At 34.5% G+C, this 119736-nt stretch overlaps 4 protein-coding genes across 10 annotated transcripts; 3 read left to right on the top strand and 1 right to left on the bottom strand.

Annotated features, from left to right (window-relative positions):
• The first annotated feature begins 6962 nt into the window (after window positions 1–6962).
• LOC108320402 (pyruvate decarboxylase 2) lies at window positions 6963–10077 on the top strand. The gene is made up of 6 exons (XM_017551813.2): window positions 6963–7756; window positions 8195–8358; window positions 8452–9102; window positions 9189–9306; window positions 9457–9645; window positions 9735–10077. The coding sequence occupies exons 1-6, from the start codon at window positions 7229–7231 to the stop codon at window positions 9903–9905; spliced, it is 1821 nt and encodes a 606-aa protein (XP_017407302.1). The 5' UTR covers window positions 6963–7228; the 3' UTR covers window positions 9906–10077.
• A 5089-nt stretch (window positions 10078–15166) lies between these two features.
• On the top strand, window positions 15167–31672 carry LOC108320398 (uncharacterized). Of its 6 annotated transcripts, XM_052872935.1 has the most exons (10): window positions 15228–15242; window positions 15327–15379; window positions 15889–15943; window positions 17279–17525; window positions 18086–18772; window positions 18857–18983; window positions 19085–19366; window positions 19448–19552; window positions 30579–31245; window positions 31357–31672. In XM_052872935.1, the coding sequence occupies exons 4-9, from the start codon at window positions 17449–17451 to the stop codon at window positions 31209–31211; spliced, it is 1911 nt and encodes a 636-aa protein (XP_052728895.1). In that variant the 5' UTR covers window positions 15228–15242; window positions 15327–15379; window positions 15889–15943; window positions 17279–17448; the 3' UTR covers window positions 31212–31245; window positions 31357–31672. The 6 variants fall into 6 exon arrangements, with proteins under 6 accessions (XP_017407291.1, XP_052728895.1, XP_017407292.1 ...); XM_017551802.2 differs by having other exon boundaries at window positions 15167–15242; window positions 15889–17525; XM_017551805.2 differs by lacking the exon at window positions 15228–15242 and having other exon boundaries at window positions 15308–15379; window positions 16882–17525.
• Window positions 31673–49832: 18160 nt separating this feature from the next.
• On the bottom strand, window positions 49833–53184 carry LOC108320380 (dnaJ protein ERDJ3A). The gene is made up of 7 exons (XM_017551784.2): window positions 53005–53184; window positions 52449–52504; window positions 52274–52347; window positions 51524–52077; window positions 50822–51160; window positions 50349–50702; window positions 49833–50261 (listed from the first exon to the last, which is right to left on the bottom strand). The coding sequence occupies exons 1-7, from the start codon at window positions 53101–53103 to the stop codon at window positions 49968–49970; spliced, it is 1770 nt and encodes a 589-aa protein (XP_017407273.1). The 5' UTR covers window positions 53104–53184; the 3' UTR covers window positions 49833–49967.
• A 17173-nt stretch (window positions 53185–70357) lies between these two features.
• On the top strand, window positions 70358–96273 carry LOC108320397 (uncharacterized). Of its 2 annotated transcripts, XM_017551800.2 has the most exons (24): window positions 70358–70863; window positions 70959–71068; window positions 71285–71357; window positions 71784–71845; window positions 72268–72409; window positions 73516–73731; window positions 73867–73933; window positions 75191–75590; window positions 77062–77209; window positions 77324–77484; window positions 78376–78475; window positions 78954–79028; window positions 79138–79272; window positions 80160–80249; window positions 81347–81529; window positions 81614–81718; window positions 82434–82592; window positions 89187–89231; window positions 89364–89585; window positions 90253–90359; window positions 90433–90489; window positions 90688–90757; window positions 90849–91095; window positions 95995–96273. In XM_017551800.2, the coding sequence occupies exons 1-23, from the start codon at window positions 70723–70725 to the stop codon at window positions 91008–91010; spliced, it is 3030 nt and encodes a 1009-aa protein (XP_017407289.1). In that variant the 5' UTR covers window positions 70358–70722; the 3' UTR covers window positions 91011–91095; window positions 95995–96273. The 2 variants fall into 2 exon arrangements, with proteins under 2 accessions (XP_017407289.1, XP_052728896.1); XM_052872936.1 differs by lacking the exons at window positions 70358–70863; window positions 70959–71068; window positions 71285–71357; window positions 71784–71845; window positions 72268–72409 and adding an exon at window positions 72716–72831.
• The last annotated feature ends 23463 nt before the right edge of the window (window positions 96274–119736 follow it).

Genomic DNA, 119736 nt, shown 5'->3' on the forward strand with positions numbered 1-119736 from the left:
CATGAGTTTGATCAATGGCAAAAAGAGTAAAACAAACACGTAATGAATGATATGGATGAGTATGTTGTTGGGGTTATCAATTTCATCTTATCCACTCTCATATACTTTAGGAATTCATCAATCTTTTCATCAATGTTAATGCCACTCTCTAAATTACCTTGTCAAGAAGGCCTATCCTTAATTACGAGTTCATACAATTCCTAGCATTCCTAGTAATTAGTTCTGAAGTGCAGGAGCTTAAAGGCAACCAATATGCTATTGGGAGAAATTCCCCGGATCTAGATCTCCCCGTACGTTCCCATATCGACAAAATCAATAATCATAGCAATGAATGAGTTAAACAAAGCAAGCATTGAGCAAAGAGGAAAAACCCTAACTAATGATGAAAGAAAGCATAAGTCTTAAAGTAAGATGTTAAAACAAATTTCATATATGAGAGTTTCACAAGACTACATTGATTCCCCAACAACAATACAAAGTTTAGTTCACCATATTCATGGTGAAACTAGATGAACAATAATGAAAGAATGAAAGATAAAACCCTAGAAAGGTGAAGAGGTAGCCTGAGCATCCAAGATCTTCCTTCAAGGGGTGGAAAAGAGAGTGTTTGCTTCGTCCCAGCCAAAGATACAAACCCTAGGAACACCTAAAGCTTATATATTGTTCGTAATAATACAGAAAATTAGGCCCAAGCCCAAAATAGTGCCGCTCAGCGGTAAACTACCGCTCAGCGGTAAGTGCGTGAGTTGATTCTTCCCCCTCAGCGGCCTTTTCACCCCTCAGCGGATCCAACGTGAGTTTCTGAGTGCCGCTCAGCGGTAAACTGCCGCTGAGCGGTAGTTGCGACTTCTTCTTTTGCATTTTTTGATATCTTTTCTGATTCCATCTCTATCCTTCTTCATTTCTTTCACCAAATTCACCTTAAAACCTGCATAAAACACTGAAATCAAGCATAAACCTGTCCAGCTCTCTTATTTCTAAAAATATGACCAAAAGCATGATTTCAAGCTAGTTTCCAAGTGTTAAAGGTTGCTTTTAGTATCAATTTTAAGCATGAAAATAACAGTTTTTCAACTGTTATCAGTCACCTCCCATACATCGATTGGTCACTCGGAGCAAGAGGAGTAAGGCGAATGTTCGGCACACCGGAACATCACTTTGGCGACATCCTTGCCTCATTTCAGCAGAAACATAAACTAAAGTTACAATTTAGTTAATTTCGTAAATTATTCTTCAATTTTGCTCATGATCTACATGTTCTTTAAGTTTTCTCCTTCATGGACCATCATAAGATTTAAGGATATGTGTTTTGATCTTTGACCTTATCAATATTCCTTTGAATTGCAAATGTTCTTCCTCAAGTTTTTCTCATATATGTTCAAGAGATAGTCCTTTATCACTATGTTTTTGTGCTTCAATGCTAAGGTTCTTGTTCATTTCAATTGATAGGGGTACCTGTCAAAGGTATTTTGACGTTAAAGTTAATTTAGGTCTCATTATACAAGTAATAAATGCGTAATCAACCACTGTACCTAGACCTATATTTATAGTTTTTCTAATGGCCTATTGTTTAAGGTTGGCCTAATTACTATTGATTGAGGTCGTACCCGAATCAAATTAATATGCAATTAAAATACAATATGTACTAGGAAGTGACTCCTAGGTCGTCTCTCAAGGACCAACATTTGACCCAATCATTAGATCAAACACATAGTGAGAGGGTTTGTGTGAGCATAATAACGAATAAAGACACAAATTAAATCACTTATTAAGGACATGTTGGTTATTGGCTCCCCTACAATGCTTCCAATCCTTGATTACTAATAATTATACGCTCCTTTCACCTTAATCCAACACCGATTAGCCTACTAAGCAAAGGCTAAACACAATTTTCATAATGTACACATTTAATTAGTTTGTCATACCACAAATTAAGAATCTACAGCTCTAATATACTAAGTGAAGATTAAACATAGATTAGACAACTAAGCGTCTATCTAACTACAAGCGCAACACAAATTATATGATGCGAGACAAAAATTCACAGAATCACAATGACAACACAATTATCTCATGGAAGCATTATAGTTTCACCAATCACCAATCCAACACAATTAAGCTACCATTAAAACACAAATTATAATGACAGCACAATGACAAAAATTCACAGAATCACAATGACAACACAATTATCTCATGGAAACATTGCAGTTTCACCAATCACCAATCACAATCACAATGATAGGACAATTATATGATGCGAGACAAAAATTCACAGAATCACAATGACAACACAATTATCTCATGGAAACATTGCAGTTTCACCAATCACTAATCCAACACAATTAAGCTACCATTAAAACGACCTTGAAACAACAAAGTGAAATTGGAAACATTAGAGCAGAAGCAATGTAGAAAAGAAACTCAATGCAGAAGTGAAATTCAATTGAGAAACACAAATTGAGAAACACAAACAAAAACGAAAACCTAACACTAAAGTGAATCTATAAAACGGAATTGGGATTAAAACAACAAAGCAAATCAAAAATATTTTTTCAAGACTTCTATTGTCTCAAAGATCAAAATGTATCTATGTAGCTAAGATAACTTAACAAAAACAATTGATGTTTTCTTTTTAAAGACTCTTAACTATTATCTTAAATATTAAAAGCTAATATACAATTTAATGTTAAAATTATCTCAGATCATTTCAAACAACATCATCTAAAAGTATCAACATAAAAAATATTATGCACATTATAAAAAGAAATACTAATAAAATATTATGACGAGTAAATCAGGTTAAGTCTTACCCATAGTATTCGTATTAAAACTTTATAAATAAATTGATTTTCCTATTAAAACTTTATAAATAAATTGATATCTATTATTGTATACATTAATCATTAATTATAGGTTTAATAATTTAGATAATCCCTTTTGGTGACTTTTTTCAAATAGGTCTATCACTTTTTTTGTCTCAATTGGGTATTATTTATAAAAAAATTAAAGCAAATAATTCCTTCTTATTAGTTTCGTACTAACAACGTTAAAGAGAAAGTCACGTGTCAACTTGTGATTTTTTTGAATTTTTTAAATATTTTTTGAATTATTTTTATTTAAAAAAATTGTCATGTGTCAAGCTAGCATTGTGCCACATGGTATGACGTGACACTAATAGTGCCATGTGTCACTAACAGTGCCAAGTGTCATTGCATTTGTTTCAATTTGGTCTCTATATTTTTATTTTGTTTCAATTTGTTTCTTGTATTTTTATTTTGTTTTAATTTAGTCCTATTTTTTTAAAAAAATTAAATAATTTTGTTCTTGTCCAAATTCAAGCAAAATTAATTTGTACATAAATCTTTACAAAAATTTCTATACAAATTAGTATTTTTTATTAGAAAAATAAAAAAAATTACAAACTAACATATGACACATTTTTATTTATGTAATACTAACGAAAATAACTTAATTGCATTAAAGTTTAAAAAAAAATTGAGATAAGTAAAAAATAAAGAAACTCATTTAAAAATTTTATACAAAATTAAACAAAAATCATTTCACTTAAATAATATCAATAAACAAACTATAAAAGTTAACATTTCAATAATAAATATTTTTGTGAAGGTAATCTACAAAAAAAAATAATCTAAGTAGTTCCTCAACAATTCATAAAAAATTTCTGGAGTTAAACATTAAGACTTGGAATACATTATAACTAAAAACTCACTTAACAGATTTAAAGACAAGAATTTGAAAAACATACATATTGTTATTTCATTTAGTTAAATCTTCTAAAATTATTCGTGCGTCAACTTTCTCGAAACTCTTTCAAGCAAAAAATTATATTTAATTTAATCTTTTAATCATTTAATTTTTAAGACAAAACAATATTTCATATATCAACAATGTAAAAATATAAACAGTCAAATAATACTTATAGAATAGTATTTAAATTTCCTAATTAGAATAATTTGTTTAATTTTTAAGAAAATTAAGACTAAATTGAGAAAAAATAAAATTACAAAGACCAAATTAAGACAAAATAAAAATATAGGGACCAAATTGAAACAAATGCAATGATACTTAGCATGACAGTAACACATGGTACTATTAGTGTCGCGTCACACTATCATTGCCATTGGTACAATGTGAGCTTGACATGAAACCAATTTTTTTTATTGTTAAAAAATAAAAATAATTAAAAAATATTTAAAATTTTCAAAAAAATCACGTGACAAACTCTTGAATGATGTTAGTATCCAACTAACGGACAATAATTGCTTCAATTTTTTAGAATAAGACAAAAAAAATAAAAAACCTATTTGAAAAAAAAAATTATAAAAAAGAGAAACTATCTTAATTATTAAACCTTAATTATATATTTATCACTTTTACCCAACTTTCAGCGTTTTAAACATAGTACTTTACTAATAGACATACTCCATCTTAAACATTTAAGAAATAACGTATCTTAGAATAATACATGTAAAAACTTTATTCAAATGCAAACATAGTCTAATAAAATTATCTCAATACTTGTAATAACAATTAACATAGTCTCATGATATTTTTTGAAGCGGTATACGAAGTTTAAAAATTTTACAATGATATTTTAGTTCCTAAAAATTATTTCAACTTTTAAAATTAAAAGAAAGTTAGATAGAAGAACACCATCCATTTACTTGTTGAATATCATAATATTATATTATATAGGACAAATAGTTGATGGGAATTATATTCATCCTACCCAATAATTTCACTTTATGTTGGTTCCTTTTGTGACACTTGTGAGAGTGACGGTGAAGATTAAAAAAAAAAACTTTTGAGAGCGATGCTAATGAGTCATCGTCCACCATCATGCACGCACCATTGCTACCTGAATCTCACCGCAATCATGTGAGAGAGTCACAACGAATCAACGAACATGATTCACACACACCACACACGCACAATGCCTTCGATTCAATTAATTAATTTATTCCAACTTGCTTCAAAGTTCAAACCCTGTGTGACCTTTGTTGGATTCAGTTTCCACCCATTTCCCTAGTTCTTCGCCTCTCAATCCAATGGATTATTCTTACTTTTTCTAGTTTCAAATATATTTATATTTTTTTCATCTTTGTAATAAAACTCACATTATTATTTTTAATTGAATTATGTAGGTATATTTTGTCTATATTATAAGACGATTTTAATTATCATTTTTAACTTAAATTTTAATTCTATTATATTTTCATATATTAATAAATATATGAATACAATCTTACTTATTTAATTGTATTAACTGATTTTTGGCATAATAAAAAATAAATCATGTCAATTTTTTAAAATGTTAACAAAAGAAAAATGTGTATACTTTATCGTTTGTCATGTTAAAAAACAATTATATCACTAAAAATATTATATGTATATATTTTTTAAACATAGAAATTTAACAAAATTAAGGTTTAAGAAAAACTTCGATAATAGTTTAGGAGCAATTTTCAACTATTCCTTTTAATGGCAAATGATGCTTCCTTTTCTTCTGTCAATGAGTTGTTCACCAAAATAGCAATTTTTTTATTTCTCCGTATAGTATTTTTTTTATATAGATATTTTTCCATTTATGTTCAAAATTCATTTTTCGTGGTGTATTACTTTTTAAGATTATTTTGATCAATAATTTATGTATTATTAAAGTGTATTAAGATTTTGATTTGAATTGCACTTAATAGTGATACATAAGGAAGTTTCAGAAAATGACTACGCGTTATCCGTTGCGCCGTTGACCTGACCAATGACCATAGGTCCACAGTAATACTGGTTACGGTTTTCCTTTGGTTTTGTTGGTCCAATGTTTTATTTATTTAGGAAAAAGCGAAATCTTTGCAATCATTTTACACTTGCTTTTCCATTTGCGAGCTCCTAGACACAAACCTTGTTTTCTCTTTGAACTTTCTGGATTCTAGAACAGTGTAAATCAAGAAAACAAAGCAAAATAGTCATCTTACATATGTGCTCAATAATCCACACAAATAAGTATAATTTCTGATTTATTTTTATTATAAAATATACAATAGATTTTTAGATGAGTAAATCAGCAGCAAAATTTATCCTCGTTTTCTCTAAATTTAAATTTATTTTTCACATTTTCAGCTCAAATTTTGGAAATATGACATCAAGTAAACCAAACACATGCAAGTTCAATTTCATTTTTCACACTTTCAACTGATTTCCTGATTTCCTTATGTAAAACCAAACACAGGCTAAAACAGCATAACACTTTGTATCTCCAATCTTGACAATGTGAGAGGACAATATGAAGTATTTGTGTCCATAGTTATTATACCAACAACACTAAAAGGGGGTGTCGGAAAGTTTTTTATGTTGAACGTCTAGGGTTGAGAGGCATATTCCATCACCTTCAAGTTGTGGAGAATAATCACATATTTGATGGACCATTTCATTTAATGTAGATTGGTTTTAAATAATCTTTCATGGGCAATTTAATGGATTTCTTACTTGTTGCACAATCTCAAAACCTTTTTATTATAATATAAAAATAAAATAATCATAAAAAATAAACAAATTAATGTTAAATTAATATAAAAAAATTATGTGTCAGATATTATTTTAAAAAAAAACTAAGTTGATCGTTTCTAAACTTAAATAGAAAAAAGTCATTAAATAACAAATAAAATTCATTAAAATTTAATAAATGTTCACCTGTGCTAAACAAAGGGTAAAAAAAAGAGTTAGTATTAATTGATATGGTATAACGAAGTCTTATTTTTTTTTTATTTGTAAAGTTTTCACTTATTTCTTTAATTTATTTCAATTAATTTACAAAGCTACACTTTTTTTTTTCACTTCAAAAAGGGAAATGATGACAGAAGATGGGCCCACTCCAGCAGAAAAATTAACATAGGTACTGCCAACAACACCGAAGACAGAGGGAAAAACGGAAACTGTAAACAGCCCCTGGTATGTATCTCCCATTGTCTTTCCCTTTGCAATTACCACTTACCACCAACCCGCACACATACTACTATATAAGCTTCTTCTCATTTCCACACTCTTCTCATTCATACAACACTCAAGAAAATCTCTCAAATCCTCTGTTTCTCACCTTTTAGATCACTTTCCAACCAAAAACCATAATAACCATTCACAAGTCTCACACTTTCTCCATTCTCACTCTCAACAAACCTCAACTTCTCACTGAAAGCCTCCAGTTCAAGCCATGGACACTAAGATAGGCTCAATGGACGTCGTCAAGCCTCCCTGCAACGACATCGTATCGTGCAATCACACCAACAGCACTGCCATACAGCCCTGTGTTCCTTCCGCCGCCAACAACGGCTGCGGAGACTCCACGCTTGGCGGCCACCTCGCCCGCCGCCTGGTTGAAGTCGGTGTCACCGACGTTTTCTCCGTTCCCGGGGACTTCAACCTCACGCTGCTCGACCACCTCATCGCTGAGCCCGCGCTCAACGTCGTCGGCTGCTGCAACGAGCTCAACGCCGGGTACGCTGCCGATGGCTATGCGCGTGCTCGAGGCGTCGGCGCCTGCGTTGTCACGTTCACCGTTGGCGGGCTCAGCGTGCTCAACGCGATCGCCGGAGCGTACAGCGAGAACTTGCCGCTGATCTGCGTCGTTGGCGGACCCAACTCCAACGACTATGGTACGAGTCGGATCCTCCACCACACCATCGGGTTGCCCGATTTCAGCCAAGAGTTGAGATGCTTTCAGACCATTACTTGCTTCCAGGTTCCAATTCTCTTCCTCTCTCTCACGCGCACACACTCACTTTTTTTTCACCATCTTTTGTCAGTGTGGATGTGACTTGTTAGAAAAGAAAAATATGAATAATATTTTATGAGATAAATTATAGAAGTACAACGGAGACATTTTTTTTAATTATTACTTCTAGAAATTGAAAATGAGAGAATAAATTAACTGACATTTTTTTATGAGTTAAATTTAAGTTAAACAAGTTAAAATCTGTTTTTGGAAAAATGAAAGTGGAGAATATCTATTCAAGTTAAAATGTAGATTGATTTTGGGTCAAATTATTTTTCTCCTGAGAAGTTTATTGAATTGAGAGGTTTATCCCGAGTTTAAGTTAGTGTGCTTTTGTTTAATCTTTGTGTGAAGTTTTCATTTATTTTATGGAGAATGCGTTAATGTGGCTTTGTTTGATGATAGGCTGTGGTGAATAACTTGGAAGATGCTCATGAGTTGATTGATACTGCAATCTCAACTGCACTGAAGGAAAGCAAGCCTGTGTATATAAGCATTAGTTGCAACTTGCCTGGGATTCATCACCCCACATTCAGTTGCGATCCAGTTCCTTTTTCATTGTCTCCCAAGTAAGGCCTTTTTTATTTGTTGATTTGTTCTTCATCGGAGACGTTGACGATTAGCTGCTTATGTTTGTGTTTTTTTTTTTGTTTCGTTTGTAGATTGAGTAACAAGATGGGGCTGGAGGCAGCAGTGGAGGCAGCTGCAGAGTTCCTTAACAAGGCAGTGAAACCAGTGCTGGTGGGTGGTCCTAAACTGAGGGTGGCAGCAGCAGGTGATGCTTTTGTTGAACTGGCTGATGCTTCTGGTTATGCGCTTGCTGTAATGCCATCAGCTAAAGGGCAGGTTCCAGAGCACCATCCTCATTTCATTGGAACTTATTGGGGTGCTGTGAGCACTGCCTTCTGTGCTGAGATTGTAGAATCTGCGGATGCATACTTGTTTGCTGGACCCATTTTTAACGACTACAGCTCTGTGGGATATTCGCTTCTTCTCAAGAAGGAGAAGGCGATCATTGTACAGCCCGATCGGGTTGTCATCGCAAATGGGCCTGCATTTGGGTGTGTGCTGATGAAGGATTTCCTCAAGGAACTCGCTAAGCGCCTCAAGCACAACAATACTGCATATGAAAATTACCACAGGATATTTGTTCCCGAAGGGCATCCTTTGAAGGCAGCACCAAAAGAACCTTTGAGGGTTAATGTTCTGTTTCAACACATACAAAAGATGCTGTCTGGTGAAACTGCTGTTATTGCAGAGACAGGGGACTCCTGGTTTAACTGCCAAAAGCTGAAATTGCCCAAGGGTTGTGGGTAAGCATCTGATAGAATGAATTTGTTGTGTTTAGTTACCATCTTGCTTCGAGTGTTTGTAGTGTTAATAAAAATTTACCTTACAGGTATGAGTTCCAAATGCAATATGGATCAATTGGGTGGTCTGTAGGTGCAACTCTTGGTTATGCTCAGGCTGTTCCTGAGAAGAGAGTAATTGCCTTCATCGGTGATGGAAGTTTTCAGGTGTGTATACCAATAACTACTCAAACCATGATGTCCATAAGAATCTGATATATTTCCACAAGGATTTAAAAATTTCTATAAATCTTCACTCAAATTGCATGCTCAAACTGAATTTCTATGTTTTAATTTTGTTTTTAAATTTTTTTGCAGGTGACTGCCCAAGACGTATCAACAATGCTGCGATCCGAGCAGAAGACCATCATCTTTCTGATAAACAACGGTGGATACACCATTGAAGTTGAAATTCACGATGGACCGTACAACGTGATTAAGAACTGGAATTACACTGGGCTAGTTGATGCAATCCACAACGGTGAAGGGAAATGCTGGACTGCCAAGGTGAGTTTCTTGACAATAATCCTCAAACTTCATTGATGCAACATGGAGTGTTGAATATCTTATATTCATCGATGCATGCTTCATTTCAGGTTTTCTGCGAAGAGGAGCTAGTTGAAGCAATTGCCACAGCCACAGGACCCAAGAAAGACTCCTTATGCTTCATTGAAGTGATTGTTCACAAGGACGACACCAGCAAAGAATTGCTTGAATGGGGCTCAAGGGTCTCTGCTGCCAATAGCCGTCCTCCCAATCCTCAATAAACTTCAAACTTCATTCATCCTTATATCTAAATTGCTTCAATTTCCCCTTTCACATGTCCTTCTAGGGAATTTACTTTTATTAATGGCTTGAAACTTATTTTGCAACTGAGTCTTTTGTTTGTGTAAATTCTTTCACTTGAGATAAAAGATCTATGTCCATCAACTTTGTTCAGTTTTGCTTCGGTTGTGTTTCAATTGAGATGTTAGTTTTGGATTTTTAGGATTAAAGAAAAAAAAATCACGTGAATCTCTCTAGCGGTGCTAGTTTAATGTACTTTGATATTATCAATCTGGAGCCTGTCATATCCGTGAACAACAGTAACAACAAAACTTCGTCGTCAAAATTTACATCATTGATGATGCATGAACATGAATTAGAGAACATGGATTTTCTTGTATTATATATGGCTGAAAACAGTCCGCGCAATTTACAATTGCACCGTATCACTGCTTGATTCACATGGATATTCTTTTTTCAATTGTGTCGTCTTGCACAATCAGAAGTGTGAGGGTGCTCGTTGAAAGCATGGGTGAGGGGGACTTGATTCTTTTGTAAGACACACGAAGTGAATCCTGTATGTGTGGATTATTTGGTAGAAATGGAATGAATTATTTGTAATTAGATATACTTATGAATATATAATTAATACATATACATTTGAGTAAACAAAATATTTTGCAATTTGATTGATTAAAGATATGATGGAAAAAGTCTTTTTGGTATTCATCTACAAAGATTAGGATGATAATGGGTGTTTCACTGTTACATTCTTCTCTTTTGAATAAAAATAATTTTTCCTATGAAATTGTTATTTTATCTCCATTTCTTGATATATTCGTAATTGGGTTTCTAGAGTATTTTCTTTTCTTTTTTCAAACATTAACTAAATAATTCTTTTAGAAAAAAATCTCTATATTATCACGTATTTTATATTGCAACGATAGACATTTATTTTATAATGAAGAAATTATACTATAATAAAAATTAAAATATTAAATAAAAAATTAACAAATATTGAATAATTATAAAAACAATTGATTATATATGTCTAAAAAATAGTTATGAAATTAATAATCAAATAAAAAATGGGAAATAAATTATTTGTAATTAGATATACTTATGGATATATAATTAATACATATCTATTTTTTTCAATTTTTACAAAAACTCAATTAAAACGTAAAACAAGAAAAATATTAATTTGAGATTCTCATTTCAAAATAGAGATTTTACTAATTTTTAAACCTAAAATATAATAAGCATGTTTCTAAAAAGAATCATTCTTATAAAAGTTAAATAAGTTATTGTTTTTAGAAAATGATGCTAATATAACATAATCATGATCGTATATAAAACTTTAATAAAAGCACACATAATTTTATAAACTTAATATAATTGCATAATTTAATTCAAAAATGTGTTATGGATATGATTAAGTTACAAATTAATTATACTAATATGTTAATTTAATAAAAAAATACTTTTGAATATTATTAGGAATAAAATAGTCAACATGTGAAAAAAAAATCCATTGACAGACCCTATCCTATAGGATTTTATGGATATTTGGTCGTGTAATCTTTTTTAGTAAAAGACTTTTTTGCTTAATGGAATTTTTTGACCTTAACCCATGTGGATTAGGGTCAAGTTCTGTGAGATAGACTAATTTGTACTCGAAGTCAACAAAGACTTGTTTGCATAGTGTCACAATCGGAATCTTAACGGAGACTACAAATTCTAAAAAAAATAAACGATTTTGAAAATAGAGTTTGGGAGTCGATATCATAGTTTGTTTTGGAAAACTACCAAAAAATCATAAAATAAAGACATGGTTTGCAAAACAAGATTTTGAATTCGGGAGTCGGTTACATGTAAAAAAGATACTAGTATCCAACCATGCCTACCCTTCTTTAATTAAATGTACTTGATGTGGTTTTAAAAATGTCATTTCCTTGAATAAGAACAGTGTAAGATAACACAAGAAATCTTTATAGAAAACACAATTATTGAAATTCTTCATTGAAAATGACTTTAGAAAATTATTTTGATTTTAGGAAAGTGAACGTGACTAGCATTACTGTTATGTATATCCACTCATGATGGAGAATCAAGGATCATCATGTAGTTCTAGCATATTCATCATTTGGAAATGTATATATATTTTTTATTTTTGAGGATTTTATGTTTTTTTTGTATTTTTAAATTATTTAAAAAAACATAATCACCTAACGCGAATAACCAAACCGACATAAAAACAAGTGAAAGATAAAACTATTTTTAATTTTGTAAAATTTATATTTTTTTGGAATTTTGGCATGATTGAGAGAAGAAGAAACATTTAAAATATTAAATATTAAAACGACGAAAAGGATCACACAAGTATTTATATTTATTTATAAAATATAATAAAACTATTTTTCATTTTTTTATTTGAGTATCAAGTAAAATCGAGATTTGACATGATACTCAATAATATTTTTAAATTATTATGAAAAATTCAATTATTAAACAAATTCGAGACTTAACATAACAATCAATATTTTTAATATTACAAAAAATTTAATTATTATGCAAATCCGAAACTTGACATGACAATCAATAATTATTTTAAATTATTATGAAAACTTCAATTATTAAGCAAATTCCAGACTTGACATGATAATCAATAATATTTTTAATGTCTATTTGAAACTAGAAAAAGGTTTATAAGTAGAAATATAAAATCAAAGATAGAAAAACTTATATGAGAATGCAAAACTCAAATAAAACAAACCCTAGTAACATAATTCAAACTAAAAGAAAGAATGTGAACAAATATGAACCTGGATAAAGGAATTAAGGATAGCCCAACCGATATGTAATTGAAAATAAAGATTTAGGAGATGAAAATGGTGATGTGATTTTGTAGAGGATTGGGGTAGTGTTTGATGATGGTTTGGTATGGAGAAAGAAAATGGAGAATGATGATAGTATGATAAAAGTGATGAGATTAGGAAGATAATGAAAATTAGTGGTGTGTGTGTCAAATGGAGTGAAGAATAAGTGAGTATTTATAGAGTTCTAGACAGTAAAAGTGATGGATAAAATATAATTAAAAAAAGTGAGTGAAAAAATAGAAAAAGTTAGCGTGGAAAATGAGTGAAAGAAATAATATAAAAAAGTGGATGGAGAAACAAACTATAATTAAAAAATGAATAAAAAAAGTTAGTATGAAAAATAAGTGAAAGAATTAATATAAAAGTGAGTGGAGAAATTAGATAAAATAAAATATAATTTTAAAAAAGGAATAAAAAAAGTTAGTGTGGAAAATAAGTGAAAATTATTATAAAAAGTGAGTGGAGAAATTAAATGAAATAAAATATAATTAAAAAAGTGAATAGAAAAAGTTAGTGTGGAAAATAAGTGAAAGAATTAATATTAAAAGTGGTTGAAGAAATTAGGTGAAATAAAATATAATTTAAAATAGTAGATAGAAAAAACTAATGTGAAAAATAAGTGAAAAATGAATATAAACAGTGTGCAGAGAAATTAGGTGAAATAAATATAATTTTGAAAAACGAATAGAAAAAGTTAGTGTGAAAATAAGTGAAAGAATTGATATAAAAAGTGAGTGGATAAATTATAAGAAGAAAGTTGATGAATGAAGTAATAAAGGAAAAAAGATGGATAGAGAAAATAGATTAATAAAATATAATTTGGAAAAGTAAATGAAATAATTAAAAAAATTAGTATAAAAAAGTTAATATAAGAAGGAAATGGAAAGAGCAGATGAAGAAAAAGTACATGATGAAATTTGATGTTGCGAGTGATAGAGTGTGAGAATAAAAAAGATGGTGAGAAAGTAAAAATATATTGAATTAGTTAGTCCGTGAAAGGTAAAAATAAAAAAATAAAAGATAAAGTTTTGAAATAGTTAAATTCAGGATGCAAATAGTAAAATAATAATGTTATTATTATTTTATTCAACCGCATAAAAATGGGTTATGACACATAAACATCAGTTATTATGTCTAATATACATCCTAAAGTGATGTGTCATGAGTTATCCATCTTCTTAAGCCAATCAATAAAGACAAGATACGGTTTCATTTTAATTTGATCAACTTCCTTATAAAAAAGTTAAAATTAAAAGCATGATGAAAGTTGCATTATTTATTTTTTTTATTTTATTTAATTATCAACTTTAGATTCTTTGGAGTATGTTTACAGAATTGAAATAATTGGTTCACTTTTCTTGCTGTAAAAAAAATCTCACTTCTGCTTAACTTCATCAAGGAAAAAATATGCAGCTGATTTGTCTGTTTGAATGAAATCAGCATTTTCTTGAGTTATATGCAATTAGAATAACTTGTTGCTGCAGCATACTAGGAGAATAACTATAGGCCAAATTCATGTATTGATTTTAGGAGCATGGTTCCTTATTTTTCTCCATTATTATTTATCTATAAAATCAGAATATCGGTATTATATCCCTTTATTCAGATTTGAATAAAAAAATGGTTGTTCATTCTTTCATTATTTGCTTTAATTTTACAATATTACAAAGTGATATTATAGATGAAGTCTTCTTCTTACACCTATTATTCGAATTCACTAAGTTGGAATGAACCTTCAATGGTTAAATTTTGTATTTTTATTCATCAAACTCTCTATACACTTCACACTAAATATAACAATGTATCACCATTAGATATTAACTATACATCTATAATAATATGTAAATTTTAATGCTTATAGAATTACAATATAAAATTAGGTTACATTCCCATCCAAGTATAATTCTCCTACAAGTTAGGCCATGATTGTAAAATTATGAAATTTACTGACCTACATAATTATTTGTAATTGGATAATCAAATATATTATAATGTATATATATATATATATATATATATATATATATATATATATTTAAAAATATTTTTATCATAAATTCTAAATAATATTTATGTTGTGCAATGTAATATTGAAATTCTGTAAATAATTTTCCTTCAGGTTTTATTTCTTATAAATTTTGAAATTCTACAAGCACTTCCTTCAAAATACCGAAACATTTTCTCACAAATTTATTTATCTCGACTACTTTTTAAAATGATTTGACAAATAAAATCTGTAAATAATTCCTTCAAAATTTCATATAAGTTTTCTAGTTGTAATTATCTACAAAATAATGTGCAGCAATTTTATATTTTATTTTATTTTTTTCTTTTAAAACTATAGCATACCTGCGAATTTTCCTAGAAACTCGTTGAGTGACCTCGATCCTTGTATTACGATTTAGGTTTTTATAATGCTAAACACTTCCCATTAGTACATCAAATGTAGTAATTTACAGTGTAAGTTATATTTATCTTTCGCGTTTTAATATTACATGCTTTTCCCTCTGTAGGTGTTTATAGCATAACTTCACATTATTTCAGTTAACTACTATGACTCTGACTGAGCTTGGGACCCTAATCTCGACAGTTGTCAGGTACCTCGAATTACGCCCTCTGGTCCAAACACTGTTTTAGGGTTTTATTCAAAGTTCAATCTGTGCATCTTTTTACTTGAACCACTTGAATCTTCTTCGTTTTATGCATTCTATTCGTCTATGTATTTGAAAATTTTCAGATTACTTATTCAAAGCTATTGGAATTTTCAGATTCGTGTTTAATTATTAATTAATTTACGTAACTACCTGAGGAAGAAACAACGTTTGTTGCCCTGGCTTAAGTATATTGATGGATTCCGTGCTAATTTGATTGTTTTAGGTTTCTATATGGTATCTTGTTGATAAATTCCTTTTTTTTTTTTCATTCTAATGATCCCCACGTGTTTTGAAAACCTCGTGTGTTTTAATTTTAGAGAATGATTGTGTCCTATAGAAAAATAGTTCTCTGACTACTCTGAGTTTTTGAAGTTGATTATTCTTATATGTATTTGATATTTTTGAGATTCTTTATTTGATGCCAGAGTAACACTATACATTTGTCTGACTAGTTTTGTGCGAGGTCCATTTGTGAAGCAAAGAAATTAAAGCATGCCATAATTTAAGGTAATCTGCAAGTTCATGTTTCTACAGCAGCAACAGCTGGTTATCCAACAATTAAAACTCAAAATACAGTTTCAGTTATTTTCAATTCGCAGTACAAGTTTAACCAAAAAAGAACAAAAATATCATGAAGTGAAAAGCATAAACTAAATTTTTTGCCATGCTAGTTATAATCTTATGGGCATTTACAATTGAGGTAAAGAAGGGTAAGGTACAGTTTTTGGACTCGACGAGATTTTATATTCATTGGGTTGGTGTCTCTCTGTGTGGCAAATAGCTAGTGTTGTGATGGGTGAACGATTGTTATGGAGTTCAACTCTCCGGCAGTATTTAAAGCCATTTACATTGACAAGTGCAAGGTAATTAGCTGACTTTAAATAGTTCATGATGATGCTTTAGATATAGGCCTAAGAATGAGGACAAATAATTGTAGTAGTACGGTGTTGATTCTGTACACAAATCTAGACCTAAGAATTAGGAGGAATAATTCTCTCTAAAATTGCTATAGCTGCAAACGATAAGAAAATATAACAAGATCCTAAATCTAGTTGTACAAATCAGAATTGTGTGATTCTAATTTCACTATCATTGACAGACATGACCTATTTCCCAAATTGTAGGATCTTTCATCCAGGGCCATCTCTAGGCCATGTACATTATTCCACTCTGTGAGCCTCCAATGAATCTCTATATTCAAATAAAGATGAGGGAATACATTTATTATTTTAGAGAAAATGTTTGCAGGAATGTCTTATCGTATGAGCTTTTAAGCAAGGCAGTAGGAGAAATCAATTTTATTATATAACTCTAATGCCAGCGTAAATGTCACCACATAACTGTAGCCCTTAAAAATACTTTGTTTGTGCTTTTTATTTTATTCCTAGTTTCATATGAAATAGATGATGACTAGCAAATTAAGAACACGTGCATTGGGGATGCAGGCAATTGTAACCAACTTGAGCATGGCCAATGAAATCAGAATATCGTCATTTCAGTAAAATGCTGTATTCTTTTCTGATTATTCTATGCAAACAATTATTTTTCTCTTTGATAGAATCTCCTTGCTTCTGCTCTACTATCCAAGCGCTCAGCGTCTTTTCTCCATGCTTAGCCTTTTTAATCTGTTTGATAGCAGTTCTATTCTGTTTTGACCGTTATTGCTTCTTTTTCTTTTATATAGTGTCTTTTGCCTTCCACTTGGCAGGATGTAATTATAAATTCATGAATAATATTTCTTCTTCTCTTACTCCTTTCATCTCTTTTTCTCTCCTACCTATTCTGTTTGTCAAACCCCTGCAATACCATGTTCTGCGGAATTTGTTTGTTCTTGATTTACAGTTTTCAACCATCCTTGCACTACCATGTTGTGAAGAACTCAGCTTACTAGGGGTTCAATCCACCCAGAATAACAACGATGATTTCTCCACCAGTAATGGTGCTCCCCCTGATAGAACTGCAACCAACAGCCTATTGTACTCGCATTTCTAAGGTGGAATTCCATCGGTTTGATGGTAAGAATATTAAAGAATGGTTGTATAAGTGCACTCAGTTCTTTTCTGTGGATGGCACAACAGAAACTTCTAAGGTTCGTTTTGCGCTCTATTTACCTTAATGGGATTTCCCTACGGGGGCATCTCAACTCTATGCATTGCAAATTTGACGTCTATTCCTCCTGGTCTCAATACATTGTTGATGTAGCTCAACGATTTGGTGAAGTTTATGATGACCCACTCAATGTTCTAATTCAAGTGAAACACACAGGCAAGATACAGGAATATGTGGATGATTTCGAGCTAGCCTTAGGCAGCCCTTCTTGCTGAGTGCTCTTTGAGCATATTCTTCTGTACTCAGGAACATGAAACCCAGATGATATTCAAGATTATATTAACCATAACCTAAGAAATATGATGATAATGCACCTACATAGTTGGAGACAACTGCAAATTAGTGCCAAATTTTATGAAAATAAAGATTTGAGTCTTATTGACTAACTATTAATCAATCTTTAACAAAAAGTGTCTTCTTGAATGGAATTGTGTCATGTCATACGTAATTGAGGGTTGGGTTTTTCTATTGTTTTATTGACATCACTTATCTTGTTTATTAATTTCTAACATTTGAAAAAAAAAATTACCTCTGTTTCAGTAATTTTAGAACTGAGCTGAAAATGGAAGAGCCTACACACCGAACATGGATGTATGCTAGGCTGCTTCCTAGACGAAAAGGTTATAGAAAAATTTTTTTAGAAGGTGTCAAAGAGTTTATTGATTTTGCTTGTCGACAACCACAATATTTGAATGAAGGTGTGATAAGGTGTCCATGTAAGGTATGTAAAAATGAAAAGGATTTAGTCCCAAGCACAGTAAATACTCACATTCGTGAGGAAGGGTTTGCACCAAAATATTGGTACTGGACGTTCCATGGAGAGAAAGTTCCTCATAATAAAGATGATGTTGAAATGAATTCTATGAGTAAAAATACATCAGAGTTGTCTGCTGCTATTACAATGTTAAACATGTCACAAGCTTGCTTCGATGATCAACCTCAACTCATTCAAACTCAACCTCAACCTCAACCTGAGTCTATTCAATCTCATTCTCTAGCTCAGTCTCAATTTCATTCCACCCAACCAACTCAACCTCCAATCCAATCACAATGTCATGGCACCCAACCTACACAACCTCAACCTCAAAACCAATCTGAACACATACCTACCAAAGTCCTTCATTTGGAAGAATATCCAATGGTCAATAAAGCCCAAACTTCTTCATCTAGTCAAGTCAGTGAAGGCAATACTGGAAACAAAATCATGATACTCCCAGAAGGGGATGGGTGAGTCTTTTCTTCCCTAACATATGATATGAATTTTTATTATTTGATTTTTAATCATTCATAATTTGTTGTTGTTTTACACAGGTTTGATCAACATAAGTTGGTGGTTCGAACAATTGCTTCCATCATTCGTACTAACTTGGAGGAGGCAAAACCATCATGGAAACAATTATCTCTAGGTCAAAGGAATTTGTGGTTTAATATATTTAAAGTAATCAAATTTCAAGATTTGATTAGAAGTATATAACTCTTAGATTATTTTTATAGCATGTCGAATCTAATAATATTTTCAATATTGTGAAACCAATGTAGTCAAAGTTCACATGGCCACCTCAATACAAGGACATGGTGCGACGCAACTTTGAGAAGAGGGGTTCAGCTAAAATGACTCAATTAATGCAAGATGTTCGGAAAAATTTAAATCAAAAACCAACTTGGATGGAAAATGATGTGTGGGAACTATTGAAAGAACATTGGGGTTCCTCAAATTTTAAACAAAAGTCTGAAATAAATAAAAGAAATCGTGAGTCTATGGATGGTGCATCACTTCACACCGGAGGATCAATTCCTCATCGTTTGCATTGGAAGAGAATGGTATTATTAATTTACCAATATATTTCATTGTAGTAGGTTTAATATTAATGATATTTAAGCTTATTTTATCATTTGTCACAGAAAGAGGCAAAAGGGACAGATCCATCATTGGTGGAGTTTTATTTTCGTACTCATCGAAAGAAAAAAGATCAAAGTTGGGTGGGTCCTCATGCAGAATCCGTTTATGTAAGTTTTATACTAACGAATGATTTGAGTCATATTTCATTGTTTATTTGAATTACAATCTGAACTTATACTCTGCAAAAGTTGGCTGATGTCAATACAATACTCTAAAGGGAATGTATGATCCAACCTTGGAACATATAAAGTGGAATTTGAGCTTTTCTCAGGGATTTTGTCAAAATGTTGACACATTGATAGCTAACAAACTCAATGCAAATTCCCTTGGACAACAACTTTTCTCTAAAAAAAGGATGGTCAATTTGTAAGTGTTTTATCCTCTCATGAAACACATGGTTGGAAGCAATGTGAAGAGTGGCATGATTATCATAATACATCCTCACTTGTTGAATTTCACAAAAACCACAATTGTTGGAGAAATTGTTTTATCCCCACGAGTTCATTAGTGAGTGATGTCATTGCCCTATTCCCTTCAATGAAAACATAATATCTAGTGGTAGGACATTAGTCTATAGGAGAACATGCTAAATCAATATCACAATATCCAAATATTTGGGTACTTCCTTTTTTCTTCACATAGTACACTATATCATAGAGCCTTTTGTGAGGCATCTAAGAATATGAAGGACAACATTTCAATGGTCAATGCGAAGAGTCTGCATAAACTAACTAATCACACCAATTGCAATAGATAGGTAAAGGCTAGTAATAGTAAGATGAGAAGGACTCACTTTCTTTTCCGTTAATTTCAAATTTGGATCTATAGGGCTGATCTTTTAGTTGAATATAGTGAAAACTCCCTTGTGTTCAATATACACAGAGTCCTCTATTTATAATAGAACAAATATGAGCTAAGTCCAAAATACAAATAAAAAGTAATAACAAACTAACTAATAAAGATAAAAGATAAAGATAATATATCTAACACTCATCCTCAAGCTGGAGCATACAAATTGTATGTACCAAGCTTGGGAGAAATAAACTCAATCCGAAGACTCCTTAATGACTTGGTCAACACATCTGCGAGTTGATCGTTTGACCCAACAAATTCAGTACATATTTCTTTAGTCAACAACTTTTCACGAACAAAATGACAACCAATTTCTATATGTTTAGTCCTCTCATGAAACACTGGATTTGATGCAATTTGGAGAGCAGCTTGATTATCACAATACATCTTCATAATATGGATGTCACAGAAGCTAAGCTCTTGAAGGAATTGTTTCACCCATATAAGTTCATATGTGAGTGATGTCATCACCTTATACTCGGCTTCAGCTGTTGATCGAGCTATTACATTATGTTTCTTACTTTTCCATGAAATAATGTTTCCTTTTAGAAAAACACAATATCCTGTAGTAGACCGTCTATCAACAGGCAAACTTGCCCAATTTGCATCACAATACCCAGAGACCTGAATACTTCCTTTATCTTCATATAACAATCCTTGCTTGGGAGCCTTTTTGATATACCTTTGAATACGAATGAGAACACTCCAATGGTCAACACAAGGAGCTTGCATGAACTGACTAACTACTCCAACTGGAAAGGATAGATCTGACCTTGTAATAGTGAGATAAATCAGTTTTCCAACCAGCCTCCTATACTTCTTTGGATCGGAGAATAATTCACCTTCTTCTGTCCTTAATTTCTGGTTTGGGTCCATGGGGCTGTCTGTCGGTATGCAATCAATCATGCATGTTTCTTGTAATATATCAAGAACATATTTCCTTTGGGAGATTACAATTCTATCTTTTGATTGTGCTACTTCAATGCCTAAGAAGTATATGAGACTTACAAGATCCTTGGTCTGAAAATGACTACACAAGTACTCTTTCAGTTGAAATATTCCAACAATATCATTTCATTCCTGTAATGACAATATCATCAACATATACTATTAAGTAAACACATTTCCCAAGAGGAGAATGACAGTAAAAAATTGAATGGTCTGCTTCACTACGTTTTAGCCCAAATTTTTGAACAATGGAGCTAAACTTTCCAAACCAAGCACGTGGTGATTGCTTGAGGCCATATAGAGATCGATGCAATTTGCATACCATACCAGACTCCCCTGAGCAACAAATCCAGGAGGTTGCTCCATATAAACTTCTTGCTCAAGATCACCATGTAGGAAGACATTCTTGATATCCAATTGATGAAGTGGCCAGTGACGAATGACTGCCATGGCAAAGAAGAGGCGAATAGTAGTCATCTTGGCTACAGGAGAGAAAGTGTCACAATAATCAAGATCATAAACCTGAGTGTAACCTTTTGCAACAAGTCAGGCTTTGAGCCGATCAATTTTACCATGAGGGCTGACTTTAATTGCATACAACAAACGACAACCAACCGTCTTTTTGTCCCGAGAAAGGGGCATCAACTCCCAAGTATTATTGTGGTCAAGAGCCTGCATTTCTGCAATCATAGTTTGTCGCCATCTAGGATGATCAAGTGTTTCTTTCATATTCTTGGGTATAACAACAGAAGACATTGAGGATAAAAGAGAAAAATAGGAGGGTGACAATAGATGATAGCTAAGAAAATTAATTATAAATAGGATGAGAGTTTCGAGTGGAACGAGTACCTTTTCTGAGGGCAATAGGCCATGCTGAATCATTTTCACCGGGAGGCGTAAGAGAAGGTGACGAAGGAGAAGAATCTGAAGTAGGAGATTCACCATTGTCTTGGGGAGGTGGACTGTCCATTGGGGCCCTGTGTGGATGATCTCAGTATGTGTAGAAATAGGTGCAGGAAGATTGTGATCAAGACTTGGAATGACAGAGACGGGTGAACTATTTGACTCAGCCACCTGCTAGAGGATAGAAACATCCTGAACAAATGGAGATAAGTAAGGAGTCTGTTTAAAGAATGTGACATTAGCAGACATGTAATACTTCTTAGTGTTAGGAGAGGAACACCGATATCCTTTTTGGAGTTGAGAATAACCTAAGAAGACTTATTTGAGAGCGCGAGCGGAAAGTTTGTCTAGACCTGGAGACATGTCATGAACAAAACATACACAACCAAACACTCAGGGAGATGTATGAAAGAGAAGATCATTAGGAAAGAGAATGGAGAAAGGGACTTTATTATCAGGAGAGGAGGACATCCTAATAATAAGATAACATGTAGTTAAGATGGCATCCCCCAGTGATGGACAGGAATACGGGCACCAAGCAAAAGGGTACGGGCAGTTTCAACCAAGTGTCTATTTTTTCATTCTGCTATACCATTTTGCTGCGGTGTATGAGGACAAGTAGATTGATGTAAGATATCATGGGAGTTCAAGATGGCAGAAAAAGAGAATGAGAAATATTCTTTTGCATTATCACTTCTTAATATTTTGATTAATTGACCAAATTGATTCTTGTTTTTATTCAAAATGATGTAAAGATAGCTAACAATTCAGAACGATTTTTCATAAGATAAACCCAAGTACATCTTGAATATTCATCAAAGGTAGCAAAATACCTAAAACCAAAGGAGGAGATACGACTAGGTCCCTATGTATCATAATGGATGATGGAAAAACTAGAATTACATATTGTGAGAAATAGAGAAGATTGGGAGAAAATATCCCTTGTGTGTTTAGCATACACATAGGGTAATTTATTTATATTGTAAGATATGGGCCAATGCCCTTAATACAGAATAGGCTAAGCCCAAATAATAGAAACACACATCTTAACATTTAACACTCCCTCTCAAGCTAGAGCATATAAATCATATGTTCCAAGCTTGTTACAAAGATAATCAATTCTAGGTCCTCGTAAGGACTTAGTGAATATGTCTACCAATTGGTTGCTTGAGTTAACGAACTCAGTCTTGATATCTCCTGATATGATTTTTTCTCGAATGAAGTGACAATCAACTTCAATGTGCTTGGTTCTCTCATGGAAGACAGGGTTAGAGCTAATATGGAGAGCAGCTTGATTATCACATATAAGTGTCCTGTGAGTGACATCTCCAAATTTCAATTCACTAAGCAATTGTTTAAGCCACACAAGCTCGTAAGTAGCTGATGCCATAGCTCTATATTCTGCTTTTGCACTGGACCTTGCCACAACACTTTGCTTCTTACTTTTCCAAGATATCAGGTTGCCACCAATAGAGACAATATCCAGAAGTAGACCTCCTATCAGAAGGGGAACCAGCCCAATCAGCATCTGAATAGCAAACGATTTTTGTATCGTTGTTAGGGCCATATAGCAAACCTTTTCCAGGTGATCCTTTAATATACTTCAGTATGCGAACAACTGCATCCCAATGGTCTTCACATGGGGAGTTTAGAAATTGACTCACCATACTAACTGCGAAGGAAATGTCAGGACGCGTAACAGTAAGATAGTTTAATTTACCAACTAATCTTCTGTACCGTTCAGGATCTGAGAAAGGCTCCCCCTGATTTGGTAGGAGTTTGATGTTAGGGTCCATAGGTGTCTCAACAGATTTACAGTTCATTAACCCTGTTTCCTCCAAGATGTCTAACGCATACTTCCTCTGAGATATGACAATGCCATCATTGGATTGTGCTACTTCAATACCCAAAAAGTACCGGAGTTTGCCAAGATCTTTGGTTTGAAAATGATGACAAAGGTGTTGTTTCATCTGAGAGATGCCAACATAGTTGCTTCCTGTGAGAACAATATCATTGACATATACTATTAAGTAGATGCATCCAGCACTTGAGTGGCGATAGAACACTAAATGATCCGCTTCACTGCGAGACATACCAAATTGTTGAACAACACAGTTGAATTTACCAAACCAGGCCCGAGGAGACTGTTTTAGGCCATATAAGGATTTGCGAAGACGACATACCAATCCAGATGACTCCCCCTGAGCAACAAAGCCAGGCGGTTGCTCCATATAAATTTCTTCATGCAAATCACCATTTAGGAAAGCATTTTTGACATCAAGTTGGTAAAGAAGCCATTGTCGAAGAGCGGCCATGGCAATGAATAGGCGAACAGAGGTCATTTTTGCCACTGGCGAAAAAGTATCACCATAATCCAAACCAAAAATCTGTGTGTAGCCTTTGGCAACCAGTCGAGCTTTCAGACGATCAATTGTGCCATCAGGGCCAACCTTGATAGCATACACCCACTTGCAACCAACAACAGACTTTCCAGATGGTAATTGGACAAGCTCCCAAGTTCCACTTTTCTGTAAAGCACTTAATTCATCCAGCATAGCTTGACGCCAGCCAGGATGAGTTAAGGCATCACCCACAGATTTAGGAATTGACACAGAAGAAATGGATGAGAGACAAGTGTAAAAAGATGGAGATAATCTGTGGTAACTAAGAACAGTATAATGGGGGGAAGGGTTACGGGTAGAGCGTATACCTTTACGGAGGGCAATAGGCAAGTCAGACTCATTTGCTGGAGCCGGAGGAGACACACGAGGCAGCACTGGAAGTGAGTCATGAGGGAGACAATTGCGGCGACTATAAACCTGAGGGGGTGGCGGTGAAGGACGATCCTGTGGTGAATGAGAGTCTAAAGAAGGAGGAGACAAAATGGGATTAGCATAACCAGGAGGATCACAGATAAGAGGAATATCAACAGTAACAGGGAGAGGTACAAAACTAGAAGAGAGATGTGTAAAGTAAAAAGAAGATTCATCAAAAGTGACATCAGCAGAGATAAAATGACGATTGAGGGAAGGGAAAAAACACTTATAGTCCTTTTGTGACTGTGGAAATCCTAAGAAGACACATTTGTGAGACCTAGGAGATAACTTATCAAGACCAGGACTAAAATCATGAACAAAACATGTAGACCCAAAAACTCTAAGAGGTAATGGATGTAGAGGGTCTTGAGGAAATAAGATAGAATGATGGATTTTGTTATCTAGGACGGAAGATGGCATATGGTTGATAAGATAACATGCCGTGAGAACAGCATCACCCCAAAAACGTGAGGGTACTTGACCATGAATGAGAAGGGTACTAGTTGTTTCAATAAGGTGTCTATTCTTGCGCTCAGCCACCCCATTTTGTTGAGGGGTATAAGCACATGAGGTTTGGTGAAGAATGCCATGAGAAGCCATAAAATGTTTAAATGGTTGAGAAAGGTATTCACGGCCATTATCACTGCGTAAATTTCGAATAGAAACCCCAAACTGTGTTTTTATTTCATTGAAAAAAGATTGGAAAATAGAAAACAACTCAGAACGATTCTTCATTAAAAACAACCAAGTACATCTTGAATAGTCATCAATAAAGGTAACAAAATACTGAAAACCTAAAGTGGACTTAACACGACTAGGTCCCCAAATGTCAGAATGAACCAATGAAAAGGGGGATGACGCCCGTTGTGACACACTACTAGGAAAGGAACTACAAGTATGTTTCCCTAACTGACAAGACTTACACGACAAACTTGATAATTTTGACAACCTCGGGACAAGTTGTTGTAGTTTGGCAAGACTAGGATGACCTAACTGAGCATGAAGAAGGGATGGTGACTCCATGATTACGCCAACATGTGGAGAAGGGCGGAGATGATACAGGCCATGAGACTCACATCCTGTGCCAATCATGTGTTTCGAACTCCGGTCCTGCAACCAAACATAATCTTTAGTAAATGAAATAACACAATTAAGAGTACGAGTTAGACGACTAATGGACAATAAATTGAAGGGAGACCCAGGGACATAAAGTACATGATCAATGGATATGGATGGAAAAATATTAACAGTACCAACACCATGAGATGAAACTCTAGACCCATCAGCCATTGTTACCGAGGGTAAATTATCCGGACACGACAAGGAAGAAAACAAGGACTTGTTACCAGTGATATGATCGGTGGCACCTGAGTCAAGGACCCAAGGTCCGAGGGAGTGAGAGTGAGTCAGACCAACAAAAGGTGTATCTGTACATGCAACAGATGCAGATGTAGTGGAACTAGAGTGTTGACGATCCTCATACCATTTGAGAAATTCGTTAAAGATTGCAGGTTGTTTGACGGTATTAGATGAAGTAGGATGGTCGGCAGATGGTGATCGGGGAGGTGGATCAGAATTAGCCATTGCTACAGGTCGAGGAGGACGTCCATGAAGCACATAACATCTATCAATTTTGTGGCCTAACTTGCCACAGTGGTCACATTTTGGTCGTCCTTTACTTGGCTTGCGAGACCGACTTCGATCATCACGTTGGGCAGCCATAACAGAGGAATCATCAGTACGAGGAGATGTCTCAGTGACGGGTTTGCCTGGTATACGCAAAAGAGCAGAACAAGTAGAAGTAAAGTTGGGTATGACAGGAGAACCCAAAATCTGATCACGGACATGAGAGACATCATCAGAGAGTCCGTATAATGCCAACAACATGAAGAACTTTGATCGATTTTCCAATTCTTCAGCAGGAGTGGAAGCAGGAGGTAATATATCATTAAAATCATGAAGAAGGGCATGAATTTTACCCAAATATTCTGCCATGGGACCAGGATTGCGTGGACCAATAACAGTTAATAGGTCCTAACAAATACCATAAAGACGCTGAGTATCATTTGTGTATAACAACTTCGCTTGTGCCCATTCTTCTGAACATGTTTCATATGATCGAAACATTTGTTTCAGTGAGGAGTGAATGGTGGACTTTAGAACAATGCATAACTGAGCATCAATTTTCATCCAGGGGGAAGTGTCATCTATGTTAGGAGTAGTCACATTTTGGGTAAGATGATCTAAGTACCCCTGACTCTTCAACCAAAGTTTGATGTCGGATGCCCATGTTGCATAATTTGTGCCATCTAACTTGTCAATGGACAAGTGTACATTCACATAATTGGTGTATATTGAGGGATCAAAAGATGAGCCACCAACAGAGGTGTTTGTAGACGAGGAAGACGCCATGGAGAGGGAGAAACCCTAAAAATCCAAAGTGCTCCGATTGACGCAACGACCACAGATCCAGAAAAAGGGCGAGGAGGCGATCACGGCGGTTCTGATCGACGGCGGAACTCTCCGGCGACGCGCCGGCACGCGCGGCGGGAAGCGGCGGTAGCGGTGACTGTTGCGGCGGCGTGTGGAGGCGCATGGGTGGTCTGTTCGCCGCGATCTTTGGACCACAGTGGTTGCCCGGCCGAGACGATTCCGATTGTGTGGTCGTCGGTCGATTCTGGAACTCCGGCGGCGGCGACTGCAACGACTGCAGCGACAACGGCGGTGATGGGTACCGGAGACCTTGGAGTTGGCAGGAACTATTCCTGTGCTCTAGATACCATGTGAGAAATAGAGAAGATTGGGAGAAAATATCCCTTGTGTGTTTAGCATACACATAGGGTAATTTATTTATATTGTAAGATATGGGCCAATGCCCTTAATACAGAATAGGCTAAGCCCAAATAATACAAACACACATCTTAACATCTAACACATATTAATTGAGATCATTTAGGAAAGGAAGATCTAACATGTTTTCCTAATTGACATGACTCATATTTTAAGGTCTGGAGATCACTAAGTTCAGGACACATCATTTTTAATTTGGACAAATGAGGATGACCAAGTCGATCATGTAACACTTTAGGATTAGGAGCAGCAACACAGGACACCCTTGAACGAGATCCAAAATGGTATAATCTGTCAACTTCATATCATTCTCCAATCTATCTCCCTGAACCACGCTCCTATATAACAACAGATTTGTGATCAAAGGTTATTGAACAATTTAACATTTTGGTCAATTGGCTTAGGTAAATTAAATTAAAAGGACAATTAGGAACAAAAGGGACAGAGTTGAGATTGAGGGAGGGAGACAAGAAAACTTGACCGACTCCTTCTGAGGATGTTTTAGATCCATTTGCAAGGGTTATGAAATGAGGTTTTTTTCCGAAAGGGAATAGATGAGAACAAAAAGGTATTACCAGAAATGTGATTAGAAATACCTGAGTCAATTACCCATGAATTTTGACCTTCCATGGATTGAGAAACGCAAGCTATTGATGTACTTGGAAATTGAGATGATTGTGCCAAGCTATTAGACTTTAACCTTAAATACTCTTGATATTCATCCTCGGTGAACTTAAAAGTGGAAGTTTTAGTCTTTGAAACAATGGCGGTTTTGGAAGGGAAACCATGTAAGCAGTAGCAATTCTCTTGAGTGTGACCCATCCTTTTGCAGTATGTGCATTGAGGACGTCTCCGACCTCCTTGTCCTCTTCCTCTAGTGCCACGTCCTCCTTTTCCTCTTGTGGCAACCATGACAGAGGGCTCCACTAGTTCATGCGCTTCCTGAGTTTGAGGTACCGGGACACGCAGAAGGCGAGTGGTCAATGTTTCCATGGAGGGGACCTCATGACTGGTTAGAGGTTGATCTCTAAGATAATCAAAATCGGGATGTAGGGCACGAAGAATTAGCACCATATAAAATTTGTCTAGTTTCTTCTTGATATCCTCTAATGGGTCTGCTTCCAAAAACATCCTGAGTTCTTCGATAGCAGATTGGGCTTCAGCCATGAAGGACACCATATCACGATTTGCCATTTTAAGATATGCAAGCTTGTTTGCAGTGTCATAGAGACGTTGAATATCGTTGGCATATATGCTTTGAGCTTTCTTCCAAAAGGAGTGACAAGTTTTGAAAGCCCTCAGAGATGTAAGAAGTTTGGGTTCCACTGATTGCCACAATAGGGCACACAATTGGAAATCTGCTTGTTTTCACTAATTAGCTTTTTCAGCAGGCACATAGCTTCCATCTTGCTCAAGATGGTCATAATGCCCTTGGCCAAAGAACAACATTTCAACGGCAGCAGGCCATGATAGATAATCTTTTCCATTTAGCTTCTCGGAGGTAATGAATGGACTTCCAGAGAAGGAAAGAGTATTGCCAGACGCCATCTTTGAAGAAGACGAATCACACGAGCGAGGAACATGAAAACCCTAAGGGTTTAAACAGACGGAACTGTGACGACGGCCGATGGTGGACGGTCGACAGCGGCGGTGGACGACTGGCGATGGTGGCCGGCTGTGGCAGACGGCGGCGAACGGCCGACGGGTGGTGGCCGAGATGGACGGCCGACTGCGGGCAACGTCGAGCGGTGGCGGACAACAACACCGGACAGATGATACAAGACAGAAACCAGAGCGGGATTGGCCCGCTCTAATACCAAGTTGAATATAGTGAAAACTCCCTTGTGTTCAATATATATATAGGGTCCTCTATTTGTAATAAAACAAATATGGGTTAAGTCTAAAATACAAATAAGAAATAATAACAAATTAACTAATAAAAATAAAAGATAAAGATAATATATCTAATACTTTCAAGATATCTAATCATATTTTCTTTTAGAAATCATAATACCTTCTTTTGATTGAGTGACTTCGCTGCTTAGGAAGTATTGGAGACACCCAAGATTTAGATCACCATGAAGGAAAACATTTTTAATATTTAGTTAATGAATAGGCTAATGTTGAAGAGATGCCATAAAGGTTCTAATGTTAGTATCACCTCTTCCAACAATATTAAGAGATTTTCCATTTGCCAGGTAAACTTTTCCAAACTTTCCAGAAACAGTTAGATAATAGTTCTAAGAAAGGTGTAGTATGAAATGACGCACCTGAATCCATGATCCACGAGTTAATGAAACTATCTAAACTACATAACAATGCATCTACAAAGAATAATGGGAGCATAACCTCCCTGGCTGAGGGCATAACCCCTCTCTACAAGCTAACGCCTGACTTTACACAAAGTATATTCAATCCTCCCTACAGAGTTATTAGAGCTCTATTTATAGCAGCTCTGACCCGCTTCCCCTTTTACAACCGACACCCCCACACTCCTAACTCCTAAACCCATCTAATCTATCATCCTATATCCTAACAACTGATGTCAACTGTGAAATAATTGTATTAAATTTACTAACCGAGTTATCTTAACCCATTTTGGGTCCATCCAGGATGGCCCCATGAGTGTGCACCGTTGGGTGTGTTAACTGTTAATCCGTTTTTTCAATTTATCTTGTTTGTGAATGTACCTATAGTATTAAGCTACTATTTGATCTGAAATAATGGTATTTTTGTTCCTGCTAATATGTTTCTTATGATTTAGGATAAATTTTTAAAGAAGAAGTTTGAGTTGTCTTCGATGAGTTCAAAAGTTATATCGGGGGAGGAGGTTGCTGATAGTCAACCAACTAAAGATCAAATGCCATCTGATTTCGATGTTTGGGTAGATTCAGTTGGAAAGAAAAAGGGGAGGATCTTTGGCCTTGGAACCGTAGGCAACGCATTATTTACATCCTCAAGTCAACCATTGAAGCTTTCTGCCAATTCAGAGGAGGTTGATATTTTAAGAAATCAAATCCAAGAATTAAATGATTCACTGCGAAGACAAGAGCAAGAGAAACTAAATATGAGACAGGAGTTGACTCAGACCAAAAAACAAGGATCCATAGGCAAAACATTATTAACATCTCCTAGTCAACCGATGAAGCTTTCTGCAAATTCAGAGGAGATTGATGAACTAAGAAATCAGATTAAGGCATTAAAGGAGTCTTTACAAATACAACAACAAGAAAAACTAGAAATGAAGCAGGAGTTAATTCAGACCAAAAAACAAGTATTTGCTTTAATGCAGCACTTAGGATTTTTTGGTTCTTCAACAGTTCCATCGTCATCACCTCAACACAGCAGTATAAATGAGGACAATGGTAGTGACACTGTTAGTGATCATATCCAGTAGAGTTATATTTGATATCTTGCTACATTCTCTTAAGGTGTGTTGCCTTATCATACTTTATTTATTGGTATAATTTTTTATTTATTTTGAAAGAAACGTTGCCTTATCCAGTTTGGTTGTCATTTCAGTTTTTCTTTTATCAATGCAGGTCATGGTCTACTCAGAGCCATAGTGTACTTCAGCTTCTTGCTAGATCATGTAGAAAACCTTTACTTTTTCTTTGTTCATTGACGTATGTAAACAGCACTTTGTCAGACTGTCATTAGATTCATTCTTTGGTATGACAGTAGACCTTGGGCTTAGTATATTTTTCAATACTGGCTCAATGATGGAGAGAGGATCTCAAGTAGCATTTTTTGTCGCCGAAATTGGCTATTCGAATTGGATCATTTCTTTGTGCAGAGTGCTCCTGCTGTTGTAACCAAATTCACATGGCTAATTCAACATTTTTCTCTTTTCTCTCATTTGTTGTTTTCTCTTCAACACATTAATGTCAATTTGACCGTGGCCTTTCCAAGCCGCTGTGTTTCTTCTTACTCCCCTCCCAATATTTTGGGTTTTCCTCTTCTGCCTATGTTTGTGTTTTGTATCTTGACAAGATGCTCAATGCAAATAAGCTTTGTATATTTTCACAAAAAAGTTCAAGATATGCAATGAAATATTTTTGTCTGTCTTCGTTTATTTAGGTGATTTGGGAGGGAGAGATTGATTGAGAAAAAGGATATTGGGTATTTTAATTGTTTAGAAGAGATTTACGAAAGGATTTCAAATGAAAATCTATGGTATACGATATTCCATTTCATTCTACATTAAATTTCAGGTGGAAAACAAAACATTTTTGTAACATTTTTCATTCATTTTCCTCTAGTTTCTTTCATATCAGATAAGAATGAAAATAAATCATCCCGACATTACAAAATTTCAGAAAAAATGTCAATTCAATTAAACTCACTTCTATTTTCGTTTCTTTATTTCTTCTCAATTTCATTATATAGAAAATATGAAGGTACTTTTGGTGTAAAAAAGAATGTATGAGTATTATGGTCTTTATTATTACTTAGGATGAATACTCAAGTTGGTCTTCTAAGCGTTATATTTTTGGTCCCTTCAAATTTAAAAGTTCTTCGCCTTAGTTTTTTCCTGCAAGCTCCACAAACCTAGAAAAAGTTTAAATTTTCCAGGGGTTGGGAAAATTTTGGATTGTACGTTTCAAAAATATATTACGAATTACATAATTCAAAAATATATTTTAGATTGTGAAATTAAAATTTTTTAAAATGTGCTGTACAATATATAGTTGTATAATACTTAAACCTATATCTAGTTGTATAATATAACAGTTTTAATATATTTTGAACTGTACCAACTTAAAAATTTATTTTAGATTATATCATTTAAAGCAGAGGACAATGAAAAAGGGTAGATGAGTCAATTGTAGAATTAGTTAGAAAAGGAAAGGTGACAATTGGTACAAAAATTGAGAAAATGGGCAAGGGAACACATAACAGAAAGGCCAGGACACGTTAGAAGGATTTTGTGATGTGAGAGAGAGCATAAATTGGGAAAAAAGAGAAAGGAGAATGGATTGAATGTCGAACCTCTCTCTGTCGGTTCATTTTTGTATTCATTCTTTTTGTTGAGACCTTTAGTGGGTGAAAATTCTGTACTAGTGCAGAGAGTGTTAACTTTTAATAAATATTCTCATTACACTGTTTCATTCCTTTACTACATAATTTTTATCATTACAACTGGTGCTTTCATTGAGTCATGGCCGAGGATACGCGCATGAAGGAACTCATGGCTGAAGTGAACCGTCTCAAAGATCTATCAGAAACTATGAATAAAATGGTGGAGGCTTTGGACGTTCAAGATAAGGAGATGAAGAAGCTTATGGAGCTATTAGCTGCTTGTGAGAAAGACCGCGCTACTCGTTTTGAGACACTAGAGTCAAATCTGGACTCATTACTTCGTTTGGGAGGCACACATAATACTGCTTCGTTCGAGCAATTTTTTTTCTATTATCACACTCCGGATGACCAGAGACTCACTATTGTTGCCATACACCTTTATAAAGAGGTAGTTCATTGGTTTTAAATGCAAATGCGTGATAATGCTTTTCCAACTTGGATTGCTTTTACTAGAGCTCTGGAACTGGAATATGGACCTTCTCCTTATGAATGTATCAGATCTACTTTATTCAAATTGACTCAGGAAAATTCTGTTCAAAATTACTATGTGAAGTTCACAACCTTGGCTAATAGAGTATAGGGTATTACTGCTAAAGCCATATTGGATTGCTTTGTGGGAAGACTCAAACTTGATATTAGACGTGATGTTCTTGCTCAAAATCCAACCACGTTACTAAGATGCGTGTCACTGGCCAAACTCTATGAGGAAAAATATATACCCAAGCCCAAAACCTACCACAACACCTTTAGTCGTAATACACAAGCCACCAACCCCAATCTCTCTCAATCCCTCAAAATGACCAGTTTACCCCCACTTTTACCTAGTCCCACCAATACCACACCCATAAAAAAGATGACCTCTGCAGAAATGCAACTTCGAAGATAAAAAGGACTATGTTTTACATGTGATGACAAGTTCACTCCTTCACATAGATGTCCAAATAGGCAATACCTGCTGTTGCAACTTGAAGAAGAGGAAGTACTACCTGCACAAGAATATGCTCCAAGTGAGCTAAACTTGGAATCTCCAGTTTTGTTGGAACCTCACTTGTCTTATAATGCTTTGAAAGGTGCCTCCGGTTTGGGGACTATGCGGTTTAATAGTTTGATCAATGGAGTAGAAGTCCAGGTGCTCCTTGACAGTGGTAGCTCCAATAATTTTTTGCAACCTCGAATTGCTCATTACTTAAAGTTTCCTGTCAAGCCAATTCTGGAAATTAAAGTTTTGGTGGGGAATGGTCATGCTCTTCATGCTGAAGGCCTTGTCAATAATCTAGAGGTGAAGATTCAAGGGAATTCTCTCATATAACCAGTTTATTTGCTTCTAGTTTCGGGTGCTGATTCGGTCCTTGGAGCCTCTTGGCTCTCAACTCTAGGCCCTCACATAGCAGATTATAGCAAGCTAACCATCAAGTTTTTATTAAACAACCAATTCATTACTTTATATGGGGACTAAACTCAATTACCATCACAAGCTCACTGCCACTACCTTAAAAGATTCCACCAAACTCAAGCCATTGCTGAATTATATTCCCTCCATTTTTCTTTCACCACACTTTCCACAGACCAACCTCTAGACTTGCCAACAAATATTGCCCCTGATCTGGCCATCCTGTTGCACACGTACAAACAAGTCTTTTCCATACCCTCTGGTTTACCTCCATCCCGACTTCACAACCACTCCATTCCCTTAATTAAGGGTGCTCAACCGGTGAAAGTTAAGCCTTATAGATATCTCCATAGTCAAAAGGAACAGATTGAAAAAATGGTGAAAGATACGTTGGATGATGGTATAATTTCTCCTAGCAATAGCCCTTTCTCTTCTCCCATCATATTGGTTAAGAAGAAAGATGACACTTGGAGGTTTTGCACTGATTATAGGGCTCTAAATGCCATTACCATCAAGGATAGTTTCCCTATTCCCACGGTGGATGAGTTAATTGATGAATTATATGGTGCTAGATCTTCTCCAAAATCGATCTCAGATCTGGTTATCACTAGATTTTGGTGAAGGAAGAAGACATGTGTAAAATTGCTTTTAGAACACACTAGGGACATTATGAACGGCTGGTAATGCCTTTTGGCCTCACTAATGCCCCGACAATTTTTCAAAGTTTGATGAATGATGTGTGCAAAGGACTTTTGAGGAAGAGTGTCCTTGTCTTCTTTGATGATATACTTGTCTACAACTCTAGTTGGACAATGCATCTACAACACTTAGAAGAAGTTTTGAAGTTGTTATAACATCATAAACTGTTTGCAAAGTTATCCAAATGTTCATTTGGGTTAAATCAAATTGACTATTTGGGACATACATTATGTGGAGAAGGAGTTGCTATGGACAAAGAGAAGATTCAGGCTGTGATTGATTGGCCAATTCCAACGAACCTCAAACAACTTAGAGGATTGTTGGGCCTCACTGGCTATTACAGGAGATTCATTAAAGGGTATGCTTCTATTACAACCTCTTTGACTAATCTTCTCAAGAAAGACAGTTTTTGGTGGGATGATACTACTAATACGGCTTTTCAAGAACTGAAGAAGAGAATCACTGCAACTCTAGTGTTAGCTCTTCCGAATTTTTCTAAACCCTTCATTTTCGAAACTGATGCCTCTGGCCACGGTATTGGAGCTATTCTAAGTCAAGACTGTCATCCATTGCCTCTTTTTCTAAGAAGTTATCCCCAAGGATGCATAAGCAATTGACTTATACCAGGGAATTTTATGCTATTTCGGAGGCTATTGCAAAATTTCGACACTATTTATTGGGCCACAAGTTTATCATAAGAACAGACCAGAAGAGTCTTAGATCTTTGAATGATCAATCGTTGCAAACTCCAGAACAACAAACCTGGTTGCCAAAACTATTGGGTTATGACTTCACTATTGAGTATAAGCCAAGCAAAGAGAACATTCCAGCAGATTCTCTTTCTAGATCCTTCATGGCTTTGTGTCAAATTCACAGTACATTCATTGAGAATTTACGAAAGGCCCAACTGGAAGATCCTCATATTGCAGCTATAGTACAAAAATGCAACAGTAACTCACCTCCAGGTCCACATTATACGCTGCAGGACAAACTGCTACTTTGGAAAGATAAACTTGTGGTCCCTCTTAAATTGGACTTGATATCTCAAATTTTGAAGGAGTATCATAGCTCAATAACGGGTGGTCACGCTGGTTACACTCGCACGTTAGCGAGAATTGCTTCCCAATTTCATTGGTCTAGTATGCATGATGATATCAAGAAGTTTGTTAAACAATGCTTAGAGTGCCAACAAGCTAAGACGGCTAATACTGTTCCTGTGGGATTACTTCAACCACTACCTGTTCCTAATTTAATCTGGGAAGATTTGGCAATGGATTTCATCATAGGACTTCCTCCTTCTCATGGTTATACTGTAATTTTGGTAGTCATTGACAGACTCTCAAAATATGCTCATTTTGCTACATTTAAAAGTGATTTTAAGAGCAAACAAGTAGCTGAGATCTTCATACACATGGTGGTTAAACTCCATGGAATTCCCAAATCAATAGTTTCTGATCAGGATAGGGTTTTCATAAGTTAGTTTTAGTAGCACTTATTCATGTTGAGTGGCACAACTTTGAAAATGTCAACAGCTTACCACCCCAGACGGATGACCAATCTGAAGCTCTTACCAAGTGCCTTGAGATGTATTTGAGATGTTTTTGTTTAGACAAACCAAAACACTGGTCTAAGTTCATTATATGGGCTCAATATTAGTACAATACAGCCTCTCATACCAGTAGTGGAATGACACCTTTCAAGGTTGTTTATGGTAGAGACCCACCCAAGTTGCTCAAATATGTTCCCAACAACCAGCATCCCCACAGTTCAAGAATAATTGCTCATTCGTGATGAAGTGCTAAGTAAATTGAAAACAAATTTACTTAGAGCTCAGCAAATTCAAAAGAAGTATGCTGATCAAAAGAGGAAATCTCTTGAATTGCAAGTAGGGGACAAGGTTTTGGTGAAGCTACAACTGTATCAGCAACATTCCTTGGCCTTGCGAAAAAAATCAGAAACTTGGCTTGAGATACTTTGGCCCTTTTCCAATTCTGCAGAGGATTGGAAACGTGGCTTACAAGCTCCAATTGCCAGAAAACATGAAGATCCATCCAGTTTTTCAAATATCACAATTGAAAATGTGTTACGACAACCATGATACAGCATAGTTCCTCTACCCATACAAGTAGTTGATTCGGAAACCGTAATATAACCTGCTTCCATACTAGAGACACGCGTCATTATTAGAGCCACCTATCAAGTTCAACCACACCAAGTCACATGGGAAGATCATCACACTTTGACAACAAATTTTCCTAATTTTAACCTTGAGGACAAGGTTATTTTCAATGGAGGAGGAATTGTAACAATTGATAAAGCAGATGACAATGAAAAGAGGGTAGATGAATCAATTGCAAAATTAGTTAGAACAGGACATGTGGCAATTGGTACAAAAATATAGAAAATGGGCAAGGGGACACGTAACAGAAAGGCCAGCACACGTTTGAAGGATTTTGTGATGTGAGAGGAAGCATAAATTGGGACAAAAGAAGAAAGAGAACGGAGAATGGATTGAATGTCGAACCTCTCTTTCTGTCGGTTCATTTTTCTATTCATTTCTTTTGTTGAGACCTTTAGTGGGTGAAAACTCTGTATTGGTGCAGAGAGCGTTAACTTTTAATAAGTATTCTCATTCCACTGTTTTATTCCTTTACTACATAATTTTTATCATTACACAGGGTTTTCGTCGAAAGTCTTGGCAAGATTCTTCTGACAGGTTCCTTTGTATTTGACGAATTGACATATTATGTACAGCTTCCTTTTGAAGGCAGTGATCATAAACAGATTCAGGTTAAACTTAGCGTAAGGATCACAATATATGTGATCCGCGATAAATTTTATCCGTGAGAGGAAGAAAAAGCCAAGAAAAAAATGTTCCTAAATTCAAGATTCATTTATATATATATAAATTAGTTTATAGTATAACATATTTTTAGGAAATAAAAGGTGATAATAAATAATTGAGCGTTTTTTTTTAAATTTCAGAGACTAAAATTAAATATATTTTATTTCTTTAAATGCACACTGGCGTGATATTCAAATTAAATATTTTTTATACGATTACACATATTTTAAAAGATTTATCAACTACTCTGTTAATTTTTGTACAAATACGTGTAAGTAAATATGCATACCAATATTTAAAATATAGATAAATAAGTACGGATATTAATATTGCCATATAAAATTATTAAATAAAGAACATGAGATTAATAGAGGAGAAAAGCACGATGTTTTTTCCTCAATCAACTGCTGAATTAACTGAAAAAATGTTCCCTTCCTAAGCTCATACCAAATGATTATTGTAAAAAACAAAATAACAAGGGTAAGTTAGTGATAAAATAGTTTAACATGGAAAAATAAAATTTAACATACAATTTCAATTATACAATTAGTAGAACATCTCTCACCATTTAAACGTATCCAAAACATCTTTTTCATTCATACCACTGACTCGAACTTGGCCAAATCCATTAATATATAGTATAAATATCGAGCCATGGAAGGTTCTACACTTGTGTAGTGGAACAATTGACCCACTCAATGCTGTCACACAAGTTTAGTCCTTAAAATGCCCTTTATCACCATGAAGAAAGGCCCTCAGACTAGAAGTTCTTGCTCCTCTCACAACATGACTTGTCATTCTCTAATTGAGCATGGATGATCATTAGAGTATCAAGATAACCCCATATCAGCTTCTTACAATTTTTACAATTTATATTATTTATACACATGAATCCCCTCATAAGATATTCCTCCTTGGACTTCTCTTTTCCGACCTTGAAAACCATTTGAAATCATACATATGTCCATACACTTTCACATTCAAATAATACACCAATACATGAGAATACTAATCATACATTAAAAAAATAGAAACATCCATACACGTCATCAGAAATCACACAATAACACAATTTCATGGCATCTTGATACTCATATTTAGGTAAGGAAAATAGCTTTGAAACCCCACCAACAGCTCCAGAAGGGTCCAAAATGACCTAAAGAAAGTCAAAAACCGATAATCGGAACTCTGAAAACTCCCCAAAACTTTTGCAATGCAGTCCAATAGCACTCGAGTGCCTAGGGGCTAGCACTCAGCACCCTAGCCATTGGAAAATGGGCGCTCAACGCACTATTTGGGTGTTAGCGTTATCAGTAGGTACCAAACTCATTTTTCTCACTTTGAACACTTTAACCCCAACTTTTAAAGGCCTCTAGAACCCTCCAAACCCTAAGAAAACTCTGAAAAAACTATTATAACTCAAATTTGCAACTCCAAACCAAATTAAGCTATCTAAGCTACCCAATCTCGTTTCTACCTCTCTTTTACCACTTATGTCACTGGTTTTACTACACCAACAAGTTCCAATTGACTCAACAATAGACCCTAAATCAACTCCTACTCCACAAAACTGCTCCTTTAAAGATTCAATACTCAAAAATCCCTTAATAAACTCAAAATCACTCCAACAAGCCCTCTCCAACTCTTTTATGCATTACAAAGCAGATTTTTCTAGTTTAACCACTCTCACAAGTCCTAATGGACTTCAAAACAATCCCTAAACTTCTCTTTTACCTAACCAACTACTTACTCAAAAACTCACTTACCAAAATCCCTAATTTTCACTCAAAATCAAGTAGGATTTGAACTCATTTTATCTCCCTTCCTTAACCTTCTTTATATCACCATCTAATGATACTAACAAATCACAAAACACTCCAAGAGAAATATCAGACTGCAGATTTTACATTGTTCTCATTATTCCAACATTGACATACCTACAACATCAATTCAAGCTACAATATGAACTATAATTTCATATATTCACAACCATCATTATTAATACAATTTTATCTCAACAATACATTAAATTCCTCATGCAATAACTCACAATAACAATCATACAATGAAAATTATCAAAACACATCCAAAATTTACAATCTCTCAATATTTTTGCCCAATTTAACACCATCAATTTTTATATAAACACATACACACAAATTAACTTATTTCACCCATCTTACTACATTTATGAAAAGCAAATTAGCTTCCCTTACCTTGCAATAAATTGTCCAACTCAAAGAAACATTCTGCCGATTGCTTGAAACACAAATAATCTCTAAACGAACCTACGAGTCACCAAATTGAAAACGAACAGAGTCTTTAGAACTCTAGATGAACTAAGAATGACTAGGAGAAGCATGATAACACATGCAACAATACAAGATTCTTTTAAAAACAGATTAGGAATGGAAGAGAAAAAAAGAGTCGAAACTTACTTGCTCTATTCTTGAAATTGATTGGCTATATTTGCAGACATTGACGTTGTGATCATCTAGACACCTCCTAATCGTCAAACAAATGACTTAGGACCAAGAACGCTTAGAGAGAAAGTAGATAACTTTAGAAAAGTGGTTTCTAGAGAGATGATACGTTTTAAAATAATAAAACTCGTTTATAACAAAACTATTTATAACTAAATTATTTAATATTGAAATAACCGAGTCTCACTATTTTTAAACTATCATCACTTCTAAAATATCATTTTCGGGAATTTTACAAATATATTTTTAAATATTGTAAAATTTCTTTATATATATATATATATATTTGTGAAAAAAAAATAAAAATCGTTAATGTTTTTCTCATATAAAAAAAAAGATAAAAAAAATAAATAAAAGGTTCCATTAATTTTTCATTAAATTTTAGGAATTAATTATATTATTTTCAAAATTAAGTTTAAATATACAGATTTTGTTTATGTAAGAATGGTTTTTTCTTCAATTTAGAATAAATACTTTAGAATGATAATGGCTGAAAGTCTTAGTTATATTTATAAATATAAATTAGAAATGTCATTACTTATTCATTTCTAAAGTTTCTTTATGTTTCCAAATTTTATTCTTTAAACTATCTTTTCCTTTTATTTAATTTTAGGAAGATATTCTTCCTTATTTTTCAAACAGATTTCACCTCCAACATATAGTTATCCTCATCTTACTGAAATTTAATGTACATAAAAAAAATCTTAGTTTAAATTACTTCTATATTTTCTCTTGTTGCTTCCATTTATAATTATATTTAGTTTCATTTTTTCAATTAGCAAAGAAATGTTGTTATACTAGTTTTTTTAACATCAATAGGTATCTTAGTTATTTGGGTGTACCTTCTTTTGGTTTTTAGAGGTTTTTGAGAATTTATTCTTTTATATGAGAGTTGTTGTTGCTTGTTAATTAAGTACTTGCTACACAAGAGAGTTGAACTAAGTAGAGGTGGTAATGCGGGCTGATCCGACCTGTTTAAACCTGTCTTGGAGGTTCACAAAATGCGAGTTGGGTTGGCCCATCCCGTTATTTTTTGGACCGTATAACTCTTTTTTAAGCAATTCCTTAATCTAATAGTGTATATAGGAATGACAAATTACCTGCATCCACAGGTATCAACTGGTAAAATTTGTTGCGAATAATTGGTACCTGCGAGTAGCGGGTAATTTAGTACCCATTCATTGATGGGTCAGGGTCAGGTATGACACTACTTATACCTGCGGATATCCACTACTTGTTAAGGAAATAAAATTACATTTTTATCCTTATTATGTTCTACTAAGTTATTGTTGAGGTTCTTTTTATTTTCACTTTCTGTTGTCGTTCAAGTACTAGAGAAGTATTTTGGAAAGCATTTTTCACTCTCTACTATTAAGGACTTATGAACAGGTAAGCATTTTTTCGTCCAAGTGCCAAAGATTTACTACTATTGGGGTTTGTTCTTGTTTTTTTTTATCTTCCGTAAATCATGTTTGAATGGGTGGGTGTGAGTTTTTCAAGGGTAGTGATTGAACCCTGGTACCAATAGCATGATGTGTATCCTAGTGATTGAATCATATTTGAGTAGGTGGGTGTTTGTTTGAGCATGATGTGTATTTGGCTGCTTCCTTGATTCATTTGTATTCAAGGTTTAATGTTGTGGATGTTTCCCACAAGGTGATGATATGCCCGTTTGAGATGTAGGGTCTTGGAACATGATGATTTTGGGGTTTCTTCAGAATGGGAAAGCAACCAGGGGGTCAGGTGTTTTAAGTAGGATGAAGGTTGAAGGGTTGAAGATGCATACAGTTATGGTGACAAGTGTGCTTTTTGTTTGTGTGTAAGTGAATGATGTTATTTGTGGGATGTTGGTTCATTTGTACATGATAAAGCATGGGTTGAAAAGTGATATTTTTGTTTGCAATGCTTTGATTAATATGTATTCAAAGTTTAGTAGGTTGAGCATGCACATAGGGTTTTTGATGGCATGAGTGTGAGGGATGTGGTGTCTTGGAATTCTATAATAGTTGTTACATAATGATGAACCAGTTACTGCACTTTGTTTATTTAAAGGGACGTAGCTTGAGATAATGGGATATGACTTGTTGACAAATCTGACTTTTATAAAAGAAAAATTAAATCTGCTGGTATCCAACGGGTACCCACAGGTTCAAAAAAAAATTCATGGGTTTTTTTATTTTTGGTAGCAAGACGGGTAACAGGTACGATTTTTTTATGTGGGTCAGGTAACGAGTAGACACTATTTGTATCCGACCCGACTCGTATAGCGTATATATCAAATTAAGAACTACACAACATATTCCATTTATTGGCAAAAATATCCATAAAAAACTTAAATATCACTTAAAATTTTGAATATTTTTATTGATATACATTTATTCAAATTTATATGCAATTTGAAAGTGTACTCATGTTGTGTAATTGGGAATTGAGATTATGCATCATTAACTTTAATATAAAAAAAAACTTATTTCGTGTAGTATAATGTTGGTCTTTGGTTTTATATAAGAGTTTTCTTTTTATTTTAATTGATAGAGACCATATCATATATTTCAACATCATGACTTTATATAATATTATGATTATGAAACACTTTACATAATATTTTTGTACTACTAAGATAAATAAAATATATCCAGTACATGATGATAAGAGCTCAAGATTCTAATTATAGAGAATAATCAACTACATTGCAACAACATCATCAACTCAAACAAATGTTAAATCTAGAAAATGCAAGTTAGTGGGCCATTCCTCCTCACCCCATCCTAGGCCTATGCAGGTTGCGGGCTATGTAGGTCGAGCTTATACGGGTCAACAGGCTCAAAATCCCAAACTGTTAACCTATAGAACTAAGGCTACAATTATTTTGATAATTATGGTGAACTTGGAATTCTATACAAGTGATAAATGAATCTTAACATCAAGTATGATTTCAAGTGAATGACTTTTTTATATACTAAATTTGAGTGTTGAAGATACATATATCCAATTAATGATATATTGTATGGTTTTTAATGTAAAATATGGATCAAATATGAGGCTTAAAACTTGTTATAATAGATAGGGATAATTGAATGTTTGTTCATATTGTTGTGTATTATATTGCATGTAGCATCAATTATCGTATGGCGAAGACAAAATGGGTCAAGTCATGATGAAAGCATGGCATTGAGGTTGTTATGTACTTAACTAAAAAAAATTGTATCCTTATTATAGTTATCCTTATGGGTAGTAAACACTTTATCTAACAATTGGTATCAGAGTCGATGTCATGAGTTTGATTCCTAATAGGACAATGTGAATGGGAAGATTTATTGTAGGAGGTATCAATTGTCTTATGATGTAGTCAAATAGGTCATGTCATGTTCAAAGTGTGATGCTTTGGTTGTTATGCTCTTAAATCAAAAGAATTACATCGTAACCATGAGCTATAACTTTTTGTTTAGGGGTAATTGCTCGATCCAACATGTTACTTGTTGGTTTTGGTCATTTTTTGCATATATTTCTTAAGCCTTGAGCTAACATGTATTATAAAGAGCGTATTATCACTGAAGCGATAAAGTTTCTCATGCAATGTGGTAAGTTTTGGAAGTTTGGTGATATAAGTGATGGGAGTAAAGTTAAGATGAGATCTTATATCCATAGGGCTTAAGCCCCAACATCACACAATATCAAGTTTTAAAAGAGTTATTCAATTGTGTGACTTATTGATAAGTGCATCAAGTCGATTGTACTACAACCAAATGGAGGTTATCATATCCACAAAAATTTAGCAAGTATATTGGTAGTTAGTTTTTTATCTTTTGTATTAGGAAAATATTGATAGTAGTATATATTATATAGATTAAGTGGAGTAGAGGTTATGGTTGGATTTCATCTCATTTTCTTCTACTACTACTATCTTGTCTATTTAATATGCAAATCATTTAATGTCTTAGGAGTACTTAAAGATAGATCTAGACCCATTCCTACAGTCCAAAAACCTAAGGACTTCAGACATAATATGTTTTCTTCACTTCTGGTTGAATGAATCCTTGTCTTAAGTGTTTTTATCTAGCCTACTTTCTAGATCATGTGGAAGCCTTTAGCAATAGTAAGATGATTTAATTGATCCTTCACGTAATATTTAAAATAAGGACGTTAGATCTTTATTTAAACACCATTTTCTTATGGTTTGTGTAGGGAGGGACAACACTCACACATACACATAGATCTCTACATTGGTAAGATATTGTCCGGTTTGGGCCAAGCTCTCATGGGTTTGCTTTTGGTACCACTCCAAAAGGCCTCTTACTAATGCAAGTATTTTATGTGTATATAAACTCATGTCCATTTCTTATTTTATCTGATGTGAGACTTTGTTTGTACCCAATAGCTCGGTCATGTACCACCTCAAGTGTTGAGCATTATTTTATTATGTCTCAGCTGCAAAATTCACATTTTGGATTTTTCCTTAATTGTCTTATTGTCGTTCAACCATGAATTTTGGAACTCAACTACATCATCTTTAATTCTATCTTTAATTCTATGAGAAATTGCAGTAAATCATCATAAATTCATCAATTTCCTATTTTTCTTTTTTTTACTACTTTATTTTGTAATTATAAACTGAAAGGGATTGTTAAATTATTATTAATTAAAACATTATAAGTGTCAAATTTATATAATTTTTTTATTATTTTAGACACTTATGAATAAGCAAATGAGTCTTTTCTCTCAATCACTAATTTAGGCATAAGAGAAAAAATATTAATTCCCTTTCCACTAGGAACATGTTGCTCAAGTGCTAGTTTGTTGTTTAAGCAATATAGGGTGACATTCAAGCTTTTGTACTCGTGATTCAAGCAATGATGAGAGTAAATCAATTCTCTTTTATCCATAAGGATATTACTCAAGGATTAATATATAGCCAAATGACATATATATTGTTCAAACAAATACTTTATCACTAGAGCTGTCAAAACGGGTCACCACGGGTTGGTCACTCAGTGAGCCAACCCGGCCCGGTTCATTTATTAGCGAGCCAGAAAAATTCGAACCCAGCTTGACCCACCACGGGTTGGTGGATAAACGGGTTGGCTCGCTGACTCATTTAATTACAATTTTTTTAAAATAAAAAAATTACAAATTTTCTATAATTCAAATCTAAACAAATTTCATTCCCAAATTTCACTCCCAACATAAGTGTTTAATTAATTTTGAAAATAAAGAACTTAAATAATTTTTTCAAGCAAAAACAAAATAATAAATATTTTATATAAAATTAAAATTAAATTTTAATAAAATAAAATTAGGTAGGTGGGTTGGTGGGTCAACCCGGTCCACCACGGGTTCAACCCGCATGAGCCGGGTTAAAATCTGACCCGCATAAAAAAAATACAATTTTTTCAAACCTAACCCGGCTCAAACCCTTGGTGGAACAGGTTGGCTCGCAGATTATGACCCATTTTGACAGCTCTATTTTCCACCTTAAATGTCACTCCTAGTATTTAATTACCTGAATTATGTAGAGGATAGATGCGTGTGGTGGAAACAGAAGATATCATTGTGATAAATAAATGTCTTATATATATATATATATAAAATAACTAAAAATATATTGTTGAATTGTTAATATTTAATGTTAGTAAAATTACAAAATTAAATAAAATTTCAAATTATCATAAAGTATTGACTTATATAAGTAAACAAACAAATTAAATAGTGAGATAGATAAGTATATATCTATCATTAATTATATATCTAGTGTTAATCGGATGAATATTAATGTGTTTGATTTATAGTGATTACATATATTGATGTTGATTATGTTAATTATTATATATTGATGTTAATAACTAAATATATGTTAATTATTATATGGTTAATAGAATAGGTATTGATGTTAACTACGTTAGTTACTATTTCTTGATGTTAATTATTATATATTTAATTAATTAGATGTTAATTATTATATATTTTATTGAATAGATTGTAATTATTATATAATTTTATGATAATTTTTTTATCCTAATTTGAATTTAATTAAATAGATGTTAATTATTATATAATTTTATGATGATTTTTGTCAGAACCATTAAATTTCCCATCTTAGTGGGAAACGTGTGTCTGCAAGAAGGGAATGAGACTCAGGAAGTGGAAGACAGGTGGCTGCAGGAGAGTGGACGATCAGTTTGTTGAGGAAATATATAATCTAAAATTTTAAAAGCTGGTTTCAATTTCTGCATGCAATCTTCTCCTCCAAACCTTCTGAACTGGTTTCTCCTCCTTCTCTCTAACTTCTCTCTAAAATTATCATATTTTCCTCCATTAATTCTCATGTTTTCTTCCATCTGATCATCCATCAGAGGGTATTTAAGGTTGCTGGTGGCAAGGATCCTTCTTTCAACCGATCGTTTAGTGGTTTGAACTGGTAGGTTCTTTTACTTCTAAGAAAATCTAGTTTTTTTTGGTACATGCAAGTTTAGTTTCTAGTTGCATGTAGTTGTCTTCTTCTTTTTCTTCAAATCTGATCATATTGGTCCTTGGGTTGGTTCGTTTCTTTAAGCAGTGAATATGGGCGTTTGAGTGTTGGTCGTGGTGCAAAGTTCGTATTGTGAGCGATCGGTCTGTTAAGAGGTAAGGGAAGCTATTAAATTTAATTATGCATGTGATGATTTTGTGTATATATGAAATGAGTTGATTGATGAATTGTATATTAGTGTATGAAATGCATGTTTCTGGGTTTTTGGTGGTTTTGTATAAGTCTATAAGGATTCTGCAAAAAAATATGTAAAATAGTTGGGTGTTCGGTCTCAACCGTTCGGTTATGGTCAGAGAATAAGTTATCAATAGAGTTAGCAGTCTAGCTTTACCAGGGTATAATAGTTCAGTTATAGGGAGTGATAAATATATTAAGTGTTGATGGTTATATATATTTATAATCAGTCTTATTGGATTAGGTATTTTAGTTTGTGATAGCTCATATATTATTATTAGTAGACTTCGTAATGGGACTAGGCTTAAAATACGTTCGTTTATGATCGGATACCAGTTTAGGTGTATTTCAGCTAAAAGGTATTAACGTTCGGTTTCCTTAAAAGTATTAGGTTTGATGAATAGTTTGTAAGAGTAATTATAAGTGTTCAGTATAAGCTTTAAGCGTTCGGTTTTGTCAAATAGTGAAATAACGTTCGTTCTTGTTTTGAGAATAGTAGAATATCGTTCATTATTACTTTGAGGATAGTGAAATAACGTTCGTTCTTGTTGAGAATAGTAGAATATCGTTTGTTATTACTTTGAGGATAGTGAAATACCATTCGTTCTTGTTTTGAGAATAGTAGAATATCGTTAGTTATTACTTTGAGGATAGTGAAATATCATTCGTTCTAGTATTGAGGATAGTTAAATATGGTTCGGTCTTATATTAAGTATTTGGTTTAATTCGAGTGTTCTATTCTTAAGCTGTGTTCGGCTCATGTTAAAGTCCTATGTATTAAATAAACGTTAGGTTATATTCGTCTGTTGTTTAGATCCTTTCTGTTCGTTTGTAATTAAGGGTGGTGTTATTTGAGCGTTCGATCTTCTTATATGAAATGTTGTTTGATCTTTCAATGTTGATGTTGTGGATTGGTGCTGGTTGCTTATTTATAGCAATGATCTATTATGTATGGGAAGTATTATTGGTATTCAAGTAAAAGTTTGTTTCAAGTAATGTGGAAGAGAATTCCGGGGAGGAATGTCTTAGTGTAAGGATAATGTTGTAGTAAAGTATGAATACAGATAGTGAAATTCACGGAGTTCATCCTGATATTCTGATAATTACCAATTCTCAAGTAGAGATAGGTAAGTCATTGTGTGAGAATGGCGGGAGGTCCTAGCCCATAGGTTCTTGGGTGAGTTATAACGGACTAATCTCGGGTGACAGCTGATGGTTTTCCAGTTACTACACCATCCGAGTGCACGAACAGCCTCAAGCTACGTATTCATACAATCCGGATGGTCAAGTCAAGTGTCAGTCGTACGTGAATTATGATATTCAAGTTATGTGTGATATCTATGTTGGCTCTTGTATGCTATAGCATTCGGTCTGTAATGATTTGTAGTTTTATTTCATGTACGAATGCATGCTTAATTGAATTATAGTAGCTTACCCTTATTTTATGTTTTTATCCATGTTGTTGTTCGGTTTTTTATTGCAATGATCATCCTTGTTGGATGTGAGCAGAAGGGGAAGTGCTTACGTTGGAATAAAAGCTGGATGGTGAGACTCATGCTGAATAGGAGATGATCGTTCGATCATATAGTATAGATAGTTTTGGTGAACCGACTGTTCACTATTTTTGTTCTGTAAATATAACAATTCGGTTATATGATGAACGTTTGGTAGCAGTATAGGAAGCTCTTGTATAGTTCGAAAAATTTTATAGTTATTTTTGTAATAACTGTAAGTTTGACTTTTTTATTGTAGTAATGGTTCTATCATATTATTAAATGTTGACACCTGTATATAATTATTTGGGATGTTACAATTTTATATTCTTGTATATATTTTAGTATATATGTTTTAGGCTATGTAATGTAAATATATAGTAAATATATTAATATATGATTAAAAAGAGATAATATGTATGTTTTATTATAAAAGTACAATTTTTGGATTTTACAGTACAGGAAAACTTACAACAAAATTAAAAAAAAAAAATAGAGCAAAAGTGTGGATAAAAAAAACCCTCAAGAAAAGTAGTCCATATTTCATTGTGTAAGTTTTCTTACCAAAAAGCGTTGATGTGCACTCTTTTTTTTTTTCTCTTTTTCTATGTTAACAGACAATAATAAAATTATTATTATTATTTATTAAAAATTGTGTAAATAAAATAAAAAATCCTTTATACAAATAAAAAAAATTTAAATAATTTTTATAATTTTATCGTAGATAATTTTTTTTAGATAATGTTTCTATTGTAATAGTTATTTAAATTTAAAAAATAATCAAATTTTAGAAAAAAACTATCAAATTGAAATTATTGAATAATACTTTTCGCTATTGCATATTAAAATTCATACTTTTCGTAATAATTAATTTAAATTAAATTTTTATAAATGATTGAGGAGTAAATAGCTTCAAATAATTAGGATTTGATAAAAATGCTAGCAATGCTAACATGCGCTTTTCAAATATTTTTTATTTTTAATAATTAAAATAATTGTACATTTTTATTTAAAGTTTGAATAAAATTTAACTAATAATAGAATGTGTTAAAAGTACATAATTCAATTACTATTAATTATTCCTAAAACTCTTATTGATATCAAATAAAAATATTGAATTATTTAAAAAAAATAGGGGCCCTCTTATATCAAATGCTATTTTATTTTCTGATTAATCAATCAGAAAAAAAATGAGTGTAGAAAGGGTAGGAGAGAAATCTTAGGTCCAGGAAATAATTGGTCAGAAAGAATGATTGTGGGGATAGAAAAACTCCACATCATCCACGGTTTTAAAGCTGGTTAATAGCAGGAACAAACAAACAAACATGGAACAATATCCTATTTAGTTATATTACTTCATTTGTACTCTTGCTTGTTTAAAAAAACAAGATTCTATATAACTAACTCTTTGACTATGTACATGAGCATGCAGCCAAAACATTGCAAACCCAGTTTCATGACCTAATGCTCTAGTACAGCCTTCCCACTCGTTTCTCTGAAGGGTATATCTCCACTGAGAACGGAGGCAACGAAATTCTCTACCTCCTCTATTGTCATTTCATCCCTAAATACACTGTACTTTCCTCTACGAGGTTTGTAAGCAATCAACAACTTATCTGATGATTTATAACCTGTTTTGTCAAATGCCTTTAGAAATGACTGATGCTTTGCAGCATCTAATAAAGCATAAGAAATGGAGTCCCTAGAGCTGCTGCTCCCACCATTTGGTCTTCTTGACAAAGATTTTTGAGAGACCTGAAAATTTGCATAGTGCTTCCTTTCAGAAAAACAAAAAATTACATAACCCCATTAAACTAGTAAGTGAATGAAATGCATTCTAACCAAAGAGAGGATTGATTCTAGCTTTTCTCTGGCTTTAGAAGATCTGAAGGCGCCAATTATGCAGACAGGAGCTTTAGCACCACAGAGAGCCTCAAAGTTGGATTGAGAAAGCAATGGTATGCGTCCGTCGTCTGGATCAGTTTTTGCCTTCTTGGCCTGAGCTGATGCTTCCTTTTTACTTGCCTCTACAAAACTATCAAGTATTTTACTAAGATCGAGAACTGCAGATTTTAAATCTTTTACAGAAATCCCAGTTTTCAGAACACGTTTCTCTCCATTAGGTAGCCAACCAACAATTGATGGAAGTGCATCAACTCCTAGACTTTTTATTCTTAGATCAGAAACATCGTCCACCTACAAATCATTCAATGTATACATTAAATCTTAACATTCAAAGTATATGACTTTCCCAATACGTAAAGAAGGAAATCAACAGAGGAAAATAATGTGTTTGGCGTCCAGCATTCACACACCTGTGCATCACTGAAAATAATGCGTTTGTGAAACAAGCCACTAAGAACACGCCAAATTACTGGAGTGTCCTTCTTGGTGGAGAGAAGCAGCACCCTAGGCAACTTTGCCGTAGTGCTAAATTGGTCCAGATTATTCAAGTTGGTTCGCTTGGAAAACCTTGGCAAGTGTTCTTGAACGAAAGCCTTCAAATTCTTAGCAGCCAAGTGTCCACTGTACTCCACCAAAGAACCTATTTCATTCTCCTTGTAAGAAAAAACAAAAATTCTAGGAGCATTTTGTGGATACATGCCAAGCTCTTTACACAACGAGACTTCCTTATCACAGTTAATGCTTCCAACCTGTCACACAAAATAGAGATATAAGCCACGATAACTTCAAACAATCAATAAAATAGGATCATGGCTAAACGTGACTTTAGACCTCCAAAAGTTTTTTCTGTTAATTTGAATCATCATCATCATCACTACGTGACACACACTTGGATGTCATATCTAGATAAGTTATCTGAAAATTATTGCTGACTCAACATGTGTACATAGGCATGCCAAGCCAACACTGTAAGGTGATTCCAATCATTTTCAGAAGTTTTAAAACTTAATGAGGAACAAAACTAACAAAATATTTCTTAAACTACAACCAAACGTAGTCAGGTCTGCAAGTACCAAAAATATATCCAGGCCAATTAAAAGTTAAGTAATAACCTTCACAGCTCCCTGTAATGTACTGGCAACCTCCTCTACAGTGGACTCAAAGTATTGGATATTCTTCGATGCACTTTTAGGTCTATAAGACAACAAAATCCAAGTCATCCCTGCATTTTCTATCTCTTTCTTGTAGATACGTGAATTTATAGATGTGAGACGTTGGGGAGAAGCTGTGGACGTCCCTTCAGTATTAGCTGAACTGCCAAAACCACCAAACTGACTCCCAGCACCTCCACCACCAAAAATACTGCCAAAAATATCATCCAAGCCAAACCCAAAAGAATTGGAACCACCCGAGCCACCAGAGGAAAAGGAGAATGACTTAGATCCTCCTTGCCAATCTCCCCCTGATTTGAAGTTAAAATGGCTTTGTCCAGGACCACCCTCTGTAAAGTAAGTATATCCACCACGACCTCCGGGATGACCACCTTGAAATCCAGGATGGCCACCTTGAAATCCAGGATGGCCACCAGGAAATCCAGGATTACCATTTACATCACCATACATGTCATAATTCTTTCTCTTCTCTTCATCAGATAAAATGTCATAGGCTGTTAAATGAAAGAAAGGCACATATGAGAATCCTCAAACAAGGTAAATGTAGAAAGCTAGCACAAAAACAGCCTGTCATTACTTTTATAATTTATTACAGTATCAACTCTTTGTTCCAGTAAACATGAGCTCGTGTGTGTGTGTGCGCATGTCGGGCGAGTAAATGTGTGAAAAGAGAAAAAAAAAAATCTATACCATTATTGATCTGAGCAAACTTCTCTTGCGCACTCTTGGCTTTGTTCTTGTCAGGGTGATACTGGAGAGACAACCTAAAAAATAAAATAAGAGTCACGCCAATATGTAAAATAAGTTACAAGAGACTGAATCTATTTGAGAAAATGTAAAAAACAAGAGCACCAAGTATACATACTTGTGGAAAGCCTTCTGAATTTCCCGCTGACTTGCATTCTTATCGACCCCAAGAACCTGAACAATTGAAGCGGGTATTATCAGGTCATGCTCTCAAAATTAAATAAATACATAAAAGAAATTCCTCTTTTCTTTCTCCGTCTCGATATTTGAACAATGACGACTTGAAACATATAAACAAAACACCTTTTTCTCATTCAGGCTTTAGCAACAAGTAAAGGCAGATAATTGCAAATGAGTATCCTTCAATTGAAGGACACAACACTTTGCTTGATACGATGAAGCCAAGAAAAAAAAACAAACTCGGGCCACGTAATTCCAGCAAGAAAAAGAATAAGGTTACCCAAATCCCTAATCTAAACACCCAAATTTCTCAATTTTAGAAAGCACCGAAATTGAGCATTCAAAGCAACAACAAAAAGTTAAGCTGGTCATCGAATTCCACAGACCGTAACGAAAATGCAACTAGCCTACCAATAATTCATTTGAAATTGCCCAAATTCAACACATTTCGACCACAAATTCCCAAATCCCACAACAAAAGAACTTTTTGTAACCTTGTAGGGGTCGACGGTTTTGGCTTCCAATTTCATGCTTGCTAGGAAACAAAGAGAGGCCACGATGATGACCCGCGTGGAGACTAAACGGGTCCTCATATCCGAATCCAAATACTTCGCAGAGGAAATTTGAAATCAAAAACGGGAACTTCATGAATAGCCTGAGATCACAGTGACGTTTTGCTTTATAAACAGAGTTCGCGGGAGAGAAAATCTAGATGCTTCGAGGTTAGAAGGAAATTAAGAACACGTGTCATTGTGATGTGTCACCACGCATGTTGGCCAATGAGAGTTCAGAATTTCTATTTCTGATGTCATATATATGAATTATAATCTATAACAATTTAACATAATGTTATAGTGATTTTATGTGTGTTAACCAATGTTTTAGTTTTTATTATTAATAATCATCTGTAAGAATAAAAAGAATCATGACATAATTATAGCAGTTAATATAATGAAAACATTTTATAACTAATATTACAGATATTTTATTATAATTTAAATTAAATTTATTTTCAAATTGCAGTTTACATTTTCAAATGTCAATTTCTCTTAGTTTAAAATACGATAACTTTATTGTAAAATTATTAAATAATATATATAGAGAGAGTAATAGAGTCCAACAAATATTTAAAATATTCCAACAAATAATGTTTATATACATTACATTACATCACATTAATCAATTTGAGAAGCTGCTTTACCCTATAATCGAAAATAATTAAATAATATAAAATTAACCTACTTCTAAAAACAATAATGATTTTTATACTCAATGTTTAATTAATATGTCTGTCATTTTATTTTCCAACATTTTATTATCTTTTAATTGACATTTTTTAGTGATCTAGTTTATATTTATTGGTATATTCGTATATTACCACGTAACATTTATAAAATCAGCATATGGCATTCTTAAATTGATAACGTTCATAACTAAATATATTAATTAAATGTTTACGTTATTCTGATTTGTCAGTTTGAAACTTTAAAAGGTTCCTTAATTTAAAAGAAATATATATATATATATATATATATATATATATATTAACTCCATATCATACTAGGTCTTGAATAGTTAATTTGAGTTAAAATGTTTAGAAGGTATAGATATTGTAATAGTTAATAAGAAATTGAGAATTGAGTGCACACCTAAACACACGCATGTTTCTAAGATGTTTTACACTATTTAATATATAATAATGTAATCCACTTAGAGAACAAAGTTTTTAATTTGGTCAAGTGCTAATATCTAATTGGATATACTTGTTGTCAATTTTTCGTAAAGTGTTTATCAATATTTTTTGGTGTATATTTATTAACTTAAATCAATCTATTAAGGAAATTGGACATAGTGTAGTTTTGATTGTATATTTATTAACTTAAATTAATTTATTAGAGTATGTTCTTTTAGAAGATTGATTTGAGAAAAGTGAGTTGATGGATTTTAGAAGATTTGATGATGAATTGATTGTTGTTTTTTTCAGTGAATTTGGAAGTAAGTAAGAGTGAATTTGGAAGTAAAGTTTGTAAAAATTAGTGTAGAATTTTACTGATGTGATAGATAAAAAGTAGAAATTGAAGATTATCAAAATACTTCTAGTTATAAAAGTAATATAAAATGATAATTGTTAATGATATATTTAATTACAAAAATGTTTATAAAGAGAAAAAAATTAAAATTAATTTAATTAATTTTAAAAATGTAAAAAAGTTGTAATTTAGTACATTGAAATAATCATTTTTAAAATATAATTTTTTTTTAATATAATTTACTACCAAGTGTATGTTTTTTATATTGAAATAAAATTTAATATTTATGAAGAAACAAATCATTAACCGAAAATTAAACAATGATTTTAAAAATTCAATTTAATCGCAAAAAGTTCCTACTCAGGTTTGGTGAAAAACCTTGCCAAAAGTCCATGATTAAAAACAACATGTATCAACATGGAGTTTGAATATAAATGATAATTTATTTCATATTAAGCTTCTTTGAAATAGTTTAACCAAATACTATAAGTCAATGGTTAAGATGACCATAAAACAAGAGATATTGTAATAAATTTTGCTTTCATATTATAATAAATTTGAGGCTTGAAAATGTTGTGATACCTGTAGAGCATCCAGAAAGCCTGAAGAAAAAATAGTTGTATCTATTGTGAGAAGAAAGATAAAGTAGCATTGTATGTGTGCATGAGTGTGTGTATAACCTCCTTGGCAAATCTCATTCCCTTTGACATCAAATCTTTCACTACAACCAACCATATACGTTGTCCTCTAAATTGCAATTGAGCAGCCTATCTCATGAGATGATATTTGCAAGTAAGTATTGTCTAATGTAAAGCAATATACATGATATTTGCAAGTTGCAGGGAACCCATGGAACCGAATACACATATGTACACTAAGCGAGAATCGAATAGCATGGAGGTGGGAACTGAATACACACTTCCCCTTGCGAATACACGAAGCGGGAATCGAATACCATGGAGGAGGAATCGAATACAGTGGCATAAACCAGATCTCACAAGAGGGGAACCGAATACACTGGCGGGGAATCAAATACAACCCCATTCAATTTTCTTGATTGAGGTGGAACCGAATACGACCATGGTTTCTCCTCTTCTACATCTTCATTCTTTGTCTTCAACCTCTATTTTCTTCATTTGCATCCATCAACCTTGTTAACATCAAGTCCCTTCCTAGTATTCATCTCAATGAAATGACTCCAACCTGCAAGAACAACAAAAAACTCACAAAAAACCATTACCTCATATGACCTTTGTTGCTGCAATCAACCAACAAAACTTCAGTTCAACACAACATTTGCACAACTACCTCAAAGTAAATACACATTTTAACGTGTTATTTTTCTCGTGATATTTAGAAAGTTATGAGGGCAGAAATGACATTTTATTAAAAATCACTGCAAATCGCACTAAGATAGCGAGGTGATCGAAAAGAGCATATCTCGCAAATCAGCGTAATTCCATTGTTGCAGATCAAACGGCACGAACACAATCAATCTCGCAAACCATTCCTAGCTTTTTCACTTGAATAGTGTATTCCACTAATGCGAACACACCCTTAAGGAAATTGGACATAGTGGACTATGGTTTTGTTTATAATAATGTGCATATGACTCGTAGATGGGATTGATTTATGTATACTTATCTCCTATTTGGTAGTTTACCTTTTTTTTGGGAACTTGTTATGACTATACTTAGTACATGTGTAGCTAAGGTTGTAAGTTTAGAAATTAAACTCAAAATATTTAAATATGTTTTTAGTCCTAATTTTGGTTAAAATATTTCAAATTGGTTCTCCAATTATATTTTTGTGTCTCAATTAAGTCTCAATTTTTTTTTAAAAATATGTAATTTGGTTTTATTAGTAATGTACCAACAACATTAAAGATATGTTACCTATCACTTCGTGATTTTTTTATTTTATTTTTATTTTTTATTATTACTATTTTTAATTATTTATGTGTCAAGTCAATATCATGTCATGTGACATTGTCAATGTGATGTGACAGTGGTAATGTAATGTGTCAGTATTATTGTCATGTGTCATTTTCTTATATTTAATTCGATCCCTATGTTCTTTTATTTAATTTAGTGTTAATTTTTTTAAAATGGAATATTTTTTCTTTCTTCAATTTGAGATCAAATTTAATTTTTATATAAATTTTATACTGATATTTTTATTAAAATTCACATTTTTATTAATCTATTTTTGGAATTATTTTTAAACAAACTTTAACTATAATCTTTTAAAAATATTCACTCATGTTAATAAAAGTATTTTTAATAAGATTATAGTCAGAGTTAGTTTTAAAATAATTCTATAAATATTTAATAAAAATATCAATATAACATTTACATAAAATTTAAATTTGGTTTCAATATGAACAAGAAAAAATTGCTTTATTTATAAAAAAAGAGGACTAAATGGAATCAAAATAATAATGCAAGGACGGGATTAAATATAAGATAATGATATTTGACCATATCATTGACATGTGGTGTTGTCACGGTCACATGGCACAATACTGACTTGACACGTGAACATTTGTTTTTCCAAAAAATTAAAATAAAATAAAAACAAAAACAAAAAAAGTCACAGTGACATATGACATATGACATATCTTTAACAAATTTGGTACAAGTCCAATAAAAAGGAACAAACTACATCAATTTTTAAAAAATTAAGACCTAATTGAGAAAAAAAATTGGAGACCAATTTAAAATATCTTATCGAAAATTAGAACACCTAAACACACACATATATTGTATATGTGTTTTCTTTTAAAATACTTTTAGTTATGCAAACATTTTGTTGAATAATATTACAACATATTGTGTGGTTGCATACTATAATCTCAAACTACTAATTTAATTATTTCTTACCACTTTTCTTGCTCGTCAAGCTTGATCCTATAAACTCACTTGGTTATGATGATTTTTCCTCTTAGCTTAGGAATTAGGATTCAAACATTATTCCTTGTGAATTGATTGAATTATTCTTTCACTGTTATAATCTATCATGTTTCATTTATACTCTTGGATTCAATATTTAAGATACATGAGTATGAAACTTGATCTTTAAAGAATAAAATTATTCTTGCTTATTTAACATCACATTGTGTGTTATTTTCCTTAGGATGGAAATGTCACATGTTTTTAGTCTCTTATTTGTGATTGCAACTTCAAAACAACAATTAATGTTCAAAAAACTTCATTTGAAGGTTGTATTTCATCTATGATCACTTCATTTGTACCTCTAAATTACATATTTGTGGATAATTTCCTATTATTATGATCGATATAGAATGAATTATTCTTTGAAAGCTATCATTTGTTTCTCTATGTTTTCTATTTTCCAAGCTATCATTTGTAAAAATGTTAATGACACCAATGTCTGTGAATGCATTAGTTTTTCCTTGTTGTTATAAAGCCAAATATATCATGTGAAGACTTTGAAAAACACTATAAATGCTTTAAGCCTTCAACTTTAGGGATATCCATCATCTACAAGAGTACTCATTCTCTCTTAGCCAAATATGGATTGTTCCTACAAAAGACACTTTGACGTTCAAGTTAGTCAAGTGCGTTAGAACGTAATTAATATGATAATAATTGAACGTAACTAATGTACCTCATACAATGTACTATTTATATTTACTATTCATGGGCCCTTACTTGGATAGGCCTAAGCCATGTGGCCTAATCACTTGTTAATCTTGAGTTATTGTAATTAATTATGAATATTTTGGTTTAACTTTTAAATTAATGTGACTAATAGTGTAATTGGTATGACCTCGTTCAGGCCGAGTAGATGTGGGTCAAGTACATGTTGACCTACCAAGCCGACATGTATTAGGCTAGGATCAGGTTCTATATTATCATGGCCAAAGGATACTGGAACGTATATAGTACATTATCTCCTTAGGCTTAACATAGTACATGTTAAATACTTGTGGAAAGTTGTGTCATTTTGTATCGCTACTCGTCATATTTTTTAGGATGTTGGTCTTTGGCTTATATCTTAATATTAATGAGATCAATACGCATCCTTCAATTTACTGGTGGTGATATTGGTACTTGGTGTTAGCAAAATATTGAAGTTAGAAGTTTTAATGATGCCTAAATCAAGTCTCAAGTGCTTAAGTTGCAAAAAGATCTTTCTGAAGACTTGTGTTTTGTGTTAAAGCTTTTGTAATATGTATATTTATGTATAGGGCTTTATTTATGGTTGATTCCTTGTACTATTTGATTTAAAATTTGTTTTGGAGTCAGAAAAACTCTGCAATAATCAATTATCACTTAAGATAATTAATTAGCACTTAGACAATATTTGTGATTGTAATAGTTTGTTAGTTTTGTGTTAGTGGAACGTTTGGAATTAGCAATTGGATGTAAGATCCTTGTGATATGAACCAGTATAAAAATTATTTGTGCAATTTTTTCTCTTCCTTACTCTCTTTATTGTTTTAATTAATTGCTAAGGAAATTAAACTATTGAGAAAATTATTAAAGGCACAAATATGCGATTAGAAACCAATCCACACTCCTCTTGGTTTGTTGTTCACGCTTCCGCTACACCTCTCTGACAATTGGTTCTCATCTTTTTTGCTAAGACAAATTGTATTTCTTTATTCTTGTCCAACAAGTATAATAGCCCCCAACCTCGAGAAGCACAATGACAAAGATGTTGTAACGATGAAGAGTAAGATCTTATTAGATGTGGAAGACGTAGGTAATAACTCTCCAAATTTACATATTTTTTTGTGTTTAGTAATCCTTCTTATCTTCTTTTAGTTTCTTATTGCTTAGAATGAGGATAGTTTTAGTTTTTTCCTTTAATTCTTTAGTTTTATAGAAATTGTAATTAAAATTAGGATTTTAGGGGTAATTTTTAGTGTTTGTAAATAATTAGGATATTAATATTTTTTTAGAGAAAATGTTTCAATAAAAATATTTTTCTTTATTTTTCTTTTAATTTTGAATTGCTAAAATATTTTTTTACTCTTGATGGGCATTAATTCAAATTTTTTCTTTATTGTAGAAAGGCCTTAAAAATTGGGTTAAAGTGGCAGAAACATTTGGGCCGTTGATGCTGTGGTTTGGAAATGATATTGGGCAGCTGTCTTGAAATTGGGTCGCCTGGCCTGCATTGAAATGTTTTTTGGGCCGCTGCAATGCAAGTGATTGGAAACAATTGGGCTATTAATGAAGCGCAATGTTTGGGAGTGGTTTTATCTACAACACCTGCACATTTGGGCCGCCTACAATGGGTTTAAGTGAAGTGTGTGTTTTGAGTGAGCTAGCAGAAGACGCCTGCTTTGGGGGGTCTCGTTTAGAGCTTCATTTGAAGAAGAAAATAGATTGGGCTGAATTTCAATTAAATGAAACACATCGTTTTGGCCTAGCTAGAGTAAATTCACTCGAGCAAGTCATTTGGCAGAAAACAACCCTCCGATAGGGTTCGCGAGAGAGAGTGAGGCGTGAGAAAGAAGAGGAGAGCTCCACTGGTGCGATCCTGACCGGAGAAGATGACTGGAGTTGCCCGAAGCTGCCACGTAGAGAAGATCAAACGACTGGAAAGAAGCGAGGAGCCAAGTGAAGAGTGTCGTCCGATTGGAGAAAGAAAGTGTCACGAACAAGTTTCTTCTTCCCTTTTCCTCTTTAATTTTCTTTTTCTTTCATTCTTTCTTCGACCCTATATAAAGGGCTTTCACCATGTAAAGATACACACTTTCAGACGCTCTGCAAATTTTACATTACTCTTTAGATTAGGTTTTACATGCTTTTTATAGAGTAGATTTTCGTTTTTCTTGCTTTTGAAGCAAACACTCGCGGTGGTGACAGCCCGTGTTGGCTCCGATTGCGCGTTTTGTTCGGTACCTTTCTTGTGTTCTTGTGTCATAATCTTGCTTTTTTGTGTTCTTGTGTGATTGTGTTTCTTGTTTTTCATTGAAAATGAATTTGGACTCTGTAACTCTGCATTTCTAGGGTTTCTTTGGGAATTATATGACTCCACGTTGAGCACACATTTTCGAGATGTCTTCTCCAGTCAGAGATGAGTCAAATGCATAAAGATTGATTCAAATTTGTGTTTCTTTTCTTTTTAAAGTATATATCAAATTTAGATTTGCATTGGTTGAGAATGAGTGGAAATTGCCATTGTAAGTTCTGAAATATGAACTATAAGACCCTGTGATGGGCTTACTTTAGTTAGAATGTCTTTTTGAGTGTAATTGAAACTTTATCCTCAATCATTTCCACATTTAAATTATGTTTGTGAATTTTAGATTGATGAATAGGCAAATGAATATTGGTTGGTCAAATGAGTGGAAAAAGTCAAATTAGGTTATGAAATATGACCTACAATACCCAGGATTCAACTTCACAGGATGTCTTCCTGAGAACTTTAAGCACTCTTTTATTTACTCCAATGTACATTAACCTTTGAAATCAATTCTACTTTTGAGTTTGTTATTTTGCTTTTGATTAGTTAGAATTTAGGTACTGATTTCGCTTTGTTTCAATTCTAAATTTTGTTATCATTTTCTTTCTGATGTTATCTGAATTAGGTCAGCTTCAATCTTTGATGTTGATTTAATTTCTCTACAAGTTTAGGATTCTGCATTATGTTTACATTTGTGGTTCTAATTTTGATACTATAATTTTGCTATTTCACTTTAGGTTTGATGCATTGTATAGCTTTTGAATTGCTATTGTCATGTGTCTGTGATTTGATTCCAATTTCCATGCTTGTATGTCTTTTATCTTTTAGCATTTAATTTTGCATTACAAATTGATTTGCTGAATCTAGTTTTAATTAGTGCAATTTTCCATTCATTTGGCTTTGTTATGTGTATATATCATTCATTTTCACTGAATTGATTTCATGCATTTTTATTTTCCCTATCTAGTTTTACTTCTAGTATCCTTGCCTCATTAATTCATACCATTTATAGGTTAGTTAGTTACTGTTTGATTTGTATGCATAGATAGGTTTAATCTTTTCATTACTTTAGTGTAAGTTTTATTTCTTTACATTTTATTTCCTTATTTTTCTTTTAAACAGTTTACAAATTTTAGTTTTAATTCTTTTCTTTTTAATTACATTCTTTTAATTGTCCCCACATTGCATTAATAGTTTAGAGAATAAATAGTAAATAAATAACATGATTTCAACTTTACACTTTGAACTTAATCTTTGCTGAGTCTTTGGATTGATTCTTGGTTAACCCTTTACTGCATTAGGGGGACATGATTTGTTGACTTTTTGTGCGACCAAAAAGCCTTTCAATAGTAGGGTTCTCAAGTTGCACAAGAAATGAGGTGATGCTGAGAAGGTGAAGAGTTGCGACCCTTAACCCTCAGATTCTAGAGAGATCTCACGATTGAGGAGAAAGGGTGGAAAGGTGAAATATTGAAAAGTTTTGTATAAATAGGGTGTTCATTTGCCTTAGTTGAACACAAAATTTATGAGAAATTGCTCTACTGCGATATATTATGAGAGAAGTTCCTTACTCAAAAGTCTACTAGTAACAAGTATGTCACATAGTGGGTCCAACATGGGTCCTTGGGATGAGATGAATAATGATAGTAGTCAGACCTTAATGCTCTAAATAATCCAATGGATCATCATTCAAGATTATGAGGGTGGATATGAAGGTGATTATCGAGAATAGGGATGATCCTTTTAAAGAGTTTGTCGAGTCCAAACAACCTCAAAGGGGGTACGATTGGGTAGATCTCTTTGTGAGAAGTCATTTTTCCAAATTTAGGTGGTAAAGAATATTGAACACTTGGTTGAATAGTATATACTTTCGAGAGCAAAGGTGTAGAGAACACAATATCCTTTAGGATAGTAAGTGCCAAAGATAACGTATGACATGATCGAGAGGGTTATATAGAAGACTTTTTTATATGTATATATAGTTTTTAACGAGTTCACCAAAGGTGTTCTATGTCTTCCTAACATTGTACCAATGCAACTTCATCCAAACAGTTAGGGTTGCTTATAAGCATTAAGGCTAATGCATTGTGCATTGTACTTGTCACCTTCTCCTGAATGTTTTATGTGTTACTTAACTTGGCTTAGGACACCTATTACATGGTTTCCCTTGGTAAGTAAGTTGGCTACCTGCTTACTTAGCACGTAAACGTAATCATTCAAGAAATTCAAAAATGATTTTTTCAAAGTAATGGTGAACTCGATAGGCTGATCCCATTTCTACAATGAAAATAAAAAGTTAAGGTTTTCCTTTTATTGGATTGATGACCCTTTTAGGTACAAGAAATGGTAGAAGTACACCTTGTCCGATGAGGATAAGAGGGTGGTAGGTATCTTGGAGCAACACCCATGCAAACTCCCTGCTAACTATATCATTAGGGTTTACTTATCAATCCAGCTGATTACTGAATTACTTGGTAAGTTAACAATTACTTATAACTTGGGTATATTTGAGCTAATATGAGGATTTTGTGGTATTTAAAAGTTACATGAACCAACACACCGCGAAGATGAAAACCGATTAGGACATGTTTCAAATGTTGAGGAACTAAATATTATAAGAGGTGAAGAAGACTAAAGAGACCCATATGCCTAACTTGAAAGGCTCAGTGGTAGAAACACACCAACCCTGAAGCAGCACAAGAGGACTGTGCCCCTAAAGCCGCAAGGCACCGACAAAGATGGATCGAAGTTGAGGACTGAGTTGCTTGCTTAAGTTGGAAGTTATGGTTATGAGGGCAAGGGTACTAACTTATGTGGTTTAGAGAGCTCCCTCATCAATATGTGCAAAGGAATAAAAAAAGGTTTGAGGGATAGTGAGTTGAAGGTGGGGGAGGAGCCTGAATCGGTCACTCTTATGCATGCGCTCTTAGAGTTTCAGAGTCAACCATTGGTGCTCTATTTCAAGGTATTTAATTTGTTGTGGAAGGAAATGACAAACAAAGAGAAGATCAAAATGGCCAAGGAGTTGGCCAATCTGTAGAGGAATTATGAAGTTGACAAACAAGCTTGGGCTGAAGATAAGAAGGTCATTAAAGAGAGTAATAAAAAAGATAAGGTATAGGAAAACAAGGTGTCTTAACTCTGAAAAGAAGCTACATAATGATAAGAAAGAGTTGTAAGAAGAAATGTAAGAATTGAAAGATGTGGTTGCAGTAGAGAAAGATGCTCGGGCAGAAGTGGAGGCCGACTTGGTCAAGTTGTAGAAATACATAATATTTAAGCATACCAATGGCTTTAACAAAGTGCTTAGGTAGGTCGAGTTCTTGTACCATAAGGTGTCGTCAAAAGATGCAAGATTTGACGTGAACGAGGACATTTACGAGAGTCGTATGAAGGGTGTGGATGACATAGTGGTCGGTAAGGCAATTGGAAAGACAACAATGACCAAGGATGTCATTATTAAGTATGCATTTAATGAAGAGGTCGTTAGGGTGAGCCTATCTGTTGTTATGAACCCCATGAACTAGGATGAAGAGATGATAAACGTAGAATTTTATATGTTGTATCATAATAGCTACGTAAATAAAAGTAATCTCATTTTATTCATTTAGTGTCTCGTTAAAACCTTCATGATTAAAACCCTCCTTAGGAAGAAAGACAAAGTAAGAAAGAGTTCATTATAGGTTACAAACATTCATCTATTTATAAGATACTAGTAGAAGTAAAACTTTAAATAAGTTACATTTAGGTATTAGGTATAGGTTGCCCTAACAAATGTTCCAACTTGTAAGCACCGTTGCTGACATATTTTAGTACCTAGAAAGATCCTTCCTAGTTTCTAGAAAAGTTTGTCGTCATTATTCTTGGCGTTGTTGGCCATGTGCCAAACTAAATCGCCCTTTTTGAAGGCCCTTAGGTATAACTAAGAGGTGTATTTCTTGACCGCCCTCTACTTGGTAGCTGATTCACGAATCCTGGCTTGTTCTTGTTGACATGATCAAATTAATATTACTAAATCATACCAACTTCAGTATTGCTAAGATAGTACTCGACAAAATAGAAAGGGTAAATTCAACCTTAAGTCGTCTCTCAACAAACACGTAATTGATTCTTATCAAATTAGTTCTTATGAAAACTATACAAAAGGGATAGTAAAATAAAAATAATAAAGAAGATAAAAATAAATAAAAGATTAAAGAAAAAAATAACAAAAGATAGAAAGAAATAAATTTATAAAAAGATTTAAAAAGATAAAAACAATGATAAAGAAAGTAGGTTGATTTTATTGTTTTTTCAAAATATGATTTATTATTGGTTATCTAAATATTATTGTTCAATTAATTAATTCCTTAGATTTTCAAATTAATCAATGTAAATTCTCAATTAATTTGTTGGTGTTCTAACTATTAACCAAAGTACATTCTTAATTAAAAGCAAGAACTTTGTAGATTAATCATAGTAAATTTAACCAAAGTACATTCTCAACTAAATACTACTATACATAATCATGTTTACTCATTTACTTCTTATATCAAGTAAAAAGCTAATTAACCAAAGTACATTGTTGATTAATTTTTGCTAAAGTTTTCACCATTAATCAAAGTACATTATTAATTATTAGCAAAAAGTCATTCAATCACATGAAAGTTTTCAACTTTAATCAAGGTAAAATCCCAATTAAAGTTAAAAACACTTAGACTTGTATGATTGATATGTTAAGTAGATTTAACATCATACTAACTTGGTACATAAAAATCATTACTTTTACTTGATTAAGAGACAAAAGGCATAGAAAAGTATAAATCACAACAATAATTAAAAGAACAAACAAATTTATTCATCTAACCTTAGGATTCAGTCAATAAATTACAACAAAATCAACGCTAGATGGAATGTATAAATAACATAAAAAATAGAAGAAGAGAAGGTGGATAACATGAGAGAAGAGAGAAAAGACAAAATTAGAATCCTCAAAGGGTTCTTAAGCTCCCATAATGTGTTTCCTTAAGTCTCTCTATATAGAAATTGGATTAGACTTTGTTTTAGGTTTTTTTTAATGTTGTAATCTTCTTTATGATAATGTAGTATCCTCCAATTATTTTCTAAATAATCCAATATCTTCAAGATATATTTTATTGTTGTGGAGATATAAAAATATTTAAGAAGATATTTGCTAGATTAAAAAGATTTGGCAAATATTATCTTTTGATATTTATTGATATAGTTAAATAAGTAATTAATTAACAATATCAAATAAAATATCTTAAGATATATTTTTCCGAATTTATCATAAATATTTATCAATTATCAAAGTCCTTTTTATAGAAAAAAAATTGAGAAAATCGCAAGATCTAATTTTTGTTGTCCATTCCCTTTTGTTGACTTAGACAAATTCCTTCACATTTTCATGTTCTTATTGCCTTCTTCATGCAATGCTTTGATTGACTTCTTATAATCTTGATTATTTGTTATTTTTGGATTTATCTTTAAGATGTCATGAAACTTCAACCAATTTATTTTCACATCTCAATGAGCTCAATTTAGCTACATCTGCACTAACACACCTCAATATATCCAAAGAACATTTATGCAACTAAAAAGTTATTTTTAACATGTTTTTTTGTATCATGCTCAATAATCTCAATTATAAAAAATCTTAATTAACATAGTCTTTTAAAGTACAAAATTCAATTAAGAATCCAAGATTAAAGGTTAAATGAAGGAATAAATATACACTGATAAGTAAGGTTGGTTATGATGGCCTTATATTTGGCATAGTCATTGGATGTCTTAAATTCAAAGTGCAATGACATCTCTATCAACATGTCATTTGGTTCTTTATGTAGTGTTTGGATCAAGATATGTATTGTAGGCAAAGATGGGTGTGCGTAGATGAAACATTTTTGTTTATGAGAGTTTGAAAGCAAGTGTGCAGACAGATTGGGAGAGGTGGATGAATTGTTTGATCTTCCTAAATTGAGAGAATGTGCAAAAATATATTGATTATGCACTATATAAAAACCAGAATAATTTCTTTATTTCTATTAAACCGAAAATGACCTTGTGTTTCAATTTTATTTTAATTGAATTAAAGCTACACCATTCATCCCAAAATTAACTATGATATTGAGTAATGTCCGAGAATCGATTCCACTTGATTTTGAGTAGGGGTTGAAATATTATATTACATCGAGAATTGAATAAGAATTGAATTGCATAGATTTCAAATTTAATTATTAACTCCTTAACAAAGATGCCACAATAAAATTATTTTATACTATATTCATTTTAACTAGAGGGAAAAATAGTAATTTCCTTACTTTATTTATTAAAATAATTTTTTTTATCTATCACATCAATTAAACTATTCATAAACTCTCACAATTGTTTCCTACAAATTTCCTTCATCCATCCCTTAAAACAAATAACACCACAATCCCCTCTCCATCCCCTCAAATTCATCCTCTCACTTTCTTTCAAATCCTCTCCCCACTCTAAACACACCCTTAAGGACTATATTAGCTCTAGCTCCCTTAGAATTAAAAGAACAATTTATGTATAAGGTCCACCATTCTTCTTCTAGGACTGGATCACCTTGTAACTCATTGACAAAGTCTGCTAGCAATGTGCCTTTATCGGTCCTTTCAACTCATAGCAAATGTTAAATTTTAACAATAGTATGGACCATAACAATATTCTTCCTTCTAGGTTTGACTTTTGCAAGATTTGTTTTGGGTAATTGGTTTTGACAACGGTAACGTGGCTTAAGAAATAGGGTTTTGGCCTTCTTGTTATGGTGACAAGAAATAAGGCCACTTTCTCCACCATTTGGAACTTAATTTTAGTATCTTGAAGGATCTTACTTACAAAATATGTAAATTTTTGTTCATTATCAATCCCCTAAACAAGAGCTGCATTGATGGCGTATGCATTAGCCGTTATGTAAACCAAGAATGATCAAGTAGTATCCGATTTACACAGGATTGGTGGGAATGTCAAGAATTGTTTGAGATGCTCGAACATGTCTTGGAACTAGTTATCTCAAATATACATGATTGTATGAGTCTTGAATGCTAACCTTAAGAGGAATTGTGAAATGGTCATTAACCTTCCCATGAAACATTGTACCTCTTTCATAGTCTTGGGACTTCTCATAGTAATAACTGTTAACCCTTTTTCAGGGTTCACCTTTATCCCTTTTTGTGTGTGCATGAATCCTAAGAACTTGCCACCACTACCCTAAACACACTTTTTTTTTGGGTTCAATTGTAAGTTGTATGCTCGCAGGGCTAAGAACACATAAGATAGGTCTTAGGAACGTTAGGCAGGGGTGGGGGACTTTACCACCATGTCATCTACATACACCTTAACACTTTTGCCAAGTAGGTGTTTTAACACCATGTCCATTACTCTCTCGTATGTTGTCCCAATGTTTTTAAGGCTAAAGAGAATAACATCATAGTAGTATTTGGCCTCCTCCATAATGAAGGCGGTCTTCGGCTTATCACCATCAACCATTGGGATTTGATTATAACTCGAATAGGTGTCTAGGAAACTTAGTATGTTATGGTTGATTGCTTCATCTCCTAGCCGATCAATTTTGGGTAATGGATAAACATCTTTAGGACATACCTTGTTAAGCTCCGTGTAGTCCATACATATCCACCACTTTCCATTGACCTTATTTAGCAACACAACATTAGTCAACCATGTTGTATAATGTGCTTCCTTGACTAACCCAACTTGTAATAACTTTTCTTCCTCAACCTTAACAACCAACCTTCTTTCTTCTCATAACTTCCTCTTTTTTACGAGACTAACCTAGCTCCGTCGAAGGTAGATAGTCCATGAGAGGCTACCCTTGGGTCGACCCTTTAGGAGGTTAGTGGTGGTCCATGCAAATAGGTCGGTATTATTGGTTAAAACTTTGCCTATTGTCCATCATCATCTTCTAGGGTTGAGTCGCCTACTCTTGCCCGGTCAATGTTGTTTGCGTTGAGTGGTGGGATTGGGAGTCGTAGGCTCACGATGTAGTATTCTCAAGTCGTCTTTTGGTCATAGACCGTGATAATATCCCATGATGAGGATGAGAACTTCATAGCAAGGTCAAGGGTGGACACCACGACACCAAACATGTTAAGTGATGGTCGCTTAATATAATATTATAAGACATGTTTGCATTTATAACCATGTATCAAATTAGTATTGTCTTTGTTAAACTACCTTCTCTAAAGGTGGTAAGTAGATTATATATATATATATATATATAGGCTCGTCGTATGGGGTCATCGTCTCATTTGTCAACTTCAACTTCTTGTATGTCTTCCAATAGACAAACTGCCTTGATTGACCAGGACCTTCTTAACGATGAAGTTTTCGAACTCCACCGTGATGACCATAAGATCGTCTTGATCCAATCCACTCCTTGAAAGTCAACATCCGTGAAGGTGATATGGGGCATCCTCTTCCTTTTAAAGCTTATAGATATTACACTAACTACAAGGCCCTCATATGTCTCTTATGTGTCGAAGATGAGGATCCTTCTCCAGCGAAAATATGGTATTATTGTACACCTTAACAGGGTCTAGCATTAGAGTGTCTCACCTCGCATTGAGTTGGTTCCTCTTTCTCTTCTTGCTTCTCTCTATCCCGTTGACCTTTTCGTCATCATCAAACCTTCGGTATGTGGAATGTGAGCTTCCTTTGTTGTCATGTCTCATAAACCTTTTAAGGTAGCCGACCCAATTTAAGTCCACAATATTTTGCTCTCTTGAAACATATTCTTCTTTATCTCTATCTATAATACAATTAAAAAAATGTTAACTAATAATATTAAAACACAAAGTAATAATTAGGTGGATTGATGAGCCAACCCGCTTCACCACATGTTGAACCTAGGTAAGTTAGGTTCTTAGTAAGTCGGACTCAAAATTAGCCCGTATCAAAATTTCATTTTTTTTTCAATCCAATCCAACCCGAACGAATGGTGACCCGAGTTGACTCATGGATTCCAACCCGTTTTGACAACTCTATTTATACTTTTATGACTAAGAATATTTGGACATACATGATATATATAATTTTCGAACTTAAAATTCAAGCCTTTATCCCTTAACTTATTTATTCTTTTTTTAATCTTTTAAAAATTTCAACGTTGCGATCAATTTTATTGATCTTTATTATAAAGATGATTTTAATGTATCATAAAATACAAGTATATAAGATTAGTTCAGTAGTAAAGTTGAAATGGAGGGTAAGAAAGATTCTAAGTTCAACTCCTTTAACATTTGAGATATAAAATTGGTTTGAGGAGGAGTTTAAAAAAAGAACAAAAGAAATTGTGAATTCAATTCTCTCTTATAACAAATACTAACAACTAACATTGATGAAAAATTATCATAAATTACTATACTTTTCTCTCTCAAAACTATTTTTTTAGTTGTATGCTTCCTAATAATTTTTGTCTTCAATTTTCACATTCTTACAAGAGAGTTCGGATAACAAACCCATGTAATAACCACCAAATTACTTATGTTAAAACATGGCTTCTAATTACTTATTCCGTCTTTAATATTTTGTAAGAACTGATTCCTTAAGCATTTTTCCAATAAGACTTCTAAATGGAAACAATCTTTTGGAGAAAGATGCACACATTTTTCTTTTTTTTTTGTCAATACGATTATAGTTTCACTCAAGATTTTAAATTTTCTAAGTGAGTAAAGTCATGTTTATGTTAAAAATCCATGTAAGCAGGTATGTAAATAGAGTACGACCTCTGTTCTTTTCCTCACAATTTAGTGTGGTACATAGCTGCTACATTATATCATATTATATATAAAAAGAAGAAAGAAAAAGCAATAATCCGAGTTGGCAGAAAAAAAGGGGTTAATGGCTGGCGCAGTTGGTCTGAATCTGAAATGAAACGCTTATGACGACGCCGTGGGTCCCAATTAGCCTCCACACTCCCGTTTTTTTTGTTCTCTGCCAAACGTTCTCTCTACACTCTCAACCCTCTCTTCAACGATCTCTCTCTCTCAAACATTAACACAAACACTTTCTCCTCATTCTCCCTCGTCTTCTCTCTCCCTATATAAGTGTCTTTCGTTCGTTTGCAGTCACTATAATACAGAACAAAGCTAAACAAATTTTACTTTCACTTAACACCGATTTCACTCACTTACTCACCCACTCACTCTTCAAATCAAATCTAACGCAAACAAAGAATTTTCTTTGACGCCGATGGCGCTTTCGGCCTCCGACGTGCCGGCGATGTACTCGCTGCTCGCGAATTCCATGAGCGCCGATCACCGCATCCGGGCTCCGGCCGAGGACGCCCTTGCGCAATCGGAGTCCAGGCCTGGCTTCTGCTCGTGCCTCCTCGTAACATCCTATTTCTCTCTCCTAGGGTTCTAGTGAAGTTTGCATTGTGCTTTCTGTTTCGTTTTGAGCATTTGGTTTTGCGAATGGAACTGCAGGAAGTGATTACCGCGAAAGATTTGGCGTCGCAAACGGATGTACGCATGATGGCCACCGTGTATTTTAAGAACAGCGTCAACCGCTACTGGCGCCACCGCCGCGATTCCTCGTAAACGCTTGAGTTTTGTTTCTTTTACTTTATTTGCTTATAAATAAGGGGGGAAATGTAGTGGATATGCTGGCAAGATGTTGCTTTTTGGATTTAGTTTTGATAGTGGGGCGGTGAAGCTGTGTTTTGTTTGAAAATCAAGCTGAACCTTACATGCAACAACGTGTGAATGGTAATGTGACATTTTTAATGTGTAGTTTTTCTTCGTTTGTTCAGGGGGATTAGCAATGAAGAGAAAATGCACCTGAGGCAGAAGTTGTTGACGTACTTGAGGGAAGAGAATGATCAGGTGCTTTTATTTTTCCTTCTTTTAGTGGATGTTTTGGTAGGTCTGTGGTGGCGCTTACTATTGATTTGGTTCTTGAGGAGAGGAACATTGTGCATGTTTGTGTTTAGAGTGTTGGTTTGTTACTCTTACCACTACCTGAATGCTGAGTTCATTAGTTACTTCGGTTCTAGAAATGTTCATTCTTGTCAGGGATAGGTTGAGGTTTATATTGTTCAGTTTGCATGGGTTCTAACTTCTCGGTTGTTCCCTTCCCACTACAACGTATTTTCCGCATTGGATACTTCGTGAATGGCAAATGATAGTCATCCTTTGCCCTACCCTGTTTTTCAAAGGCGTTTTAGTATTTTATTTTTATTGGTTATCTTTGTGAATTGTGATAGGTTTTAGATATTTATTTCTCCTAATTCCTTCATTTTTAAAATGCAGATTGCTCTTATGCTGGCAGTGCTTATCTCAAAAATCGCTCGTATTGATTATCCCAAAGAATGGTACTGTCCAATATTTATTTCTTTGGTGTTCAAGAAAATTTACAGTGTCTACAATACTGCGATTGAATTTTTCTCCGCTACCTCCTTTTGTATCTCTCTTCCATTGCTATTTTTTATTCATTGGCTATCTTAATGAATTCCCATGCATGACATTAGGTTTTATCTAATGGTTTTTAATTTCCTAGGCAAGTTTTACCTTCCAAAAAGATGTCTCACTTGTCTTTTAATACAGTTTTAATATTTATAAAAAAGAAGCGTTCTGGATTTTTAGTTTTCTTTGAGAGGCGTTATCAACATGCATGGCTTTTTTGCTGCTTACATGTTATAAGATATCTTAATTTTTGGCTTCTATGTACTTTTATGATTTTAACATTCTTCTTAAAGCAAGTCCTATATGTTGATATGCTAATTTAATGACTCAGGCCAGACATCTTTTTGGTTTTATCACAACAACTTCAATCAGCAGATGTTCTAGCTTCCCATCGAATCTTTTTAATTCTATTTAGGACCTTAAAGGAGTTGTCCACAAAACGCCTTACTTCAGATCAACGCAACTTTGCAGAGGTGCAGTTCCTTCTTTTATTCTTTTTTCTGTTCATTCTTGCATTCAGCTGTCTAAATCCATGCCTTTATGCTGTACATTGAAAACTTGCAAAATGTCTACCATCATTATTATTGGAATGATATGCAAACCTCAATAATAATCTTGCCTTTCTTTTTATTTAGAAAATAAAATCTTCTATATAAAAAACTTGTTTAAACATTTTTGCTGTCAACATATTGAGGAGATCTTTGCTACAGATATACATATCCTAAGTCACAGATATACACAACTTTTTTCATAATATATTTTAACTTGTTCTTACTAGGGTAGCAAGGAGGTCCTATTGTTGAGTTGTTGGAAACTTGGATGTAGGTATTTGCAGGCTCTATGGCTCAATACATTAAACTTTTGAGGAGGCAGTATCGCCACTCTCCCTTGAAAGGTTGTCCCAACTATCTAGTAGTTAAGGTCTATACGGGTAGCCTAATTTGATGTGTATCACTAAACCTAGCGTTCTTCAATTTTAGGCATATCTGCATGGGAGTGTGACTCTTGACTTTTGAGGGTCATTTTTTAATTTCAAATATTAAATTGATTATTTTGAGTTGATTTTGTCATATCAAGAAATAAGTCTAATATCATACCATTAAGAGGGTGATACATTTAATTTATAAAGAGCAATATCCGTAATTGAGTAGAGACAGGTTCTGTAGTCCAATTTATGGATGTGTTGTATGTCTTAGGTGGGATAGAAACATTTGATGCCACAGGCAACTTAAGTTTGTCATTGCTCAATACTAACATAACCAAATTTCACAATGAAAGAGCTAAAATGAATGGTGCTGGTGTATGTGCTATAAGTTTTATTTAACTCCAGTATCTTTTTTTATGTTTGGTACTTCATTCTTAATTATTTTAAACACAAATAGTTGCCTATGGTTTATCCTATAGGCTCTTTTGGGGTTTTTATTGTATTCTGTTTTATTTTTTCTCCTATTTTCTGCATCTTCACCTTTTTGCTTCAAAGTTATGCATCTGATTACGTAGTTCTTCTAGAATAAGATTACTGTTTAGTACATCGTGTGGCTTAAATCATATAATATATTTATACCATTTTGTATGGCAGATATCGTCTCATTTCTTTGATTATAGCTGGCGTCTTTGGCAAAGTGATATGCAGACAATACTGCATGGTTTCTCTTCTCTTTCTCAAAGCTCTAATTTAAATGCCGAAGATCAGCCTCATGAACTTTACCTTACATGTGAGAGATGGCTGTTATGTTCAAAAATTGTGAGGCAATTAATAGTTTCAGGATTTCAAAGTGATTCAAAGTGTTTTCAGGTAATTATCTATCCATATCTTGTTTTAATTCTATGAGTTTTTTTTTTTTATAGCTGAGCGCTTTTTAAAATTTTTCTGGTTAATTATTTTGTCAGTTAAGGTATTCAACCTTATATTACTACTTATATTTTGTAGGAGATTAGGCCAGTCAAGGAAGTCGCACCTGTGTTTTTGACTGCCATTCAATCACTCCTTCCATACTGTGAGACTTCTACTTTTGGTGTATATATTTTCATCCCATGTCTAGGTTATGACAAATAACTATATCATAAACATTTGTAGATTGAATTAAGAATCATTTGGTTCCTAGAAAAGTAATGTTTCTTTAGTGTGCTACACAAAAGCATGTCAAGTTACATTTTTGAAGAATGATAACGTGGAACTTGGATTTTGATGATCCAAACATTATGTTGATAGATTTTCTTTTAGTGGGTATACAAACTTTTGGAGAAGTAATGGAAGATCTCTACCATATGCAAACCGTATCTCTACACTCTAGAGCTGGATGTTGTTCTTCGTAGAGTAGCAAGTTCAAACATGCTTTTTAATGCATTTTTTGCTAGAGGTTGGATGATATAATCTAGTTGGTGAGTCATGAGGAGTACTTGAGCTGGGAAGAGAATGTTGTCGCTCATAGTAATCAAGCTGGCTGGATGAAATGGAGCAGAAATTGGGCATAATATTTTATTGGAAAATGCCTGCCAAATTCAAAGGAAAATTCTCCTTGACAACTACAAGACCAACAATACTCTGTGGTAGTGGATATTGCATAGTTAAGAGTCAACAAAAAACAGAAAATAAAGAAATAACAAAAAAAAAATTAAATACCAAGGTAGATAATAGATTTGTAGGTGTTAGATGTAACGTGCTTAGGCCCATCTCTTTATATTTCTTATTTATAAATGCATAATCTTTTGTGCTCAACACACATTTAAGGATTCAGCCTGTGCCTCTCTCTCTCTCTCTCTCTCTCTCTCTCTCTCTCTCTTATTTCAGCATGGTATCTATACCCATCCCTTTGTATTTTCCTATTTATAAATTCATAACTCTATCTGCTTAACACACTTTTCGAGATTACACCTATGTCTCTTTTATTTCAACAATAGGAAAAGATAACATATGGAAGGAATGATCCTGAAAATGAATTTTTTGTAAAGCACAATGAGAAAATACATTGACTTCCATTTCTTCATTCTTTGTAGACTTGGATATTTAACATATATTACTATCACCATGTTTACGTATTTCTTAATCTATCTTTATTTGTTAGTGCCCTGAATTGTTGTATATTAGTTTTTGTTTTCTCTTTATTCTTTCAAGTTATAGATAATATCTATATGCTTATGTAATTAGAGGCTGTATAAAAAAATTAGACCTTCGAAATGCTAATTTTGCCTTCCCTGCTCACAGCACAATCTACAATGTCTACTTTATTCTTACAAGACATTTTTATTTGCAGATTCTTCTTTTCAAAAGCAGTATACTAAATTTTGGGACTTCGTAAAGAGGGCATGCACCAAATTGATGAAAATTTTAGTTGCCTTTCAGGGCAGACATCCTTACTCATTTGGTGATAAATTTGTGCTTTCTTCTGTCATGGACTTCTGTTTGAATAGGATAACAGATCCTGAGCCATATCTATTGTCGTTTGAGCAATTTCTTATTCAATGTATGGTAATGATTAAAAATATTCTGGAATGTAAGGAGTACAAGCCGAGTCTTACAGGTAGGGTGATGGATGAAAATGGAGTTAGTGTGGAGCTGATGAAGAAAAACATGTCCAGTGCAGTTGGTGGTGTTTTAACTTCTCTTCTCCCCACTGAAAGGATAGTCCACTTGTGTAATGTATTGATATCAAGGTATTCACTTTTCAATCACTTCTTGGCTTGCTTGTATTACTTGTATTTGTTTTGTTTTCTCAGCTGAGTGAGGCATAAGGATATGCTATGTGTTTACAAATGTTATGCTTTATGCAAATTAGAGTTAAATTAAAAAAAAAAGTAGTTCTGTTCCTTTTGGTTTCTCCAAATCAGTCAAAAGGGATACCTTGTTTAATAGTCATTCTTTTCATATATGGTGTACTTTTGTGAGTGGTAGTGTGCCCTAATTGCATGGCTTCCTGTCGACAATGCTGAACATATTTACAAAATCATCTGTGCTTAGTACACAAGGCCAAAAATTGTTTTAGGATAAAATTTCTCAAATTAAAATGTATGTAGGCTAAATAGATGGGATTTGAATAATCAATACAAGGATAATTTAGTATAAGAGATCATATTAGTCATTATATTAAATATACTCAAAAATAAAACATTTAGAAATCTCCTGAAAATGTTTTTATACCCTACTGCTTCCTAGAATGTTTTGGTATTGAGGCAGAAAAGTGGCAGAGTTGCTGCTTTTAACTTCAAGTTATGAAAAATCTGTGATAGCAAGTAAGATCGTGCGATTTTCTGTGTCATTTGTGTATGCACGCATGGCTGTCTGTTTGTAGGTCTTCAACTGACCTGTATGGATGTCAAAACGGACTAGTTCAGCCCTTTGGACTTGACCCACCTTGTAAACAGGCTGACCCAGCCTGACTCACTTACCACACAATTTGAAAAAGGCCTGGCTCGACCATTATGGATTAGTGTGTTAAACAAATTAGTCTACCTAAATTTTTAAGAATTATTTAAAGTAAAAATTAAAAAAATCTTTTATTTTATTTAATTTTTATATATTTAACAAAACATAATACATGAAAATTAGAACTCCATAATTAAGAACTAAAGATTGCATGTAATACATAATGTGTAATGAATTGAAAAAATAAAAAAAATGTAACTCCACCTTGCTCCTCGGTCCTAATTAACTTCTAGTTTTCCTAGTTTTAACATTACTTCTGTCTCTCAAATTCAAGTTCTCACATCATAGTGAATTAAATTTAAAGTTTAATTTTACATTATATTTGTAATCAGACAAACTTTTTTGGTGGGTTGGCAGGTCAGCCCAGGTTTATAGGTAGACTGGCTCCAATTTTTGGACCCTTGTAAAAATATTATTGTATCCGGCCTAAAGCTGTGGTTAGCAGGTTGACCCATTGGTTTGGACCCATTTTGATGGCTTTCTGTGAGCAATATCTTAAGTGTTTAATGTAGGTTTTGATATTCTATTACAACGATTGAGATAAAATGTAACTTCTCTTTTTTTTTTTTTAAATAAAAAAGTTGGAGGTGATAAGCTACTGTTATTGGCTATAATTGTAATTTGATTTGAGTAAAAGTGATATTTCTTGGTATGATTTATCACTCTATTGCCAGCCTAAACAGTGCCGTTATCTTCCAACAGGTATTTTGTTCTGACAGCAAGTGATATGGAAGAGTGGTACCGTAACCCTGAGTCTTTTCACCATGAGCAGGATATGGTTCAGTGGACAGAAAAATTGAGGCCATGTGCTGAGGCCTTGTACATTGTATTGTTTGAAACTAATAGCCAAGTAGGTACCATTTATACATCATTGTCTTGTATTTTCTCTTGTTGAGATATTTCCATCATTGGCTATGTTGACTATAGATTAATGTTGATGTGTGATTATGGCTGTTACTTTTAGTTGCTAGGCCCTGTTGTTGTTTCTCTTCTTCGAGAGAGTATGAATAATTGTCCAACTTCTGTGACGGAAATTACTCCTGCTTTGCTTCTTAAAGATGCTGCTTATGGTGCTACTGCTTATGTTTATTATGAACTCTCAAACTACCTGAGCTTTAAAGACTGGTAAGTTCAAGTATACTATGCTTTATTTACAAAGTTATCCATTGTTCAATCTTATCATTCCTAAAATATTGAAGATCATTGTAGTTTTGTTGTGTCTAGGCTTTGCTAATCCAAATTTCTACTCAAGAAATCATGGAGCCACCAATTACTGGTGATGGAACTTTGTACAAAGTTTCTTCCTGCAATGACTTACTATTCTTTGATTTTGCTTGTACTACCTCAAACACCTTAGTGCATTTCTCTACCGAAATGCATATTACTACTTTAATTGCACTGTATATAAGGTCAGAGGGCAAAGACAAAAACAAAGAGCAATGATAGAGACAAGTCAAGTGTTGGAGAGCTATCGAGTCTCTATGTTTGGAATAAGATTCATCTAAATTGTTCATATGATAAAACACCATGAAAACAGTTGTCCCATAACAAAATCAGAGGAGAGGATATGCCCTGGAAGATGTGGCTGTTCCTTTTGAACCGAGACTGGAAGGTGCGGTATATAGCACATTGCCACAACTGGTTATTTTTTATATCAAAGCCTTGATGACATCTGTGTAGAAACTAATCATACAAATTATGATATACCAATCTCATTCTCACTAAAAGCAAGTTTGTTCCTTAATCTCAGCCACACGATGGAAAGATTAATGAGGCACAGTGTCAATTAGATCCAAGCATAACACAAGGAGTGCCATCTGAGGCATTCTAACATGCAAACAGTTATTAGAGTTAGTTATCTTATTTGATGGTTCAGATTTATGTTTCTTTAATAATGACACAGCGTATTTCATAGCCTATTAAAACATTTTTTTTTAATGTTAGATCCTTCTTTTGGTAGGCTGTCACTGGATTTGAAAGTACTATGTCTATTCCTTCTAAACCATTCATTTTCAGGTTTAATGGCGCTTTATCACTTGAACTCTCAAACGAACATCCAAATCTGCGTATCATTCATCGTAAAGTTGCTATAATTTTGGGGCAGTGGGTTTCTGAGGTATGTAATTTATCGAGTGTTGAATGACTAGAACGAGAGAAAAAAGAGAGAAGCACATATTGAACTGAACTGAATTTTTTTGAATGAATATCACATCTGTATGTTCTGTACAACTATGTGTTTATACTACAAGATACAATGTGTACAGCTGTACAAAACTAATAATGATTGATTATGGTTGACCATTGACCATAGTTGACCACTAACTATTAACTTTGCACTAACATCGACTTACTTTGATGATGAACTTCGAAGTTTTTGCATTAAAATTAATCAAAAGATTTTATGAGAAGCTTTCTTAGTTCCTTTCGTGTCCCAAATGTTGTGAAATTCAAAACCTAGACAGGTTAAATAATTTCTATGTTGGTATAGTAAGGTTTTATGACAGTAAAATAACTAATTATCTTAATCCATATAAACCTTCAATTGAGGAAAATTCATTTGTATTCACTTTCTTTGTCTTTTATATCCTTCACAGATCAAAGATGATACAAAAAGGCCTGTATACTGTGCTTTAATCAGATTGTTACAGGGTAAAGATTTGTCAGTCCAGGTACATTTGATAGATGTATTCTTACTGCCCTTGTGTTTCTCTGTTAGTCCAACATATACATTTCTCTTTAATCTTGTGTCAAACTAACCATGTGTATATATGTTTTTAGCTGGCAGCATGTCGATCACTATGCTTACATATTGAAGATGCAAACTTTTCAGAAAGGGGGTTTGTTGATCTTCTTCCTATCTGTTGGGACTCATGTTTTAAGTTGTTTGAGGAAGTTCAGGAATTTGATTCAAAGGTAAAAATTACTGCTAGGCAACTTCCTCCTTTTTGATGGAAAATAAATTCTTTAGACATCGTTTGAAAAGGTGAAATGCAGGGTACCGAAGGGAGTATTTCTCCTTGGTTGGGAGTTTAAAATTCATGGACCTAGCCTGTCATGTGACACCACCCAAATAGCCTGTCATGTAATCTGGCAAGCAATTTTCAAGGACATTTGAGGTGGAAGCTGAGGGTTGTGTAGTATACTAAATCCTCTTACTTAGATTGTAAAACCTCAGCAACAGTGGGGAATTGGGTCTATTGGGATTACAGTTGAGTGCTAAGTACCTATTCCTTAAAATGTGCATTAATAATAGTGAACTTTCTTTACTTTGCCCCTGGATGGATGTAGTAAGTCATAGTTCAATGTAGGTTAAACCACATTAAGTTTTGTTCCATTTCTCTCTAGCGTTTTTTTCTTTTTGCCCTTGTTACAGCAAACTAGATGATACTTTTGCCAAAAGTACGATTTTTTGTTGATACCAATGACATCATTCGATCCATGCATCCTGGGCAGATGTTATTGTCGATTAGCCAGCAGGGATAGAACATCAGTTGACCCGTTAGTGTTTTAATTGACAAGTCATATAGATGGGCTTTTGGAGCTGTATGTTATTGTTAGTTACTGAAAGCTAGCATCTTGTCTAATGCAGCTGAGATCTGTGCCTCACTAAAGGGCATCACCTCAACCTCAATAAGTGCCTTTGACTACACAGGCCCATTACATTTTCTTCCATTTTACTGAAAATTTATGCATGACAAGAGGGAACTTATATTGTGTAAATTATCAATCGAGACTGACTTTCATTCAATATTTGGTACTATGTGTGAGTTGTTGCTCATGTTCTGTAAATGTTTCTTCAGGTTCAAGTTTTGAATTTGATCTCTATCCTTATTGGACATGTTAATGAAGTTATTCCATTTGCAAATAAGTTGGTGCAATTTTTTCAGAAGGTAACATAAGACATATCCTGTCTATTATTTGCCTACTAAGCTTTGTATTTTAGCCTATTATTTCTTTTTCAGTAAATTGTGAATCAGTTTCTTTACTAGAAAATTGGTGTGACATGAGTAAATATGCCAACTCATATGTTTGATGCTCTGATCTTAAGTTTATTAATTTCCTCTAAAGATTAAACTTGTGAAATAGTTAACTTACTAAGAAATCTAGGGTTGATTTGACATGCACATCTTTGCTATTAAATCGGAATCAAATTTTAAATTGAAAGGATTTTTTCCAGCTCACATCATAGCACATCCTGAATCAATAAACTTGCTCGATGATAAAATAGAGCATATTTCACTTAACGAAACAAAACTCACAAATGTCCAGACATTAGCATTTGAATGTTAAGTAACACCTGGCATAATTCAAACATGCACAGCCTATTACACAACACTCAGAATACTGACATGACAAAGCACAGCACTACAACAAATCATTGCAGCAGGGAGGCAGATGGCAATAAAATCCAAGAAAGAGGACCACCATTAGGGAGGAAGGCATTGGGTTGGTGGTGGGCATTAGAACCAGGTTGAATTTCCTAAAATGGGGTGGTAGAGCAAACAGTTGGACACATTCCCTCGACTTTCATTAAAATGTAAAAAAAAGAAAAGAATATAAGATTGGTCTTTCTGATAGGGGCAGGTTTTTGTGTGATCATTTCCCTTCACCTTTTAGAAGAGGAAATGCAATAAAATAAGTAGGGATTTTGAAACAGGATCAAGGCTGAGGTAGAGGACCTGGACATGCAAAATTGCGTGCTTTGCGGATGAAATATGACTACGTCTCTAATTTGAAGCAACTCTGGTCTCAATGGATTTACAATCTGTATTAGTTGTAACTTGATAAAAAAGCTCAGATCATGGTTTACATAGCTACATGAAACCAAGCAAAATTGATCTCTATGGATTTAACTTTCATGGTTTACATACCTATTTGTTTTCTTAGGTTTTACGCTGTAAGGGACATAGAAGAGTAGCTATGTAGTTAAATCCCAGACTAATCAAATTTGGATCTGTCTTCTTTCTATTGCTTTTGTCGTGGCAAGGTTTGGGAGGAATCTTCTGGTGAAAGTCTGCTGCAGATACAGCTTCTGGTTGCTTTGAGAAACTTTGTGGTTGCACTTGGTTACCAGTCACCCGTCTGCTACTGTATACTGCTGCCAATTCTGGAGAATGGGATTGATATTAATAGTCCAGACGAACTTAATCTCCTAGAAGATAGCATGCTGGTAATACTGTTGTTTTTTTACCAAATAGATGGTACTACTGTTGTGAGAGAATGTCTGATGAAAGTTCAACTGCAAACCTTTCAGTTGTGGGAAGCCACACTTTCTCACGCACCATCGATGGTCCCTCAATTGTTACAATATTTTTCACGCCTTGTGGACATTATGGAAAGAAATTTTGACCATTTGCAGGTTAGAACTAGCTCCATACTCTAATAAATTTTCAATTTACTATTTACTCCTGTTCTCTGTAGCTATTGTGCTCTAGGGTGAAGTAGACTTGTAAAATTTTCAGGGACCATGATTACTGGATTGTGACAACTATATTGTGTATACTTGTTTTTATATGACGTACATAATAATCTATGAATAAATGATAATAAGTTCCTTCTATTCAAGTCCCTGGCCTGCCTCCTTTGTACCTTCTCAAATTTTTAGATCATTGATTCTTGTGTAAAAATTTGTTAGATAAGGTAGTTGAGACTGTTACATTAGTAACTATGTCTGTAAGATTAGAGATACTAACAGGGAAACTAGTCTGGGATGTGTTAGATAAAGGTACTTTAGTGTAGTCTAATATCTAATGTATATGGAAGGGAGATCTGTGTAATTTTCTTTCAGCTGGTTTCCATATAAGTTGACAACTATCAAGTTTGTGCAGCACTACTTGAAAAAAGTGTAATCATTCAGTTTTTAATTTGATGGAAGTATACAAATTCAGCCAATGATATCCCACTGCTTTGTGTTGTATTTCTAAAAATGACAACTGTACTGGGCTTATGATCATTATTACTGTTACGTAATCTTGCTGGTTTAGTTAGTGCCCACCCACATCTAACAGGGAATTTGTGACTTTATTTTAATATTTTTGTTAAATTTTGATGTTCATACTCTATCTTAAGTACAGGTTGCAGTGAACATAATTGAAGATTACATAATTTTGGGTGGAAACGAATTTCTGAGCATGCATGCAACAAATATTGCTAAAATTCTTGATTTAGTTATTGGAAATGTCAATGACAAAGGGCTTCTTTCAGTTCTTCCTGTGGTTGAAATCTTAATACAGGTATGTCATTCCAAACAATGTCAATCTTCAAACTTCACAATTATGAATAGGAACTACTGAGGCTTTTGGTATATGATGATACCTCCAGTTGAGAGCTACAGGTTTAGTAAACAATGATAGCATTGATATTATTGATATTTGATATCGTGTAATGTAACAGAATAACTGTAACCTGCTACATTAATCCATATTATTGTCTAGGTCAAGTATCAGTGCTGTGAGTTCAAACTGAACTGCTGAAACATATATTGTTTAACACTACTAAGAACCTGATAGTTCTGATATCTTCTTTTCTCCTCTTGTCCTTATGCCTTTGTTGAATTTGGATTAGGTTCTTTCATAGGTCCTAGCTTGATTTGCATCTTTAGGTTAACTCATTAAGTTCCCATTGGCTTAGGCATTTTTTTTGTTTTGCGTCATTATGATTATGTAGGATGCTTAGCAATACTAATTTATTTTTATTCACATACAAAGGGATCTATTACCAATTTGGATAAGGTTTTTTAAAATATGCATTTTTTAAAATATGCATTTTTTAATTTTGAAAAAGAATTCCAAATGATATTTTATATCTAACTTCTGAAAAATCATATAAGAGAATATGATAGGTTTCTGATAAAGAAACCTATAGAAACGCACACTAACACACTCCAATAGACTTCACAGAATGCTGTATAACCTCTCTTTGTATTATCAACAATCAAGAATACAAAGTATACCAGTGATGAGAGCTTAACCTCCCTCTTACAAGACTAAAGAATTCCTGTCAAACTATAATTCTCCAAAAGCTCCTTCTAAACAAAATACAATGCTTATTTATACAACCCCTTCCCGCCTTTCCTTTGGCAGTTAGGCTAATTAATGTTTGTTTCTTCTTTCATACACTCTTAACCTCGTAACATTACCCTCCTCCCCTTCAACAACCTTGTCCTCAAGGTTGAACTCAAGGTATTGATCCTGGATAGTCACCCTATCTTCCAGGTTGCTCCTTCTCTGCCTCCTTCCTGCCACTCGACCAAAATTTGTTGTATTATATCGTCTCCTTGCTGCCTTTGTCTATCCCCCAGAACTCTCACCGGCCAATAAGTTGGTCCATCTGCTTGCAACTTAGCTGGTAGATCCTTCTCTACTTATTTTTCCCCCACGGCCTTCTTTAGCTGTGATGCATGAAAAACTGAATGTATCCTTGCGGATTCAGGCAACCACAATCTGTATGCCACTTTTCCCACCTGCTGAATCACCTGAAACGGCCCAAAATAACGAGCTGCGAGTTTGGGATGCAACCGAGTAGGCATGGTAGATTGTCGATGGGGTCTAATCTTCAAATAGACCCAATCATCCACCTTAATATCCGCCTCTTTCCTCCTTTTGTTTGCCTGCTGTGCCATTAAATCTTGGGCCTGATTTAAATAGAATTTCATGCTTCAATGCCTCGTCCCGTGTCATTAGATCTTGGGCTACAGCTTCCACCGGTGTCTCTCCTGGAACAAACCTACTCAAAGATGGAGGAGTCCGACCATACACCGTTTCAAATGGTGTGCACCGCGCAGCCCCCCTGATAACTGGTATTATACCAGTATTCTGCCCAAGGTAGCATTGCATTCTAGCTTTTGGGTTGTTCCGAGCAAAAGCACCTCAAATATCCTTCCACAATTCTATTCATCACCTTCGTTTGCCCATCTGTCTGCGGGTGGTATGCTGTGCTCATCTTGAGCTGGGTTCCCTGCATCTTAAAAAGCTCCTTCCAAAATATGCTTAACAATAGGGGATCTCTATCACTAATAACCGAAACCGGAATCCCATGCAACCTGACAACTTCTCTAATAAACACCTCGGCCACTGTTCTTGCTGAGTAGGGATGTTTGAGTGCCATGAAATGGGCATATTTACTCAATCGATCTACCACCACTAATATGGCATCATAGCCCTGAGACTTGGGGAGCTTCACAATAAAGTCCATGCTGACCTCCTCCCACACTGCCTGGGGTATCGGTAAGGGTTGTAATAACCCTTGGGGCGAGGCAGCCATGTACTTGTGCTGCTGACACACCACACATCCCGCCACAAAATCCGTGACTGCTTTCTTCGTGCCTACCCAATATAAAGCTTGGGCGATCCTCCTATATGTGCGAAACACCCCAGAATGGCCTCCTGTACTGGTCACATGGAACTCGGCCAATAACTTGGGGATCCAAGCTAATTTGGCGGATATTATGAGCCTCCCCTTGTAATGCAGTCTGTCATTCTCCAATGTATAAGCTAGATGATAGTTTGGATCGTTTTTAATATCTCTTATTATTCTGCCCAGCGTTTCATCCTCTTCGACCTCTCGCAACACTTCTTGGAAGTCTTGCCAATATGACCTGGATATCACCTGCAATGCTGCTTCCTCCATACCGCCTTCCTCTTTTCTGGACAGGGCGTCAACAACTTTATTGGAACTCCCTGTCTTATATACAATTTCAAAGTCATAGCCCATTAGCTTGGCTATCCAATTTTGTTGACTGTAAGTTGTAATCCTCTTCTCCAGTAGGTATTTCAAAACTGCGTTGGTCAGTATGTACCACAAACCTCCTTCCCAACAAATAGGGTCTCCAATGTTGGACTGCCAGGACCACCGCCATTAGCTCCTTTTCATAGATAGATTTACTCAGGGAACCCTCCGATAGGGCTTTGCTGAAATAGGCAATAGGTTTCCTGTTCTGAGTCAGCACGGCCCCCAACCCTCCTCCAGAAGCATCGCATTCCACATGGAACATCTGAGTAAAATCTGGCAAAGTCAAGACTAGCGCAGAAGTAACAACAGTCTTTAGTGCTTCCATCGCGGTTCTAGCCTGTTCCGACCACACAAATTTACCCTTCTTTAACAACTCCGTTAAAGGCTTTGCAAGCTTCCCATATCCTTGCACAAATCGCCTGTAGTACCCTGTTAGACCGAGGAAACCCCTCAATCGTTTCAGGGTTTTTGGTTCGTCCCATTCTAAAACAGCTTTGATCTTCTCCGTGTCCATCTCGACTCTTCTCTCTGAGATTTGATGTCCCAGGTAACCTATCTGCTTTTTCCCGAATTCACACTTCTTTCTATTAGCGACCCAGCCATCCCGTTCTAATATGCCTAGCACCAGATCCACATGCCCAAGATGCTCCTCCTAGCTAGCACTGTATACCAAAATGTCATTAAAGAAAACCAGTACAAACTTCCTTAGGTACTGTTGCAGGAGACCATTCATCGTGCTCTGGAACGTGGATGGCGCATTCGTGAGACCAAAGGGCATCACTAAAAACTCGTAATGGCCTTGATGTGTGCGGAAAGCCGTCTTTTGTACATCCTCTTTCCCCATTCTAATGTGATGATAGCCCGCTTTTAAATCGATCTTCGAAAAATAGGTAGCTCCTCTCAACTCATCCAAGAGCTCTTCGATTACGGGTATAGGAAATTTATCCGGTATTGTGGCTCTATTTAGAGATCTGTAATCCACGCAGAAACGCCAACTGTTGTCCTTTTTCTTTATTAAGATAACCGGACTAGAGAAAGGGCTTGTGCTTGGTCTGATCATCCTGGCTTTCAGTATGTCTGCCACTTGTCTTTCAATTTCTCCTTTCAACAGGTGTGGGTACCTGTAGGGACGTACATACCTTCAGTGGAATTCGGTGCTCCATATCTCAAGATGGTGGTAATCCCTGCACCTCCTGAAAAACTCGGTAGTGCGCCTACAACACTGCTTCCAACTCTGCATTCTGCTCCCCCGTCAAATCAACTGGCCCCTCACCGTCCACCTCTTTCTCCACTCGGTCCTGATCCCAAGCTATCACCCATGTCTCAGCATCTGTCAACTTTAATAAAGACTGAGGCTCCACCAGCTGTCGGGCCAAAGCTGGGTCTCCTTGTATCATCACCTTCTTACCATCTCGTTATACCCCATTGTCATTTCTTTCCAATTTATCATCACCTCACCCAGTTTAGCTAGCCATTCAACCCCCAAGATGACGTCTACTCCGCCCAGTTCGAATAAATGGAGCCTCTCCTCAACCGCTGCCTCTGCCAGAACGATTTCTACTTGCTCACAACACCCTCTAGTCTCTTTCCTCTGTCCATCCCCCAAACTCACCTGATAAGGGGGCGTATCGTTTATGGGTAGCTTCAGCTCTTCCGCCAGTCTCCGGCTAATATAGTTGTGGTTGGCCCCGCTGTCGATGAGGACTAGTACCTCCCTGTCGCCAATCTTTCCCCTCAATTTCATCGTTTTAGGTTGGGTTAACCCTCATGCGGAACAAGCCGATAACTCCATAGGCTTTGGATTTTGATCTACCCCTTCTTCTGCGTCGTCCTCCTCATCCTCCGCCAACAACAATACTCGCAAACTCTTCTCCGAGCAGCGGTGGCCGGGTGCAAATGGGCCTCCACATTGGAAACATGGACCCTCTTCTCTCCTTTTAAGAAATTCAGGATATGGTAAGTTTCGCACCGTCCTTCCCCGATTGTTGCCGCCTCCGGTCACACTCCCTCTCGTGCTGCTTGCAGGCATCGCTCCATCTCTCCTAGCTGGTCCATTACCCTCCGTTCCGCTTGTCCGGTTCGTGGACTGACATTCGGTTTCGCCACGTATTACTGCCCCTATCATGCGCGACCCCGATGGGTTAACTTTTATTCCGTTCCAGCCACCTCCTTTTGCCCTCATCATCGCATCTTCTACATCCCGCGCGATCCTGATCGCAACCATGAATTCTTGAGGATCTTGAATGCGGACTTGCCCCTTTATGTCTTCTCGCAGACCGGCGAGAAAAAACCCCATCACCAGTTCCTCCGATAATCCCCGAGTCTGACCTATTAGTATTTCAAAGCTCTGGACGTACTCCTCCACTGATCCTTCTTGCCGCATTGTCGCAAGCTGCTTAAACACAGTTCCTCTGGACCCCCCTCCAAATCGATTAACTAACGCCGTTTTTAGGGCCGTCCAAGAACGAATCTTGGCCTTTTCCTTCCAAACGTTAAACCAGTAACTCGCACTGCCCTCCATACTAATATATGCAAGCTCCACCTTGTCCTCCTCCGCCACCTTCTGAATGTCAAAGAAACATTCTGCCCGATTAATCCAGCTGTGAGGTTCCCCCCTTCGAAGGATGGTAGATCCACCCGTTTTCGCCAATTGTGCTGTATCCCCACATGATCAGGTCTTCCCCATTATCATTCACCGAACTGTCACTCCCTTCAGAGTTTCCGTCGTGATTGTTCGTTCTCGCCCCCATCATCTGCATCATCTGCTGTATATCCCGTCGCACGGCGGCAACCTCCACCTTCATCCCCTCCATTGTGATTTCCAGCCCCTCCATTCTCCCTTCCATGGCTTTCACCTCCAACACTCCGCACGTCCTCTTGATCCGGCAGGTCAGACCAAATTGATAGGTTTCTGATAAAGAAACCTATAGAAATGCACACTAACACACTCCAATAGACTTCACAAAATGCTGTATAACCTCTCTTTGTGTTATCAACAATCAAGAATACAAAGTATACTAGTGATGAGAGCTTAACCTCCCCCTTACAGGACTAAATTCCTGTCAAACTATAATTCTCCAAAAGCTCCTTCTAAACAAAATACAATGCTTATTTATACAACCCCTTCCCGCCTTTCCTAATTGCCAAGGCAGTTAGTCTAATTAATGTTTCTTTCTTCTTTCATACACTCTTAACCTCCTAACAGAATATCATTCCTATATTTTTTAAGAATATATTTTTTTGGCAAAAAGTCTTTCTTTATGCTAGTACCTCCATTCTGGCTTTTGGAAATAAACCCATCCAAGTGCATATCTAATTAAATTACCGTGCTGTATAGCTTAACACTAAAGTTTTGGTAACTAAGCCACATTTGGGGTTGTTGCGAGTATTAGGTTATCAAATGTAATTTTCAAAAAAAAAAAAATACTCAACAAAAATGGAGTTTGAAGTTTATCTTTTACATCATTTCAAAAATCTTTTACATTTATCTTCAAAACAAGGAAAAAAGGATTTGTAAATTTGAATTTTAGTTTCAAAAAATTACTTTTGTTATATTTGATAATCATGCATCCCATTGTTGCCTTATCATCACCACCATTACCATTGCAACCATTATCACTACAGTCATTGCTACTGCTACCACAGTGCCAATACATTGCTCTTACCACTATTATTATCGTCTATAGCACCATTACTATCACTATCCTCATTGTCAGCATTGCCACCACCTTACTAGCATGTCTTTAAACTAATTTTAACATTATAGGAAATTGTGTAAACTAATGTATTGAAATCAAGAACTAGAAGAAAAACTAACATTTAAAACTAAAATCCACCAAACCAAACTAAAAATCATCCTCTATGGGGCCCATGTTTTTACGTTTATTTCTTAAGTCGATAGATAAGTTTTTTTGCTGTGATGGAGTGGAAAAGCTTATTCAAGAATTATAATTTCTACTGCCTGTGACTAAGTTTTTGGATGTTCTATAAACTTTTTTTGGTTTTATCATAAGTTGGATGGTGGTTTTCTTTTCTCGTCATATATATTTTAAAAATCCTTGCAAGCAACACTTGAATTTGATTTTTTCTCTTTACAGTGTTTCCCCATGGAAGTGCCCCCACTTATTAGCAGCACTTTACAAGTAAGTCTGTTATAATCTTGTAAGATATACTAAATGAAAGTATGTGTTGATCAACTAATGTTTCATAGTTCATATCATAATCTAGAGAATGCTTTCAAGCCTCGGAATTATTTTATTTTTTTTTGTCTACAGAAGTTAATTGTAATATGTTTGAGTGGAGGAGATGATCACGATCCTTCTAAAACATCTGTTAAAGCATCTTCTGCTGCGATCCTTGCTAGGCTATTGGTGATGAATACAAATTCACTAGCTCAATTAGCATCAGATCCATCAACTTCTCTACTGCTTCAGACTGCATCCATCCCAGTTCAAGAAAATATACTTCTTTGTCTGGTTGACATTTGGGTTGATAAGGTTGGTGTGATTATGTTCAAGAGACTGTTTGGTTCTAAATATATTGCATATTTTTGTCTTATATGTACTTAGACAAACCTGTGAGTTGCATTACTTAATAAATACACAACTTTAAAATGATTTATATTTATTGGACTGTTGATGTATGTTAAGTCACTAGAAGGTATTATTTATTTGTTGAGTTACGAGGAGATATAATCAGTTGTTGTAATTATTCTAGCAAGATAGTATAGGGATATAGAGTGTAATTTTTAACTGTATAATTATTGCTTATATATACCCTCTTGTACTGTTCACTGTCAGCTAATTGAATCAAATTTTCCCTAGTATTTTATTTTTAAGTTTGTATGTATCAGTATCTGACGTATATTTGAATCTCATTGTCTGTGTCACGGCCTAGTTTAGGTTCATTACTTTGCTGCATTTGATACGTTTACTTTATTACTTTATTAACTTACGCACCCCTATGTGAAGGAAATCGGGCCAAAGTGTTTGCGCTTGGTTGGAAGAAGTTCTATGTCCTCTTAATATGCGTAGGATGTCACATTTCTTAAAATAATATCTGATTAAGTTTGTATTTAGTATTTAGTTTTATGTGTATATGTGTCATTTTGGCATAGTTAATGTTGTATCCTCTATGTTTAAATTATGGATTTAATTTTTTCAGGTAGATAATGTTTCTTCCATCCAGAAGAAGACAATTGGTTTAGCCCTCTCAATAATTCTGACATTAAGACTGCCTCAAGTACTTGACAAACTGGATCAAATTTTGAGGTACTAACCTTTCAATAGTATTCATTGTTTGCATATAAGAGTAACTGACCCCTGTATATGTTTTGATCTACAGTGTTTGCACTAGTGTGATTCTGGGCAGAAATGAAGACTTAACTGAGGAAGAGTCCAGGTATATTTTATTATACTAGGGATGTAATATAAATGCCATTCACGTATTTTTCTTTTAATAGCTAACGCTTAGTTGGTTAGGGCAACCTCTTATATGTCAATAACCAACTATTGCAAAAGGGGTCATCCCTGGTTTTAATTAAAGGGCATTCAGTCATGTTTTGAAACCACTGTTCTTCATGTCTATTGTCAATAACAGTGGTGACATGAGCTCCAGCGCATCTCCTGATGAGGGCACTATTCCTAGTAAAGAATTCAGAAAAAGACAGGTTAGAAACTGAAAACTAGATGAAATTTCCATTTCTGAATGATGTACATTGTGAGGGTAACAAAGGAATATTTATTTATTTTTTTCAATAGATCAAATTTTCCGACAGGATCAATCAACTGTCTCTTGAGGACTGTGTGAAAGAAAATCTACAAACATGTGCTGCCATTCATGGAGAATTATTCAATGCTGCAATGAGCAGTATGCATCCATCTGCATTTGCACAATTGAAGCAGGCCTTAAAGATGTCATAGTTGAGTCTGACGTTTAATTCTTACGATTTGGCGGTGCTATGTGCAGACTCAGTTTTCGTGTTCATAGATTGATACTTCTTGCAGGGTATATGTCCTTTCTACTAGTTTTATTTTATTTTCACTTGCTACCAACTCCCTCATCTGTTAGGTTTTTTTAACAAGAATATGACCTATTCCATATTTTCATTAACCTTAGCCTGAGTGACACGATTGATAACAGAATCTATCATACATAAAGTTGAGTCTAACTAACAAATCTCCACCTAGACTCAAATATTACAAAAAATTACCGAACGATACACAAATTACAAACCGAGCGGTAAAAAACCAATCCTGGACAACAACTTCAGAAACTTCTCTTTAGCGAGCGGCTTAGTCAGCATATCTGCAGGGTTGTCTTCAGATGCAATTTTGCAGATTTGGCCATCACCGGATTCCACAATGTTCCTGACAAAATGCAGCTTGACGTCAATATGCTTTGTTCTAGAATGGTAAATCTGATGGTTTGCCAAATGTATGGCGCTCTGACTCTCACAATGAACCTGGACGGTAGTTTGATCAATACCCAATTCCCGAATCAAGCCTTTTAACCATAGTGCCTCCTTTACCCCTTCAGCGAGCGCACAATATTCAGCTTCAGTGGTTGACAGGGCAACAACTGATTGCAATGTAGACTTCCAGCTTATAGCAGTACCGAACAGTGTAAACACATATCCCGAACGAGATTTCCTTGTGTCCAAGCACCTGGCAAAATCTGAATCAACGAATCCTTCAATATAATCTCCACCATGAAAATTATTCTGAAAGAGTAATCCAGTATCAAGAGACCCCCGTATGTATCTATGCATCCACTTCAACGCTTCCCAGTGACTTTGTCCAGGATCAATCATAAACCGACTGAGAACACTTACCCCATGCGCTAGGTCAGGTCTAGTGCAGACCATGCCATACATGATGCTCCCAATCCCACTTGAAAATGGAACAGATTCCATTTTCCTCCTTTCAGCCTCGGTCTTCGGGCATTGCTCTTTAGTGAATTTCAAGTGTTGATCGATCGGTGTGCCAGCTAGTTTGGATTCAGCCATTCGATACCTTGAAATCACCTTCTGTAAGTACCTCTTTTGAGATAAAAACAAATTTCCCTTCAGATTATCTCTCTTAATGTCAATGCCCAAAATCCTCCTTGCTTCTCCGAGCTCCTTCATTTTGAAAGCACCACCCAATTTTGCTTTCATCTCATGAATTATGCTCCTGTCACTGCTGGCAATCAGAATATCATCCACGTATAGAAGAAGATACAAAACTTCACTGTCAAGATGCAAAATATACACGCAGTCATCATAATTGCACCGCTTGAAGTTCAGCTTCATCAGAAAATCATCAAATTTTCTATACCACTGTCTTGGACTTTGCTTTAAACCATAAAGAGACTTATGTAATAGGCACACTCTTTCATCCACAGCAAACCCTTCTGGCTGCTTCATATAAATTGTTTCCTCCAAGTCTCCATCCAGAAACGCAGTTCTCACATCCAACTGTTCTAGATACAAATTTAGGTGAGTAACTATCGCTATTAAAATTCTGACCGAACAATGCTTCACGACAGGAGCAAAAATTTCATGATAATCTACACCCTCAATCTGAGTAAAGCCTTTGGCAACAAGTCTTGCTTTGTACCTAGCTTTCTCACCCCGTGGTATAACTTCATTTTTCTTGAATATCCATTTTGAACCTACAACCTTCTTGCCCTTTGGCAGATCTACCAATTTCCAGGTGCTATTCTTCCTCAACGCCTCCAGCTCTTACTCCATAGCACCTTGCCAAAGATGCCGATCGTTGCTGTGAAGAGCCTCCTTGTAACTTCTCAGTTCTCCCGAGCTTTCAAGATCTTCAGCAGCATTCAAGGCATAGCAAATTAAATCTGCCTCTCCAAACCGTTTGGTTGGCTTAGAGATTCTCCTTTCTCTATCACGAACAAGCTGATAATTCCTCAATTCATCACCAGTTCCTCTTGGGTTACTCACATCGTCAGATATACCATCTGTTTCATCACCAATATCTGTTTGCATTTCACCCGTTCGATTTTCCTAATGATTGAACGCTTTCGTCTCGCCCTTCACTCGTACGGTCTTCCTCAGTCAATGACCGAACGTCCCCATCAGTAGTATGCTCCACCTCTACGAGCGTTTTCTTCTCGCATCTAGGATTTTCAGCATGCATTGCCATTCTCGTTTCGTCGAAAACGACATCCCTACTAATGATCAACCTGGACGGTTTAGAATCTAACCTCCACAACCTGTATCCCTTAACTCCTTCAACATATCCAAGAAATACACTTTTTACCGCTCGGGCGTCCAGCTTATCTCCTTTGGCATGAGCGAACACCAAGGAATCGAACACCCTCAAGTGTGAGTAGTCAGCCGGTCGTCCACTCCAAACTTCCATTGGTGTTTTATAGTTGAGGGCCGAAGACAGACTCCTGTTAATCAGGTATACGGCTGTATTGGCAGCCTTTCCCCAGAAAGCCTTTGACAATCCTGATCCAAGCAGCATGCATCGAACCCTCTCGAGAATTGTTCTGTTCATCCTTTCAGCCAAACCATTCTGTTGAGGAGTTCCTACCACAGTCTTGTGCCTCCTTATCCCTTTAACCTTGCAGAACTCATTAAATTCATTTGAAACAAACTCAAGACCATTGTCAGTTCTAAGATATTTCAGCCTATACCCCAATTGATTCTCGGTCTGTGTATGCCACTCCTTGAATCTCTGAAAGGTTTCAGATTTATTCTTCAGAACATAAATCCACACTCTTCTTGAAAAATCATCAATTATGCTCAGGAAATACGCTCCTCCACCATGAGCCTGAGTTCTTGCAGGCCCCCACAAGTCAACATGGGCGTACTCAAATGGCCGTTCGGTTAAGTGCTTCCCTTGACCGAACGGTATCCTATGTGACTTCCCCAAGACGCAATGGTCACAGAAGTCCAACTTCTGCAATTTATCACCCAGAAGTAAGCCTTGCTTTTCCAATTCTTCAAGACCCTTCTCACCGATATGACCCATCCTCAAGTGCCAAAGCCGAGCGGTGTTCTCAGTCTTCCCACTTGCTACCGAGACATGACCAATGACTGTGGATCCCTCCAGAATGTACAAGCCATTCTGCCTTCTGCCTTTGACAACCACTGAATCTCCAGAACACACCCTCATCACTCCATCTTTGACTTTTGTTGTGTAACCTCCAATATCAAAAGAACTTATTGAAATTAAATTTCGCTTCAGTTCAGGCACATACCTCACATCCTGCAGTACCATCTCCTTATTGTCAAACATCTTCAGCCTTACCGACCCCACTCCTTGCACTCGGCAAGCCTTATTATTTCCCAGTAGAACGTTTCCATGCTCTCTTTGATCTAGACTCTCAAAGAACTCCTTCACTGGACACATGTGATAGCTGCAGCCAGAATCCATGACCCAGATCCTTTGAGAATCTTCAGACTAGCTACCAGAACACCAGCAGATTCATATCCTTCAGAAGCCTCTACCACATCAGCAGTTTCCTGTGGCCGAACGGTTTTGCCCTTCTCTGGGCAATACTTCTTGATATGTCCCATCTTCTGGCACTTGAAACATCTCACCTGTTTCACACCCTCTGACTTCGTCTTCTTCCCATTTCCAGCCTGCTTCTTCCATTTCCCTTTCACCGAAAATAGCCTAGATGCCACCTCCTCGGTTGCCTTCGAATCTTGGAGCTTTTGAAACTCCTTGGTTCGAATTGATGTCACAACCTCCTCTAGTGTGATTACCTAATCTTTACCGTAAAGCAAGGCATCCCTGAAATGCTCGAAGGTTCTTGGAAGAGCATTCAGAAGAATAACTGCTTTATCTTCATCTTCCAATCGCACGTCAATATTCTCCAGATCATCAACGATCTTACTGAATTCTGCAAGCTGCTCCTCTATGGTTCTTGAATCTGTCATCTTGAACGAATAAAGTTGTTGCTTCAAACACAACCTATGAGCCAACGATCTCGTCATGTACAGAGATTCCAACTTTGCCCAGATTCCAGCTGCAGTCTTCTCCTTTGCAACCTCTCTCAGCGCCTTATCACCCAAACACAATATGATTGCGCTTCTTGCTCTATCAACCATTCTTTTCTTCTCTTCTTGCGACATCCCAGCACCTATGTTCAACTCACCCTTCAATGCTTCATCGCATCCCTACTGTATCAAGATAGCTTCCATCTTGATCTTCCACAGCCCGAAATCATTAGAATCATTGAACTTCTCAATATCGAACTTGGTTGCCATTGCTTCTTGAGTTTCTTGATTCACAGCCCTACGGTGGGCGCCAATTGTTGGATTCGAGTGTGAAACAGAGAACCAAAAAAGAAGAGACAAAATACAGAGAGGAATTATCTGAATATTACGGGATTGAAAATTAACTCAGAAAACCAAGACAAGCTACAATATATAGCCAATCCAAGTAAAGAAACAGAAAAGACGAACGCTAAAGAACGAACGCAAAAGAGGCCGAACGAGACCGAACAGCCAAAAGACCCGAACGTTCATAACCGAATGCTCAGAAGAGAAAGTTGAGTCTAACTAACAATACATAATAACTTTCAAATTATAAGCCATATAAATTGTGACCTCCAAGAACAGTAGTGATAAATTTATGAACAGGAAATTATTAGACTGGGAAGCATTTAGTTTTGCATTCACGAGGACGATAATAGTAACAAACAAAATTGGAGAAGGTGCCTTATCTTAATGGACTGGTTGGTTTTTCCGGTTTCCCTTCTCTTCTTTTCTTCCATTTTGCCCATTGTAGTTCATCTGACCCAAGACATTTCGATGAGCTATCAAAATGAAAATCACCATGACCATCATGCTTGAAGTTATGTTAATTGAAATTACTGTCATTGTGGATTGTAATTCATGACTTGTGCAGTTGAATCTGACGTTAACAATCTCTTTTTTTCCAGGATGATATTGAAGCTTTGTTGGTGGTTTTTGACACTTATTTATGATTGTTTCCAGGTCATGGTTTTCCCCCTGATTATAATCATTTTGATTTGTCTATGCCTGTTGGCAGCGTGAAACTCTGTAAATAGGATGCTGTTCCTTTATTATATATAGAAAGGGGCAGCATTGAGTCCATAGTGTTCATTTACTTTACTGAGAATGACAGGAAATCTGAAATGTTTGTAGATGTTTTGGACACATTCGGATGTGTAGTGCAAATTTTTACGAAGTTCTTTGAATTGCAGTTTATACCCATACTGTGTTGCGTTAAATCGAATGAGGGGTATCTGAACAATAGTATAAAATCATTACGACACACGAGCTTATTTAAATCGGCAAATGAAGAGTCAATATGTAAGGAGAATTTTTTTTTTTAGTTCCTAACGAAGTTTCGCTAGCCACATTGAAGTATGGAGATGGTAGGATATACTACTCATTATTAAATTGTTCGAAACTTATAATGACAATATGTATATTCTTGATTTAAAAGTGAGTTTGGTTTATGAAATGTTGTAAGGTGGATATATAAAGTCCTCGTAACCGGTCACTAGAGAGGATTATGTTAACATTAATTTTTTTTCTCCCTGAATTATTATTATTTTTATTTACGTAACTAACTCTCTTTCCAAATTCTATACAAAAATGATCCCATCTCTGCTAATTGTAGAGGTTGGGTTGGGCAATCTGAATTTACATTTTTTTGTCGACTGTTTAGAATTCGGATCTTTGCAGGTTGAATTTTAAACGTTTTTCCTTTTTTTTATTAAAACATTTCGTTGCAAAGTTTTGGGGTGCATGTGCCTGTTCATCTATTCCAACAGTTGATCATGAATAATAAAATCTTCACAGATTCATTTTGTTCTCACTGCTATGTATGCATGATGGACATTAAATTGTGCATGACTAGTAACAGATTTTCCACTGGTTGTTACTGATATATGTGCCAAATGAATAGTAGACCGTTAAGAGGATCTAACTGTTTATTTGTTCACACTTGTGCATAATTAAAATAACTTATTTATATTGTACTATAGTTAACTATATTATATTATACTAAAAACATCTGATCCATTTTTACTAAGTTAAATATACTGTTTTATGGTTTAGTTTTAAAAAATTGAACTTATGAAGTTTTCAGTTCAATTAACTAATAGAACTATACTGTATTTTTAAGAGATCGGCGACAGAGTTGTACTCTCAAATCTTAATGTTGTATGTACGCTGTCTCCGCTTTCACACCTTTGAGTTTATCCATCACCAGTTAAAATGTTTGGATTTTATTCAATGCAATGATATAATAATTAAAAAAAAGAATAATTTCAATATAGATAAAGTCTATTTTCTTATATCAATAAACTTATCTTTAGTTTTTTGTTTTTAAATATTGACATTTAATCTCTAATTTATTAATATATATTATATTAAAAGACTTATAGAATAAAGATTAAATCTACATATACTTGAAAGTTTTAAAAAATATTTTATTTATTTGTGTAAAAAAATGGCATCAGAACATTCAACATATTCATTGAAAGACATAAATTAAAATATTTATTTTCATAATTGATGTAAGATCCACTAGTGCAAAAATCACATTTTATAACGTACAAAAATGACCTATTATAACTTACAAACTGGGATGTAGTAGGTCTGCCCATTTTATAACGTAGTAAAAAAATACTAACAAAAAAAAGTACGTTATAATAGATTAAAAAAAAGTACATTATAATAGATTCAATATATTATATCATAGCAAAAAAAGCACGTTGTAATAAATTTATCAGAATTAACATATTATAATAGGTCATACATGTACGTCATAAAAGATGGTTTTTTAAAAAAAATTATGCTTACATTTTGACATCCAATCAAATTGACTGGTATTATCTTTTAAAGTTGTTGTTACTCATTTGCCAAATATTATGTTTCATCTCCTAAAAAAATAAAGACAAATAAAATAAAATTTCATTGTCTATTATAAGAGAAAAATAATATTGATCCAACAAATTGGCAAGACAATAAAATTGCTAAAGAACAAGTGTTCAAGGTATAACTAGTTAAAAGCATGAAATAAAATACATCCAAGATAGAAAGAATAATGTGTGACAGGATATATAGCAATACACATTAACTCTAAAAGCCTAAACAAAAATAATCAAGATAAGACTCATTATTCTTGAGTGGCAGGATCTGTTCCAGTATAAGGGCTATCAGCAAAATATTCTTGATGCTTGAGTGGCAGGATCTGTTCCAATAAAAGGGCTATCGGCAAAATATTCTTAATGCCTTAAATTCACGCCATACTGTTCATAAAGGATAATAAGCAAATTCAATGTAAAGGAAAATAACATAGTTACAATACAATTAGAAAAAATAATTATATATGTTATCTTCGATGTCTGAATAAAAAGCATCACATTGATCTAAATAGAAGCTTAAAAACATATATTGAACACAAGGCTATTGTCTAAAATATAGGGCATTGGGACTCTGCATACACACACACACATATATATATATATATATATATATATATATATATATATATATATATATATATATATATATATATATATATATACACGAGTGTAGAACACGATACGAAATCAAATATAAGCAATATAATAAAAGATCCAAATTGATAAATAATACTTTTATATTATATATTGACCTTTTTGTTTATCAAGAGTCTAAAAAAGAATGTCAAGAAACGTTATTTACAATAAAAGTACTATACTTTCCAAATAGATTGTACCAAAAAAATCAGGACAAGCTATGTCCAGGTTAACAACCTCAGTATTAAGCATTTAATTTACTAATAAGATTATTTTTCTTTACTCTTATTTATTCTCTTTCAACTCATCCAAATAACCTCACTTTCTACTCTAATTCTCTTCCTTTTTTTTCATTTTCCAATCTGTCACTTTCTTTCACACCATCTAAATGAAGCATAAGGGAACAAGTGTTTCTCAGACACTCAACTCATCTCACATGCATAAACAAACTTTCACAAAAAGTTCAATAAATTTTAGGAAACCACTAATCAAGTTCAACAGAAGAATATTTCTCAAATTAACGAACACATGCAGTAATTCAAGGTTATAAATAAAATAAAAGCTAGATGGTAAAGATTCAACAAAAAACAGAGGTAAAATAAACATACTGAAGTGCGTCAACTGCAACTTCAGCAACAAACTTTTGAGTGGCAACAGCTACCAATCTAGTCCTGAAAAAAAAGATGAGCATTTCTAGTCAAGCTCACAATATATGAAAAAGAAATTCAAGGGCTAAAAATCCATTTTTGAAAGTGTCCTGACCCAATTCTATGTCCGGAAAACAAACATCATATTCCTACCTCTGGAAAACAAACATCATATTTGATTTCCGATGTTTCATTCTGTGTTGGTTGGAGAAACTTCTCCATTAAACTTCTAAATCTTTAAGATCATTGGTTAGACTTATTGGTCCTTCCTTTTTTTTTCTATATTTCTTTTTCTGGTTTCTTTTAATTTACTTGATTTTGTTTTTCTAGGTTTTTGTTTTTTTTTTATGTTAGTCACTCCAATTATGGTCTTTCTCAAAATCAAATAATTCTGCTAAAACTATCACTTAAATTTGAGTGACAATAAAATTACAATTTATTTTTTTAGAAACTTTATGTACTGTTGTTAAGAAATAATATATAAATATTTACTTATTTAAATATTTAAGATCATACCTCCTATTATAATATTATCAAATCTTTACTTATTATAAATCTTATTATTTTTTAAGAATATTTTAGATTAGTTTATCATATTTATTACTAGTTATAAGAAAAGTAAAATAATAAATAATCAAATAAAAAGTATAAACAAATAAAATGATAATAATATTGTGAAATTTTAAACTTATATTTTATTTTTTATTCATATTTTAAACCACTATAATAAAAATAAATTTTATGAAATTAATTTAAACTTAAAAATTTGGTTTAAAACTAGTGCAATGTTAAAATTAGTACAATTCAGTTTAAAATTAGTATAGTTAGTAATTCAATTTAGTTTATATTGTAATTTAGTATAATTTAGTATAGTTCAGTTCAGTCCAATTTGATAAAACAAAAAATAGTTTAGTTCAGTTTGGCTGAACTGTTTTGTAGTTCAGTTCAGTTTAAACAAATTAGTTTTTAGTTCAATACAGTTTTTAGTAGTGTAGTACAGTTCAGTTACATTTTCCCACCCTAATCAAAATGATAGACCCTCCGAGATCTGTGCCCGAACAGTAGATCGTTCAGCAGGGTTCAGGGCATCATCAATAGGTTTTTACAAATGCAAATATATTTATTTACGTAGACGATTCTCTCCTTACTATCTCACCACACACTCTTGAAATTCTTACTGCGACTAAAAATAAGGTCAATTTATAATATATAAATGGGTACAAATATCACTTTACAAGCTAGTTTTGTGAGATTGAGCTAGATTTAAAGTCCACTTCTTAATATGATATCAAAGCTTGGTTAAATCCTAACGATATTTGTTGTTTGTTGGATATATTGTTTCACCTTTTAAAGTGCACTTCTTCGATATGTCTCTCCTTACTATCTCACCACATACTGTGTTGAAATTCTCACCGCAACTAGAAATAAGGTCAATTTATAATATATAAATGGGTGTAAATATCACTTTACAAGTTAGTTTTGTGAGATTGAGCTAGACTTAAAGTCCACTTCTTAATATGATATCAAAGTTTGGTTAAATCCTAACGATATTTGTTGTCATATTGTTTCACTTTTTAAATTCCACTTCTTCGATATGTCATTGCCTCGTTTGGCTGGTTTGTGATGTGTCATGAAAGTCTTGTACTTACCGTTTCTTCTATTGTTTGGTTAGAAAACAAAATTAAAATTGATGTAAAAAATAAAGTAAATTTAGTTAAAGTAATATCATTTTGAATTTAATGAATGTTAGCATATCACCATCCGATAGAAAATCATAATAAATATATAAGCAAAATACTTTTTAAAAAAGATAAAATGAGTTAAATTTAAGGTTAATTGATAAATAAAGTAGTGGTAAGAATTACAGGAATTACTTCATTCAAATGTGAAACTCCACATACATTGTTTTAAATAGAACTGGCTTTCTCATATTTTACATAAAAGATGTGCTAAAACAGATCCTAATAAAAATAAAAGTTTTTCAGTAATGATCACTTTATACATCGTTACAAAACCCAAACGTTCAGTCTAAAAATATGACAATTTCGACAACATGGCCTCAAGCTCTGTTAATGACGTACTAAAAGTTCAGCGACTTCTGATAAACATATTGTCATATAAATACTAGTTGGCGTCTAAATTATGAAATATAATCTATAATAATTTAAATTCAAATTAGTTTAAGTATATTTAAATAGATGTTTTGAAAACAAATTCAAATTCACATCTTTCTATTTTAAATTTAATTCACTTAATTGGATTTGGATTAGATTTAGACTTGGATCATGATTTGGATTTTGAAAATCCAAAATAAATGTGTCTAAGTCAAGCTAAAATGGTCCAAGATCGAGTTTAAATCATCTTAAGCTTAAGATAAAGTAGAATTGATTCAGGTTAAAGGTCGAGTTGAGTCAATCTGGATCGAAGATCAAATCAAGTTAGTTCCAATTGAAAATCGTGTCGAGTCAGTCTAGTCAAATGACAAGCCAACGAAGGTTAAGTCGACTCGACCGAAGGTTAAGTCGACTCGACCAAAGGTCAAGTCGAGTTGACCCAACTCGATGTTGGAGAGAAAAGGTATTACAAAATAAAATTAGTATTAAAGGGTGTGACCTTAATCGCTTCACCTCCCAATTGGTTGTCGCAAATCATGAAGGGCATGTGAGCTACTCAACAACTTCACTTTTTTACGATACATCCAAAAAAGATTTATCTTCTCCTTCTAACAATGTAAATTCATTGTGTTGCATAGATGAGAGAGCTTAAGCTGCAAGCTGTAACACCTCTTCTGCAAGACCTAGCCTCTTGTTTACCTACGAATTGGTTACCTAACTTCAGCTACAAGGGTCGTGATAATCAATTTTGAACATTGCACTTCTTCTCCACAAGTTAAGGAATGATGGGTTGCTCTATGGGTTTATAAATAGGAGCTCATACTTTCCTATGAGAAACACAACACACATCTTTACTCTCCTTCTCATTTTCTCTCTCACATGCTCTCTCATTTTATTTTTCTCTCATTTCTTTATTTTATTAAATCCTAGGTTATTTACTCTTTACGAGAATTTCTTGCTAGTTTCCAAGTTCCTTAGAAAATTCAGGAAGTTCATGTTGTATTTTAGGAGACTTGCACAACACACTACTAATAAGTCCTTCAGGATAGTCAATATATATGTTAGGAAGTCTAATTTGTTGGTGCTTTTGTCAACATTTACAATAATCTTAAGGAAAACAACTTAACTCTAGAGAATCAAAACATTGTTTTCAGAACTCAAACTATTTTTGTGAAATCGTTCTCAAACATTTCGAAAATTGAAGCCTTCTCTAGACAAAACTTCTGACGTTGGCAAGAACATGTGTATACTCTATTAGACATGTATAGAGTTGCTTATACTCTCACATCTTCCAAAGTCGACTCCAATACTCTTGAAAAAACAAGTTCAAGACTAGATTAATGCGAATAAGGTATTTCGACACATTTTACTTAGTGTCTTATCTAATGACTTGTTCAATGTGTATTATTCATATAATGAAGCAAAAAATATGAGATTCGTTGATTCTAAAATATACTATCGAAGATGTCGTCAGACAAAGATCTATCATAAGGAACTTCTATCACTTGAAGAAGATTGAAGACAAGGACACCAAGATACCAAACAACAAATACCACAAGTTGCTTGAAGATATCAAACTGGACTGATATAACTCTGCCTGAAGAGTTTCTTTTAGAATTTTTGATCTAGAAACTGCCTTTATCATGGATTGACTACAGAAAATAGCTAAAATACAGACACAAGAAAATGCCACTAGCAGAACTTATTACACACATCATCATTGAATATACCAATAGGAAAGAGTGTACTCTTGCAAGGGTCAAAGCATTATCTGTGAAAGCAAATACGTTAGAAGACAAACCTCCACCGAAAAGGTACGAGAACAAACATGATAAATAAAAGAAAATAATTTTATAAACTTATGTCCCAATGGATCTAACCCAACATTCAAGAAGAAGAGAAATTCCTCTGTATGTGGAAGGTCGGGTCATCTAACGGACTTAAAACAAACCATGTTCAAAGGTGGTAAAAATTATTTTATAACACTTATCGATGATTATTCTAAATACTCTATACTTAATCAAACATAAGGACGAATGATCGAGGCCGTACCCGATACAAATATAATGCTTAATTAAGTGCAGTATAATACTAGGTAGTGACTCCTAGGTCGTCTCTCAAGGACCAAATGTGGTTCAAGAATTAGATCGAACACATGGTGGGGGGTTTATGGACAATTTTGTGTAGTGGAAATGAAACAACTAAAACACGAATTGAACTATTAATTGAAAAACGATGGGTCACTAACTCAATTACAATGCTTCCAATCACATATTAACAACAATTAAACACTACCCTAACCCCTAATCCAACGCAAGCTAGCCAACTAAGCGAAGACTAACCATGCTTTCATAATTGCAAACTAAGCGAATGCAATGCACAAGTTCAATCAATTCTGCTCCATACAGTCCAATCAACTAAGCGAAGATTAAACACCAATTAGGCAACTAAGCGTATACCCAATCGCAAGCACAAAACAGATTGAATGTTTAGCCAAGTTAGAGCAGCAGAAATGTAATTACAATCCAAATATCTCAAGGAAACGATGCAATTTCGTTAATGACCAACCAAGCACACTTAAGCTATCATTAAAATGAAACCCAGACAACAAAACGAAATGGAATTAGAGCACAAAACACAACTTTAATGGGCAAAACGAAACTGCATATAGAAACGTAAATGGAAGCAAGAAAATAAATTGAAATTGCACTAGAAAATGTAAATGATTCATTATAAAGAAAGGGAAAAAAAGAACCTAAACCCCCAAGGGGGGGTGGAAGAAGACGTCCCAAAGCTAAGAAACCCTAAGAGAAAACAAAAATGAGGGAGAAGAGAGTCTTTCAAATCTAAATTGGGGTATTTAAAACCCCAAATTACAATTCTGCCCTTGGTGTGAGCTTCTCCTAAAATTTGACAAAAAATAGGCCCAAAAGTCAAATTTGTCCAAAACTAACATAATTAAAATTAAAAAACGAAATTAATCTCAATTATTGACGTGACCACACTCTTGTTGTCCCAAAATATGTTTCCAATATTGTCCTGCAAATAATAATTGGAATAATTAAGCCCAAATAATTCAAATTAATTAAAATAAGAATTATTAGTCAAATTAAGCTCAAATAGTGAAAATGAGACAATAATTGAGAATTAAGCACAATTCACTAACACAATTCGGTGTGGAAAATTAAGTGAATAATATAAAATATTGATTCATCAAAATAGACCATACTTAGTCTTTTTCACTTGTGAGAAAAATCAAGACGCAGAACAAGGAACAATTCTAAAGACATCAAGAGAGTGACACAACCTTTAGGAAACAAAAAACAAAAAGACATACAAGTAAACAAACGAATCCTAGAAAGAGAAAAGGAATAGACAACATCCATCACATAGATAATCATAGAAAGTAGATACTCATGGATATGATCAAAGGAATTCAAAACATGGCAAAATAATCAATCAACTCAAGAGGTGAATCAAAAGCAATAGAACCTCACAAATGCACTATCACTGTTTCTCTCAAGTGTCTAGGATAAATAATGTCAACTCAAGACACTCAAGAAAGAAAACACAAACAAACTTGGCAAGCCTCTAATATCAACAGTAAAAAACATATGCATGTTCAAATCAAAAGGTCTTTTTATGGTTGTAATGGGGCCAAGGACAAAGGAGGATAACATATGGATGAGAAGTTACAAACTAAAAGAAATAGAGGAGCAATGGGGAACAAGTGAAAGTACAATCAAATCACACCCAAAACCTCTAATTCAGTCTTCTTCTTAACTCCATTATTCAAATTTTTATTTTTCTCATTTTTCTCTATTTTTTCTTTCTTTTTTCATCTTGTCTCTTTTCTTTTCTCTCTTTTTAGAACACAATTGGAAGAGACAAGATGCACACATATTTAAAAAATGTTAACTTTCGGCAAGTGTAACCGAATCGTATCAAGTAATAATAAATGGTAAGACCAAGTATCGTTTCCCAAGAGACTCACGAAACTAAACAGTTATGTGATTACTCAACTAATTAAGACTCTAAAGAACAAATTTTGGGGGTGTTGAATGCAAATGCAATAAAATAAACATGAATGCAATTTGATCAATTGAGGTTAAACACAAGAATGAATCAATGAAGTTGATGATATTGTTGTTGGGGTTTAGATTTCACCTAATTTACTCTCATGCATATATGAATTCATCTTTCTTTATTAATGTTAATGCCACTTTCTAATTTACCTTAAACTCGATGTCTCGATGAAGAAAGCCTACTCCTAATCACTAGTTTACAATGTCTTGTCTCCCTAACAATTATTCATGCATTACATTCGCACAGAAGCTTAAAGGCAACCAACTCTCATATCCCTATGTCTAGGCAATACTACTTTTGGGAGAGATTCCCCAAATCTAGATTTCTCCGTATGTGTCCATATCGACAAAATCAATAATCATGCAATTGAATTAGTTAAACAAACATGCATAGAGCAAAGAGGAAAAACCCTAACAATTAATGAAAGAAAGCATATAGATTAAAGAACCAATTCAATACATGAGAGTTTAAAAAGGTTACATATTTCCCAATAACAATAAGGTTCAGCCCTCCATTATCATGAAGAAACTAGATGAACAATGGAATAAAAGAATGGAAGGAATAGAAAAAAACCCTAGAGAAAAGAGAAGAGTTGCCACAATCCCCAAATCTACCCCTAAGGGGTGAAAAGTGTGTTTCTGTGCTTAAGCCATCAAAAGATACAAAACCTAAGACGTGCAAGTCCTTAAATAGAACATAAAAATAACAAAAAACAGGTCAAAACCCATAAAAATAACAAAAAACAAGTCCAAGCCCACTTAAAATGGCGCTCAGCGGCACTTTTCCCACTCAGCGATACTTGCGACTCTTCAGAATGAAGCTCAGCTCATTTTTAGCCCTCAGTGGTGATTTCGGCAACTCAAAACTGGCGCTTAGTGCAACTTTTTCTGCACTTTGGTTGACATTTCTGCATTCTGGTTGACTGGTTGACTTTTCTGGTTTCTGGTTGACTTTTTTGCATTCCAACCATTCGGTACTTTAACTCTTCTTTCAAATCATTCCAATAACCTACAAAATCAAAGGAATCTAGCACAAAACCAATAAATTCATCTTCAACTCTCTTATTCACAAAACTAAAGCAAAAATATGAGTTAAAGCAAATTTCTAAGTCAAAAAGGGTTGATTGATTATCAAAATTAAGTATAAAAATAACGGTTTTTCAACCGTTATCACAAAACAAATAAGAAGAGGAACCAACTAGCCAATTAATCAAAATCCCCAAGAAGACCACACTTGTTCCCAAAACACTTCCAAAGCTCCAAAATTCCCTAAGGTTAAGGTGATCATGGTTTTTCTCTTAAGGGTAATTAATGAGCTTTAAAACGAAGAACATGGGAAAGCATAGGCTCAAAGGGGTTATCAAAGGATCAAAACAGGGTAGACTTATTTGGCTAGAGAGGCTCATGAGCAAAATTGCCTTTATCACTTCCAAACATGCATATTAATCAAGAATCATCAAAAAGAGTCACGCCAAGGAATATGTGCAAGCAATCAAGAGATATATCATACACAATAAAGAACATAAAGTGGCTCAAATCTCACACAGGGTATTTGTCACAATTAAATCAACCTCTCAAACATCATAATTATCTTTCCAAGCAAAGAAAAGCAAGGATTTCAAACCAATAGTATCAATCACGTGAAGGAAAAGCCTACAGCCTAAACAAAATCCAGGAATGAAGAGAAACATGCAAAATTGTACACAGACACAAGCTTAAAACAGAACAAAAACAACCTAGAAGTAGAAAAATCTAAACCAAGAAAAGCATAAAAAAAGCATAAAGAAAGCAAAAAATGAAACAAGAAAAAGTGAAAATCTCCCCTAATAGACCACTTAAACTACACAGTGTCCTCAATGTGTTATAAGCATAAGATTAGAGCAATCAGTACAATCAAAGGATCATGGACAAGTGCAATAAAAGTGGGGAAGGGAAAATAAAACTCCCCTAGTCAGGGTGGAAGTTGCCAAATTTGAACTAACAGGGAGATGTTTTCCACCACTAGCTCCAGTAGGGCAGTTTTTAGGAGGAACTGCTTCATCCTCCAAATCTGATCAAGCAGGGAAATGTTCCACAACTGGATCTAAGAAGGAATGATTGTTGATGAGCGGGTTTAGTTGGTGCCTATTGATCTTCAAGCTTTTGTGTATGTTAGCACCTTTGTCTTCCACTATAGGTGTTTGTTGGTCAAATTCATGTGTACCTCCTACAACGTGGTTATTACATTGTGGCTCCAAAGAATTGACATGCAGAGGTATAACACCCAATCCCAATGCATCAGACTGAACCTCAAAAATACTCCCAGAACATGAATCAAGTATGATAGCTCCATCCTTGTACAAAATGCTGGAACCAGGAGTTATCGAAAATGAGTGCAGCAACAGCGGAAGAAGATGGAATAGAGGTATGGGTGAGGTGTTGTTTGGGAGATTGTTCTAGCTCAGACGGCCCTCCATCAAAGGAAGGAAGCTAGAGGGGATTTGGGGGAAGCACATGGAGGTGACTTTTGGCATGAGAAATAGCTGGAAATGCATCAACAATTCAATTCTCAGATTCATCAAAAGTGTTTCTACAAGCTACGCAAAGGAGAATTTATAGTTGATTATCCATGCTTTGTACGGTGCAGATTAAAAGAAGAAATACAGATCTTCAACCACGTGGCAAGGTGTGTGATGCGTGAAGATGTTATGGAATCAGCACTGTAACTCGTAGAATGGTGTGGAATGCATCAGCTGTGCAGGATGTGTTGCGTTCACTGAGCGCAAGAGGGTTTGTGCGTTGTGCGCCACCCTTCGTTATTCTTCTCTTCTTGAGCTTTGTCTATCCTTCTCCTTGTGTTGGCTTGGTCCATGCTGGATCATCTAGTTGGTCTCCTGGTTTCCACTCAAAGCATGCAAAGAGTACTTGACCTTCTGGAGAGGAATCTTCAAGGTCTTTTTGAAGCTTTTTGGTCATTCCTCTAGTGATGGGACCTTGATGTATCTTGGTGCTTAGCTTCCGCGTATCAAAGTATAGATTTAGAAGCAATATCAACAATAACATACTCATATTCATGTTCAATGCATGGATAAGAAGTATTTAGATAGGGTGGCAAAAGGTGGTTCTTATTAAGTAGAGAGGGAGAATTAAAAACATGCTCATCAACAATATAATCATCAACATACCCCTCAACACCATAATCATCAACAACATAATCAAATTTAGGTATGTTTACCTCCACTTCCCTAAAGGTTGCTACATTGATGGAAGATGAAGATGGTCTACCTGGCTCAAAATTGTTGCTTATACTTGTCTGGTCCTCAAAATCTTTATTAGTATCAACCTCCTCAGGTGCAAGAGTAGGGACATATGAAGGTGGGAAAGTAAGTGGCACAGTGGGCACATGACTCTGCTTCCCATCTCCTATGTTGATGGCATTGACATCTTGCGGAATCAGAACAATGTGAGATGGTAACTCTAAATCTTGAGTGGTCATCTGCCCTATATGATCATTCAAGCTTTGAATTAACGCTCTGGTCTCTTGATGGAACTGAATGTTCTACATTGTCATATGTTTCAACAACTCCTCCAATGTAGGCTCAGAAGTCATATGTTGAGGAGCTGTTTGGGTAGGCTCATGAAGCTACAGCTGCTGTTGTTCTTGGACTAGTGGAGAAGGCATACAAGAATTCTGAAATGGTGTTTCTTGATATTGATGCTACTATGGAGTACCATACCATCCCAGGTTAGGATCATTCCATCCAGGATCTTTGCTGTAACCATACAGATCAAAATCATGCTGAACAGGGAAGAATTCATCTAAGAACAGTCGCTTAAGATCTTCCCAACTAGCGATGAATCCTGGAGGAAGACAATAAATCTAATCCCTTGTTGCTCCTTGTAATGACTGTGGGAATGCCCTTAAGAACATGCGATCATCTAGGACATGTGGAGGCTTCATTGTAGAACAAATGATATGAAACTCCTCCAAATGTTTATGTGGGCATTCACCTGCAAAACCATGAAACTTAGGCAGCAAATGTATTAGTGCAGTGGTGAGAACGCAATGAAAATCATCCTCATTAAGTGAAGTTGGATCCCAAGGAGCACTCTCAAGAGTTGGAGGATGAGCCATATTGTTCTCAGCATAAAAATCAGTAAAATGCACATGAGAATCAAAAATAGAATTTGGTACAGCAGATGCAATATGCATGAGATATGGAGAAATAGACACAAAATGAGAATCATAATCAAAGTCATATGTAGAGGAAAATTCATAATCAGAGGCACTGGCAGAATAAGCATTATTCATGTAACCAAAATAGGTAGACATGGCAAAAGAGAATGCAACAAATTATGCAACTAAAGCTATCTAAATGAAAATACTAACAATTCCTAGAATGCCTAACTAATCTATGAAAAGTCCTATCAAATTTAGGATCAAAGGATGGTAGTTTCCCAGGATTGCCCCTAGTCATACACTGAGTCAACTCTATGTGCAAAAGTCAACACAAGCAAACATAGGGGGTAAAACAACGATATTTGCAAATGGTATGGTTCTTGAAACCTTTCTTGTGCTGTAAGTAATGGTGTGCTATGAAAATAGTATGCTTGTAAAACAATTACAGAATGTATGCGCAAATGTAAAGAGATAGGAAGAAGAAAATCAAACTCAGTTTTTATACTGGTTCGGCCTCAATGCCTACATCCAGTCACCCTCCAATTCAACCTTAGATCGGAGAGTAATTCACTATAATGATCAAAGTATTATAGCCAAGGCTTTACAGAGAAACTCTCAAATGTAAACACCTCACAAACTCTCAGTCAAATATAGAACAACAAAACTTGCCAACACAGAACTACCCCGTTCTTGTCGCAGCAACCCCTTTGAGATATCCCCTCTCAAAGTCAAGAGTACACCACTCTTCTTCCTGACGCCACACATACAGGGAACAACAAATAAAAGATTGCAAGTCTTCTTCCCTTGATCAAACAGAATGCACCTTCAGATGTGCAGAATCGATCAGTCTTTTCAATCTAGTCACGTTTGCTTCTCAAGAATGTTTCAAGATCTGTAAACCACTTCTCATTCTTAATTCTTGGAGCCTTTGATCAATCTATAAAACTTCCCAAATGAAAATCAATTAGATATGAAAGTGTAATTCTCAATTGTTCTCAATTATTCTACAGAAAATCAAACAATGCGTCAATATATATTTTATATCAATTCTAACGCAAATCAAATCGATTTACATATTATTGTAATCGGTTATATTAAACACATGTAACAAAATTACAACCAATTCAGCTCTTAATTGAATATACAATTAATGCAATCGATTCTCATTAAATGTTTGGTCAAACATATTTAAAAATATGACTGTTATAGCAGTTATATATGACAAGCATAACGAACTTAATTGAATACATAAACCATGTAATCGATTAAACTTTAACACTTAGAAGATTTTTGAAAACTTTTCTTTCTCAAAACACATCGTAGCACATTTGAAAAAGATATGTGCAAACACACGAGTTTTAATCGATTCACCAACTAATGTAATCGATTCAAAACTAGTATTTTTGCCATAGTTTAAAACTCAAGTTGTTTGATGACCTTAATTGATTATCACACCACTTTAATCGATTTAGTCATTCATATATGCTTTTTTGCATGTGTTTTTTTATCACCAAAACATATATTGTGTATACACAGATATGTTTATTTCTCAAACACAATATGCAACAATCAACACAATATGTCAACAAATATGACAAACACAATATGTGCATATTTCACAGTAAGCATTAACACATACAACACATAACACAGTACGCATACATGTGTTTTTATTCTCAATGTGTTGTCATCATAAAAAACAAACATCACACGGATTGGGTTTAACTAACACTGTGCTTCCCTATCAACAATCTCCCCATTTTTTTTGATGATGCACAACCATGATTAATAAAAACATGTTGTACAGTAACCGGTTTCAATTATCTTGTTCAATTATTTCTCCCTCTTTGGGCATTAGCAAAAGAAGGATATATAGAAAAGTGTAATTGAAACAGAGATATTGAATCATATACAGATGCATCAAACAAGTTATGAGAAATATTATGGTGCTTCCCTTGTCAGTAATATTCACATGAATGTTACATTTTCTCCCCTTTTTAACATGTGAACCAGCATATAACAACATACAATACTCCCCCTATCATTATGCATATCACATTTCAGTATCAAAGATGCATATCAGAGATATGACAAAGTATGTATCATCCGAATATGTTCAAGCAATGTACCAGAAGATTTTACCAATATGATATCAGAGAAAATATGATACATCTTGAACCAACCAAATCAGTTTAATCACTCATATCCTCATATCAAATTCACAGCGGATTAAAAACAATGAGATATATCATGAATAAACATATAAAAAATCACAAGTCAAGGTTTAAAGTATAGAAATCAGCAGTTTGGAAACTTCAAGCCAATTTACGAATCACAATCAATTTTAGCCTTCCCTTAATCGATTTCATTCTGTAGTGTAATGTGAAATACTTATTTCAGCTCAGCTAGAAATCAACATTCCTGCATATCTTTTCAATCTCATATAGATCAAGCATTTTAGTTTTTATGCAGTAGAATCACAATTTAAGTATGATTATGCAATGAAAAGATGTAACAATGACATGTTCAATTTACAGTCATACAAGTGATTGAAACAAATATTAGATAAGCTTAAGCAGTCAATCATAATTCACCATTCACAAATATTAATTAAATCAAAAGCATAATTTTATTCATATTTCAACAGGTGACTACAATCAACCAAAGCAAAAGATGGCTTAAGAAAGCCACAAATAACAAAACATACAAAGTACTAAGAAAATATTACTTCATTCTTTTCGTATTTTTCTTTTTCTTCATGTTACAGATCAACATGTCATCATCACTCTCTTTTGCTTTACTCTTCTCTCCTTCTTCACTTTCTTCAACATCATTTTCTTTTTCACTCTCTTCGGTTTCTTCAACATTGCCAGATTCATTCATTTGCAGATTTTCCTTAATATCATTTATATCTTGACAAATGTTTTGACAGAGAATGGTTAAAGAATGCATCTGCCTCACGACCTTTTTTTCAAATTCTGACCGAGGCCTGTAGGGTGTTAATGATGAACTAGCAGCTTCTTCTTCTTCCCCAACATACTCATTTTTGAACAACCAGCCATCCGGACCATGTTGGAGTCCCATATGATGTAATGCAGACTTATCACTCATATTGCTTCTACCATAGGACTCCCTAGATTCATTTACACATTCCACACCAAAGTAAATCAGAAATTTAGATATAAACATGCAGTAGGGTAAACTTGCAGACTCAAGTCGAGTAACCTTGAGCATGTTTTCTGATACAACGGCAGCCCAATCAACTTGTATATTTTCTTTAAGCGCTTTCAGCAGACACAAGTCCTCAATTGTTGCTTGTGCATGATTGCTTCCTCTTGGCATCAGAATCCAAGAGATGACAAAAGCACACAAACGGTCATCTTTTTTCATACCTCCTTCCATGCCTCAATGTTATTGCTAACCTCCTAACCGAAAGCCAGCAATCTCTGTCCAGACTTCATTTGTCAGTTTTATGTCAATAGCTTTTACCCTGGAACAAATTGTTCCATCACTGATCTTCAAGTTTGAATAAAAGACCCTCCCCAATTCTGGATACCATATGTCAGCCATTTCCACAAAAGTTTTCAAACCATGCCTGTTGAGCCATCCCAGAAAGATGAATCCCTCTTTTCTGAAAAAGCTCAACTTCAGATATTCTTGAGAAATCAGCTTCCTCATTTTCCAGCTATCTAGGAAGTTGGATTGTGCACTATCATCACTGATCCACCCATAAATGTTTGCTCTACGCTGCATGTTTTTGTTTCCTAGAGTCTTAATCCTCTTTCTCTGAGACGATGAAGACGCCATAGTTATATTGAGTGGCCGAGTAATTCCAAGAATCCCCAAAGAGAAAGATTGCTGAGTTTGTAGAGAAAGTGTGATTGACAAGTTTCTTGGTTTAGAGATTATAAATCAAACTTTTAATTTGGAGGGAACACCAAAAAATTAAGCTTTCGCACCATAGGGGTACAATCGATTTCACAAGACTTGAATTTAAATAAATTTCAACACACCAGCAAAGGTTATGTTAATGCTAATCGATTGTATTAGTTCAGAAATCGATTACGTTTTAACACATTTTTATCAAAAACAGAGAAATACACAGAAAAGATGATCGACTTCATTTATAGTCTAATCGATTAATAATCGTGAAAACAGTTTTTCAACCAAAATTGCCAAACAGACAAGCAACACTCATTCATACATACAACATTCATTCACATACAAACACTAATGATGCATGAATGCATGATTTTGACAATAGATGTTACCCCATTGAGTTACTCAAGAATTTTGATATATTCCACTGAACCTCATCCTTGAGAACTTGTCTGCCTTTGTGGCAGTTCACTTCCCTGCAAAGTCGAATGGTTTCGTTGCAGGTACCCAAATAAACTTGGGGCCTTTTTTTGTTAGTCACAGGAGGTTGTTCTTTAGGAATCCATTTATACTTTCCTCTTGGAACACCAACCTTCCTATAATAACAGTTTCTAACAGTATGACCAATTGAATCGCAATAAAAACAAGCATTGGTAACGGGTTTGCTTAGATCAATAAATTTCTTAGAATTTATTCTATTACTCTTAGCCTTGTAACATATCCCTTGCCTATTAATAGCTCTACCTTGTGACGTTAAAACAGCTTCTAAATTATCTCTACCAAGAGTAAACTTAGACAACGTGCTAGTCAAGTATTCTATTTTTTCTATATGAGCATTGCAGTTTTGACATTCTTTCTCTACAATTGGAATTTTAGTTTTAACACTGTTAGCAGATTGCAAAGTAGTTTCAAGTTCATTTTTCAGCTTCTCATTTTCATCAACAAGGCTATTAATTCGATATTCAAAGTCTCTTCTTTCAGAGTTTAATCGATTTACCTTGTATTGTAGTTTCATAGCTTCTGCATGTAGTTCTTGATATGTGTCCAGTAGCATGTAATACTTGACTTCAATTGGCTCATTCTCAAAATCACTATCATTGTCTTCAAAACACACAGAACTCGCCATGAAACACAAGTTTGACTCCTCCTCTACACTCTGATCATCATCACTGGATGAATCAGTGTCAACTAATTGGCAAGTGAACCAAATCGTATCAAGTAATATAAAATGGTAAGACCAAGTATCGTTTCCCAAGAGACTCGTGACACCAAACAATCGTATAATAAATTAACTAGTTAAGACTAAAGAAGATTCCATTGAATGAAATTTAATCCAATAAAAGTAAACATAATAATTTGAATGTAAAATTGATCTTTTGAAGCTAAAACAAGAATGAATGAATGGTATTGAGATAAGCAACCAATTTAATGGATTGTCTCATGAAAATCCGTATGAGCATCTGACAACTTTCAATGAGATTTGCAACACTGTAAAGATCAATGGAGTGTCAGATGATGCTATAAAGCTCAGTTTGTTTCCTTTCTCATTGGGAGGCAATGTTAAGTTATGGTTGAATTCTTTTCCGGAAGATAGCTTTACCGAATAGGAAGATGTGGTTGCAAAGTTCTTGAACAAATACTTCCCACAATCTAAAATCAACAAAGGTAAACAGGAAATTTCTTCTTTCAGGAAGGGCATGGAGGAGACGTTAGGACAAGTGTGGGATAGATATAAAAGCTTGTTGAGAAAGATGCCCACACATGGATTTGATGAAGCCATAATAGTCATTCTTTTCCTTAGAGGTCTTGGTTCACAAACCAAATTGATGTTAGATGCCTCAACTGGAGGTAATATCATGTGCAAGACTTCAGAGGAAGCCTATGAATTGATTGACAACATGGCTACTAATGATAATGAGATGCATAATGAAAGAAGAGCTTCATCTCAGTAGAAGGGAGTCCTATAGTTACAATCTCATGATGTTTTGCTTGCACAGAATAAAATTATCACTCAACAATTGGAAAATTTGACAAAGAAACTCTCTCAAATGCATAATGTTTCATAGGTTCAATAGAAACTCTGTGAACTATGTGGTGGTGATCATATCAATGGTCAATGTGTGTTTCCAATAGAGACCCAAGAAGACGTCAACTATATGGGCAATCAATTACGCCAAGGTAATTTCAACCAAGGGTGGAAACCTCACCCAAGTATGGGTCAAGGTCAATTTGTGCAATCTGGGCAAACAGGACAATTTAATAGACCACCGCAACAACAATCACAATGGCAATAGATATCTGCATTATCTGACAGAACTTCAAAGCTTGAAGAAACTTTTCAACAATTTATGCAGGTAATTATCTCCAACCACAAGAGCACTGAAGTTGCTATAAGGAATTTGGAGATGCAGGTGGGCCAACTGGCTAAGAAGTTGGAGGATAAATTTGAGAAGCAATTGGGGCTAATACTGAGGTTAACCCTAAGGAAGAATGTAAAGCTATTGTGAGCATAAGTGATGAGAGAGTAAAGGAGAGAAAAGAAAGAGTTGAGTTGAAAGAAGAAAAAGAAGAGAGAATAGGTGAGGTTGAGAGAAAAAAGAAAGAAAAGAAGAGGGGAGAGAAAAGATTTGAGAAAATTGAAAAGATTCTTCCTTACCCTAAGGAGTGTGAAAAAATTGATAAAGAGAAGCAATATGAGCGTTTTAAGGAGATCTTCAAGCAATTGGAGATTACTATGCCTTGACCGAAGCACTACAGCAAATTCTTGCTTATGCGAAGAACATGAAGAAAGTCCTCAAAAAGAAGAGATATTTAGATGAGGAAACTATTGATGTACAGGGCAATTGCAGTGTTATCTTGCAGAAGTCACTTCCTCCAAAAGTTAAAGATCTAGGAAGTTTTACTATTCCTTGCGTCATAGGAAATGTTGAGATAGGGAAAGCCCTAATTGATATAGGGTTAAACATTAATTTGATGTCCTTATCTGTGCTTGAAAGGATTGGTGGTCTTAAAATGAAGCCTAATAAGGTTACTTTGCAATTGGCGGATGGATCTACCAAAAAGCCTTATGGTTGATTTTGTGGTAATGAAAATGGAGGAAGACATGAAGATTCCTATTATTCTTGGAAGACCATTCATGAAAACGGCCAAAGTAATCATCAATGTGGATGATGGGATGATAGCACTTAAAGACCGAGAAGTGGAGGTGATCTTTAATGTCTTCAATGTGGAGCAGCAGATTCAAGTTAAGAAGAATAGTCATAAAGCTGCATATAAAGATGCACTAATGACTAGGCTTGAAGATGCTAAGCCGGTCAACAAAGGTAAAAAAATTTCTTATCATAGGTTAAGGAGGAAGAAAAAGATGGGAAGATGGTTCATCATGACTCGGTGGATGAACAACTCAAACTTGGCACACCGGTGAGATTCAAGAACAAGTTGTGGGTTGTGAAAGAGTTCAAAGATAATGGAGTAATAGATATTGAAGCTTCGTATTCTAGAAGAGTCAAAAAGGTGGACAGGAAGTTGTTGATGATTTGGTGTGATGAAAGCAAGAGGAACACCAACATAGAAGATTGCACTTGAGCTTTATTGAGTCAAGCTACTGACGTTAAAGAAGCGCTTATTGGGAGGCAACCCAATTTTCTAACATTTTTCTTGTTATTTGTTTCTGTTTTTAGAATAGGTTGTGATGTACTTGGCTAAAACTTATATCTGATGCAATGATTTGATGATGTTGTGTTGTGATGAGTATTGCTTGATGATGCTCTTATAATGAGATGATGCATAAGATGCTGATATGCAGGTGGTTGCTCATAAGATGTGTGAACTGCATGATGTTATGATTGTGATTATGATGTTGAGCATGATGTTTATCTGAATTATCTGAAACTTTGAATTAGCTTGTATGTGAGGTTTTGAGCTCCAAAGTTTGTGTTGTGAATGATTTCTATTCCGTTGAAAGCATGAATGATTTTGCCCAGGTTTCTATGATTGAATCGCTTGCTTGCATGTGTCATATGATCAAGGCCATCTGTTGTTATCCCTTTTTAGCCAATGCATGATTTTAGTCCAACAAAAAGAGAACAATGTGTTCTACCCTTTGAACCTTGAGCCTTAAATCGTGAAATAAAACCCTTCATTGAAAATCTTTACCTTGAGTTAAGTTGAGAATATTTTGTGTGGTATTGATAAAGGTTCAAGTTTAGGGTGGGTTGTTGGGAAAAAGAAAATGAAAAGAATAAGCATTGAGTGAAGTATTGAGCAAATGAAAGCAAAGGAAAAAGAAAAGAAAGAAAGAAAAGCTCAATGCAAGGGAAAGTTGGAAATAAGTGAAATTGAGTTATTGGAAAAAGAGGTTGTGTTTGAAAAAAAAAATTTATGAATGACTCTCTTAACTCAAGGATTTTGTGATCCAGAAAAACCAATGTTGTTCTTACCCCAGCCACATTACAAGCCATGGAAAGTCCTTGTGATGATACTTGTTTGTGAGTGTGTTTGATTGTGGTTAAATGAAAGGAAATTTTGTTTTATGTGACATTAGGATAGTAGAGTGAAGGAGTTACCTCTATATACACCTGTGTGATTGAGTGAAACACTTTGACTGGTGAGGAGTAGTTCCATGAATACATGATTACATTTATGCTTAGTTAATTGATCATTCATGAGAATAGCATTTGTTGGATATTATGTGATTTTTTGAGCACCATGATGAGTTGTTTGAATCAAGGCATGTGTACATCTTGACTGAATTCTTTGTGATGAGCTTATTTCAGTAATTACTTGTCTTGAAAGAAAGAGTTTTGGAATGTGTGAACCATTGTATTGATTGTTTGAAAGCTGAGTTATATCATGTTTGCTTGAGGACAAGCAAAGTCTTAAGTTTGGGGTTGTGATAACGGTTGAAAATACCGTTATTTGATACTTAATTTTGATACTAAAAACACCCTTTATGACTTAGAAACTAGCTTAAAATCATGCTTTTGCTTTAGTTATGAGAATAAGAGAGTTGAAGGTGGAATTATTGGTTTTACGCTTTGTTTTCCTTGTTTTAACAGGAATTAGGATGGTTTGGAAGAAGAGTTGAAGTATCAAGGAGTTGGAACTCAGGAAAAGCTGGAAAATCATCAGAGAGAAGGACCGCAGGTGGCGCCTGAGCGCCCTTTTGGAGGCCCTCAGCGCTGAAGTCTTGCCTTGGCACCTAAGCGCCCTTTTTGTGCCGCTGAGCTCCAGTTAGTACCGCAACTCACGCCTGGGCGCCCTTCCAAGGGCGTTGAGCGCAGATGCTTTCACAGTCACTCCTGGGCACCCTAAGTTTGGACATTGAGCGCCAGTCTCGTGGGCTTGGCCTTTTCATGTGCTCTATTTAAGGATTTGGACATCCTAGGCTTGGTATCTTTTGACAAAAGAGGCGCAAAAACACTCTCTTGGAGGCGGATTGGGAGGCAGAAGCTCTTATCTTCAACTTTTAGGGTTTTTCTATCTCATTCTTTTCCATTATTCATCTAGTTTCACCATGTCTATGGTGAACTAAACTTCAATTGTTGTTGGAGAAACGATGTAATCCTTTGAAACTCTCATTTATTGAAATGATTCTTATTTTAAATGCTTTGTTAATTAATTGTTAGGGTTTTTCCTCTATACTTTATGCTTGCTTTGTTTAACTCATTCATAGCATGATAATTGATTTTGTCGATATGGACACATACGGGAAAATCTAGATCTGGGGAATCTCTCCCAAAAGCAGTATTACCTAGACATAGGGATATGAGAGTTGGTTTCCTTTAAGCTTTTGTGCATTTATAATGCAGAATTAATTGCTAGGGAGACAAGACATTGTAAACTAGTAATTAAGGATAGGCTTTCTTCGTCGAGACATCGGGTCTAAAGTAAATTAGAAAGTGGCATTAACATTAATGAAAAAGACAAATTCATAAATACATGAGAGTAGATAGGATAAGTCGAACCTCCAACAACATAATCATTCCATATTTTGTAATTGATTACAAGTCACAAAATGGCCTACACTTGTTTTAGGAATTCACCTAACTTGGTCATGACACCAACATTTGGTTTGTCCTCCACCATGGACTACCCAAACCTTAGTTTGGAAGCTCTACTCACACTTCAACACTTAAAACATGTCTCATCCATTGAAGAAATATGAAAAAATTATGAAAAATGTCTTTGGTTAGTGGTGTTCCCACAGCTGGGTCCTGCTGAACAAGTTTTTGTACAAAACCATTTTTTTTCTTGTGTAATTG

This window comes from Vigna angularis, chromosome 2, assembly GCF_016808095.1.
Source record: "Vigna angularis cultivar LongXiaoDou No.4 chromosome 2, ASM1680809v1, whole genome shotgun sequence".
In the NCBI taxonomy this organism is placed as follows: domain Eukaryota; kingdom Viridiplantae; phylum Streptophyta; class Magnoliopsida; order Fabales; family Fabaceae; genus Vigna; species Vigna angularis.

Coding starts and splice junctions, on each gene's coding strand:
- LOC108320402 (XM_017551813.2), top strand. CDS start 7,229: ATGGACACTAAGATAGGCTCAATGGACGTCGTCAAGCCTCCCTGCAAC. Junction 7,757..8,194: donor AGACCATTACTTGCTTCCAG/GTTCCAATTCTC, acceptor GTTTGATGATAG/GCTGTGGTGAATAACTTGGA. Junction 9,307..9,456: donor TCGGTGATGGAAGTTTTCAG/GTGTGTATACCA, acceptor ATTTTTTTGCAG/GTGACTGCCCAAGACGTATC.
- LOC108320398 (XM_017551802.2), top strand. CDS start 17,449: ATGGTAAGAATATTAAAGAATGGTTGTATAAGTGCACTCAGTTCTTTT. Junction 19,367..19,447: donor GTTTGCATTGGAAGAGAATG/GTATTATTAATT, acceptor CATTTGTCACAG/AAAGAGGCAAAAGGGACAGA. Junction 19,553..30,578: donor CTCATGCAGAATCCGTTTAT/GTAAGTTTTATA, acceptor CTTATGATTTAG/GATAAATTTTTAAAGAAGAA.
- LOC108320380 (XM_017551784.2), bottom strand. CDS start 53,103: ATGAGGACCCGTTTAGTCTCCACGCGGGTCATCATCGTGGCCTCTCTT. Junction 52,078..52,273: donor GTTTGCTCAGATCAATAATG/GTATAGATTTTT, acceptor TTCATTTAACAG/CCTATGACATTTTATCTGAT. Junction 50,703..50,821: donor TTATTTTCAGTGATGCACAG/GTGTGTGAATGC, acceptor AATGATTTGTAG/GTGGACGATGTTTCTGATCT.
- LOC108320397 (XM_017551800.2), top strand. CDS start 70,723: ATGGCGCTTTCGGCCTCCGACGTGCCGGCGATGTACTCGCTGCTCGCG. Junction 90,360..90,432: donor AAACTGGATCAAATTTTGAG/GTACTAACCTTT, acceptor TTTGATCTACAG/TGTTTGCACTAGTGTGATTC. Junction 90,758..90,848: donor AAGAATTCAGAAAAAGACAG/GTTAGAAACTGA, acceptor TTTTTTCAATAG/ATCAAATTTTCCGACAGGAT.